At 48.3% G+C, this 136,520-nt stretch overlaps 12 protein-coding genes, 1 non-coding gene and 1 pseudogene across 20 annotated transcripts; 7 read left to right on the top strand and 7 right to left on the bottom strand.

Annotated features, from left to right (window-relative positions):
• Positions 1-3,268: 3,268 nt before the first annotated feature.
• LOC147185867 (intraflagellar transport protein 20 homolog pseudogene) lies at positions 3,269-4,880 on the top strand (annotated as a pseudogene).
• Positions 4,881-5,709: 829 nt separating this feature from the next.
• Positions 5,710-14,339, top strand: LOC147185866 (patched domain-containing protein 1). Its single transcript, XM_086104544.1, has 3 exons — positions 5,710-6,666; positions 9,454-9,949; positions 12,031-14,339. The coding sequence occupies exons 1-3, from the start codon at positions 6,118-6,120 to the stop codon at positions 13,698-13,700; spliced, it is 2,715 nt and encodes a 904-aa protein (XP_085960670.1). The 5' UTR covers positions 5,710-6,117; the 3' UTR covers positions 13,701-14,339.
• A 3,643-nt stretch (positions 14,340-17,982) lies between these two features.
• Positions 17,983-24,419, bottom strand: LOC147185865 (opsin-5-like). The gene is made up of 7 exons (XM_086104197.1): positions 24,401-24,419; positions 21,965-22,111; positions 21,428-21,547; positions 20,372-20,542; positions 19,939-20,273; positions 19,612-19,853; positions 17,983-19,138 (listed from the first exon to the last, which is right to left on the bottom strand). Exons 2-7 carry the CDS (start codon positions 22,095-22,097, stop codon positions 19,069-19,071), a joined length of 1,071 nt encoding a protein of 356 aa, XP_085960323.1. The 5' UTR covers positions 22,098-22,111; positions 24,401-24,419; the 3' UTR covers positions 17,983-19,068.
• Positions 24,420-31,727: 7,308 nt separating this feature from the next.
• Positions 31,728-47,787, bottom strand: LOC147185864 (CD2-associated protein-like). 2 transcript variants are annotated; one of them, XM_086104194.1, is made up of 19 exons: positions 47,405-47,787; positions 43,651-43,808; positions 41,922-42,090; positions 41,143-41,243; positions 40,672-40,798; positions 40,407-40,585; positions 39,696-39,783; positions 39,500-39,594; positions 38,501-38,599; positions 38,287-38,340; positions 37,985-38,021; positions 37,768-37,830; positions 37,281-37,428; positions 37,071-37,180; positions 36,308-36,423; positions 35,761-35,844; positions 34,758-34,948; positions 34,466-34,529; positions 31,728-34,241 (listed from the first exon to the last, which is right to left on the bottom strand). In XM_086104194.1, the coding sequence occupies exons 1-19, from the start codon at positions 47,406-47,408 to the stop codon at positions 34,200-34,202; spliced, it is 1,929 nt and encodes a 642-aa protein (XP_085960320.1). In that variant the 5' UTR covers positions 47,409-47,787; the 3' UTR covers positions 31,728-34,199. The 2 variants fall into 2 exon arrangements, with proteins under 2 accessions (XP_085960320.1, XP_085960321.1); XM_086104195.1 differs by lacking the exon at positions 47,405-47,787 and adding an exon at positions 45,746-45,827.
• LOC147185863 (tumor necrosis factor receptor superfamily member 21-like) lies at positions 42,051-59,259 on the top strand. 2 transcript variants are annotated; one of them, XM_086104192.1, is made up of 9 exons: positions 42,051-42,146; positions 42,247-42,341; positions 44,169-44,291; positions 49,225-49,627; positions 51,646-52,309; positions 52,439-52,999; positions 55,858-56,123; positions 57,015-57,252; positions 57,869-59,259. In XM_086104192.1, the coding sequence occupies exons 4-9, from the start codon at positions 49,601-49,603 to the stop codon at positions 58,096-58,098; spliced, it is 1,986 nt and encodes a 661-aa protein (XP_085960318.1). In that variant the 5' UTR covers positions 42,051-42,146; positions 42,247-42,341; positions 44,169-44,291; positions 49,225-49,600; the 3' UTR covers positions 58,099-59,259. The 2 variants fall into 2 exon arrangements, with proteins under 2 accessions (XP_085960318.1, XP_085960319.1); XM_086104193.1 differs by lacking the exons at positions 42,051-42,146; positions 42,247-42,341; positions 44,169-44,291; positions 49,225-49,627 and adding an exon at positions 51,039-51,446.
• Positions 59,260-60,981: 1,722 nt separating this feature from the next.
• On the top strand, positions 60,982-71,795 carry LOC147185862 (adhesion G protein-coupled receptor F3-like). 3 transcript variants are annotated; one of them, XM_086104191.1, is made up of 26 exons: positions 60,982-61,100; positions 62,727-62,821; positions 63,101-63,143; positions 63,283-63,435; positions 64,249-64,413; positions 64,583-64,645; positions 64,723-64,767; positions 64,845-64,919; positions 65,040-65,108; positions 65,249-65,407; positions 65,498-65,668; positions 65,759-65,803; positions 66,095-66,487; positions 66,760-66,866; positions 66,946-67,004; positions 67,078-67,217; positions 67,281-67,496; positions 67,586-67,789; positions 67,864-68,016; positions 68,109-68,287; positions 68,586-68,750; positions 68,829-70,232; positions 70,472-70,513; positions 71,046-71,111; positions 71,231-71,297; positions 71,384-71,795. In XM_086104191.1, the coding sequence occupies exons 2-26, from the start codon at positions 62,729-62,731 to the stop codon at positions 71,452-71,454; spliced, it is 4,347 nt and encodes a 1,448-aa protein (XP_085960317.1). In that variant the 5' UTR covers positions 60,982-61,100; positions 62,727-62,728; the 3' UTR covers positions 71,455-71,795. The 3 variants fall into 3 exon arrangements, 2 of the variants coding, with proteins under 2 accessions (XP_085960317.1, XP_085960316.1); XM_086104190.1 differs by having other exon boundaries at positions 63,095-63,143; XR_015099446.1 differs by lacking the exons at positions 71,231-71,297; positions 71,384-71,795 and having other exon boundaries at positions 63,095-63,143; positions 68,829-69,983; positions 70,115-70,232.
• Positions 71,796-71,954: 159 nt separating this feature from the next.
• Positions 71,955-93,877, top strand: LOC147185861 (protein dispatched homolog 1-like). 2 transcript variants are annotated; one of them, XM_086104188.1, is made up of 11 exons: positions 71,955-72,720; positions 73,785-73,854; positions 84,000-84,724; positions 87,957-87,986; positions 88,305-88,428; positions 88,634-88,761; positions 88,849-88,943; positions 89,076-89,173; positions 89,331-90,920; positions 90,998-91,261; positions 91,856-93,877. In XM_086104188.1, the coding sequence occupies exons 3-11, from the start codon at positions 84,042-84,044 to the stop codon at positions 93,572-93,574; spliced, it is 4,731 nt and encodes a 1,576-aa protein (XP_085960314.1). In that variant the 5' UTR covers positions 71,955-72,720; positions 73,785-73,854; positions 84,000-84,041; the 3' UTR covers positions 93,575-93,877. The 2 variants fall into 2 exon arrangements, with proteins under 2 accessions (XP_085960314.1, XP_085960315.1); XM_086104189.1 differs by lacking the exons at positions 71,955-72,720; positions 73,785-73,854 and adding an exon at positions 81,790-82,073.
• Positions 93,878-96,664: 2,787 nt separating this feature from the next.
• LOC147185860 (toll-like receptor 5) lies at positions 96,665-100,365 on the bottom strand. Its single transcript, XM_086104383.1, has 4 exons — positions 100,189-100,365; positions 97,714-100,000; positions 97,552-97,640; positions 96,665-97,174 (listed from the first exon to the last, which is right to left on the bottom strand). Exons 1-4 carry the CDS (start codon positions 100,234-100,236, stop codon positions 96,944-96,946), a joined length of 2,655 nt encoding a protein of 884 aa, XP_085960509.1. The 5' UTR covers positions 100,237-100,365; the 3' UTR covers positions 96,665-96,943.
• A 1,604-nt stretch (positions 100,366-101,969) lies between these two features.
• On the bottom strand, positions 101,970-104,136 carry LOC147185859 (thrombomodulin-like). The gene has a single exon (XM_086104566.1). The coding sequence runs from the start codon at positions 103,959-103,961 to the stop codon at positions 102,294-102,296; it is 1,668 nt and encodes a 555-aa protein (XP_085960692.1). The 5' UTR covers positions 103,962-104,136; the 3' UTR covers positions 101,970-102,293.
• Positions 104,137-106,151: 2,015 nt separating this feature from the next.
• Positions 106,152-107,708, bottom strand: LOC147185858 (thrombomodulin-like). Its single transcript, XM_086104042.1, has one exon. The coding sequence runs from the start codon at positions 107,706-107,708 to the stop codon at positions 106,152-106,154; it is 1,557 nt and encodes a 518-aa protein (XP_085960168.1).
• Positions 107,709-107,737: 29 nt separating this feature from the next.
• Positions 107,738-120,699, top strand: LOC147185857 (alpha-1,6-mannosyl-glycoprotein 2-beta-N-acetylglucosaminyltransferase-like). Of its 2 annotated transcripts, XM_086104043.1 has the most exons (8): positions 107,738-107,885; positions 108,592-108,683; positions 111,065-111,232; positions 111,434-111,597; positions 114,547-114,606; positions 116,419-118,002; positions 118,085-118,133; positions 118,330-120,699. In XM_086104043.1, the coding sequence occupies exons 6-8, from the start codon at positions 117,937-117,939 to the stop codon at positions 119,484-119,486; spliced, it is 1,272 nt and encodes a 423-aa protein (XP_085960169.1). In that variant the 5' UTR covers positions 107,738-107,885; positions 108,592-108,683; positions 111,065-111,232; positions 111,434-111,597; positions 114,547-114,606; positions 116,419-117,936; the 3' UTR covers positions 119,487-120,699. The 2 variants fall into 2 exon arrangements, with proteins under 2 accessions (XP_085960169.1, XP_085960170.1); XM_086104044.1 differs by lacking the exons at positions 107,738-107,885; positions 108,592-108,683 and having other exon boundaries at positions 110,794-111,232; positions 118,085-120,699.
• A 130-nt stretch (positions 120,700-120,829) lies between these two features.
• Positions 120,830-126,157, top strand: LOC147185856 (BRO1 domain-containing protein BROX-like). Of its 2 annotated transcripts, XR_015099432.1 has the most exons (14): positions 120,830-121,311; positions 121,736-121,864; positions 122,077-122,183; positions 122,464-122,560; positions 122,668-122,763; positions 122,862-122,934; positions 123,030-123,135; positions 123,288-123,377; positions 123,698-123,783; positions 123,872-123,953; positions 124,306-124,456; positions 124,612-124,771; positions 124,889-125,039; positions 125,903-126,157. XR_015099432.1 is itself a non-coding variant. In XM_086104045.1 (13 exons), the coding sequence occupies exons 2-13, from the start codon at positions 121,764-121,766 to the stop codon at positions 124,970-124,972; spliced, it is 1,233 nt and encodes a 410-aa protein (XP_085960171.1). In that variant the 5' UTR covers positions 120,830-121,311; positions 121,736-121,763; the 3' UTR covers positions 124,973-126,157. The 2 variants fall into 2 exon arrangements, 1 of the variants encoding a protein (XP_085960171.1); XM_086104045.1 differs by having other exon boundaries at positions 124,889-126,157.
• A 427-nt stretch (positions 126,158-126,584) lies between these two features.
• On the bottom strand, positions 126,585-126,666 carry trnas-gcu (transfer RNA serine (anticodon GCU)). The gene has a single exon. It is a non-coding gene; the product is annotated as a tRNA-Ser (tRNA).
• Positions 126,667-129,165: 2,499 nt separating this feature from the next.
• On the bottom strand, positions 129,166-134,246 carry LOC147185854 (adhesion G protein-coupled receptor F3-like). The gene is made up of 9 exons (XM_086104271.1): positions 133,806-134,246; positions 132,900-133,130; positions 132,331-132,471; positions 132,010-132,200; positions 131,327-131,506; positions 129,931-131,241; positions 129,512-129,553; positions 129,394-129,423; positions 129,166-129,301 (listed from the first exon to the last, which is right to left on the bottom strand). The coding sequence occupies exons 1-9, from the start codon at positions 134,089-134,091 to the stop codon at positions 129,239-129,241; spliced, it is 2,475 nt and encodes an 824-aa protein (XP_085960397.1). The 5' UTR covers positions 134,092-134,246; the 3' UTR covers positions 129,166-129,238.
• Between the last annotated feature and the right edge of the window lie 2,274 nt (positions 134,247-136,520).

Below are 136,520 nucleotides of genomic sequence, written 5' to 3'. Positions count from 1 at the left end.
TGATGTAGTTTATTCTCTGACCACTAGATGGCGGCATTTATTGCTTTAATATGTCGCAATCTTCATTCCTCGCTCTGCTCTCGGACCTGAAATAATAATAATAATAATAATAGATTTTATTTATAAGCGCCTTTCAAGACACCCAAGGACACTTAACAATGAATGAGTCTCAACAAATAAACTTGTACTGCACATTGTATGTACACGGTGGACGGGTCGTCGGGATGTGTGCACCACACCTCTGCTGTTCAGGGTTCGAACTTTGGCTCCCGTGTGGTTTTCGCATGCTTTCCTCGCGCTTGCGTGGGTTTTCTCTGGGACTTCCTCTCACGGTCCAAAATCACCCACCTCCGTTTTCTGAAGCGTTCCCTGAACCGCGGACAAATTTTGCCAATCCCTGTGAATTGTGTAAAACTTGCTAATGCAGCCAGTTTATGATAAATTAAGAGGTAATAACGCTGAGTGAGTAATGAATATATACAGTCGCGAACACGCCCTTTTCCGGGCTGAACTACGCATGCGCACGTCCACGACGCGTTCATATGTAAACACGTCGTCACGTGACAGGAGAAACTGACGACAGGACAATATAAAGTACCGGCAGATGTCATTCTCGACACACTCCGACGCATTATGCCTTGAAGCCTTTTGTGTACGGCCTTTTGTCCCCGCCTCAAAAAGTGAAACGATGCTACTTTCCTGTTCATTGTTTGATATCTTACAATCATAACAACACAAAGAAATAATGGATGAAAATAAAGCTACAATATCCCACCCAATTTATGCTGCATTTCGGTACCATTAGAAAAAAAAATGCGTTTGCACCAGTGCATCTTTGTAAACTCCGCCGTTGTACGCAAGGTGACAGACGATAGAGAACTCCATTAGGCTCCTGGGAGAGAGACAACTGTGAGCTGCCTGCTGAGAAATCTTTTTTTTTTTTTGCAAAGTCACAGTATACTTCTCCACCACAGAGACGGAGCACATGGAGGCATTGTTGCTTTATTTTTATTTTTATGTGGCCCGTGAAAGCAAATCAAGGATGTCAAGTTCCATGATGCTTGCTAAATAAAGTCTGAGCCAAAATTTCAAATTGTCATCCATAAGCCACAATAACAGTCATTATTCTTGACTTCTGATTTTAAAACGAGTTATCCATCAATTTGTTGTGCGCTGTATGTAATATGTGGAGGTGATGAAACATTTATATGCTTTCCCAAAAATCATAACGGCCCTCCAAGCGAAACCGTAACTACGACGCTGCCCCCGCGCGCTTGCGTCAAGATTCAGGGTCATTTTACTGTCAAACTATGGTTGCATCCGTTTGCAGACTTGCGCACGGAGAGAGGTCGTAAAAATAGCTGTGGGAAGATGAGAGTTAGAAGGATAAAAATGGATCACGAGAGACGCGCCTCAAACCCCCGAAATAGAAAGCGCCTTGCGCCTCGCGCCGCGCCTCGTCACATCTTTGCCTGCGGTTTCGAGGCGCCTCACAATTCCGTCAACCGGCCCCGCTCGTTTGCTGTACCCTTTTCCTCTGATTTCTCAAACGTTTCTCCAAGCTCTTTTGCCATTCCCATTTATTTCTTTACGCTAATCATATCCTTGCATATTTAAGAAGTCACTTCCTCCGGACATCGTTTTCTTTTTGGAATGACCTCCCGCTGAACGTCGTCCATCTTCAAAAACCGGTCTTGAAACGTATTTTTAGTCTTTGACATTGGATCACTCGAAATGTTGCGCGAGAGCCGCCCGAGCGTGCAGACGCACGGTTGCTACGTGCAGATAGGTTTGTACATCGAAGCCTTTCCTTCCTTCCTTTTGAGCTTATCCACTCGAGAGATTTTGGACAAGAGCAGAATCGAACTGGAGTGCACAGATTCTCTTGCAATGGCCCCCGCGCCTCACCCATATCTGCAGTGAGCACGCACGCGCGCACCCTCCGCAAAGGGGTTTCCCGTTCTCTCTTTTTGCTGCTGATGCAGCGCGACCGGGATTATGCTTTTAACCAAGTCCAAGATGGCTGCCTCCAGCTGTCCCACCCCCTCTTGTTTTATTTCTTTCGGTCTCTCCCTGTGCTTTTTCTGAAGGGGAGGCAGGGGGCGGGGGGGGGGGGGGATGTGGGCGGAGAGTGAAGTGGTGAGGATTTAAAATTAATGACCCCAGAGGAGAACAATGTTCTTTCCAAGCTGCGTCTGTTGTGGAAAGAAATTTCCCTCCAATCTTACCAGGTGAAGCCTGGACGTGCTCGCGAGGACGCGTGTCAATGTGTCACTGTTGTTGCTGAGCGATAAAAAAATGCTTTCCAATTGGTTCCACGTTTGTTTTTTTTTTTGTTTTTTTTTTGTCGTTGTGATCTGGCCTTTTCCTGTGAGAACATAAGATTGAGAACTAACTGATATGTTTTCGCTAAGTGATTACAGAGGTTCGATTTCATTCAAATCTGCATGCAGCCTCGAACTTCCGAGTATTGGCTCAGCAGCAACTCGGAGCGAAATGGAAGCCCAGTTCAAGCCTGGTAAAATATAAATAATTCACCGCAGTCCCAGTACACATAAATGTCTCCATAATTCAGTTGGAACCTGACAGAACTACCCCAGAATCCTGAAATGTAACCCCCCGCGTCATCAAACGTGCATACGGCTTGCGGCCAAGTGGACCTGCGCCGACGACGTACGAAGGCCGTCGCGGAAAGAATGCGACGGATCTTCACCTTTGCGCAGTCGATTTCATGAAATGTTACTCAGCGGATGCCCGAAATTATTTGACAAAGCAAGCGTTCAGGTTACAACGGTTCGACTGGCTCGGCGAGAAACGTTCATCACTTTGAAATATTTCGCATTGCTACGTGTTTGGAAATACAATACGGGAAAGGAACTTGCAAATAAATGCGCAGTCCCTTGGCGTAAAAGCACATTTGAAGCGTGTCACTGGAAGGACGGCGAGCGTGTCAAATGGGCGGCGCTGAGGTGAAGGTGAAAAGGTCATTCTTGCCGCCGCTTTGTAATATGCTCATCATGCCTCCGCATGACCACTCCTCATTACACATATATCGATGAAGCTATTTTGAGGAGGCGGCGGATCCTCTTTTTTTTTTCTTTTTTTTTTTTCTCCCTTGGGTCTGGTCTGTCCTCAGCGCACAGATGAAATACATTAGAGTTGAAGTAGCGGCGATGAGCCTTGCTGTGTCACTTTGAGGCTTTTGTCTGTCTGAAGGAGGGATGGGTGGGAGTGGTGGTGGTGGTGGTGGGGGGGGGGGTGGTGTCATCCTTCATTGTCCCGTTACACAAGACTGACCGTGGCAGGGGGCCCCCCCCCCGACTCGTTCGAGTTACGTTTAAGGCAGCCTTGAGTGTTGGCAATCAGTTCCTGATATCTCAACCGACAGTATGGAAAAGCCTTTTTGAAGTCGTTTTGTCACAGAACGATGTTTGCCGATGAAACTGTCAGTCAGTGAGCCTTCGACATCGACATATGATGCCATGTTGAAGCTTTGATCCTCTGCGTCACAAACACGTCTCCCTCAAGTGTGACAAAAAAGAACCTTTGGAACACCACCCCCACCCCCAAGATAATCCAGAACTCAAACGCTACATGAATGTACGTTTCCAAGATACTGACCGACATCCGCCTCGTACAGCGGGTGAGCTCTTTTGATCACGATGTCGGTGGCGTGCTTTTGTCGACTTCATGATGCATTCTTACATCCGTTACAGTTATGCTAAAATCTACTTGATGTTCCCTGTTTTGGTTTCTATGGTAGCCATCTTGTTTTTTGTTTCCCCATATCATACCATATGCCCTCTTCAAGAAGTAGTTGTCTCAACCGGGAGTTGCGAGGCTTCGCCGCAGCCGCGCGGACTATGGCTAAAGATGCGTTGGCAGAGGCGGGCTGCTATTTCGACGAACTCAACAAGCTCGAGCGCTCGAGCCGGACGTCAGCCAAAAGACGGCGGAGCTGAAAGAAGACTGCAAAGATTTTTTGGACAAAATTGTGCAGTTCCTGAAGATAATCGGAGGTCTGATGGACCTGGTGGATGCGTTGGCGAACGAGACGGAGAGAGAAAAGTTGAAGGCGCTCGGGACGAGAAACCTGCTCAAGTTTGTGGCGAAGCAAAGGGAGGCCCAACGGCAGCAACTTTCCGCCCTGATCGCCGAGAAGATGATGCAACTGAAGCGCTATCGTATCGAATACGAGACCCTGTCGAAAGTTGAAGCGGAACAAAATGAGTTTATTAACCAGTACATTTTGCACAAGTGACCATGAGATCAGATTTAAAAATTGGGACCGTCATTCTGATGGATATTTTTGGTGACGGCTTTTGCCTGTTTAAATTTGGTGTTGTACCGTTGTGCGTTTATAGAGCTTGCAAACTAAAAACGCTGCTGCAAAAGCATGCTTCGGGTGTATTTAAGAAAAAAAAAAAATCACAAAATAAGTGCTACTAAGAATTCAAATGCAACCGTGGCTATCAAAGAATAATTTGATTCCGAACATGCATATCGGGCAATGCTGTCCCACCGGTGAATTATAATTTATATTTAGCTAACTTTTCACCTCGCATTGAACGGGAGCCAAATACAATATATCTCAACTACCGACCTACCTTCTGTGATTTCTCTTTTTTTTTTTTTCCCTTCTCCTTCTTGCGCTTGCATTCTCTCCGAGGAATACGCCATCTTTTCATGTGGGCGAGTGGTGGGGAAAAAAAACAACTCAGAAGGCCAATTGTGCACAACTTCAAATGCAAATCCTTCAGGGGGTTGTTATGGGCTGCATCTGCAGATTCTTCAAGCGTGCTATGCGTAGTGCTGAGGTGTTAGCGGGCTGCTCTTCTTATAGTTCCCATATCAATTATTAAACCACCGCTTGTGCGTGCTTCTGTAGGTACTTTTGAGGAGGGGGGGGGGGGAATCAGCTTGTAAATCTAAATCTACAACAGGACATACGACAGAGTATCCAAACTACGGCCCGGGGGCTGTGAAACAATCAGAAAAAAAAACAAACACTTGATGCGTCCCTTCATAGAGTTCCTGTGCCGAGATGTAAACGATTCATGAATGAGTAATTGATTAACAAAGGTGCTCGTTTGATGCTTGATTACGCGATACATTGAAACGGTTGGGATGGGCCGCCTAGTCTGTTTTTTACGAGTACGCGCGGAGGATTTTAATAAGCATCCCAAAAACATCTGAATCAGGTGAAGCTCGTTTGGATTGCATTGGTTATGACTATTTTTTTCCAGTCAAAAGAATTGATTGTGAAAGCCAATGACGTCACAAGCCTCTAGCCAATCAGTTTGCTCTGTTACGATCTATAAAGGGAGCGTCAATCGGTGGCCTCTGGGGAGAGCAAAAGATAAATGGATGCTGTCTATTTATTTTTTTTGAGGGGGCGGGGGGGTTAATTCCCTGTCAGATTCCTTCAGGGTTCACGCAATTTCTGAAGGGGCTGCGTACATTCTATTTCTCAGGCCACAGAATAGTTAAGTCAATTCATACAAAAAGAAATGCGGGCGTAACGGGTGTAATTTTCCCGCTCACGTCACATGGCCTGTGTTAGCGCAACCCATCCGGCACGAATCTCCACACAATAGGGGCGGGGGGGGGGGGGGGGGGGGGGGGTGTCGCCGCCTTGCCTGTTGCCGCCACCAGCGTCGCCCTTTCGTCACACGCCAACAATTAAGCATCCGCCGCCCCCAGCTGGCGAAACGTGCGCGGAGGCAGACGGGAGCCACGCACGCTCACGCGCGTTGCACGCCGCCGCCACTCGTCAGCGGTGTGCAGCCGCTACCGTACAGAGGCACTCGCGCGGCTGCCCCCACCCCCCTCGCCCCGCCCCCAGCACACGCACGGGCGGAATGGCTTGAAAGCAGACGAGACGGATTCTTTCGGAGGGGCTCGACGAAGGCCGAATGAGCGACCGTCCGACCGTCGCCGCGAGTCTCCGCGCGTCTTTGCGGCGAATTGCTGCAATGCTGTCTTTGCAGGTGCGTGCGTGTGCGCGCGCGGCGTCGTTCGTCTTCCGAATCGGACCGAGCCGGGAAACGAGGGTCTGATGTCACACGTGCTTCATCGGAGGAGACGGGGCATCTGCGAGCTGGATTTTTGTGGAGGATGCTGCGGCAAGTGATACACAGAGGGCTCAAGGCTTCCTTCTACTGGCTCGGCTTGTTCGTGAGCAGACACCCCGTTTTCTTCCTCACCGTGCCCGCCGTTCTCACCATCATTTTCGGCTCGACGGTGCTGAGCCGCTTCAAGCCCGAGACGGACCTCGAGTCGCTGGTGGCCCCGACGCACAGCCTGGCGAAGATCGAGCGAAGTCTGGCCAACAGCTTGTTTCACATCGACCAGTCCAAGCACAAGCTCTACTCGGATTTACACACTCCGGGCAGGTACGGCAGGCTGATCCTGCTGGCCAAGTCCGGGGGCAACATCCTGGAGCTGGCCGACCAGGTGCTGCAAGTTCACAAGCGGGTGCTGGATTTGCGAGTCCATTACAAAGGATTCAACTACACCTTCGCGCACCTCTGCGTGCTCAGCCACCGAGACGAGCGCTGCTTGCTGGATGATATCATCGGCGTCTTCGAAGACATCCGACGGGCGGTGCTTTCCAACAGCACTTTCCACAAGGTGCCCGTCGGCTACCCCAACACCACGTTAAAGGTGAGCGAGCCTTCGATGCAGGCCGCGCCACCCCCCCCCCCCCCCCCCACGAAACGGAAGGCGATGGCGCAGGATGCAAATTGACGTTGCAGCCTTTGCCGCGATTTCTGAATGGATGCTGCATTCGCGGCCGTGTGCGGCACATGACGGAACATGTGACAGCCGACGAGGGCACCCTCCCCGTAAGGCAGACATCCGCAATAGCTTTCCGACGTCTCACCCTCCCGTGTGTTGGTGCAGGTCAATCGATCGGCTCCGTTGCGTGTGCGGCTCTCCGCACACGCGCGGGGATGCCCTCTTTCTTTTTTTTCCTTTTTTTTTTTATGCAGTGGTTCCCTCTTGCCATCTCCCGGCAACACATGCGGCATGACACGATTTGCAATTGCGAATAGACTCCATCGGAATTCATTTTCCACCTTCTGTCGTGACCTCGAACTGCACTCGTGCGGCGCCCCCGGAATACACCATTTGCAACAATTGCTCATGACCGATCAAAAGCCTTTTTTTTTTCCTCTCCTTTGTAATGCAGCAGTGGGACTGGCGTGCTTCTTGCTGCGTGATTGGGGTGCATTTTCTTAAAGGCAACCTCGCTTTGTATCGACTTACGGTGCCCTTCACGGCACTTTCAATGTGGAAAAAATATGAATGAAACGGTGCTACTCTGCAGCGTGCGTTGTCCGAAGTCGACACAGATACATTCAATCTTTCGTCTACGGGCGATTAATGAATCGGCAGTTTGGTTAGATCCATGAAATCAAGACCCGGACTTCTTGAATTTCGATGAAAAGGAATGAGAAGTGATGGCGTTTGATCCCAGTGGCCCTTGCGCGTCCCGTCCTGCGGATTTGCGGTCCGCTGGCTCCTTATCTTAAGTCCCGAACTCGTCTCTGAAACTGCACAATGATTTGAAATTGGATCGGGTGCCGTTGTTAAATTTTCCGTTGCTGGTCTCTCTCCTGCTGGATGCTCGGCACGCCCCCCCCCCCCCCCCCCGCTGCCCATCTTTACAACCCAGTCAAATAAAAGACACTTTAAGCACTCTCTTAACTTGAAATGCCAAACCAGTTCAGGAAGGTCGTGACCCTTTCACTTCCAACGGAATGAAGAAAGCTCTCGAAGTTATTGTACACTGAAAAAAAACAAAGTTTCGATCGATTTTTTTATTTTATCAAGTGGTTGCCTGAAATAGAACCATCTGGATCCAAGTGCGTTGTTTAAGTAGACGATATCTGTATTCCCATGTATGTGGATGCAGATGATTTAATTCGGCGCAGCCGCTTGATGAAATAAAATGAAGGACATTTAACAACCCCCCCCCCCCCCCCATACCTCATAAAATCGACACCACACAAGAATTGTCCACTGCTTTCCACCTCTGCCTGTCAGTGTATCTCACACAGAGTTGAGTGCTTCTTTTGCCCCCCCCCCCCCACCTCCAGCCCGCCCCAATTCCCCCCCCCCCCTCCCGAATGAATTATACAGCAGGAGGCGAGATGCAGCAGCGGCCGCATGCAGCAGGTCCGTCACAGTTGAAATAGTCATGGCGAGGCGATGCCGTCGGAAGACGGCAGAGCGGACGAGGCGGCAAGCCGTGCCGGCTGATGGCCTTCAGTCCACGCGGGCCAATAAATGTCCCCCGGGGGGCCCGCTCTCCCGTATGCGTACGAGGCGATAAAAAAGCAAGTCGAGAGCGTCTTTGAAGATCACTTGAACCTTTTTGGAAAACCAAAACATTTCGTTCAAATGAACGAATAAGCTCTCGGTGGCAGCAACAGCGTGTTGTTTGTGTGTATGATGCCTTTTGAATGAGTGAGAGCAGCTCGCCGCGACGTGGGCGACAAAAAATACCGAGCTCATAATATATGTCGTTGCTTTGTTTTTTGTTTTTTCTGACGAGGATCATCGAGGAGGTCAAAATAGACACGGCGCTCCCGATGCACCGCTTTAACGAATGCCTCTCTAATAGTCCGCCTATCTAAGTTGTGCATTACCGTTGTGAGAGGCGCAATATTGGAGACGCCTCTTGCGTGTGATCTCATTATACGAGGCAAGTGCTCATAATGTTGTGAGTGCTTATTCTTCAAACCCACTTGTGCTCGGTGCTGCTGCGGATATTCCCTGCGTTTATTTCCCCCTCTGTCTTCTCGCCTCGGCGGGGCCGCCGATGATAAAAACGCGCAGTGCAAATCACTCACGTGCAATTTCATAATAGAAAAGAGTTTGTAATATGCCACAGACCTGCAAAAAAAAAAAAAAAAGCGGATTTTCAGCAAACTGGGCCAACAGCAGTTGACTTGAGGGGTCGTTGAAAGGCCCCGTAAAGTGATTTATTTCCACATACAAGGCGTTCGAAGAGAAGGGCGGAATACGCGTGCAATGTCTATTTTCGGGCTCGGTGCAAGTGCGGCATGAGGCGCGGTGTAAATCTGCGCAAGCGAACGCATCACGGCACATGTTCGAAAGGGCGTTTTGCGCCGTTGTGGGCATGAACAAAGATGACTTCCAATCAAAGTGGCCGGTGTCATGCCTTCGAAATGGCAGAAGTCTTGAAATTTTGAGGAGCGCTGCGTTTTTCATGACATCGGGACCCGATGTCATACCCTCGACGATGTTTCTAATCATTCAAATTTTGAAAAAATGTTTTAAAAAGACATGTCGCGGCGGCTCCGATCACAAGCCACCGTCGCGGACCGCTAACAACTTCCGGTGGTGCCGAACATGCGCCGTGCGAAATAGAACGTCGCCGCGGGCGAACGCTAACGGCCACGTCCTTTCAACCCCTTGCAGGATGGTCGGGTGTCCTTCATCGGTCATCAGCTAGGAGGCGTGTCCTTCTCCCCCAACAGCCGCGACCAACAAGTGAAGTTCGCCCGCGCCGTCCAGATCACCTACTACCTCCGCGACAACGGCCCCGTGGTGCAGGACGCCATCTCGGAACGTTGGGAGAATGAATTCTGCGCCCTGGTCAGTCGGCTGTCGACCGCCAAAGCTCCGCGCGGACCCGACCGGCTGCACGTCCACTCCCTCACCTCCTTCAGCTTGTGGCGAGACTTCCATCAGACGGGCGTGCTGGCCAAGGGGGAGGTGTTGGTGAGCCTGGTGCTGGTGCTCCTGGCCGCCACCATCTCCAGTTCCATGCGGGACTGTTTGAGGGGGAAGCCCTTCCTGGGCCTGCTGGGGGTCTTGACCATCTGCATTGCCAACGTGACGGCCGCGGGGATCTTTTTCATATCCGATGGGAAATTCAATTCCACGCTCCTCGGGATTCCCTTCTTCGCCATGGGTGAGTACGAGAGGCCGCGCTTCCTTTGCCGTCGACGTAACGCTTGATCGAGGCGCCGAGACCTTCGGATCGAATCGTCACTCTTTCGATTGCCTTTCGGGTTTTTTTTTTTTTTCTTGACCTACAAATAGAAAACGGTCCCATTAATATTGAATCCACGTTTTGCAGAGGGAATTGCTCGCTGTCACGCTGATTCATTCCCTCGAGAGTTGTTTATTCCTCGAAAAAAAAAAAAATAGTCCTCGCGGGCCGATTGTCATTTCTGAAGTTGGGATCTATTGTAGGAGAGTCGTCGTCGTCGTCGTGAATTTCTTGTGACCGAGAGGGCGGAGGTGCAGTCGGGGTGCCGCTTTGAAAAAGGGACCCGAGGAAAAGATGCGTGACGTGACGGGAGGAGGGATGAAAAGGACGTTGAGCGCCAGAAAAGGAGAGAGGAGGCGTTGCAGCAAGATGGAGAGGACTTGATGAAGTCTATAATTTGATGTGACAGGACCTTAGAGACAGCAGATGTCCACCCCCCCCCCCCAGCCCCCCCGGAGGCCCCGACTGACGCGTACGCCTCCTAGCACTGCATCAACGTCGCATCGGGGTTGCCGTCTGAAATGGATACAGACCCCCCCCCCCCCTCCGATCTCCTCCTGTGGCACCTCACGTTGAGAATTCACGACACGTACATTTCCTTCTTTTCTTGGTTATAAGGGCCCGTCTTGAATCTGGCCCAGTTTCCCGAAAAACCGTTTCTGCTAACGAGTTAGCCCGCAGCCACGGCACGACGTCCACCGCGACGGAAAAGGGCCAATATTGCCGTCTTGTTCTCCTCTTCATCTGACTTCACAAGAAAATCCTGTCAAAAATCATCTCCAAATAGCCCAGCGCGACTGAAGATATCTTTCTACCAAGTTTGATCGGCGACGACCCCTTGAAAAATGCAACACTTTGTCGCTCCGAGCTGCTATATTTAGCCCATCTTCAATTCTTTTGAGACCGCGCTTCCTGCAGCACGTCCCATGAAAAAGAGATGATCCTCCGCCACACCTTTTTTGGTCGACTCCCATGGGTGATCGCGCTGCAGCGTTCATCCCGATATAGAATATTCACACGCAATCAAACGCACGGGGCATGAATAACACTTTTTAGGATGGCTTGCGGCACTCTGGATTTAGAAACGTCCCCAAGATGGGCCCATTTTGAAATGATATCTTGATATTTATCTGAAGATTGATTTTGTTCGCTCTCTCTTTCACCTCCCTCACGTGTTTCTATTGAGTTTCGATCTCGTCCGCAGTCCAACACGCCCCCTTTGCAATCTCGTTTCTTTTCTTTCTCTCACTCCGGCTCTGCTGCTGCAGTGGCTGCCAGACAGAAACCCGCGCGCGGGAAAAGGGCTTTGCAGCCGGTTACGGAGGCCGTTATTCGTCCGTTCATCGCCGCGCCGGGAAGAACAAAGCAAGCGTCGTACCAAATGGCGCGCTCATTTTGAAACCCTTTCAACGCGAGTCGGTCAATAACGCGGCGTTTGAAATGACACGTTAGAGCGAATTCTGGAATCGGTTGAAGAGGCGCGGCCCCTTCGGCATCAAACGTTTGGCCGGCCGGGACGCGCCGCGGCTTGTGAGCGGTTCGCGCGCCCTTTCGTCGCCGAACCTCGGCTAACGGCTTCGCCTTCCTTCTCTCAAAAGCCTTTTTTGGTCATCCTGCCGCCATTGCGGCGGCGCCTCATTCAGCATTCGGACATTCGCAGAATTTCCAGCGAGCTCCAAAGCGGATTAGCATCGAGCGGCCGCTCGCCTCCCAGGCACATATTCCTTCCCTCGTTTTGCTTCGGCTTCTTTGGGGGGAAAAAAAAAAAAAAGTCACTTTTTTTTTTTTTTTTTTTTTAACCGACCGACGACACGTTTGACCGTTTCCCAGCAATCTCATTTGAGGACGCCCGAGGGGAGGGAGGAGGGGGGGGGGGGCGCCGAGCGGCTCCAAAAGAACGCGCATGGCGCTCATCCGGCCGCGCCAGCCGGGAGAGGTTTGAAAAGTGTGTCTCTGGTTCTCCGTGTGCCCCCCCCCCCCCCCACCCCCATCCCTCGTAGGTCACGGGACCAAAGGGGTGTTCGAGCTGCTGGCAGGCTGGAGGAGAACGAGGGAAAACCTGCCCTTTAAGGAGCGCGTGGCCGAGGCTTTTGCCGACGTGATGGTGTGCTACACCATGACCAGCTCGCTCTACATCATCACCTTCGGCATGGGGGCCAGCCCCTTCACCAACATCGAGTCGGTGAAGATCTTCTGCCAGAGCATGTGCGTGGCCATCCTGGTCAACTACTTCTACGTTTTCTCCTTCTACGGCTCCTGCTTGGTGTTTGCGGGGCAACTGGAGCAGAACCGCTACCACAGCGTTTTCTGCTGCAAAATCCCCTCGGCGGAGTACTTGGAGCGCCAGCCCACCTGGTTCAAAACCATGATGAGCGACGGCCACGACCTCTCGACGCACCACGACAGCGTCCCTTACCAGAATCACTTCATCCAGCACTTCCTGCGCGAACACTACACGGAGTGGATCACCAACACCTACGTCAAGCCCTTCGTGGTGATCCTCTATCTCATCTACGCGTCCTTCTCGTTCATGGGATGCCTCCAAATCAGCGACGGTTCCAACATCGTCAACCTTCTGGCCAGCAACTCGCCCAGCGTTTCCTACGCGCTGACTCAGCAGAAATACTTCAGCAACTACAGTCCCGTCATCGGCTTCTACATTTACGAGCCCGTGGAGTATTGGAACGCCACGGTGCAGGAGCACTTGAAGACGCTGGGTCACGGCTTCAACAAGATCTCTTGGATCGACAACTTTTTCGGCTACCTGCGCGCGCTCAACGCGAGCGCCTCGGGCAAGAGCGACTTTGTGCGCCTTCTCAGGGGCTCGTTCCTGCGCAGCCCCGAGTACCGGCATTTCACGGAGGACATCATCTTCTCCCGAAACCGCGACGGCAAGGAGTACGACATCATCGCCTCGCGCTTGTACCTGGTGGCGCGGACCACGGAGAAGAAGCGCGAGGAGGTGGTGGAGCTGCTGGAGAAGCTCCGCCCCCTCATGCTGATCGAGAGCATCAAATTCATCGCCTTCAATCCCACGTTTGTGTTCATGGACCGCTACGGCTCCTCCGTCGTCTCTCCCATCCTGACCTCGGGCTTCAGCGTCCTGGCCGTCCTGATCCTGACCTTCTTCCTCGTCGTCAACCCCTTGGGCAACTTCTGGCTCATCCTCACCGTCACGTCGGTGGAGCTGGGCGTCTTAGGTTTGATGACTCTCTGGAGCGTCGGGATGGACAGCATCTCGATCCTGTGCCTTATTTATACCCTGAACTTCGCCGTGGATCACTGCGCGCCGCACCTCTACACTTTTGTGCTGGCCACCGAGCACACGCGGACGCAGTGCATCAAGTCGGCGCTCGAGGAGCACGGGGCGGCCATCTTGCAGAACGCGTCCTGCTTCGTGATCGGGATCATCCCTTTAGTGTTTGTGCCTTCCAATCTGACCTACACGCTGTTCAAGTGCTCGCTGCTCACCGCCGGCTGCACCGTGCTCCACTGCTTCGTCATCCTGCCCGTCTTCCTCACCTTCTTCCCGCCCTCGAAGAAGAGACACAAGAAAAAGAAGCGGGCCAAGCGGAAAGAACGGGAGCGCGAACGGGAGAGGGAAAGGGAGCGCGAGGAGATCGAGTGCATCGACGTCCGGGAGAATCCCGATCACGTGACCAACGTCTGAGCCGTCGGTCCTCTCGGCCGTGACCGCGAGACGAATTACGCAATTCGACAACGCCGACGGTGCGCGGCGGACGCCGCTCGCGCCGGGGGCCCCGCCGGCCGCTCGAAGCGACCCGTAGTCGAGCGCGGTCCCCTTTGGGCACCCGCTCGGCGGTGTCTTTCATTTTGGTATAGCGACCGCAGCATACTCACCGTTCCATTATTAGGTCCAGTAGATGTGAAAACCAGCTGACCAGAAGTGTACGCAAATTAGGAATATGTAGACGATTGCTCTGTCGAAATATTTGTGGGTCAGACGTGAGCCGCAAGAGCGAGGCGCAAAGCGGTCCGCTCAGCCAAGAAAGAGGCGACAGGCTCGCGCGGCGCCCGGCAACCTTTTAAACTCCACGAGCCATTTCGACCCGGTTTCCGCGGAAACGACGACACCGCCTAGGTGGTTGAATTTGCAGACTTGACCCGCTTCAATTGATTTTTTTTCCCTCCAAAACTGCTTTTTTTTTTTTTTGTCCCTCTGGATATTTTTATTTTGGAAATGTCTTTCTACATTTCACCTTTGGCCAGTTTTTCACCTCAAATTAGGCATCGTGGAAACTCGCCCGCATCCGCATCTGCCCAAGGCATCATTAAATGTTCTATTTTCCTCAGTGTGTGTGTGTGTGTGTGTGTGTGTCTTGGAGAACGATCGCACTCCTCATGAGGGCTCAACGTTGCACGAGACTGTGTGAAATATGTGACGGCACGGAAAGTTGCATCTGAATTTGACAACCGCGGGTTTCTAGTTGCAAGTGACAGCTCGGCGTATGGAAGAGCTTCTTCTGACAAGTCGGTGTCGAACGCTCACTTCGACCTGCCATCGGTCAGACTTTGCCCCGCTTAGGAAAGAGCAGTCGAAACGGTTGAACGGCACGGCGTGTCGTGGATGTATTGCGAGAAGGCATGAAGGCTTTGGGGTGGGGGTGGGGGGGGGGGGGAGAAGTGGGAAGGTGACAAAATGAACTGCGTCTGCATGGCACCGCATTGTGCGTTTGCATGTATGGAACTTGTTTGATATTCTTTGCAAAATCTCTCCGGGCGTACGTTTGCTCTTTCGATGCATTTTTGCGGAACACGGTAAGATGCGGAAAATAAGAAAAGGAGTCTAGTCCGATCCTAAACAAAAGCCAGAGGATATTCCAAATGTAAAATAAATGTATTATACAATTTTGTATGTTTTCTAAGAAAATATATCCTACAGAAAGATTTTTGACATGATTTTCGTAAAAAAAAAAAAAAAAGAAAATGGGGGGGGGGGGAAATGGAACACAGTAGACCAGTAATAAACAGTGGAATGTTACCAGTATACTAGACCTCATTCCTTGCACAGTGCACGCTCAATGTTATGCATTCACGTTGAAGTGGGACATGCTGGCCGACATTTTGTTTTTGTGTCTTGACTCCGTTTGTCTTCTATCTTGCCTCATTTTCACAGCTAAGTGGATTGCAGGACAGTACATGCTTATGAATTGGACGAGAGGAGCGAAGACATGCACGGGACCCCCAGAAATGCCCGAAGGGACACCGTCCAATCGTCTTGCTGCTTTCCCAAATGCAGGGAAGCAGGAAGGCAGGGACGGAGCTACATGGTGGCCGGGGGGGGGGGGGGGCGGGGGGCATACACACTCACAATCACAAGTGCCAAACTCAAGGCCCGGGGGCGACATCCGGCCCGCCGCATCATTATGTGCGACCCGCAAAAGCAAATCATGTGCAGTGGCTTCATATCTCTTTTTAAACAGGAAAAAAAAAGTCCAAATTGTCTTCACGTTTAAAATCATTGAGATATTGCAGACATTGTTTTGTTACCCCCTTTTGATATGAATTGAATCCTATTTCAACAGTTTTCATGGTCCATCGAGTTCAAAAGTGCTTATTCATCAATTTGTTGGACTGCACGGGAAACATGAGGCCCGACAAAAAGAAAACCCTAATTATGATGTGGCCCATGACAAACATGAGTATGACACCCCCCTCATAGAGCGTTCCTACCGTGCATGTTTTTGGAACGTGGGAGGAAACCCGAGTACCCGGAGAAAACCCACTCAAGTGACCCGGGGAGAACATGCAAAGTCTATGCAGGAAGGCCGGAGCCTTCTCCAAACCCTGAACCTCTGCACTGTGAGACGGACCAGCTAGCCAGTCAACCATCATGCCCCGCCTTTCTCTCCCTCTCGAAATACACACACACACACAATTATATATAAAAACATTAGCCTGACATATGACTGTGAAAAATGCACTTCCAATAAAATATTGGCACCGATAGTTGTTGTTTTTCTGAGAAATGTATGTTAAGAGTCGGCGTCAGTCACTAATAAGGAAACCGGTCATCAATTTTGTTTGTTTGTTTGTTTTGTTGTTTTTTAAATCAAGTACTGTGCTGTATCAGTTTTTTTTTTTTTAATCATCTGCCTCCCACATTGCACTTCTTGCGCAGACAAGAGTGACAGCAGGAGTAGCTGCTGTCACGCTGTTATTGAGCCGAGATGCCTCGGCCTGGGATATTTTGGTCTCCTGATGCTAATCATGTCACGTCTCCGCAACGGATTATTCCTGCTTCCTTTTCTCAAACTCTTCTGCCGCCTACTTCCTCTTCCCCTTTCTCACTATTCTTCCTTTTGACCGTGGTTTCCAATTGATGACGACGTGATCCCAGCGTGAGTGTATAGGCCTAATCAGAGCTCCCCTTTTTCTTATTTCAAAATGAGCAGGCTACATCGACGCATCCGAGCAAAACGGCAGTCTCGGCGGACTTCATCACACTCGGATGTGTTTCCTCTCTTCTCGCACTTTTGCTGTGAAGGCTTTTCTTCTCTTCTTGAAATTCATTCAAATGAACTTCACGTCGAAGCAGAGAGTCTTCAAATTCCGTTATCTTCATAGCTGACGTTACAATGTTCCTTTTGTATTCTTTTATTCGCAAATAAAATTGTATTCATCCATACCCCTTTTAATAGTGCAGAAATTTTTTTATTTTACTGACATTTCCATGTCCAAGCAGCATGGGCACACCGTTAGTCGCAAAATGACGGTGAACTAGCCTGCCGTTCACTGCATTTCATGAAGATGAAATGTTCCGGCTCCAATGACCAAGAGAGGTCTATTGATCGGCGATGCCCTGATCGATTATCCAGCCAAGACAGGCATTAGGAAGATTATCATTCGCTGAGAGGCTGTAAATATGGTTTTGTATTTCTGAAACTGAACTGTGAGACGTGTCCCACTTTTACAAAACAGTCGGGCAGATTCATGTCAGAACTGGGTTTCTTGGCACATCTATTCGTTGAATACACGTCTGGTTGAAAATACTCCATTCAATAGTTCAACTGAGAATTCACTTGAACGTGTTGACGCTGAGCCCATACGAGATGTTTAAAAATGTTTTAATTTAAAAATCGTCACATGAGGAGCGGAGGTATGACCCGGAAGCAGACACGACCTGGAAGTTGAAACGTGAAAGCCTTCACGAAAATACAAACTCCAGAGAGCCGGCCTGGGTGCCGAAGACAAGGAAAAGAGCTGACATTTAAACGCCTAATTTATTGAGAGAGAGAACAACAATGGATAACACCGAGGCCATATTTCCCAAAGGTAAGCCTTGCTCATCACCGAAAAACAACACATCAGACACACTTCGACGATGCCGTTCAATTTTACACCACTGCAAACACAATTGTAAAGCCGTTGAATTAGTCCCTGTCTAACAACGCCACTGAAAACCAACTCATATTCGCTCCCTTAGGGCAGAATATTGAATTATGATATACTGAACATGATAACTTTTAGGTATTTTCTATCATTACAATGCAACACGGGCCATCGCGTTGCTGGTGTAGTATATGTTGTTTTATTGTTTGTTGTTGTATATATGATCTTTGCTCCATGTGCAGCATTTTGTACACCGCGGTGGTTGTTTTAAAGTGCTCAAGAAATATAGTTGAGTTGAGTCGAAAGTTACTTGCTGTTGAATCAAAGATAAGCAGCGACATCTACTGGATCAGGTGGGGCACTGCATGCGATGATTTGTTCAGAACAGATTGACTTCCGTCAGATTAATTTGTTATGGGTGGGGGGGGGGGTCTTTACTTTTTTACTGAAAAATGAATAGACTTTCACGTGTGAAATGATGTCATTTATTTATTTTTTAGGAATGTGAGCATTTGTGGGTGATTTCTGTTTTTGCTCGAAGATTTGGATTCTCTTGCGCATGGTTTCCCACCTTTGAGAAATAACGGAGACAACTCAAGTAGTTGGTAAATAATTTCTTTCTTCAGTAGAAACATAGAACATTTGGACAACATATTTTGCAACAGAAACGTTGAAAATTCGAAACAAGTTACAGGACGTTGATGAGCTACAGTGACACCAGATTGTTACAGCGCGATTATAGCGATCAATTCATGCCGGTTTGACGTCACACAAACGAAATTAGAAAAGGAGATTTTGCATACTTGGTGAAAGATTCAGAACGAACGACGAAACGAACCACATTTTGACGGCTAGTAAATACTGTGACTGTTTTGTAATTCATCTTCATCATGACACGATGCCACGTCACGGAAGGGCGCAACGTCACTCTGCCATAGCTACCACAAAAAAAAAAAAAAACATCAGTGATCTATGCTGAAATTGAACATGAATCATGTCGAGTATACTATATGTGAGTATGTACACAACACCTCCCAAAATATGTTGGGTTTACGTTTGGTTTCAATCAAAGCCTAACAGCATGTCAACGAAAGGCGCGGGGTCATGTCAGGTGTTCAGGACAGGGGGTGGGGTTGAGGGTGGGGGGTGTCCAAACACTTCAGTTTGGAGAGCGTGTGCTCAGTGCTGACACGATCAGACGCCGCCGTATATTTGTTGTCCTACTTTACAGTTTTGTTGCAGATCCATCAGTGATTGGTCAATACTTTGCATTTAGCTTCCAGTCACAACTATTCATGCAAAACATCTTCCGTTCGGAGTCAATATTGGTTGAGGGGGACAGTAAATTGGTGTCTCGATAAAATGTTTGCCGACGTTGACAGTATGCCTCCAATACTGCAAAAGTGAGTCAAGACATTTCATGACACGGCAAGACACGACCGCAACCTCTCTGGAAAGTGCTTTTTGGAGGAGGAAGGGGAGGAGGTGGCCAGCTGCCGGAAGGATGCCAAAGTTCAGTGTAGGTGTGAACCAGCCTGGCGTGATCCCGATTTAGGGAGAATGCAAAGAGCTTGGACTTGTCACTGGAGATAATAGGCAGCATTTCAATGGGCAAGGTGAAGGGCGCAGAAGACGGGGGGGGAAGGAGGCAAAGCGTCCCAAGCTGGCCACACGTTCCGTCCGACTCACATTTCAACCTGAGCTTCTTTCGGTGAAGCCGGTGTATCCTTCAGTGAGCCAGAAATTGCGTAGAACCTGCAAGCACAAGAAGCAGGCGTCCATAATCTTTATGGAAAACCCCCCAAAAACATACCATGCTCGAATCACGCCGCTTTGTCTTTCATAAAATAAGAAGAGTGACTGTTATTATTGCTGCAAACCGCTAACCTAGACTGTCTGATATCTGATATTCCCACATCTCCGTTTCATGTGTTTCTATTGAACAGAGACTTTTTTTTTTTTGAAGGTTTCCTGACCCTGTCTTCTGGGTTTTTTTTTTAGGCACGTCACAAGGAAGTAGCGACAGCTCAGACGAAGGCTGAAGTGACCGTCGAAACTGTCAACTCGGTAAGAGTTTTTTTTTTCTTCGCAAAAAAAAAGAAAGAAAAGAAACCGTCAACCCATTTAAACTAATAAGAAGTCAAGGCGAACAGGAGAATGATCCCATTTAAAAACCTCAGCCTGTTGTAGTCTTATCGCTCATCATGACCGAAGATACACTCCCTTACCTGGACTTTGGAAAATGTCGGCGTTTCCCAAGGACCTTGAAACAGGAGGGCAAGCAGGAGTTCTTCAGGCCCACTAACTGGTAGATGATTGGATTGTACATAGCGGAGGACTTGGCGAGGAGAGTGGGAATGACAGACACGGGTATCGGCACCGAGTCCGGCTCCCCAAACGCCGACACCACGGACACAACCGCGTACGGGATCCAAGCGATCAGGAATCCCGCGCAGATCAGCATGGCCACCTCGGGTTTGAAACGCATCCAAGTTATTTTTACCTCTCGTAACTCACCTTTGGGGGGGAAAAAAAATCAGCTTCTTTGGGCATACCTTTGTCAGTTTGATCTCCAGGTTCGGACCGTTATTGATCCGGGCGTCAAAGTGTGAGATTTCCTTTGCGGAAGACTTGACTTTACAGATGATCCTCGCGTAGGAGAAGACCATGATGCCGGTCGGAAGGACGAGACAGAAGAAGAGGATGGACATGACGAAGCTTTGGCCGGACACGGAGGATTGCGCCAGCCACCAGTTCAGCGTGCAGGAGGTCCCGAATGGCTCCGGGGCGTAGCTTCCCCAGCCTATCAGGGGCATGGTGGCCCAAAAGCCGGCATACAGCCACACGAAGGCCAAGCAGAGGAAAGCGTGATGCCGTTTCAACCACGTCCCTGCGCGGCAAAGAAATGGGAGGCCCGACGGCAAGTGAGCGCTTTCCCGCTCGAAGCCGCCGTCGGCGAAAGCAAAAAAACCCTCGGCTTTCACGTACCGTATCGCAGATGGCAGATCTTGAAGTATCGGTCCAAGCTGACCATCGTCATGGTGGTGAGGCTCCCGCATCCAAAGAAAAAGCCCGCCCAGCCGTAGAACTGACAGCCCTCCCAACCGAACAACCAACGGTGGGAGAAACTAGAAACAATAAAAAAGGGCTTTCCTGTCACTAAAGGACAGGGGTAGTGGAATATAAGGGATGTCAAAGGAAAACGAGAGGGCGACACACAAACGATAAGGAGTCATGAGGATCACCAACGGAGAGATGCGTGAGAGCGTGTTGACAAGGATGATGGTGGCAGGATGAAAAAAAGAAGCAGAAGAAGGGTAAAGAGTAAAAGTATGGAAAACAAGATTAGTTTGGAGTCGGATTTACTCCTACATTTGGATTGACATTCACAGCAGAGCTGTGTTCTTAACAAAGGCCGTGATGGTAGCGGAATAAATAGCAATTTCTTGAGCTACCCCGACGGCTGCAAAACAGAAATTCCATTGAACCATACGCGCGATTGGTCAAGATGCCGTCGACGCGACGCCATTTGAATTTCAGAAAAATGCGTTCAAAGACCCAAAAAGACGAGCGCAACCCTCGATTTGCGAATCAAATCTGCCGAATCAATTACTTGCCCGTTGATTTTCCCATGGACCACGTGGCACTCGACTTGAACCGGAACGCAATATTCGATTCGCGGCGCTCATGAGCACTGGGGCGCACCCCTGGTCACACGGCCCACCCAGGACATACCCGGATAACCATCGTTCATCGAGAAAAAGAACGGCAACATTCCGATGATGATCACGGTCCGCATCACGGTCAAATGCCAATCATTTCGCGGAATCGGATGTGCCGTTGTCAGTCACAAGGCACCAAACGGAGAAGGCGCGGATGACATTTTCCCTCGCGGAGTCGGCGCCTCGCAATTAGTGTGCAGTTCTGTGCGTGGGGTTCATCAAATACATCGCCAGGCACCAATAAGCCCCGCCCCAGATTTGTTTGGATGATTCTTAAACGGTGTTGTCGCTTTTCCGACGCTCCGACAAAGATGGAAAATACCTGATATGCCAAAGTCGAAGATGGCTAAATTCAATGTCATCAGTTCCGGTGGCTTCAACTTCGTTTTGCGTTTGATAGTCACGTACAAGACGTATCCGTTCCCCGTTGCGGACATAATACCTGGAAGAGAAAGAAACGTGTTCAGCGGGTGATGAACGGTGACGTTCCGCTCCCCGCGTTGAATTGAACGGATGCTTTCGGGCGCTCTTCATGCAGCCGTTCAAATTTCGTGCCCAATCTGGCCTTGCTGTGTGGTGCTTTCATGGCATTTCGTCTTCCCGCATTCTGAAAAATTCATCTCGGGTCAACTGCAGACTGTGAAATGTCACAATGGCTGTTTGTCAATATGTCACCCGTGATTAAGTCATGCGGGACTGACTCCAGCTCATCCCCCGCACCCCACAAAAAAAAACAATCTGGATCACCGAGAAGGTTAAAAAAAAAGGACTCTATATCAAAATACAATTCAACACGAAATGGCTCTGTCTTTCCTGATTTTCAACATATTGATTCACTATTCCAATTGAAGAAACGGACCTATAATGCAGATATAAAAAGCTGCCACAATGTCTGCCTCTCTCGAGAGTCTTGAGGCAAAAGGATCACCACGCAGGAGATAATGGGGCACGTATGACGAGTGTGTCCACGTCTCATTCGTCATCCCTGCCATCAGTGAGGGAATTTCTGGAAAGAGGAGGAAAAGGATGAAATTCTAAAAAAAAAAAAAAAACCCAACACCGCGTACACAAGGTTGGCATGTCTTGTCCCTCCCCCCCAATGAAGCAACAGTGAGCATTAAGCAAAAAAAAAAAAAAAAAATTGTATGCAACAGTAGTTTTAGTGTTTTGGTGAATATTAACAAGGACGTTTCCATTGACGTAATATTCCAGTAATCCTTCAAATGCAAATGAGGGTTATCCCGTAATGGATTCGATATAATAACATATCAACTGCAATGACATTTAACAAATTATTTATGCATTAACGCTACGTAAAAAGCGGACTTTTCTGCAAACCGTAAATGCAAAAACAGCCTCATTTGAATAAAAATCACCTCCGTGGACACTTATGCCTCGCCTGGAACAAAACGATGGCTTCAAAAGTCACATTATCCAACGGGAAATTAAAATAGGAGGAAAATAAATGAAAAATGCGCGTGGACTGAATGGGGGATGAGTCAGTTCAGTGAAAATATTCTCTCGAACAAAGCAAGTCTAATAAAACCATTTAAAAAAGATGTCAAATGTGGATTTTCATGTCCCGGACAATGTAGCGGTTCACTCGCATGACTTTTTTTTCGGGCGGCAGCGTTCAGTTCACACTTGACGGTACCGGTAAATGGCTCACTGAATTTGTTTGAACGTTTTCTGAATCTCCAAAACGACTAGCCTACGCTAAATGCTAACTTACAGATTAATTGTGAATGATAAGTCGATCACACTCAGTTTTTATCAAAACACAGTGCCGGATTCCCTGAGGTTGCTTAGCAACATTACTGATGGACTCGTGCGACGAGTTGCTTGGAATCAAGAAAATAAAAACGACGATACTTTCACATTTTGGGATAATGCGTGCCGGGCCTCGGCCCGGCTATTCTTGACCTGTGAAAAGTTGCTTGAAATCAAGAAAATAACATTTGCTGAAATCTTTTTTTGTACAGTGCGTGGATTCAAAGAGCAGAACTTTTACTTTGAAACCTGTTTACAGTGTGCGCGCGTCGTTTACGTCCAGGTGGTCCGGCCGAATCCGCGTGATTAGCAGCAAGTGACGGTAATGGCAACCTTCCAAATGGTCGCCCACGCCACCCCCAAAACAAATCTCAAGACGGACGCCGAAGGCCGTGGCTCCGGGAAAATACGGACTGTTCAGTTATTGATTGACTGGAGTCAAACCGGCGCGTTTAGTTTGCGGCGAGCCGGTCGCCGTCTCGAAGGACTATAACGCGAGTCGACGTGACGAGACGCAGCGTGCGGAAAAATCCAGACAATCGACCGAGGCTGGGAGAGCGCAGCTCGAAAAACAACAAGGCTATTTTCACCAAGCAGCAACCAGGACGCTCTGTGTGATATCGCGAAGAACGCCGAGCCATTTTCGGAGGGGGAATTCGTTCAAGGGTGCTCGGTGGACTCAGCAAACCTCAAAACAAGTTCAACAAATCCACGTACAGACCCTCTCTTCTTACTGATGAGCATCTGTCATGTTTGCTTCCCATCTCCACCTCCAACATTCAACCTGCTCTTGTCAAAGCTCAATAGAGGCCAGCTTGAACTCACGGAACAAGAAAAGACAACATTTTTTTTTCTGCATTGTTTGGTAGTTGGGACGGAAATGTTGCAAGTTATGTTACATTATTACTGGCATTACAAAGACATTGTGGAAACTCGGAATGTCATTGACTTATTTCAACATAGAAATAAAATACATAACCGGAGTAGATTTTGACCTTTTGCCCCAGCCCTCCACAATATTTGCTGCTTCTCATTTGGCCCCTGGTGGAAAAAAAAAACAACAACAATTCCCCACCCCTGTCCTAGACGAAGCTCGTTATTTTTGTATACTAAGGTTGCATGTCATTGGCGGATCTAATTAGTGTGCAAAAGTGCTTTGTAGCCTGTGACGGTATGTTGTGTTATTTGTTATTAATTTTGAATTCCAGAAAGGGTGATCAAGAATAAATAGGCATATTTACATGATCATAACCTTTTGCATCTGGGTACAATCGTAATTCTGCCGAGTGGATGATGAGATTTGCGTGAAAATATGTAAATGTATGTATAAGTACACACTTGACGATGAAAGAAAGCAAGGAGGGAATTTTGGAGTTTAAAAATCTGAATTGCACATGTTAACGGACCAAAAAAACAAAAACAAAACAGTACTGTTGGCAACACGTTGTGTAGACCCCAGATAGAATAGATAAATTGAGACGTTGGCAAATGAAGATTCGAGTTTCCCCTGCCATATCCTCCTCACCTTTTGGTGATCGGTCATCAGTCACTCCGGGCGGGAGTTAAATCTCTAAAAAAACAAAACAAAGCTGGATAGCGAAATCAAAGTCTTTCTCACCGGGCAAAATGCTTGGAAAAAAAGCGACAATCGTCTTGAGCAAAAAAAAAAAAAAAAGTTAAATAGTCCTGTGACGCGGCCACTGCTCGTCTCCGAAATGTTCTGTCTTCTCAGACGCGCCCGCAGCATCAACTCTTCGCCGACTCTCGAGGCGCTTTGTCATAACAGCTGCCAAGTTACTGTGTGGAAACTAAGCTACTTCCGGTTAACGCTTCCAATGTAAAAGCGAGGAGAACGTGTGGAGATGCACGCCACTTCCAATTCATCCACCCAAGTCCTGTCGAATGGCACTTCGGGGGGAGGTTTGTGTGTGTGTGTGTGTGGGGGGGGGGGGGGGGGTTAATAGCTCACCCTGGAATTAATAGGCCACCCCCAATGCATGTTGTGGTTTATTAGCAAGTTCAGTATAATGATCTTTTGTATGAGCAATGACATTGTTGAATTGTTTGAAACATATTTTATTTGAATAAGTTCGGTGCGGATTTAATTTCAGTAAACAATAGCTGACGAAGAAGATCTGTACATTTTTTCACATCCATGGTTTAGTTTCTTCTTCATTGACATACAATTCGGCGTGAGCGTAATTGAGGAAAAGGCGTACATAAAATGGATTGTTGGATGATTATTTACACACGTTAGACAGGCTCAGCAGACCGATGATAAGTGTTTAATTAAAAGAACTTGATTTAAAAAAAAAATGGAGTGCTGACTTCACCCACATTTATTAGCAATGCTGACATGTTTCGTTACCCAAAAACAATTTGAGCTCTGCCAATTTAATCTTTATCAGTACTGTGCACACATTGCGAATGCTTTTTTTCCCCCTCCCTTTTTGAATGTGAAATCTGCAATTAGCATTCACATGCTGTGCTTGACCTGCTTGATTTATTCTATTCCATTTTGTAAACGCAGACCGACTCTGATCCCCAGGGATGTTTTTGCAGGCTGAAATGAGGACGGTTTTAGGCAAACCGATGACACAGTTGTTGTTTTTCATCTTTTTCCCGTCAATGAAAAATAATCGGTCCTGTACAATTACTTGAAATACACTCCAGAGTGCACGTTCACACGTTTAACAAGATTTTTTTTTTTTATTATTAATATAAACCAACTCCGAATCAGCATAATTGCCAATTAAGCCAAGCTCAAGTCAGTTTAAAGGTCAACAGGAAATAGTGCCATTTGCAATTAAGGCTGAAGCCACGGCTGAACCTCTCAGCCTGGTAAGTGTTTTTCTCTTCAGCCCCCCCCCCCCCCCAAATATTTTTTAAAATAGACCATTGTCGGCTCCCTGATATTTTTAGACATCGTTTCAGCGAAAGACCAAAAACCTTAAGGAAGCTTGCCCAAATCTAATTGACAGAGAGGCCATTTCAATCGGCGGCGTTTAATCCAACGAAAATGAACATTCTAATTGTAAAGGAAAGAATGAAACGGATTGCGTTTGGAGGTGCTGAGGACTCCAACGAAGTGGCTCGGATGTTCAAGAGCCTTCAGCCGATTGCTCCCGAAGCGCCAAGCGTTGGCGGCCGCTCACGCTGGCGCAAGTCAAGTGTGATGATTCCAAGGTGTTGCATCATTGAACCGCTTCCTGAACACCACGCTTGGCATTTCTTGCCCTCACTTCTCCTCTGACACTTTGTGGATGGAGGCGTCTGACTGTCAAGCTTCCCTTTTTCTGCTCCAACTGCCTTTCGCACCTTAAATGGAAATCTGCAAAGGTTCAGTCAAGGGCCACCCGAGAACCTCTGCGTTCTCCTGAAAGGCTGCGGTCGCAATTTGACGCAAAGGTCAAAAAATCCAGCCGGATGACCCGAGAGCGTGCGCTTTCATTTTATTAATCCGTCCTCGTGATCGAACCAGATGATCAGGCGACGCAATTGCTCCTCTGCAAAGGCGCTGTTAATTTCCAATTTTTCTCTTTGCGTTTGTTCACACGTGAGAGCCAAATTAAAATCCCTCCTCGTCAGTTTACACCGTTCATCGGAATTATCGGCAAAAAACAACAATCCGCGCGTGCAATCGAGCTTTGGCTCGATCAATGTTTGAATGCGGCTCGTCTTTGGCCGTCACCTTGCCCAGGATCAGACAACCCGAATGAGATGAGCTCCGAGGAGGTGCTGCCGCGCCAATAAAATGACAGCGTGTTTTATGCGCGCGAATCACGGCAGAGTGTCTCCGTCGCCCGAGGCCGTGGAAACTGACTGCCAATAAATTGTCAGCCCATTGTCCAAACGCTTTTGAGCCCCCGCGAATAAGCACGATACGAGATGAAACGGCTTGGCTGGAAAATTTAGACGCGAAGGAAACGGATGAATTTGATGCGGTATGATGAAAGTCAAATCCTCACTCAGAAAAAAAACAACAAGATATCGATGCGACGTGTCAACGTTTTCTTTTAGCCGTGAAGTTCAATGAAGAACGACAAATAATTATTGATTGTGATTCATGGTATTGGTTTTCAGGGACCAGTTCTATCTGGTGTAAATGCCAAGCGTGGCTACTCTCACCATGACAACCCATCAGACCCTTTTAGCGACTATTATTAAAAAAATAAATAAAAAAAGCAACCACTACTTTTTTTTTTTTGTGTGTGTGTGATGAATGGAAACTTCTGAAATCTCTTAAGGTCGCCTCAAGAGCAGCAGATGTTTACCCCTCCACATCCGGGACTATAAATGAACAGCGCTTGTTTGAAGCCCCCCCCCCCCCCCGTGGCCAAACGCATTCAATTGCATTTTGACTCATGTAAGCAGCGGAACGTAACCCAGCTGCCCAAATGCCAAAGATATCAAGATGCGCGGGTGACCAGACGTGAAGGTTGTCAACTGGTGTCCAAAAACAAGCTGAAAAACCAGCAAGTGACTGGATGACCTGGTTACCATGTCAGTGTTTCTCCGAGAGGATTGACAGAGAGCAGGCCACTTGCCCAGCCCCACCGCGGCCATGTGGTAATTCGCCCACTCGACGTCCGCCTCACGTGCGCGTGAGAGGATACTTGAGCCCGCTGAGGCTTTTCCACTTCATCAGCGAGGAACCTTTTGATGGAGCGAGCGCCTCATCACGATGAGGGCCCGGTCTCGGGAGGAAGTCAATCCTGTCGGGGCGCTAGGCATTCTGCCCTCATCATCAATCAACACGGCATCAATCAACCAGATGGAGAAAGCGGAGCGAAAATCATGCTTGGAACTGCACACGAGTCTTGATTATTAAAAGAAAGTCAGGCATGTCAATTTTGAAGGACAAAGAAAACCGGTCGTGCTGTTCAGAGCTGCCCTTCATTTCTGGGGAGATGTGATTGTTTTTTTTGTCATTCTCCGTCTTCAGAAACGGAAAATCGGAAGCTAACCGTCGACATCGTCACGTCGGAAGCGCAAGTGGCTCGTTTATGAGCAAAGCCGTTCACGGGACAGGATAACTTGAACTGGCCCGGCCCCGCCGTAACTCTCTGAGCTCCTGCCCGCTGCCTCGGGGGTCCGCAGGCCAGACGCTTTTAGAGGGTGCCGAGAACCAAGCAGGGTGCTTGATGCTGAGGAGCGGCGGCTTCATTCTTACGGTGGCGAGTAACTCCGGGAAACAGTGAAAGAGTTTAGCTTCCGTGACAACATCCATCCATCCATTCTCCCCGCCAGGGAATCCTGTTCAGGATGCGGAAGCCAATTGCAGTTGACTTGGGGCGAAAGGCGGAAGACATTTTGAGCTTTAAAAGCCAAGCCGCCAACCACTTGAAGCTGCGCAGCCGAGACACACACACACCATTAAATGAAGGCAAAACTAGACCATTGGGAATAAACGCAGGCGGTATTTCAAAAATGTATACAAAACATTAATGCGGGTCAGTGCTCGGGCCAGCTTAGAAAGTTTTGAAGGGCCTGAAGGGAGGGATTGGGGGGCCGGGGGGGGTTATTTGATTTTTAGTCCTGATTGGATGCTTTGGCAATTGCACAAAAACTGCAGGGTAAAAAAACAAAAACAAAAAACAAACAAACTATGAATTGTCATTCCCAGCTGCAGTTTGTCCCCAAATATTTGATATTTGACCCGAGATTTTATGATGTTGACCATTGGAAATGGTCAACATCATAGTGGAGCAGATTACTTTCCATTTGCAATTTAAGGGAGCATTCCGGTTGACTTTTCCCCTTGTTGCGTTCAAAGACGAGCAGATTCCACTCGTATTGACCCTTAAGCGCGTTGAGCCGCGCTTGGCAATCGAGATTTGCAGCGCACGGACCCTTTTTTTTTTTTTTCAATCCCGCGGCCTTCATTTCCTTTCTCTCCCAACGTAAGCGTTGACAATTTCAGCCTTCCGGCCGCACGACACCACATAACTTGACGGGAGGAAGGTCATCAAAAATCGAAAGTGAATTTTCTTCTCGCGTCGTACTCGTTGCGCTTCTATTATGTTCACGGAATTCAATTTTCTGGGACTGGGTTGTGCGCTGTTGTTTTGTACCAGTCTAGTTCTTCATCTGGTGGCAAAATACACGTTAAATCAATCAAACCGCCCCCCAAAAAAATGGGAGGAGGAGGAGGAGAGGGCACTAAACACGTTGGTTGCCAGCCTATTTGCATGCGTCTGATATCATCTGTCGTTTATTGTCCATGTTTACAAGGTCTCCATCTATGGAGTAAGATCACGTACAGTATCCGTCATAGTCATTTTGTGCGTTTGAATTATTTCCCTGCGAGTAGCAATTGAAATTGTGCGTATATGTGAAATGGTGTTAATGTTCATTATTTAAAAAAAAAAAAAAAAAAAAGGCGGCTTCCGACACTTCAATGACGGAAGCGAGACCCGCCTATGGTGACGCCTCCACAGTGTTGCTTGCAGCTGACTGACCACAACACCTGTGACTTGAAAACATAAGGGCAGAACTTGAAAAAGTGTGATGCGCTTTTTAAAAATAAATAAACATAACTTCTTAGCGGCCATACGATCAAATCAAACGTTTGCGGCAATTCACCTCCCCGTTCTCGGAAGTTGCACGGCATTGCTTTTTTTTCTGCAGAAGCATTCCATTTGTCGTGAACTCCTAAAAGGAAGTCCCCCCCCCCCCCCCCCCCCGGTCTCAAGTCCATCGGGCCATCCGTTTTGCCTGCCGCAGATATACCTCGTGTGCTCTGCATTTAGCTCATTGAGTTCCTAGAATGCGACAGGCTGTTGTTTATCCGTCCGTCCAGATAAAGAAGCAATATATATGCGCCGTTACCCTCACTTGAGAGGTCAAAAGGTTTTTTTTGGTGGAGACGCTCGATACGGCTCTTGGAGTACTTCGGGTTGCCGACCCCGAATATCGAATATCGAACATGTGTCCGGGGGCACGGCGCTTTCGGCGTCAACAAGTGATGTCACAGAGATGTAGTTGTGAGCATGACGGCCATTTTTTTTTTTTTTGAGGACTGGCCCGATACCTTTTGGTGTTTTTTGGAATGTGTATATCTATACACACGTGTGTGTATTTATGTAATGTGTGTGAGTGTAGCCCGCGGTCTGGTCCTAAGCCGATTGTGAAAGGTGTAGGGGAAAAATTGGGGGGGGGGGGGATTTGTGTCTGTGTGCATGTTATTAATATTTGATAGTTTTGTGTGTTAGTCGGGATAAAAAAAGATGACATCCTTCCTGCTGACTTTTTTACCCAGTTTAACAGAAGTCCTCGCCATCAAAGGATGACTTTGACTGATATCGCGTCAATCAACTAAAAGATTGAAGATCCGAAAAAGCCATTTACACTCCTCCATCCCTTGAGTCTTGGCCCACGGAGGCCAGAAGCAAAAGCGTGACAAAATCTTAGTGGTGTCAAGAAATGTGCCAGACGGTTCTCATCTTTGAAGATAAAGTGAATCTTCTGCTGATGAGACTCTCGAAATTGTCACTTGGGGAAGGAAATGAAGGCGGCGTGGCTCGAATCATTCCCGAGTTCTCGCTAGCGACGGTTGCTCGCATTCGCGTCTGCGAGGTGCGCTGCTCTTTGTTGCCGACACCTGAGGCGTGTTATCGCAGCTTGCTTGTGTTCTGAAAACGAGCGTCAACAAACGTCTCATTTGACCCTTCGGTCAGGAAACGGGCGAAGAAGGCGCGGGTCGGATGAATAGAAAGAGCCATTTCACTCCACAAGGTAACTTGAATGCCGCATTCTTGTGACTCGGTGCTGCTGGAAAGGGCAATTTAGCACTTCCCGTCTTGTGACATGTTGTTGTTCATTATGAGAAGGGATGCGATGATCTCAAGGGCCAGAGGATGGAAAATTAGGTGCCAGGAATGTTCACCGTTAAAGAGGTCGACCTCGACTCTGATAAAGATAACAAACGCTGGTCAATACCGAGATCAAACTCGCACTGATCGGAAAACAAAAGGTGCCAAATATTTTGTCAACAATTGCAATGGATTTCTCCTCGCGTCAAGCATGCGAATCGAGATGCAAATGATTTCTGACTTTAAGAATAGTAGTCGTCATAATAATAAATAAAAGTCCAATTATTTTCAGTTCATTCTGCGGCCCATAATGATGCCCCCCCCCCCCCCCCCCCCCGTAGCAATAACACAAACAAGTCATTTGGCCGAGCTCACATGATTGCGATTTGAGGTTCTCGGTACAAGATGAAGAAAATAGCGATGAGATATCTTCTCTTTTTTTTTTTTCGTCAAGAATCACCACAATGGAAGTCATTCATATCTTGGGGTGGGGCCTGCAATTTTTTTCTTGTTGCTCAGGGGACACTGTCATCATCGTGGGCAATCGGATCACAGGCCACGTGACTTAGGTCTTCCCACCGGATTTTTCTCCCTCACAAAATAGCCAAAATGCCTTCGTCTCAACCAACTTTGAACTTTATTCCAATTCCAATTATTTGAGTTTTGAAAGTGTTATTGACCGCATGTAAAATTAGTCACCCAGAGGACTTTCATGGCGCATCTCTGCAATGTGGGAAGAAGCCGAAAACAAACCAAAAAAAAAAAAAAAAACGGTGCGGAGAATCCGGAAAAAGCCCCAAGCAAGCGCACAACCCGAACTCTGAACTGTGAGACACAAACACGAGGCTAACTTTCAGTCGTAGTCATGTGCATTTCCTCAGGAATGCCCTCCCTTGCTGTGAGAATATCTTTCAGTCAATATTTCCACAAATATGCTTTTTTTTTCTTTTTCTCCTAGCTTGAAACGAGTCTCACGTGGTCCTCCGACTGTGAATGCCAATCAAGTTTCGTGGTGCAGAAATGGAGGCAATATGCATGTCAATTTTGATAGTAAATAGATATTTATTTATATTTTGGGGGTGGGGGTGGGGGGGGGGGGTCAGCTCATGCAAGGATACAATTCATGTAAACAAAATTATTTAGAAATTCAACTCGTAAATGTGCAGATTTCGGCGTTTCTTGGTGTCAATCTCCGGAATGTACAGGATAGAAAAATAAAGCGCAGTACATAGGCGACATCCAACGGCTCTCCCCGATCCCTCTTGCCCACAATGTGATTATCAAATCGAGCAGCCGTGTCGTCAAAAGGCGAAAAGGGAGACGGCATCCGACATGTCAGGCACGGAGGCGACGAGCATTCATATGAAAACACAATTGAAGACCACCGACGCCCTTTTAAAGTGTGCAAGTTGATCCGCAACACAAAAACAAAACGGACGATTTGGAAGTCGCGCCCTTAAGACACTGGTGACGTTTATCATTTTTTAAAAAACTGTTCACGACAACAATGATAATAATTCAAACTCGGTCGTGCGGCACACATGAGCAGGAGGCCCAAAGGGGTGTTTCAAGAGCTTTTTTTTTTTTTTTTTCTCATCTTGGTGCCCGGCATCATTAGCATCTAGCTATGATGATCTTATTGCTTAAAAGGCAGCCTGCTAACGTGTTCGGAAATTGCTTTAGCTTAAGAAAATATTGCGCAGAGCAGTCTGAGACGTCGGTACATTGTGACATCGCCACCAAGTGTTCATAATTCTACTTCTTCCTTTTATAACTTTGCTGCTGTGAATTGGGAATTTCTCCATTGCGAGACTAATAAAGGTTTTCTTATCTTAATTTAAATTTGGGGAACTGTACAAAGCGATTTTGTTAGCTTTTTTTTTGGGGGGGGGGGGGGGGTCAGAACCTGGATATGCCACGTGTATCAACGTAATCATTTTTGACACCCATTTCAACAGCAAACAACCAGCTTATTGCTAATTAAAATTCTAGAGACGGTTTGGGAAGATTGTCTTGAACAAAGTAGTACAGCGGGTATAAGATAACTTTTTTTTTTTTATAACAAAAGTACGATTTTTGTCGGTGTTCTTCCAGTTCTCTTTTCACTATTTGGAATGTGAACCCTGACCCAAAATACCGAGAAATATTCGAGCCATCCTGAAAACAAGAATTTATCAACACTAAAGAAATTGGAGTCTTAAGCGTAAGAAAATAACGATGAAATATAACGTGTCATAATACCTCGTGTGGCTGTCAGGATATTGTCAAGTTCAATTTTAGTTCAAGTTTCCCCAAATACAACGAAATAGTTGATGTTTTGGTACCTCGACGCCACCATGAAAAGCGACAGACCAAAATCATCTCACCGGGAGGGCTTTGAAGCAACATTTTTGGGCGAAAGACAGTGGCCGCTGTTAACATTTTGGCATTTTTGGAAAAAAATCACTCGTTAAAATGTCTTCATTCTCATAAGCTCATGAAAATCATAGCCCCCCCCATGTGGCCCAAATAGCTCGTTTACAAAAACACAACTGATGAGCAATGAACAGGCTTTTGACAAATCACCACAAAAACAGCGAGACAAGTTATTTTGTTCACTTTGAAAAAACAAAAACAAAAATAAAAGGGGGGGGGGGGGATAGACGAGAAGAAGAGGTAGACCGGACCACCTGGGAGTTGATGGACGGTGGCCTGAGTAGAACAAGTAAGCAAGCCGCAGAGATGATGAAAACGAGACTCCGGCTTTTCTGTATAAACATCCTTAGGCACGAGCCAGAAAAACTCCTTTCTTCCGCATGTCGGTCGAGTTTAAAAAAAAATATACATACACAATATCGAGATGGGATATTTTCGGACTCCGTCGGGGTAAATGTTAAGCTCCAGAACGACGCGTACAATTTTTTTTTTTTTTTTTTTTTGACAGGCACAGTAGTGTTTCCCTGGATAGGAATGCTAGAAAATGCATCCAAAAAGAGCGGACAAATATAGAAGAGAGTCAGCGTCCTCTGGGACGCTGCAAAGAACGATTCAATTCCAGCAACAGCAGGCGCCTTGTTAAGAGGAGAGGGGAAATGATCTGTCCTGAGGACCAAATGAAAAAAGAGCGCTTTGCAAAGTTGCGGGAGAAAATTAGGATGCTCCGCTTTGTATGGAGTCAGTAGTACTGAGAGCGACCCTCTGTCGTGAGGCCGTTTGAGAAGCGCGGGAGGGGGATGGAAAAGACACAGTAGTTTAAAGTAAGGCCTCGTTTTTTTTTTTTTTTTTTTTTTTGTTGGCAAAAAAAAAATATACATTTGTAATTTAATTACATCGAGCTTGAAAACAAAATATGTGCAAAAAATTCAATCTCACAAATACGGGGAGGTGAATTTGTAGATGTGAAAATGATTGCACCGTCTCTCTGCCCATTCAACTGTCTGTTGGTCGTCGTCCTCCCCCCAAAACCCGGCTCTCTCGTTGGTCGTCAGGCTAGAAAGCTGGACCTTGAGCTCCCCCGCCCCGAGCTCAGCTTCACGTTGAGTGGACAGCCATCTTTAGCTTATCGAGCTCCATCTGAGACGACACGGAATGCAAAGCGCTCAGAACCGAGGTTTAGACCCACACTCCGAGCCATTGTCTTGCTTCGGGATTTTGGATTTCTTTGGGCGCGAGTGTTTGCAACATGTGCGCGAATGTTGTTTGTGGCTGTCGGCGAGGCCATCAATAATGTGGCTTGATCTCAAGAGCGCGCTCCATGCGGAGAAGGCGGCGTATGTGGTTCGGGGGATCGATAGTACCTGCAGGGCGACGCGCTTTTGCCTTTCCTCATCCAACTCTCCACGAAGCTCTGTTATTTCTTTCCTAGAAATAGGCACAAACATACATTTCAATTGATTGCCCTCGTCGACGCCAAATGTGTCGGCTGTTGTTTCAATCGCTGCTCTTTGCCAGATCAGCTTATTACGTGCGCAGCGACTGAAGTCATAGCAGCGCTTGAGTTTATAAAAGCGACCCTGCATCTTAAGATGCCGCCGAAAGAGAAACTTGGGTCGTGCCTTCATTTCCGCAAGTTTGCTATCAAAGAATTACATTTGCTGGGCCTTGAACAGCTCCACTGACAGCAGAAGATCCTTCATCTGACTTCTGAGCGCTTCCATCTGGGATTTGGGATCCTCCCTTCCCTGGAAACCGCTTTCCGAGCCGGAGGCTGCGGCCGCCGGGCCGGGTTTGGCCTCCACGCTGTGTTTATGCGATGACGGCGACAGGTTGTGTGCGGAAAGCTGCGGAGGGAGGATTGGGGCGAGGGGTGTGGGGGGGGGGGGGGGGGTGCATGATATTTAATTTCAGTACTTTGGAATTGACTATGAGAGAAGTGAAAATAGAGAACTTGAGCCAAAACGGCACGAGAGGGAGAAATGAACTCCAGAAAGAATGGTTCGCATTATAAGGGAAATGAGAGCGTAAATGACAAAAAAAAAAAAAAAAGAGCAGGACCCTTTTGAAGTTTAAAAAAAACAAAAAACAAATCATTCATTCTAAAAATGATATGCGTTCAATGCTCATCCGTCACCGATGCAAAAAGTGAAGTTCATTCTCCGAGAGGCTCTCATGACCCTAAACGGGAGATTTTGGTGTTCAACAGCTTTCAGAAGGAAAGAAAAATAAAAAATAAAAAAAAAAGTTCACCGTTCACATTAGTGTTTGTATTTTGGCGTTTGTTTTTGGAATGTGGACGATTAGATCAAAAAAAAAAAAAAAGATTAGACATCGGAATTAGGGTGAATGAAGTCAAAAACTCCTGAGCAAGTTCCAAATTTCCGAGTTGCTCCTAATACTGTGTCATCAGTGATGTCAGGAAAAATTGCTCCTTTGCAAATCGGAGGGTGAAAAATCAATCCCAAATAATAATTGCAAAGCGATGCGGTGCCCCCGAGCACACAGTGCTCACAATTGATGTCTGTGAAAGCAGCCAATTAAATGAGGTCTCTGATAAGAAAAGTACGGCGTTAGCTAGCGACCTTCTCCACATATGAATGCACATCGGTATGATTAAAAAAAAAAAAAAAGCAGGTAAATAAGAAATCCAAACGACCTTTCTGGGTTCCAGAAGCTTTAGTTTGCCGCCATCCTCCTCGTCGAACTTGAGGGATTTCTCCACGGCGTTCTCCTTGTTGGGCTACAGGGGGGGGTTGTTCTTTTTTTTTTAAACGATTTAGGAAGGACAACAACAATACGACTACTCCTAGTACTGCTAACAAAAAAAAAAACAATGTGAAATGATCCATATTTCAACACGTATGACGTACGGATTTTTGTCGGCTATTTCAAATGTGGCGACGCGAGCCTCGGCTCGGAACAATTACAGGAGGCAAGAAAAGCAGTGGGGCCGCCTCAGCGTGAAAGATGGCCAACCGTTAAATCTGCGTTTCACCGCGTGCGGGCATGATTGAAAATCAATGTGACGATTGGGGACTCGTGTCCTTGAGAAGATGCGCTCATTTGGCAACGGCAGCCGCCGAAACAAACAAAGGCGCAAAAAAGGTTCGGTACGTCCATGCCGTCGGAGCTTTTTTTTTGGAGCGCGTGATTAAAGCAACGCGTAATTGTTGAGCACGACGAGCGTCGAGTGAGGCGCTCACCGAATGCCCTCCGCCGAATTGGGCGGGCAACCTGCGGCCGGTGATCTTTGGTCTGTTCGCGGTGGGATGAGACAGCTTTTCTGAGTTCGGGGAAACCTCATCGAAACTCATCAGAGCTGTTGAGAGAGTAAGAGGTCAGAGATAAATATTGTTCGGGGGGGGTTATTGGAAGCTAACATTTGACGGTTCGAGAAGAAGTCCAGTCAGCGCGAGAATATTTTTCCCGTGCGCGCCCGCTCGTGGGAACGCGGTGTCACACGATTGTCTGGCGGGGGTGTAAAAAGGAGCGCAAAAAAATGCGGATTGTGCGCATCCGATCGACGACGGTCATGGCTCAAAATGACATGACGGTCGATCGGCGAGTTCGATCCGCTTGATGAGAGTGGCGTAGAGTCGAATCGAAACGACACCCGAATAAAATTGAGCCACTTTGTTGAGCCGCAACTGTGGCGTTGAGCAGGTCTTTGCACCTGCGTCACACTAAACTGCTCGCGCAAGAAAACGGGGACGCCGACTATTGCATGTTCTTGTATCATGACAACTTGTCAGACTCGCTGTTGCTGAGCAGAGAAGTGCCCCCCCCCCCCCCCCCCCCCCCCAGCTCCGCTAGACTCTGCAGTGAAGGGCGAACAGCGGATTTCAGATTATTTCCCATCTCCGCTTAAATACTTAAAATAAACCTTTGGAGCTTGTGGGACACGCGTGGCTCAAGTCCAAATTGTGAAAATGGCAATTGGGAAAGAAAAATAAAATCGATACATACGTGATTCCAAGGATTTGTCCCCTGTGTCCATTGAGGGTGTTTTGGGCTTGGGGGGAAGCAATAGGTCCAAGTCTGGCTTTGGACGAGATGTTGGCACTTCCCCATTATGTCTGGGGGGGGGGGGACAAAAAAAAAAAACAAGAAACCAAATCACTCCAGAGATCGTTCGAAATAGCACAATGCTGGGAGAAAAGAAGACATCGGACCCACTTCAAATTTGGTGACGGAGTAAGAGGCTTGTCTGGCCGCTTGGGTGGCAGGTTTGCCGGTTTGCCTTTGCCAGGAGGCGGGACGGGCTTTTTGGGTGGGAGCGGGGCCGCGGGCTTGTGTGGTTTTGGATCTGGCATCGGCTTGTCAACTGAAATGGAGCAAACGCATTCGGAGATGGAGAAAACCACGCAAAGCCACTAAAATGCCCAAATTGTCAGGTGAAGTTTGGGGAAAAAAAAAAAAAAAACCAAACACAGAAAAACGTGTTTTATGTCAACGATAGCAACGAGCTTTTTGCCGGCGTCGGCGTTTCCTCAAAATACTTGACGGTAAAGGAAAACAAAAAGCCAAATGTGTAACATTCGAGACGTATCATTCTGATTGCATGGCAGACATTTTGCGGTGGAGGCGTGAGCCTTAATTGCCCCCCCCCCCCTCAACCCCCCAGGTTACTGCATCCGATAAATGAGAATGAAGGGAGGTGTACCTTTGTCCTCTGGCCTGATGGCGTGAGGCTTCTTGTCAGCGCTGGGAACTTCTGGTTTGAGAGCTGTTGAGGAGCATGGACCCCAAAAAAAAAAAAAAAAAAAAAAAAAAAAATGTCGGAAGGTACCGCAACCAACCAGTTGTGGAGTCCAGGATAATAGTTTGTTCAACTCTTGATCAAGTTCCTTCGGAATGAACGGTGTGTCGCAGGCGCTTACCGATGTGTTTTGACGGCGGAGGGGGCTTCTTTGGTTTCTGAAAGAAGAAATAGAAGCAATGAAAAGTCGGCGGCAGGAAGTCAAGTCTCCGGAGACTCAATCGGGAGTCACCGTGTCAAACTGTAAGAAGATAAGAGCATTTCTTTTTAACCGTAGCATGACGACTATTCAATGAAAAAGAAAGACGTCCCAAACAAAGTGGACGGCCGCTCTTAACGGGCGCCCTCGCTGCCCGACGTCTCCCTGCGCGTTCCTTCAAGAGCACGGTTTTTTTGGGGTGACAGACGTGGCGGACGTCCTACCTCTTCGGGGTCGTGCTTCAGCGAGGACTTGCGCGACCCTCGAGATAAATAAGCCTGAAACAGATTGGGCATTGATCTTTTTATTGGTTTGCAACAAACATACTTTTGGGAGTTGTCGCCAAAAAGGTTCAGCCCTGGTTTCAGGGATTTTTTTTTTTTGTGGAAGGCCCGTCAGAAAGATTTGATCGAACTAACTTGCTGTGTGTGACCTTACCTCTTTTTCGCCCTCTGAAAGCATGACGACAAAGTTGTCCGGAAAGACGCCTTCCTTGCCTCCCACTTCTCCTCGCCACCAGCCGGGCTCTCCTGTGTCCTGTCGCAGAGAAGGGATGGAAATGTCAAAAGGCGCCCATCGATTCCACGACGGACAACTTGTACGGTCCGGTTAAGGAGGTAAACGCACGAACACGGGGGGGAAGACAAGTGGCCGGGAGTGCGCTCACTCACGAAGCCATCTAGGAACTAGACCGCAGCTTTGTAACCGCGCGACTGTCCCTTGAAAAGATTGCGGAAAACGGTTGCTGGAATGAAATCAGGAGCAAAATGGATTCGAATTGAAAAACAATGCTATGGACCACCTTACGCAATTGCGATGCGAGTGACCCATTGATTGACCATTGACAGATTCATCAATAAAACAAGTGGAATTAAAAATGCGGGTTTCAGTAAAGTTATTCTATAGTAATATATATCTTCAAATCATGTGTGTAAATTAAAAGCGGAAAGTAAATATATATGTCTGTCATTTGAAGCCAGAAGACACTTCCCCCATATTAATGATGCAATGATAAAAAATAAAGTAAATGGTCAGAGTGTATGTCCAAATAACTCCACTTGGTGGCAGCAACTTGCCACGCTAATTCTTAGCTTTTGCCTTTAGGCCAAGAACACAACCAAATCTGCGCAGAAGGGGGAAAAAAAAAAAAAAGTCAGAATCGACGGAGGTGATCTAAGCAACTGTAAATTGTAATCGCACCGTTCACCACCAGAGGGCAGAATTCCCTTCTGTCGTATTCTCTTGGCAACTGCAGGTACTGTAGATGTCTATATTGTTGTTTTGTTTTAAATAACTTATCTTTTGAGTTCACCGATGGTGGTCAGACCATTTTGTGGGTTTTGAGGGTCTGAAAACGCGCAGGTGACGCCGGTTGAAATGATAACTTCCCGAAGTCATTCGTATTCTTGTGCATTCGGACACCGAGCAACATCTTACCTTGCTGATGATCGAGATGATGTCATCCTCGCGCAAAGTCAGTTCATCCTGATTTGTGGCTTCCAAAGCGAAGGTGACCCGACAGAAGTCTTTAGCTTTGGATGTCGGGAATGTGAAGATTCAGAAGAGGAAGTATAGGATCGGAAAAAAAAAAAAAAAAACACGACACGCGCAAAAGGCCGGCAGGTATTTTTACCTTTGGGGTTGCTCTCTCCGTCGCCCCTCTGCATTTCTGTCACGTTGGCAAAGGCGGGCTTTGCGGCTGATGGTAATGAAGGCAGTGGCTGAAATGCAGCAAACGTGAAAGATGGAAATGATTGATGGCACGTCAATGGACAAGGGACTTCATATGGAAAAGCTCGTACAGCATTAATTGCAAGAAAGGAGTCAAAGGAAAATGAAAACGTGGTTGCTACAAAAATAGGGGCACCTTTGCAGGGTGCTTAAGTTCTTGAGGATTTGGGCGATATAATCAGCTCAATCATCCAAGAGAGCGTTTGAGAAAATGGATGGGTGGACCGATGCAAAAACACACCCAAGTTGACAACCGATGCAACGTTTCCTTTCGACATCGCCAAAAGGAAACCTCCAATTGCAACTGCCGGTGCGTGTGAAAAGCCAGGTGAGCGCTCATACGTGTGCCATGTTGTCTATTCAATGCCGAATGGAAATAGCAAACTCAGTTTAAAAAAAAAAAAAAAAAAAAAGAGAGCATATGCGCAATGACTGTTGTGAAGAGATAAGAAGAGAGAGAGGAAGGGGGGGGGGTTATTATTTCGAGATGTGGAGAGTTGAGCACCTCCAAAATTAAAGCCATGCAAGTCAACACAGAGCTGCGTGTATTGTGAAAAGCGGACGTCCTATACTTGCCAAATGTAACGTGTGTTGCGACCGTCATCAAACTCACATTTTCCTTTTTGTCTTCTGTATCCAGGTGGGGAATTCGGACCTTTGATTTTACCGAGCCTTCTTTGAAAATGTCTCCAAAACCAATCCCCTGGATTTTTTTGGGCTGGACAATCGCTCCGTTGCCCGAAGCCGGCAGGGGCGATGACGGGGTCACTGCGTTCTCCGCGCCGTGTCCATCTGCGGAGGAGATGCGGTGAGGGCAAACGGGAAAAGTCAGCGACCAGTGGGCGAAAAGGTCTCTCGGCCGGCTCTCGGCCTCATACCGGCCTCTTCTGGGGTTGTGCCGTTGGAGTCTCCGTCTTCTTTCGCCACGTCCAGTTCTTTGACAAAGTTGGAAGGGAAGAGTCCTGACTTGCCGTTGATGACGCCGCTCCACCAACCCTCTTCGACCTGCGCGCAAGGAGAGCCAATTCGGGACGACCGCCGACGACGGCTAACCTGGTATCGAGTCCTCAATATTCGCGGAATTGCAAACTGTGCAAAAAAAAAGCTGTTTTTCGGTAAGTGAAACATGACGCTACTTTTGTGCGCGCTTCTCTCTGACTCGCGCTCTACATTGTTTCGCCAGAACACCGGAAGGTTCGCAATAACCTTTCGGAACCTATTCCGTGACAAACACGCTCATCGGTGCGTCAAACGAAACGTCTTCCAGCATTGTCGGATAAAGCAGACGATAAAGAGTCGATTTGATGCAACCCGCTGGCTTCTTAAAAACAAACGATGGGAGACAATACCTCTTCGGTGATGTCTACGATATCTCCCGCTTTTAATTCCAGTTCATCTTCGTTCTGCGGCTGATACTCAAACAACACTTTGCACTGTCTCTTCTTCAACTCTGTGAAAAGAAGGTAGGCAGGTCGTAAAACAAAAACCGGCTATGTGACTTCAGCTCTGCGCCCTTTTTTTTTTTTAAACATGTTCATACGTGCAGGGCTTCTAGGATTAGAAAAAGGGGGCGGTATGAGCAGTGTCAACATGTAAAATGTCGGAGGAAATGGTGAAAACTATTTGGATCTGCCGTGTTCAAGCACAGCAGCCAAGGAAATGGTTGACAAAAAAAGTGAGTACTTGGTTTAATCACTTTTAATCAATTTTCTTGCAGTGTCATTCTGGAAGCGCATTTTTAGGTCTTGCCAAATAGGCAGCGCGTGATTACAAACGGTACAATCTTTCTTTCTTTTTATCTCAGCCTTGGGCTAAAATGATTTTAAACTTGTGTTTTATCAATTCCATCATTCGACACTGACCTTAAAATGACAGAGAATTGTTGGAAACTTCACATTTATTAAAAAAGAAATAAATATATTAAACAAATTTGATATATATATATATATATATATATATTTTTTTTTTTTGCTCGACCCTTGTAAACCCTCTGGACTTCGTGACTTCTACAACGATGTGTCCGGAGGCGTTTCACCATGTTAGGCAACATAAAAGTAAAAAAAAAAAAAAAACATATGGATTGACCTGTATTTTTTTTTTTTTTTTCATCTGCAAAGGTATTCCTTACTCTTTGTGGCAGCCGTCGGCCGTGGTTGGAAACCACCGGTAGGGATCCCGATGGTGCTCATCCTCTGAACCAAGTTGGCAACGTTGCCGATGGACTTCTCTCTCTTCAGAGGCTGAGCGGATTGCTCTTTGGGTTCATGTTTCATTTCCTTGGCCTCCTGTTTGATTTCCTTGGAGAACACGAACATGATGAACATTTAACGTTTGAGAAATTGGTGTCGTCGAGGTGTCATCCCCGTTTCCCCAAAGTCGAAGCTAAAACCACACCAAAATACACGTCCCACCGCTGACCCCTTTATCCTGTTTTCCCCCCCCCCTCTCTCTAGCTACCCTCTGTCCCGCTAACTGACCTGTTGAGCTCAACCCGACTAGCCGAGGCAGATGGCCGCCCCGCAGTTTTTTTTTTTTTTTTTTACAGTTGGTGAGTTTTTTGTTTTTTTTTTTTCTTGCCTCTGTTACCAACTGTTTGCGCGTGCCGGGTTGTTTTGTTCTCGCAGTCACTCTTTAAAGCATGTCAGTGACATCATTCGACACAGCAGACAATGACAACGGCAATTCATCGATGATGAAAAGCGATGTCAAGGCCTCTCCCGGTTCCTTAAAAGTTCCCTTTCTCCATCCGCGCATTCTCTGAACGGCTTTTCCTTCAAAAGGTCCATTTTGGAATCACGCGTGTCAGGAAAACAAAATGAGCATCGTCAATGGTCATTGATAAAATCAAACATTGAACCGGCCGACATCGTTTGAATTTGAGGCGAGTGACAAACCATCCCAAATTGAAGCCGAGACAACCACAGCGTCGGTGCGGGAACGTTCTATTTCGCTAAACAATGGCTGGGTTTACCGCCCGGCTTCCTGGCTCACGCTGACTTCGCACTTCCATGAAATAGGAAGTTCGCTTCGCTTGCGCCGTGTAAGCGTGCGCGGCTGCAGGTGTGTGTCCCGACGTCGCTCCCGCTATGAAAACATAACCCGACAGATCATTCGGCCACAGCCCTCACGGATTCTACGCGTGCGCGTGAATAATTGGGGTCCCTCGGTCGACCGCCCTTCTCAATGCGATGTCGTGCAACTGTCCAAAGTGACAAAGGAAGACCAAGAATCGCGATCCGGGGCAAAAGAACCGCGCTCACGTGACCCGAGGATACTTTAAGAAGATGCATGGCAACTAATCCCGGTCCTGGCAGAGCGACGTTTAATCTCTTTACCATTTCGTCCCGAGGCAAGTCTCCTGCCCCCGTGCCGTTCGGCAGTCGCAGCAATGAAAAAAACGGAGCCGCGGGTATGACAAACGGCTTCTCGGATAGCGGTAGCCTCAAGAAAAGTTCCAAAACCGCCGGGGTCTCGCTTCTTAGCGGATTATCTATCCAAACCCGGTCTTCGTCGCAGATTAGCGGTTCGACTATCGCGGGTTTAACGACGGGGGGGGAAGCAGCAGAGGTAGACGACGGTCATGGTGCAACTCTGTGAGAGAAAATCTCCAAGTCAGATGGCTCTGGTGGTAAAGTCATAAAATGTCCCCGCCGACAGTAAATCAATTGGACGCGTTAGAAATGTGCAGGGAAGGGATTGGTCGCTACTTGAACCTTGAACTCAAATACACCCCCCGTCAACTAGATGTCAAGGCAAACAACAGGTCGACATCGGACGAAGCAAAGCGGATTTCGCAGATGCCGGCTCATTTAGAAGAAAACAAAGAAATAGGATGGCGTCTTTTCGCCTGCTCTTACCTTCACAAAGTTGTCCGGAAAGAGTCCTCTTTTGCCATTGAGATCTCCTTCCATCCAGCCGTCCTCTTGGATGCAGCGCACGTTCTTGATGAGGTCCCCCTTTCGCAAGGTCAGCTCATCCTCATGGAGCGCTTCGTAGTCAAACTCCACCACCACCTCTGCTCCGGAGACCAACGGGAAGGAGGTCGGAGAGAGGAAAACCAAAAAAAAAAAAAAAAAAAGGGGGAGGCCAAGTGAAAAGGAAGTCGTAACTCATGCGACATGGAGGGTTCACACACACACACTAGAAAGTAAAAAAATAGCAGACGTAACACAATATAAAATAGACATTGGAAATGAATGAAGATTGATGAAGTGCTAATCGAATAACTCGAATAAATGTAATATTTCCAGGAAATACTCAACATGATGAAGGCAGAGATGGAGAATGATGTCTTTTTTTGGAACTGAGGACAATATAGTGACAAGGGTCCAACTAATGAAACCCGTCTGCTTTTTTTTTTTTTTTTTTTTGGCAGCGGTTCGCGTCCGCAAGCCTTGCTGCCTGCTCCCCTCCGGCCTTCTTGACTCCAGCCGAGCTCACATCGAGAGTCTGCGGCGGAGGAGCCGGCGCGTGGTGCGGCAACGGCGGGTCAAGCCAAGTAAGTTAACGGCGTGATCAAGTAGCACCTCGGGTTTAATGTCACGCTTTGATTGGCGCAGGAGTATCATGGCATCCATTTTTTCTACTTGTATATTCACCACACTCTATGTTCCACTTCGTCTCTTATCATAATCATAATAATAATAATAAAAACCAAAAAATGGCGGTGAAAACACAACATTCCCGGTGATGGAAATGTTCTTGCACCTACCTGAAAAACTAGTCGTAGTGCCTGTAGCAATACGCCGTTGTCAAATATCTCAGCTGCTCAGTGTTTGAGCCCAATCGGTGCGCAGTCGTTTCAAACTAGCTGTGGGTTTCACGAACCGCCAGGCAGATAAGATCTCTGCGCGCGTTGGTTTAATTTGCATTTGACAACGAAGGAAAAGCAGACTAGCGATCGCCACGGCAACTATTCAGTCAGATGGCATATGGCTTTCATTCCACGTTCGCTCTCAAGGTGGCTGGCAAAGTGGCGGGATTGTGTTGTTCAGTCATCTCGGCGGATGTCCCAGAAAAGCAGTCCCAATTATTAAGACACTTCTAAGCTGTCAATCAACCAAGAAATCAATACTGCACTGTCGGGCTGCTTTTATGGCACGCGATTGACAGGCATGTCGCCCGATAGTGTGATGGACTGCGTGCATGCAAGGCAGCACTTCCACGTCCGATGTCGCAGTGCGCTGAAACTTCCGGCGCGGGGGAGACTTGAGCGCACCGCAATGTTGGCGTGACGTAACGCTAACCCCGGCTGCGTCCAAATGTGCACGCTCTACCCGATGTAGTGCGCAAGTCGAGGGGTTACGCCATTTTGTCGGGGTGGCCTACGGAGAATTAAGGGAGGGCGTCGATGTTTACTCAGCGATTTGTATGCCAACAATGCAACGCGAGCAGTGAAACGAGATGGCGCAAGTGCGAATATCAAAGCCATACACCACAGAAATTATTCATTTGCGATCTTGTCGAGTCGTCACAATCGTTGCCGCTTTTGAGTCGTCGTCGATGTGCAAGGTGATGCGCGGGGAGATTACAGGCCGCAAGAACACGCGCAGCTGCTTCTCTGCATGAAAGCCGGAAGTCTCCGGCTCACTTTCACGCGTCGCCGTCTGTCAGGATGTGGACGTTTCACAAACCTCATGGCTTCAATTTAGACCGCCTCAAGGTGACTTTTCTGGACTTGAATCCACAATCGTTTTGAGAGCAAATCAAACACGAGCGGCGACAAACAAGCAACAATGTCTGTGATAAGGAAACCAAAAAGAGAATTGAATCACTAACATTGTTTACACCGACATATTGGCTGATTGTATTTTCATCCTCAACCGCAATTTTATAGATTTAGTTTATTAGTCATTAGTGTGTGGCCATCAAAGCTAGAGAGAGAGAGAAGAGTCACACACAAACACGGCCGAAAATCCCCTCAGCCAGTTGCCAACTGAGAAAAAGCAATACCTGAGTGAGAAGTCCAATTTCTCCAATCCAATTGGGAAAAACTAGAGCGCGGGATTTAAATGAACACCAGCGCCGAAACACATTTCAAAAAGGTGTGCTTATTCCAAGGTACGGTGACGTTTTTGAGTGCGTTGTCAAACACGACTGTCAAAACGATCCACGTTCACGCTATAGGTTTAATATCTGTTTGCCTCCGTGTTGTTGTTGAGCCACGTTGTCACTTTTGTTTTGATAGCAGCACGTCGTGGTTTTTTTGCGTGTGGGTTGTTTCAAATGTAAACATGAGCTCAAGTCAGACGGGACATGTCTCCTGAAAAGAAAACAAATGAGCTACTCCAGACTTTTTGTGTGAATTAGAGTTGTGTGAATCCGGCAAAATCTGTCTCCGACAGGTCGAAATGGAAAATCATCGCACTATTCTGCTTACTACACAAGTAACAAACATGCTTCTGTGAAATATCAACATTTTTGTGATTAGTTTAGTAGTTATTGCAAATCATTTTAGAACATTTTGAAAGAAAAGCAAAATGGTCTCCTCAAGAAAGCCAAAGTCAGACATTTTTTAAAAATTCCTTGCACTTTTGAGGAATTTTTAAACCCATTTTCATGTACCGCTTTGTATGATTGTTTTTATACCAGTCGGACAAGAATACACGCGAAGACCAGTAATCTTTCGAAAATACCCTTTGCCAACCATGTCAGGTTTCAAACCTGTTTTGCAACATAGCAAAGCTGAACTGCGCACAACCACCTGCACGTCTTCCAAAACGCACACTTCCCCGCCTCAAGAGATGCGGTAGGAAGGTTGCATAATTCGGCGCAGAAGGGGTCGCGTTAGGTGTGAAGCAGCTCATAAAAGCCAACCTGCCACCAAATCAATTTAACAAACTAAGAAAACGCGTCGCTGACTAAAACATCAGGACAAAATAGCAAGAGTATGAACTAGAAGCTAAATAGTTTCGCGTAGATTTCAATACAATGGTGTGATCGGACATCCATAGATCGATAGATATGATCAGTGCATATTCTGTTGTCCTAACTCTCGAGTGACAATACTGATCGTTTACTCCTACGTTGTAAGACCGTAACCACACAACTACACGCGAAGCCTAATTTCAAGATGAACACTGCCATTCACACAAACGAGCCAAGAAATCAGTTTGAGAAGCGGAGTTGCTTGCCCGCATGTACATGGCCACACTAATATGCCTTGTCTGATCATAAAAGTGGGTGGAAACTCACGTCCACAGCCAACTTCACACAATTTAGTTCAGACATAAAAAAAAAAAATCTGTTTTATTGATCGGTGGCTTAACTGCAGATCGCGATTTAGACACGTTGGCAGCAGCAGTTGTTGTCGTTGTTTTTTTTTAGATTGTTTACGTCCACATAGCGAGTTAATGCAGGCAAGGAGGAGGCGTTTATTCGCTTGAGTTTGCTAGCTCGCTATTCCTCCCAGGCTAAGCTAACCTAAGTGGATTGCTTACTTTATTAACCAGCGTTCTTCAAACGCTCACGGTGTGACTTAAAGGCTTCGACGCGAGGCTGGAATGCTTCGCGGGGCTTGACTTGTGCACGATGAGGCCAAAAGCAACGTTTGGCTTTTTTTTTTTGAAAGCACACGCAAACGACACAAGCGCCACATCATGGAAAACTCACCCATTCCTTTCCTTTTGCGCAGCCTTGGCTACCAAACGTTGCCAATCGATTATTCGGCAGGTTTGCGGCTAACTCGAGAGCTACAAGCCGAGAAGATGGGCGTATAAACGGTTAACAACTACGATGCGGTTGTAATTAGGGGAAAAAACAGAGAGCCGTAGATCCATTCGCCCTTGCCCAAGCAGCAGCCTCCCTTCTTGTCTCCTGGCGGTGCTTCAAGAGTATTGTGCAGGAAGTTGAGCAGGAGTCTCCACCTTCCTTGGACATGCCTCCATCGCAGCGGAGCGACTGCCACCAAAAAACGACCAAACTGCGCGCAACTTCGCGACCTTTCAAAGCCGGGGGAAAAGTTCGGCCAGATGAATGGTGGAATTTTGATCCCTGCTACACAAGTGCTCCACCAGGGGCGTAGCCAGATCATTTACAACTGGGTGGCACAACGCTTCCGCGTATGGGGTGGGGGGTGCGTTCGTCTGTCATTCTTTATTATACCATCTCCACAATCAGGGTTTCATTCAATCCAAGTCCCGCATATCCACAAAATAAAATGGCCATCGCACTCATCATTGAGCGGGGTGGAAGGGGGACGAGTGTATGTGTGCATTTTATTTCATGAAACCATGACTGGATGGTATGAGAAACAATGACTTATGGGCCATGCCTGCTATGGTATGTAAATGATTATTTATTGATTGATCCGATGGTCCTAAGGCAGGCGGACCGAACCAGAAGTGTAGTAACCGTGTCAATAACTGACACGAGAATGGCGGACCATTCAAGAATGATGTTGGCGCGCCACGCTGTGGCGAAAAGGAGAATGGCAGCATCTGCGCCAGAGCCGCCCATGCACTTTGGTTGACGTGTGAACGCATGTCCCTCGAAAGATTGAGACCGAGTGGTCCAACTTGGTCTAACCCCAACACCCCCCCCCCCCCCCCAATCGTGCTCTGCAAAGCCACAACTACATCGACCGGTAACTACAGCTTGAGAAAATGTGGTGCCCCGCGGCCATTCGAGTAGTTTGTCCAGCTTGAATGTCACCGCTCCTCTGCAGGATGAGGAAGCAGAAGTGCCGGTCAGGATGTGACTCGATCCTTATCCCCCCTGTCACGCACTGTCATAACATTCTTGATTTCTCTTGGCGCCGTCGACCTTCCCGATTTCAAGCGGCATTGCTTTTCCATTCCCTACATCTGCTGAATTTGACCTACTTCTCATCCGGATTTTCCGTCTTGTGCAATGGCAAAGTATTACACTTCATCTCCACCATCCTTGTGCTTCATGTCCACTCCTCTTCGTTGCACGTGCGAGGGAGGCAGATGGCGCTGGACTTGCTTATCAGCTGCTGCTATTTGCGGCGATGCCCGAGGCTGTAAGCGTGACAGCTTGTGTGTATGCTGAGCGCCGCTCAATGGGCCAAAACAGTGAACACGTCATGTCTGGGCAGAAGGATGCTAACTGGATGGCAGACTGCACAGAACAGATGACTGAGTGGCTTGCTCAAACAACCATGTTTTGCCCCACTGACACATATCGGACGAGCGGAGAGGTTCGGCACTTTCTGATAATAAGCACCTGCTTGAATGCAAGAATGCCTTTGTTGATTGTTTGAATGTAAAACTGCTCTTTAAAAAAATGAGTAATCCAGAAACGTTGGGTCAAATTAACCCGAGTGGCATTTGGTCCCGAGAGCGTACACTTTTCCGGCTGATGCAATAATGAAACAAACAAAAAAAAAAAAGATGTGTACGTATATCGAAATGCACAGTAAATAGCACGAATGAGAAGCAGTCGTTCTGCTGATCTCTTCTTCCCGACAGGAAACTCAAAGCACGTGCGTCCTTAACCACGCCCCGCCGGCGACGTCACCGCGTCCGAGTCTCCGCGGTGCTCTGCGGCGAGAGGACCGCGCCGCACTGCTCACTCAACGAGCGCGCGACGGGGCGAGGCGGCGATGCACGCGTGGCCCTCATCCGTCACGGCGATGGGACCGAGCACCGCGTTCTTTGTGAGACGAGCCCTCATCCCCGACTCCCTTCAGCCGCTCCATCCGGGGACCCGGACTAGAAAACACTCTACTCCACTTGAGGAGAAGGATGACGAGCGGAGAGACACCCAGAGATGAGAAGTGTTGATCTTGTCAGCTTGGGCAAGGACGTTTGCTTGAGCCTCATCTGAGTCCCGCACATCGACACCATGTCCGCCATGTACATTTCTGCAGTGGTGAGTGCATTCATTTTAATCTTTACCGTCTCGTTGCATATTCTCAGGATTCCTTCAACAGATTCTCATTTTAAAGGGCCAGTGCCTATTTTCTCTTCCCACATCCGTTTCCAGTCTATTCCAGACCGAGCTTCAGGGGCACTGTTCCTACATGTTCACAATTTTCAATCACAATGACCATTTATCCGACGCGCCCCCCCCCCCCCCCCACATTATTAACATCTCATCAGTATCCAGTTATTCCACTGTGGGCGAAGCCATACAAAGGCTGTAACAGTGCTGTGCTTGTTTGCCACATTGCGCTTGTGTTGACCAAATTACTGGAAATATCAGTCAAGTCTTTCTCAACTCATCGCTTGTCACCACAAAGACATGGTCTGAATACTTTTTGTAGAGCCAAAAATCTCTTAAGAACCGCAACTTGTTTTTTTTTTTTTGCACCACTGTTGGTTGAACCCCACTGAAATGAATTGAATTGACTTAAATCGTTCCAGTCTCCCCACAAAAAAAAAACGTGAATGTTGTTGTTTTTTAATAAGTCCAAATAATCTTGTACTTGATCAAAACAGGCAATAGCCATAAAATAGAATGGAAAGCCTGAAACAGGTTGTGCGTCATGAATTAATGCTGTAATTCAATTCGGTGCGTTGATCCTTCTGTTATGCCGGCCTTGGACACTGGGAGGCGATACTGTGTCAGTGAGTGAGTAGGTCGGTCGCTCGGTCAGTAAGTAAAGTAAGTTCGTAAGTATCAAGGTGTTCTATTTTTACTCACTGATACAAAGCGCTTCACAACCACGAGCAAAAATTGGATGAATGCCATTATTGGTAAAGCAAATAACGGCTACATTTATCTTTACGCGCTACTACAAAATAGCAGTTCACAACTAATATTTATCAACATGGAAATTTTAAATAAATCATATCGTACCCACCAGAGATGCTAATGCAGAGGCTAGCACCCGAGATTGTGAAGGTGTTGGGAAATAAATGTATTAGCGTTCCTTGTAAATTGTAAACGTAAGTGGGTTTTCTTTATCCGACTGTGTCCTCCCACAATTTCGAAAGCAGTCAGCCTAGCGATGCACGGCAAAGAGGATGTGTTCAAACCACAAGCTTGTGTCAAGTCATTGGCACGATGGATGAGCACTTAGCAGTGTGACACATCCCCCCCCAAAAAAAGAAAAAATATCAAATAAATCTTCAATTAGCCTTTGTCGGCGATAAATTCACAGTGAGCCAACCCAAACAGTTCCCTTCCTTGTCCGAGCTGAAATGTGCCGCGACCACGGTGCGAGGAAGGCATGCGGCGCCACAAAACAACAGGTGCTTCTTAGGGTGAACATGAGGGGGGGGGGGGGGGGTTAGTCAGCGAGGAGGAAGCGGCGAAGGGGGGGGGGGGGCACGTGCATGCCCCTATCCCGAACATGTGTGCACATTAAGCCCTTCTTTAATTAGATAGCGATTGCCGCCCAATGTTGTTGTGACGCTCGCACGCAAACATGCACGCGCGCGCCTCTTTACGTCCACCGAAAGCGTTTGGATTTGGCCGAGGAGAAGCGTTTTGGATGGGCGGACGGACGGACGGACGGATGGGGTGGACTAATATGTGGCTTTCAGGGTGGGCCGAGCTGGCGCGTGTGCCTTCTGGCCGGCGACCGTGTCGGACGAGCCTGAGAAGGGGAGCGTGCCCTGAGTGGATTAATGCGCTGTGCTCCATTCCTCTAAAACAACCGCTGCGTCCGCAGTGTGGGTGAAAGAGATTTCCTGTTGGATACCCGCACAATCTTCTGTTCGCCGGCCGCATAGGAACATTAAAGGCAAGCTAGGACGTGCTGTTTCGATAATAATCTGGGGGGGGGGGGGGGGGGGGAAACAGTGGGACGATATCTGTTTCCTTTTCTTCATTCGCCCCCCCCCCCTGCCCCTGGTGTTTCTGGTGTAGGTTTCTTGAGAGGACAATGTCTTCCAATTTAAAACAAACAAATGTCTTTTTGAATCTTGCCGTGTCTTCCTCAGGTCCTGTGGACATTGGCGATGGAAATCTCAGCGCGGGTTTTGAACACGACTCACCCGGCTGAGCTGCCCTTCCTCTCCCCCCGCCATTATCAATACAAAGACCCCGATTCCGGCTCCCGGTTGGTCTGCGACAAGTGCCCGGCCGGCACCTACGTGTCCGCCCACTGTTCCTTAACCGCCGTTAGGGAGTGCAGCCCCTGCCCCGAAGGTACTTTCACGCGAGGCGAAAACGGCGTTGCGCAATGCCATCGCTGTCGGGCGCCGTGTCCCGCGGGCCTGCTGGAGAAAGTCCCCTGCGCCAGCTCCCGGGACCGCGTGTGCGCCTGCCCTCCGAACAGCTTCCTGTCGGCGGAAGGTCGCGCCGAGTGTCGGCCCCATTCTCTGTGCCCCCCCGGGACCAGGGTGAAAAAACGGGGTGGCGAAACGGAAGATGTTATTTGCAAGCCGTGCGCCAAAGGAACTTTCTCCGACGCCGAGTCGAATGCGCTCAAGTGCCGAGCCCACGCGGACTGCCGAGCTCGGGGGTTGACGCTGCTCGCGGCGGGGACGAGAGAGACGGATAATCTGTGTGGAGCGCCGCCGACGGCCCCCTCGCCCGCGGCCGCCGCGCAAAGACGCGACTCGGCGACATCGGAATCTTCCTCGTCGCCGTTAGATCGTCAAGGTGAGAGCTCGTCGAGCGTCGACGGCGTTTACGAAGCCCCGTTCAACCGAAGACCCTTTCTTGACTTGTGCCATTTGTTCTCACTCATCCCCCCCCCCCTTCGACTTTCATCCCCGCGTCTCCGCCCAGGCGTCAACGGACGTTCGGCTGCGATTCAACTGAGGGAAACTCAAGACGGGAAACTCGGGGCTGAAATTCGCAGCGGTGCGCCGAGCGCCGATGCGGCCGCCGGCGACCGCGCTCGGGCCTCGCCGCCCGCGCTCACCCGACAGCTGCCGCGCCGCGAGCAATCGTGGGATGAACCCAATTCTTACCCTCCGCGTGTCCCTAATAAGCGGACAATAGAGGGACTCGGGGGGTCGGAGGTCGGGACTGGAATCGGGAAGATTCCCGCGCAGCCGAACCGAGACCGAGTTTCCAATCCTAACCGACCCACCCGAAGAGGATCCCCGCGGCCCAGCGCCCCCGATCACTTCGATATCAACGAGCACCTCCCCTGGATGATCGTCCTGCTGCTCCTGCTTGCGCTGGTGGTGATCGTGATGTGCAGTGTGAAACGCAGTTCCCGCGTACTGAAGAAAGGCCCCGCGCGGGACCCGAGCAGTATCGTGGAAAGGGCAATTCAGAGGAAACCGCCGCTGCCCCCCGCCCACGTCAAAGAGAAGTGGATCTATTACTCCAACGGACAAGGTGAGGCCGCCGCTACGATGACTCGTTACGCAATCGTCTTTCATGACCCCCCCCCCCCCCCCCCCCCCGAAGGATTAATACCATTATTGGAGTTTCACGTCAGGCCCCCCCCCCCCCCCCCCCGTTAACGTTCTGTAAAACAATTTTGGGTTGTCGTTTCGGAAGTAGTTCCAGTCGTTTTACGACAAGATGAGCCTCCCTTTCGGTGTTGGAGACTCGCCGGCGCGAACCGAGCTTGTTTTTTTTCCCACACCGAACACCCGATAGTCTGGAAGCGAACAATATTGCCGTTGTACTGTCGAGAGGTCTCGCCAGCGCTTGGAGTTACATCCAAGCACTCAGTCGAACCCGCTTTCTGTATTTATCTTCCCCGCTTTCTTCTCAGCGTGACGTCCATATCGCGCTTTGCATTTGCCGCCGCGCCCGATGACTCTCTTTTTCTCCGTCTCCATGGCGCATTATCTGTTGACACGACGGCAAGCACGCAACAGGTGGAGAGCGCCGTTTCGCACGCAGGGAAGGAAAGAGACACCCGACTTTGAAAAACGGATTGAGGAGGAAAGAGCCACCCCTTCCCCTGGCTGTGCTCGGCGACTGACTGGAAAAATCTGGTTTCAGCCGCATTGAGTTTGGCTGTTTTTTTTTTTTTTTTTGTACGCGCGCAGGTCAGAGCGTTCCCTCGACGGGGAGACAAAGCGATGCGCAGCCTTGATAGGAGGAAGATAAAAAGACAAACGTTAAGACTCAGGAAGCGAGCATACGCGTCGTGGTCCATCCTCACCGGTCAACCCGGTCTGTCTGCGGACGCGCCCGTGGGGGGGGGGGGGGGGTGAGGGGGGGGTCACCGGCTCCTCCTCCTCCTCCTCATTTGGTGTTTGCTTGATTCGAAAGAGTTGAGGGGAAAATCAACCGTTTGACACTTTGCAGTCCTCCCCCAGGAGTCGAAAGCACTCTGCCAACATTCTCGGCCCTCCCGTCATGCCTTCCTGGAAAGATTCTTCCAGGAAGGCAAAAGGCGCTCCTGGAACTCTTCTGCCACACCTCGTACGTGAAGTCAAAGCGATTCCTCTTCGGCGGTAAACTCACCGAGAACTGTTGAAGCATTGTTCAACGCGCCTCCCAATTAAGAGCCAAATGCTTTCGGGGGTGATTTTCCCCTCGGTGGTCCGTTGCGCCGCCACGGCTGTTGTTTTCTGATGCCGTGACTCATCTGCCGCCCATGTGTATGTGTTTAACGTATGCGCTTGAAGAACAACGCCGCGCTGCCGCGTAGCTTGTGGAGCAATCGCGAGAAGAGCGTCGTAATCCTTTCAAGGTGCACGCTTGGCTCCCCTTGAAGGTTGCAAGGGCCCGTTTTACTGGCGTCGTTAAAACGGTGAGACAATAAACTTGAGAATGAAAAGGAAAGCTGCGAGATCTCCCATGAACTCGGTTTGCCGTTTTGTTGAGAGGCGACCGGAAACGTGAGTCATACCGGGTCGAGTATTCTCAGAATCTGCTCTCGTACGTTGTCCCCGTTTCAAGTTCAAGTAAACGTGTCGCATAGCCGACGATGCGAGGACGGCGGAACCGAGTGCAAAACGCTTTGCCCGCTGCGCATTAGCGCCGCGTCCGTCTTGCATCAAGGCTGTTCAATAATTCATGCCCGTGATGTCATCGATGCGCGTTGGGAAAAAAACGAGGGCCGTTAAAAAAAACAAAAAAATTGCGATGCTAGGAAAGAACCTCGCAAGTCGCGCTCCGTTGGAAGTCATTTAATTTGCAATATATATTTCCCAAGCAAGTTGGGAGAATGTTGTGGAAAAAACAAGATGAGACCCGCCCAGCGTCCTCCCTCGTTAAATATCCCCTCCGTTAATCATGTCGAGTTGCACATTCTGGCCCGGTGGGGGGGGCCGCCCGTTCGAATGGACCGTGTGCCGCGATACCGCGGTGGGCTTAGGGAGAAATAATTGCTGAAAGCGGGAACGCGTTTTCATCCTTCCACTATTTTCTGTCAGCGGCCCTGAACCGAAAAAGTCTGGACGCCCTTCGCGCTCAAAGATTTCAAAAGTCAGGCGCGGCGCGGTTTTAACCGGCTTCCCCTAGGAGAGCGAATCACGTCACGAGCGTTTTGCGACACAAAGGAGCTGACTCACGATGAGTTTGTCGGCTCTCCCGTTGGACTCCGGCGTCGCTCGTCATGGCGGCGAATGCTAAGAAAATGGCCGCCTCGATATGTGCCCTTCGCCATCTGCAAATTGATGGAGGGCGTGCTCCCTCGTGAGCACGTCTGCCGGCCGGCGCGCCGAATCATCGCGAGACTTTTCTAGGCCATCCGGCGAACAGGGACAGCGCGGCATTCGGAGCCGGGGGATTTCTCTGCTGTCACTGTCGCTTATCGCCAACCGGGCGGCGGGCGTTTGACCCGTGAGGCCGCCGCACGCGAGGTCCCGCGGCTCCGCGTGCCGCTCCAGTTTATTCATCTTCGCCCCCCGCCCCCCGTTTTTTGTGAGCGTTTGTGTCCGCGTGTGCGTGCGACATATATCCCCCACCGCCGACGGTTTAGCCATTTAATCTCTCGCAGTCATCCCGGATTTGCGCATTTTGCGTGTTTGCCCACTGCGGACATCAATTAGGGATCAACCCGAAGCTCATCAAAGTGGATGAACAATTTCACGTGTGTGCGCGCGCACTTTGAAGTCAAACGCATCGGACGACTCATTGGGCTCAGTAGAACAAAGGAGTTTGTTTTTCCGAACTATGAGTCGCGCTTCATTTCATCGATTCATGGGAAAACGATCTTGAAATGGATCTACGTCAACGTCTTTGCGCGTGTCCGGCCAGACGGCAAATCAACGCGTTTCCCTTTGTCTTAGGAGTGGACATTCTCAGAGCGGTTGCGGCTCAGTTGGGCCCCCAGTGGGTTGAGCTTTATCAGTCGCTGGCCAACGCCACCGAGCGGGAAGTGGCGGCCTTCTGCAGCGGCTACTCGTCGGATCGCGAGCGGGCGTACGCCGCGCTGCAGCACTGGACCATTCGGGACCGCGACGCCAATCTGGCCAAGCTGATCAACGCCTTGCACCGTCGGCGCCGCATCGACGTGGTGGAGAAGATCAGACTGGTCATGGAGGACGACCCGCAGGTAGGAGAAAAAGGCCGCAACACCCCCCCCCCCGCCGGAGCTTTTATAAACGTGCCGCTCTCTCTGTTGTGTTTGCTGCACCTGCTTCCCCGAAATGCTCTACTTTGCTCTGCTTCCGTGTTGACCGCTAATTGCGTCGTGCGGGTTTATGCAGTTAGAAACACAGCAGGCGCTCTCTGGTGTGACGGAGATTGCTTATTCTGTCAAAGCTGCGCCGCGCCACTGGGACGCAGTCATCACTGAATGGAAGAGAACCGAAGGAAATTCGAGCAGTGCTTACAATTTCAGTCTGGGGAGGGGGGGGGGGGTGGGGACAAGAGCTTCTCTCATGAGCTCATCTCCAAACCAGTCCTTACTGGTTGGAACAGATTGTTCATTACGGCTCCAGAGAGACGGAGGGGAGAGGGCGGGGGGCGGAGGGGCTTTGCACAGATACGAGCACCAGAGGACAATAAGAAGGTGCAGTGCATGGAGATAATGAAGGAAACATGGCGGTCACAACTTGACTCAAAAGATGTGCTTTCAAAATGAAAAAGACAAATTCATCTTCTCCACTGTATCTAGCTTTTAACGAATATTCTTACTCGACAACTGCTTTCCTCTTCGGCAGCTCGCTAAAGTCAAGCCTCTCCTTCCTCGAGAGCACTTTGAATCATGCCTTTGTCACATCCTGGCTGGATGACCGTCATGCACTTGATTTTGGAGTCGGACAATCCTCCATTCAGCGTCTCCAGTTGGTCCAAAATGCTGCTATCCGTTTCTCGTAAGACGGAGAGGATGGAGGCTTTCCCGAAGGCCGCTCCCTCTCTTTGCAAAGAACGTTGGGCAAGCCCCCTTCAAACTCCTTTTGATTCTTTGGCTTTTGACTCCAAACGATGTGCCTTCCCCCAGTTTGACATCAACCAGCTGATGACGTCGGTGAATGTAAGCCAAAGCCTCAGTCCCATTCACAAGCCTCCGGAGTCTCCCAGCAACAGCAGCGGCGGCGGCGGCGCCGCGGGTGCCGAGCAGTCGCCGGTGGACCGGACCAAGAGCTTCTTCCACGATGAGTCGGAACCGCTGCTCCGTTGCGACTCCACCTCCAGCAAAGACTCGGCCCTGAGTAGGAACGGCTCGTTCATCACGAAAGGTGAGTGGGCAGCGGCTCTCGTCTTCAACCTCACCCGCCGAGCGGGGGATAGTTCTTCAATTTTTACAGTTCTTCCATCCAACGTTGTTCATTTGTTCTGCATTTCACTTTCTAAATAGTCGGTGGATTCATTTATTGTCAATTATAAATGAAAAAAAAATCTGTAATGTAAAATATTGCATCCATACGTAAAGCGGTTTTACGACATATCTGGTTATTTAGAAATGAGAGCTTGAAATGGCTCCTGTTTCCTGGCCGTGACCCTCAACGAGGACAAGCCTGATAGAAAATAAATGGATGATGATCGCCCTCTTGTGGTCGCCATTAGTTTTGTACTTTGCCAACTGCTCGCTGGTAAACACTCCGGCGTTGCTCGCCCCCGCGTTTTCTCAGTGTTGTGATTAAGAACTGGGGAAAAAAAAATAAGAAACGAGGGAATAGAACCCGACTCACTTATTTTACTGAGATTATTTAACTTGTGAATTCACGTTCAAACTCCAAATTGTCTGTGAGCGTGTATTCATGGCTTCTCGGTTTATTCGCGGTTGCAAGGAGCATCCGGTGAGAAGTCAACCGTTTCCATTTTGTTCCCCCTTCGCCGTCATCCCCCCCGCAGAGAAGAAAGACACGGTGCTGCGGCAAGTCCGCCTCGACCCGTGCGACCTGCAGCCCATCTTTGACGACATGCTGCACATCCTGAACCCCGAGGAGCTGCGCGTCATCGAGGAGATCCCCGCCGCCGAGGACAAGTTGGACCGTCTTTTTGAGATCGCCGGAGTCAAAAGTCAGGAGGCCAGCCAGACGCTGTTGGACTCGGTCTACGGCCACCTCCCCGACCTTTTGTAGGAAAAGAAGACGCCCGGGAGGAGACCAGAAGGTCTTCTTCACATGTCGCCCCGAGAAAATCTGGTACCGTTCAAATTGAGCACAACCGTGACCCGTCGTTAACTTTATGCGCGAGGTTGTGAATGATTCCTTTATCTCGGCTCGGTCGTTTTCACCTTTCCTCTTCCTCCTATTCTCTATTGCGTCTTCTCTGTCATTCCTTCATTCACCCCGACACGGGAGGGGGGGGGGGGCGCAAAGTCCCTCCTTGGTGTCTCCCAAGCAAATGCATTCGATAAGGCCTTGAGTTTTATCACGAAACGAAACTTGAAAAGCATCCATCTCCAAGTTTTGTTTCAAATTTATGCTTCGGTGATTGATTCCATATTGGTTTGTCATTCGGAGGTCCATGTTTTTCATTGTAAGGGGGCAATATAAAATGTGCACACTTCGTGGATCAGACCGGATTCCCTGGCTGCTGGTCTGACGACAAAATCCCATAAACTGGAAAAAAACAACAACATTTGCTTGAACTTTAAACAAGTCAGTACATCGATATTGTTCTTGTTCTTTTTTTTTTTAAGAGACTTTTCAATCATGAAACAAATAGTACACCCATTTATCGACATATTATCCAAGATGTGGCTTTAGGCCTCAGCATATGTGCCTGAACTTGCGCCGATCTCCATCTTCATTGTTGTTGTTTTTTCCAGCCATTCTGCGTCGTCCCCCCCCCCCCCATTGCTCGGCATGACACAATTACGTGCTGCAATACAAGATATGCATACGCCACAGTCTACTTGAAATATGTCTACGTATGACTTTTGATTCCAAAGAAAGACGGAACGGACTCTGGTTTTCTTTCCATGTACTCTAAAATGAACTGAAAAGTAAACGGAAAAAAGAAAAACGCGACAGCAGCGGCAACGTTGGTCCTCGGCGTGACCCCCCCCCCCCCCCCCCCCCCCGGTAGCAAAGATTTCAAGATCTGTTGCTGTGAACTTGACCGAGGGACAAAGAGGAGAGTGAGGATGCCTTGACTCAGACTTCGTGCTGCGTGCCCCCCCCCCACGCTGACGTGTCAAAGATGAAGGTGACGGGGGCGGTGAGTGGATGATTTCACTATTCCCAAGCGGAGCCACTGCTTAAAATCCAACAATAAAAGCTCAATATTTGTCACAACGTCGGGAGTGGTGGTTACTCATGTGGCGGTCCTGAAGGAAATGCAGATTTTTCTTCACTTTGCGCGTGGTGTAACAAAGCCAGAAGAGTTTGAAGACCCGAATTCATCTGTAACGAGGGTGCCCAACCGAAGATCGACTTTTTCAAGCCACCACGGTGGTGAATTGCAGATGAAACAAACCTTGAATGAGAAGAACCGCATCTGAAAGGTGACCTGCTTTTTTTTTTTTTTTTTTTTTTAACACGGACACAAATCTTTTTTTTCCCCAATTTCCGTCTCGCCGTCGACGTTTGACGCACAATCTTCAAGCTTGTTCTGTCCTTGTCTCGCATGATGCCAACTTCTTTTTGTTCTCGTCTCAAAAGGCCCCCCCCCCGGTGAACAGAAAAGCTCCGGTTACACTCGTCAACAACCCAACAATAAGGACACGCACACCATCGCCGGTGTGCCGCCACAAAGGTATCTGTGATCCCAACCTCCAGACAAAAGACGTTTGCAAATCCGCGGAACAGAAAAGTATTGAGAGAGAAGAGTGAAGGGAGCGGCCTTTCGTAACCCCGTGACGTGGCGGCCATGTTGGAAAAATAAAATGCGCTGCACTTCAGTCGTCTGCCGTCTGCGTTAAGCTTGCATAAAGGGGGGGGGGGGGGGTAGTGGCGCAGACCCGGCCGAGATGTATTTTTTTTTTTTGTCCTTGAATTTATTCTCTTTATTTCAACAATTGGGATTTCCGGTGCTTGCAAGCTCACTCGTGCCGGAAGATAAACACTTTCGTCATCCCGATGGGGATATTAAGTCTTATTACCGGTAGTCTAATTTCATCCATCCGTGATTTCGAATGCGCGTATTCGCACGGGCGTGCCGCAACCTATGAAAGTGGTTAACGAGAAGCAAAAAATCGATGTTTTCATGTCTGCTCGTCGTCATTCGGGTCATTGTTGAGCTGAGGCCCCCTCCCGGTTGGCTTTGGACCGACATTTTTCTGGACTTTGTATTGACCCAAAATAGGGAATTGATTTTGGTATTCAGAGTCGTCTGTGCTCCTCCCAGTCGCATCGACATTTTTCTCGCCGCATCAAATGGCAACAGACATACTGTATCTCCATCGCAAATTCCAATCCAGACCCGCCAAGCCTGTCTGGGCAGTCTCGGAATCATCAAATCAAACAAATGAAATCGGCCTATCCATAAAAGGGCTTTTCTGATAAGTCGCACCGTAAAGAAGCAAAGATGTGACATTCTTCATTGTTCAACAGTCATCCCGTTGTGCAAGAAGAGCCGTATTGCCGCGATACTCATTATAATACCACTATTATATGTTTACACATCAAATATTTGCCCTCAGGGAATTTTAGCGTGAAATCAGCACAGCAGACTATGACGTTTAGTCTCGCAATGTTCAGGAACGTCGATGCAAGTAAACCTTCCTGAGGCCTCGCTTGCTCGGCATCACTATTTTGCCGCAGGTTATTCATTCCCGAGAGGTCATTTAGAACCGTTGTTTGGGTGTCATCGTTTGGATTTCATTTCATCTTTTCCCTGTCGCGATTATCAGTGCAGAATTACGCAAACGTCTCTGTCAGCAGAAAATACGCACAAGGAAACAAAAGAGTGAAAAATACTGTGTTGTGTTTTTGTGTGTGTGTTTTTGTGTGTGTGTGTGCGCGCGCGTGTGTGTGTCTTACCAAATTTCAGGAAGTATTTGAAGCGGCGTGTTTCCCATAGTTCAGTATACGGGTTGGGCAGGCTTTGACGAGGTGGAAGCTTGTGTCATGAACTGAGCTCTCCGCGCACACACAAGCGCCAATCTCAGCAGGAGACGGAAGAAATGTGAACCGAGGTAAGAAACCGCATTACCGCTACCTCTTATGTCTATGTGGGTTCTTTTGTTTTTTTGTTTGTTTCATCTTTTTTTTTTTTTCCCCCAGTAATTTGTTGAATGGATAAAACGAATGACCGATTTTCTCACGCAACCTGGGATATTATTGATATCTCGCTTGGCTTAGTTAAAAGAAAGAAAAACCCTAAAAATATACTATATATACTATAAAAATATACTATAAAAATATGATATATATAAAATAAATATGAAATAAATATAAAAATATACTATAGATTGGCGCTCTTCACGTCATCGCCTACGCACCCATTTTATTTCGAGGAGCCGGTGATAGCTTGGTGACCTTGCCGGGGGTCACCGGTTGGCCTGCAGGGTCAGCGGCAGCATGTTGACGTCGCGAGCTGGTCCCCCGACTCGGACGCCAGAAGCGCTTTGCCCAGTGACGAACGTTTCTGCTGTTCCGATCTTGGCCGTCGCCCGTGTTTTGATCTTGCTGGCAAACACCCATAAGACTGGCATGGAAACACAAAAGCATAGCCGTCCGTCTTTATTGTATTTTTTTTGGCAGCGTGGGGAAATTGTCCACGCGGTGTGTCAAGCTAAATACTTGGCACGCACATTTTATTGTTTTTGTTTTTACTGTGTATTTGAACAAGCGTTTGTGTGAAAACCTGCTTCTCAGCATTGCCACCAGGAATTTTCCTTGCTGGACTGATATGGCCGAGTTGTATAAGTGAGCCCGATTCGACGTACCGTTCTTTGTTCACTTGGAAAACCTGACCATTGCGTTGCCCTAACGACAAGTTAGCGCGCCACACTAATCCCTCCGACGTGTTGTATTCCAAAGTCTCGGAAGAAGGAAAAAAAAGGGAGCCAAAGTGTACTCTGCTTTCTAATCCGATGCTGAATCACGACATGCCGCCTACGTGAGGTCGGCTCCGGTCTGGCGGGCGCACGCCATGAGAGGTTGTTGATCGTGATGGCACCGCACTCGATTTCAAATTTGAGGGGAATCGCGGCAGGCGTTTGGGCCGCCGTCAAATTTTGGGCGTTCTCCTCCGAGAAGGGGCACGGCCGCCTTCCTTTGAGCACTTCTTTTTTTTTTAGCAGCTATAAGAAGTCAAAGTATCCAAAGTATTCCACTTCGATGGGTATTCAACAAGTACTCAACTTTCACTTGTTTTGTTTACGCTTTGTTAGCGCTCATTAGTGCGGATTGAACATTAATTCCAGGAGATAATTCATATCATGTTCCTCGAAAGTACTAAAAGTCTGAACAATGAATCACGATAATTAGTAGTTTTACAAAGTGCTCATATGCCTTGCCAGGTGTTTTTTTTTTTTTTTTTTTTACAATCCAGAGACTAATTTTCAGATTTCAAACACTTGTACCGGTTAATTGCACTGCTCAAGCGGTATTTTGTTTCACTTTTCTCTTCAGCCGTGTTGTTTAATTGGATGATTGCCGTCGGCATGCCAAATTTCACACCATGAGCTCAGATAACACCGATTGCGTTGGTGACAACAAAAAAAAAAGCGAACAAAGCTGGCTGAAGGATGAAAAGAAAAAAAAACGGAATTAATTGAATTCTTGTTTGTTTTGGTTTTTTTTTCTTCTCTTTTTAGGAATGGCAATAAGTAAGAATGGCTTGATCGTTGTTCTCCTCATCGTCACACTCTGCATTTTGGAAACCGGAAACATCTTCAAGTTGTCAAACCCGGTAGGCTCTCCGCGTCAAAGCCTTTTCGCATGTCCTACCACGCTATTGTATTTAATGTCGCACGACCGACATTATGCTGGCACATGAAGAGCCAAAAATGTATTTTAGGTGATACTTGGTGTTAAAGGTTTGTCCACTGACATGGACAATCCAATTAACTCATTTAGTACCAGCCAATTCTAGACCAAGTCTAAAAAGACGTTTAAAAACGTCTTTGGGAGTGAATGAGTTAAAATGTCTTGTTTTTTTTTTTTTTCTCCCCACTTTTTTAAGGAACAGGTCCGCTTCGGAGAACAACACATCATTAGGGAGAAAAGGCAAGGTGAGTGAGAGTAATTCGACTGAATATTTATGGGAAATACTCGACAGCGGTTCAACCTATCCATACCCGGACAGAACTTCCCTGACTGCGTGCGATTTGTGGAAAGCGCTAGTTGAGATGGTGCGTGTTCCCCCCACAGAGCCGCTCGGCCGGTACCAATACGAAGTGTCCGTTGAGCTAAATGTGACAAGTGTTGAGACAGTGGATTACCTCCGTGGCCTGCTGCACAATCGCAGCTCTTCCCTGCCTCTGGGTCCCAGTGCCAATTTGACACACATTAACATCACCCAAGGTAGGCTCTTCGATGGCAGCGCGTCATGTTTATCAATGTTTTTGTATCTTGGAAACAAAAAAGCAGGGTCACGCCGTTTGTCTGCTGGCCGTGTCTACCAGACCAAAAAAAAAACTTTCTTTACAAACAGGCTCATGCAATCTGCTATGGGGGAAAATAAGGGCAGGTTCTGGAGGCGGTAAGGTGCCGTGCGGCCATTTCAAGATTTGAAACCAAACCATAGGAAAGAACTCTAAAATGAGCCAGTTGCTCTTACGAGTACCAGCCAAGAGGCGAGCAGCAGCATTTTAAAATCGCTGTTCAGTTGGAGACCCAAGTTCAAGCCAGAATGGGACGAACGAGGGGCCACCGGGACCAAACGCCTCACTCTAGTCTTCTTTTCATTGGAATTCAAGAAATCCGATGCCACACTTGGCACGAACAATGAATCTGCGGCCCTCCTTGAAATCTGTTCACTTTGTTCTTAGGAATGCCCGAGACAACGGTGTCAGATAAACAGATTAATGCTGTTCTTTTGTTGTCTGAATTCAAGTTTTTCTGGTCATTTCTATTGTACAAGGCGGCTGTTATGGCGGCTTGGGGAGTGGGGGGGGGGGGGGGGGTTTCACTTCAACAAGGAAGTGTGGACATTTGATATTCTTTCCACTTTGACACGGCAGGGTTGTCAATGATTGAGCTGTATTAGAGGAAGGGCCGAGTTCCCAAGCGCTTCCGAAGATCCACATATCAAATAAAGTCCAGTATCTGGCATGTGCAAATAACCCTTTGTCGTCAATCATTTCATCATCATCATCTCATCCTTTTTATTTTTAGTTTGCTATCTCAATGGGAGCCACTTCCAGTGCCGATGCCAGGAAGACTTTTTCTGGCCAAGTGACACCTGCGTGACATACCAAGCCTGCGATGAGATTGTTAATGATGCCTGCACATGTATCCACGGTATCCCCCCCGAAGGGCACTACTGCCAACCGAAAACGGGTGAAACCTCACTCTATATGGCTCGTTTGACAGAAATTCTGTTTTTCGAGGAATGTCGGCTTCATGTTGACTTATTTCGTGAGAGACAAGTTGTTGAATATATGAACGCCGGACATTCAGAGACGCATCTCACATCACTTTTTCTCTCAATTCTGGATTTCTTTTGCAGGCCCGCGGTTTGCCACAACAGTCGGCAACACGGCGGCGACTCTTGAACCAACGACACCAACGAGTAAGAGCTCATCTCAATTTTTTTCCCATTGTGACATTGGACATTGTAGAGTTGTTTTTATTTTTTTTTTCCTACAGACACATTATTGGACACGACGACTGGAGTGCCAACGACACCAATAGGTAAGACTTTCTGAATTCTGTGACCAGAAGAGACTATTTGTTCAAATGCGTCGCTGCATGATGGATCCGTTTTGCAGACCCACCGTTCCCAACACCAAGTTCCACAAGCACCTTCAAAACCACAACAAGTGGAGTATCCGCAACAGTGACGAGTAAGCGCACGACCTCCCACGTACGACGCATTGCAGCGTCTTCAGAAGGAGTCTCAAAAGAGAATTTGATCTGTCGTCCAATTGGAATTCACACGCTTATTATCCCGACATCTCCTACAGGCGCAACGCCGCTTTCGACAACGACGGTTTCAAGCACTCCCACTGCGGTCTCGACGACGTCAGCAGCAAGTGTGTCAAAAATCTCTTTGTTTAAAACCGGATCATGTTTGTTTCCGTCATTTGACAGACGAGATTGATTGACACCACATATGAGGATGAATCGGTCTTGTATTGTGCCGTGTTCCCATCGGATCTATCCCCCCGGGCAGCACCTCCATTTGTTTTTGAATACGTCTTCTCCATCGAGCTGAGCACCACGAACGAAAGCGCGATAAATCGACTGAGGAGCATTCTGAGAAACGTGACTTATCCCATCGCCGTAGACGTCGGCGCCTACCCCGCAATCTCTGAAATCAACATGACGACAGGTAAATTAATAAAAAAAAGTCATTTGCATCATTTGAAAAGAAATGATTGGGACAGAGGACATGAAGGCTTTTCGGTGTTCTTATTTCTAGTTTGCAGTCCAAGCAGTAACGGTGTTCAGTGCAGATGCGAGGATCGGTATCGTTGGTCATGTGACCAGTGTTTCCTGCATGGATCATGTGACAACATCACAGACGACACGTGCGGATGCATCGAGGGGATTCCTCTGGGTGGACTCTATTGCCAATCTATCGATCAAAACAGTAAGCAAGAAAGAATTGTTTCATAAGTGCCAAAATGTATTTTGATGATGAGGACGTATCGACGACGCTTCTCTTTTTGTTTCTTTGAAGTCGCTTCTGTCTGTCCCACCACAAGCGTCTTTCCGACAACATCATGTAAGTGAGATTTGTTTTTTTTCAAACCAGATCAACGTTCACCAAATCTTTCTGTACACACACACAAAATCCTGCAGCATGAGACAGGGCTATGTTTTGGGGGTTTTGATTTAGATTTGATTGACTTATTGCTTATACATAACCCACCTAACTTCAAAGTTCCATCAGGTTTCTTCGCTCAAATTATGATTAACTCATTCACTCCCAAAGACGTTTTTAAACGTCTTTTCAGACTCGGTTCAGAATTGGCTGGTATTGAATGAGTTAAAAAATGTTTCATCTTTTTTGCAGATACAACATTGGAGTCGACAACTGCAACACCAACAACTCCTGGAACGGATGCTACGACGTTTCAAGCACCCACAACTGTCGCAAATACGACAACTCGAGCGCCGGCAACTGTCACAAATACGACAATAAGAAACACGACAACGCAAGCGCCGACAACTGTCGCAAATACGACAATAACAAATACGACAACTCGAGCGCCGACAACTGTCGCAAATACCACAATAACAAACACGACAACTGTCGTAAACACGACAACGCAAGCGCCGACAACTGTCGCAAATACGACAATAACAAACACGACAACGCAAGCGCCGACAACTTCTGCAACAAAGTCCACGACTACTCAAGCGCCAACCGCCGTCACAAATACGACATCAACTCAAGCACCAACAAGTAAGAATCCATTTTTCATGATGTTGTGAAGCGGCGTTCATCACAGACAAAGGAATGTTACGAAAAGAAGTACAGTCAAACGTCATCGTGGTCGCTACACTTCGGGCAAACGGTGCTGCCGTGGTTGCCGGAAAGATCGTGTGAATACGTCATGACCACAGAGCTTGCTTTCTCTTTTTATATCGACTTGTTTTTGCGACAGATGAAGCTGTGCTCATCTTGATTTCCACTCAGCTACTTTTTTTTATGCTTTCCGTTTTCTCTCTCAAAAGTATTCCAATTGGAGATGTCCATCCGATTCGACAAAGAGTACACTCCGGAACTAAGCGATAAAACCAGCTCCGTTTACAAGGACTTTGAGTCTCAGATCAGGCCTGTGGTAGGTGCCGGGAGAATCCCTTTTTTTTTTAAACATATATTTCGACTTGTTCAACCCTAATGGTGACTTTGACTTCCAGTTATTCGACCAATACGGAAGGCTAACAGGATTCGTCAGCGCTTCTGTGACGGCTTTCAGGTAAACGTGGCGCAAACGGTCGGAACTTGGTTGAAAGTCCCCGTTGGTTTGCTTCCGTTTCTTCTTCTTCCAGGCCGGGAAGCGTGATTACAGACTTTACCGTTGAAACATCGCGAGTGGACGCTCGGGAACTTGCCGCGGCGAATCAGGGATTCTCCGTCGCCGTGCAGCCGATCGCTAGCGTCATCGGTTCTGTTACTGCGCTTTACAATAGTAAGTTTCACCATCCCCGTGGGCAACTTTACCCTGACCGCTAACCTTTGACCTTTTCCTCAGGTCCGACTGAAATCGCATTTCCGCCTGTGACTTATACCGGAAGGTCAATGACCTTGACGTGTGGCCCCGCTCCCGAGAGCATTCAGTTAGGACCCGTCCCTCAAGCTCGATGGAAATTAAATGGAAAGGAAATCAAAGCGGGCGGACGCATCCGAGTCACTTCGTCCGCTCGCGCGTCCGAGCTTACGGTCACGAACGTGATTCTGGCAGATGCCGGTAAGTCGACACTCGCGCCGTTAATGCAAAGACCGAATTACGATCATGCCCGAATTCTTCTGCAACTTGTTTTGTCTTTTTTGGCCCAGGGCTTTATGAATGTCATCTAATAGACGACGCCGTGACTTTTGTGCAAGTGGGACACGCGACGAAAATCAGACAAGCGCCGAACGTGCGAGTGCCGAGCAAAGTCAATGTGAAGTGTTCAGACGGGGGGACGCAGCCGCTTCGATGTTGCGTGCAGTCCAACTATGTTGTCAGGTGGTTTCTGGACGCCGGCGTTTTAAACTCCGGTAAGCCAGCCATGAAAAGTTCACCGCCCTGCCCCTGCCGTTTTTTCCCAGCAACGTTTTTAACATTTTCGCAGAGGAAAAGACCGACGAGGAAAGCTACTGCATTTTGCACCGATATCGTCTGAGTGGCTGCAGAGATTCGCCAACCCGAGAATTACGTTTTACATGCAGAGTAGACGATCCGCAAGGCTTTGAAGAGACAGCAACAATGATCCTTTTTAATGAGAGTAAGAGCACCCTTTTAAACGTGCCTTTTACTTTTTTTGATTGATTAGTCTCACGATGACGTCGGCATTTTTTTTTTTTTCCCTCGCAAAAGACGTCGCATGTAATGATCCGCTGTACGGGAGCGGACGACCAAATGACGTGTCGACCGTAGCGTGTGATCCGGGTCAAGAGGGGAGCAGGACTGCCATATGCAGGGAGACGGGAGAATGGATCCTTCTGGAAGACACTTGCATCGTGACCGCAATCAAGGACTTGCTCGTCGTTTCTGAGGTAAGTGATCACATTTCGCATATTTCCCTTTTCGGATAGGTGAAAATGATCGATCGGCGATGCCCGTTTAGGATACTCACAGTTAGGAAAAGCCTTCCCGAGGCGCAAGCTTTTCACGCGCGGTAACGGGTCGATCGCGGGAGGCCCGTCGCTTGAAAAGTCCATCTTGGGTCCAAAAAAATCTCGGGCACCCTCGTGAGGGTTTCGTTTTTCAGCACTCCAGCGAATGACTTGTTGAGTGATCAATGCAGAAATGTACTTCATTCCAAAAATGTTTCTGACCTTGCATTCCATGCAGGATTTGGTCGAAGAGGAAGCTCCGCAATTAGCCGCAAATCTTAGCGAAGTGGTCCAGGAGCAAAAACAAGAAATTGCAAATTCATCCGCGACCATCTCGGCGATCGTCGGCATCCTGAGCGTCATCGCCAACGTTTCGACCCAAGTGAACGAAACCGTCATGGAGGTACGATTGGCCGTTCGCTAGCGGCGCCGATGCGGCGCGGCCGACGAGTCCCATCGGGAAAGACGTCTTTCTTTGCAGAACGTGCTGGCGACGGTCGACGTCCTCGTCGGCGACGACGCCAGACAATCCTGGCGAGTCCTGAGAGAAAACGTCACTCGCAACGACAGCTCCAGATTGCTCAGCTCGATGGAGACTCTGGCCGATGAGCTCGTCGGGGAGTTCACCATCAGAACCGGGTTCATTCAGCTCAACAGGACCAGGTTCAACGACTCCTTTGCGGCGGATTTCAACTCAAGCGTCGGCATCGATATTCCAAACGCCGACGGTAACGATGTCGATATCACCGTCATCGTTTTCTCCACCCTGGACAACGTCCTGCCGCCTCGCAACGCCAGCTATGACGGCACGTCCGCAAACAACACCGACGGCACGTCCGCTTCCTTTAATGACAGCCTGAACGCGGCGGTGGCGCTTGTCAAAGTCAAAACGGACATCCGGAATGTTACTCTGAGTTTCAAGAAGCGGAACGACTCGCTGACTCAGAATCCGCAGTGCGTCTTTTGGAACTTCAGCCTTTTTGACGGCTCGGGCGCTTGGGACGACCGGGGTTGCGCGTTCGTTTCCGACACCGACGACGTCGTGACCTGCAGCTGCGACCACCTCACCTCCTTCTCCATTCTGATGGCAACGGGTATCCCCGAGTCGATACGAGCGGCTTTAGATCTCATCACGTACATCGGAGTCGGCATATCGATGGCGAGCCTGGTCATTTGTCTCCTCGTCGAAGCGTACGTGTGGAAAGCCTTGACGAGGAACAGCACGGCGTTCATGCGCCACGTGTGCATCGTCAACACCGCCCTGTCTCTGCTGATCGCCGACATCTGTTTCATCGTCGCAGCCTCTTACGCCAAGAACCCCCTCGAGAACCCGGGAGAGGACCGTCGGGTTCCTCTGGCGCCGTGTACCACCGCGACATTTTTCATGCACTTGTTCTACCTGGCCCTCTTCTTCTGGATGCTGGCGTCGGGTCTTCTTCTGTTCTACCGAACCGTCATGGTTTTCTCGCAGATGTCCAAGGCGGCCATGATGGCCATTGGCTTTCTTTTCGGCTACGTTTGCCCCCTCATCATCGCCGTCGTCACCGTCGCTGCCACAGCCCCGGGCAAAGGATACATCAGGGAAAACGACGCATGCTGGCTGAACTGGAGCAAGACCAAAGCCCTGCTGGCCTTGGTAATACCGGCCTTGGTTGTCGTTTTTATCAACATTTTGATCGTCATCGTGGTCATGTTCAAAATGCTAAGAAGAGGCGTCGGGGAGGCGGCTCCTCCTGACGAAAAGCACACGCTGGTTGTCATTGCCAGATGCGTGATCATTTTGACTCCTTTGTTTGGACTGACGTGGGCTTTGGGAGTGGGGACCATGGTTTCGTCCACCAATGAGGGGATCCACATTGCGTTTGCCTTCTTCAATTCGCTGCAGGTAAATTTGCTTCGCGCCATCACCAAATGGCAGGGGTGTCAAACTCACACATGACATGACAAATGGACATTTTCGCACGGATCGTGCAAGTTGACGCTCATTGATTTTCTTTCGGAGGCCCACAAAAAGGCCACGGGCCTGGAGTTTGACACCAATGCCATATGGTTTTTCAACCATCAGTATGGTGTAACTTTGGTCTTGTTTTTAATTTCTCTCTCTTTTTCTTTTTTTTTTTTTAGGGTTTCTTTATTTTAGTGTTTGGGACACTGCTGGATTCAAAGGTAATTTCTTGTGAAAAAAAGTTGATAGGAATTGAACGTGGGCGGCACAGCGGGGGACTGGGTAGCACATCGGCCTCACAGCGCAGAGTGGCGGGGTTCGATTCCGGCTCGGGCCTTCCTGTCTGGCGTTTGTATATTCTCCGCGTGCCTGCGTGGGTTTTCTCCGGGTACTTGGTTTCCTCCCACATTCCCAAACCATGCATGCCAGGCTAATGGAAGGCTCTAAATTGTCCCTCGTGTGAATGGTTGTTTTTCGATGTGTGCCCTGCAATCGGCTGGCGAGCAGTCCGGTGTGTACCCGGGTGCCCAAAGCCAGCCAGGATGGGCTACGGCACACCCGCGGCCCTCCTGAGAATAAACCGATGGATGGACTAATTTCATTCAGCACACTCATCTGTTGCTGCAAAGCCACTCTGCTTCCTCTTTTGGCCAAAACGCGCGATTAGTGTCTAGTCAACATTATTACTACATTGTTTCCAAAAGCACAGCCATCAAGTGAAATGATTGATTTTCAATTTGATTCAAATGATAGATCCGAGCCGTTCTCTCCAAAAAACTACCTGTATCAAGCTCAGGCTCCGGCTCCAATCAAACTGCAGTAAGTGATTTGCCGATCATTTATGCATGACATAAAATGTATCCTTACAAACTTGTCATGTTGTCTCTTTTGGCTAGTTTGATGTGTAATCGTGTTCTTGACTTTGTTATCTCTATCAGAGTACAAGTGCTGGTGTTTCTTCTTCAAGTGGTCTCAAATGGTTGCGAAAACTACGTGGGAAAAAATGTGAGTTATTGACCCCCTCACCCCCCATCCCGCCAGACCCGCATATTCAAATTGATTTTCTAATCAAGACTTTGTCTGTCCTCCAGATGTCTACCATGTGTGGGAGGCTACAAATTCCAGCGGCGCCAGTGGCTCTGAGCCATTCTCCAATATCTGAATCAGATGAATAATCACTCATAAAATGGGCTTTACTTCAGATTTAAGAAATCTGTCGCTCTGTACGATTTAGTACAATGTGATATTTCAACTGCACCGAGTCATCAACAATCGTCGTTTCAAAACACTGCAGTGGCATAAATACCCGGCATGCGTTCTTGGACTGGTTTGTGCCAGCACTGTGTGGAATGCACGATTTTGAAGTTACGCGGAGTTACGGGTCTGTTAAATCACCTTAAGTTTGACCACTAGTGACAATGCATTTGGTGATGCTGATGCTCACCTGCACACTCTAAACATCCTTCTTTGTTGTAAAAAAAATAAAAAAAATGGAAAAACGAATTAATTTTCTTATTTCCTAAAATGTAGCCGAAAAAAGTACTTAATTCATGCACAATTAGGCACGCTGACCTCAGCAAAGATTAGTCATTCTGAGGTTTTGTGGTTATAATGGGTGTCAACACAAAAAATGCCTGCCTTTTGTAATCCACTTTAACCTTGGGCTACCGTCATGATATCTTGCATTGCATTCCACAAACATGATACTGATGCATCTTGAGTGACAGTTTTGGAATGTTTCATACTTGACCAAGCATCACCTTGCTGCATGACTGAAAAGTGAGAACATCTTGATCGCATTACATTCATTTAATTCATAACCTCATGCCGGGGAAATAATGGCATATCTTCACGTTTTCAGTACAAATCACGTAGGGTTATGTGGCGTTACTTTGAAGAACAAAATGTATGTAAAAATAAATAACGCTTACTAAACAGTAATACAGTACTCCATATGTCAGCGAATCGGTGGTTGCCGAACCGCGTGTATGCAGCAGTACACGCTGTATACAGGGGAAAAATAGTTAATTCTCCCAATCTGAACCTTCACCAGGGGAAATGTACACAAAGGTATTGTGAAGACTTTTGTTTGGAAGAAAAGGATGTTATAATGACCAAAGGTCATGTGAAAGAGAATGCCAGGAAATCAGGCTTTGCTGCGAAACTGCATCTGAATGAGGCATTTTGCCTCATCCAATATGGCAGCGCCGATGACGTACGTTAGGACACTCAACGTGTTTTCTATTGTAAAATAACATCTATGGTGCAATCAAGGAGTCCGCAGCTGCCAGCCCACCCCAGCGTGGTGTGATGCCTGGAGACTGGAACGCTGTACCTCAGTGGTTCCATCCGGCAACAACTTTCCTGGAGGACGGGGTCCTGTTTGCCCATCACTCTCAGGAGCCCGGCGTGATTTGCCTTCATGAATGTGAGTACACCCCTTGGCTGTTAAAACACACATGACCGACCGTTCAGCCAGCTGTTTGGTCAACGCTGTCCGCTTCACTAAGCTAATGCTGCTCAAAAGCTAGCATAATGAGCGAAAGCTTTCATGACTGCTTCGGACCATTTAATGACGAATGAAGTGGATCGCACGGTGGTCCAGATTAGCCCGAAGAACCAGCGTTTTAAACGCAGCATCAGAACCAGCTGTGATTTAAGAATCAAGCCCTTAACGTGAAATCGAGACATCATCCGTGGCCACCGCCATGCAACAGTCGCTAAATGTGTATATTAGCCTTTATATGTACATAACAGTGTCCTAAAAATGTGACATGAGTAGAAGTTCTTTTTTGGCACACGTTTGTTTTTACAAACTTGTGTGAGTGATGCATTGTTTAATAAGTTGCTCGAGCATTAGGTAACCCAACAAACGATAACAAACGCGATATTCGAACGTTTATCCATAATCGAATTCGGACATGAGAACTATGTTTTAATCGACCCTGTCCCAGAGTGTTGTTTACAGCGGTGCCGAATGACACCGATTCATACTGACTGTTTTAAATAACTTCTTACCACTCATATGAGAGAGGGAAGATATCAAAACTGGGAGGCAAATGTTGTTCATTTTGAACAGATAAAATTAATAGAGTTCAATATTAAAATCATCGCCAATCGCCCGATAATTCGATTGACGACTGAAATCCGTGACGTGTTATGTTGTTCGATTGTTTTCTCACAAGCATTAGCGTGCTAATCCTCTTCTTCGAGGTTCTCAACATCATATGAACGTGACCAGCGCCATCTGAACCTCTGATAATCTTTTAAGAAACACAATTGCAAAATGCAAAGCTCAGTGTGAACGGGTCGCAGTTGGCTTGGGAATCATGTCCAGCTTTGAAAACACCGCATTAACGCTCGCTTGTCAGTTTTCATTCGATTTTCTTCCGAATTAAATATGACAGACCCCGGTAACGACCGGAGGAAGTGTACCCCCTGTCAACCTGCATGTAACGATCTGATTTTTCTTTTCGCTCCATCTTTTGAAAGCGACCAGTGTCCATGAGCTTGCGGTCAAGAAGAAAAGACTGGGACGGAAAGTTCATCCAGTGTGCCCGCTGTAAGTATTTCCAAAATAATTGTTCTCCCTTCTACGGTGTCACACATGTACAACTCGTCTAGCCACAGCCGGCATCGCACTATGTTCGTATTTTTGATGTGAACGCATTTAACCAGATGCTGACAATATTTGACAAGATAGCCACTTGGGGGCGGTGTTGTGCCACAATAGCGGTACTGTTTATTTATACCGTATTCAAACCAGTTTGAAAACTTGGATGAGTAATACTTGCTGATCATTTCATGCTACTGCAATGGTCAAGTAATATTGTGAGTACCTCCAGTTCAGTGACGCTACAAACTTTTTTTTTTTTTGTCCACCACAATTATCGTGCCCTGTCTGGTAATCAACATTGAGCAAAAAGTGGTTGTATTTGTTTTCTTTGTGAATCTCGCACTACTTTGGCCTTGTCCTGCTCATTTTGGCGCGACGGCGAAACTGATCCTCCCAGCTGCTGTCTAGAATTCAAACTGTATTGTGCTTTGATGTTGACCTAAAAAAAAAAAAAATGAGGCGAGGGGCCGCGTGGCACCAGCGTGCCTAATTTCCATTGAGACTTGAAACTTGGACGCCGTATGACTGTTTCGATGCGGGCAGGTTGTCGGGGGTGTTGTTTTAGATGTGTCTGAGATAAACATTTTACTTTCGGCAGTGATGAAACTTTATCCAGAACTCAGATTTCAACATTTAAGCGTTGCGTAATCGCCTTGGCGATCCTCTCAGGCAGGGGATGCCCAACCTTTTTTGACCGAAGATCAACTTTTCAAGAAGCCAACATGACTTGAAAACAATTCAAAGTTTAGTCAAACATGCCGCAGACAGGTTACATTCGGTTTGATTCCGGAGTGCAGAACGATCGAGTGTGGTGGCAAATGAGCCAAATGCAATTTGACAAGGTACAGAACGTCAGGGTCAGTCCGCAGCCAGAAAACATGTGTCCCTGGGAGGAAAGGCCCTTATTGCACCCTCAGCCAGTCAACATTCCTGTGTTTGTACAACACGTCCTAATGAGGCTGCTCTCTGTGGGGGGGCGTAGGTGGGTGGGGGGGCGGGGGGGGGGGTTTAACGGGCCATGTCTTTGGGGATTTATCTGAAGAGCTAAACAAGCAAAGAAAGATCTAGTGAATCAACCTGCTCACTTCCACTCTCCTTCGCTCTCACAAACGGAAATCACAACTGATGAGGCGAGGTGAGGCAAGTCAAGCCGCCGCAAGGGCTCACGTGCACCCGAACAAAGGTGAGAACACACTGCGTTGTTCTAAAAGTAGACTTTGGTAGAGGAGTAGAAGGACTGATCTGAATGTTCATATTAAATTCATGACAAATACTAATCATGAGTTGATCTGCCGCTGTAAGGGCTAACAATTGTCCCAAATTGTTCATGTTTTTACATTGACAAATGTTCATATCGTATTCCACATCGGCCATTTTAATTGGAAATGGTTACGACGAACTGCCGTAATAGCGTCCAGATTCCTTATGCCCCTCGAGGTACGTTGTAACGAGTTTCGACTGTATTGGGTTCAAAGGCAAGCACGTAGTTTGGAATGATATCCATCCCCGACCAAAAAAAAAAAAAACACCAATAAAACCTAAATGTCAAAGCCAACTATGCGAGAACAAACTCAACGCAAAGCAATCGCCAGAAGAGGCAGCAAGGATGTGAAAGGTCAGCTTTCAAAGACATTCCGATGATTCTGCTCTGTCTTGGGAGTCGGTCCGCCCGACGCGCGTTCGTTTGTTTTCGTCCGCTGCGCCTCTTCCATTTTGTCAGGAAAAGCTCCCTCCTCCTTTGGGAAATTCAAAAGTCCGATTGCCTTATTTTATAACTCGACACTCCGACAAGTCTTTTGGGCGGCGGCACCCGTGTTCCTTTGTGCTCCCCGCCGGTCTATCAAATCATCAAACGCCGCCGGCTGCGGCGCCCGCGATGACGCAGAAAGGCGCCATCCGAACGTGTCGAGCGTTGCGTTGATCCATGCGCCACTCAGAAGTCGACTTTGTTGCCATCTCGTCCGCCTGAAGGAAATGAGTGCGCTATCCGCGGACATTTCTCAAATTCCTCTCCTTGTGTCATTAGTGCTCAAGCAAATAACGGGCTTAAGGGACAGAATTCCACCACTGAATCAACAGATTGTTTGTGTCTCCAGAAGCTCAATGCGAATTGTGGAAAGCGAGGAATTTGGCAAGTATCGTTAAACGACCGACTGACGTTTGGGAGGAGAGCCAAAGAATTGTATCCTGGCTCTCCGCAATGGCTTTGAAGGTTAAAAGCGTTTGCACCTGATTTTACGATGAAGAGCAAACTATGGCAGAATTTAAAAAAAAAAAAAAATCGGATACATTTAGGACATCGATTTATCGAAAGTTGTATTGCTAAATCCTTTTTTTTAGTCTGTTGTCTAGACCTCTGGTAGCTCCATAATTGCACTTTACACTGCATTTTTTTTTTTTTTTGCACTTTTAGCAGATCTAGTCCTGGTTAATACATCAACTTCTACATCTGCCTGAGCATTTATTTTGTGCCCGTTTTGCACTCGCTGACGTCAGGAAATCAGGATATCATGTGGGGATGCCACAGAGGAAACCATTGCTTTCAAAAAAAAACAAAAAAAAAAAAAAACGCCACATTGATGCATGTTGGAACTCGGCAAAACGGCACCTGCGTGTTCCACAGCACGACGGAGCAAAAGAATATAGTTTAAAAATAAAGCGGTGGATGAAAACACACCTACGATTTGAAAGAAAAGCGCTTTTCCGTGTCCCGTTCAGACAAGCCCCGAGGAAAAGTTGAGGATGTTTGCTTTTCCCCTCGTTACGGAGCAAGTATCGGATGGAAATTTGGCATCAGCCGATCTCTTTCACCAAAGATTGGTCGTCTGTTTTCTCCCGTCCGGGTTTGCTGTCACTCTGCTCATCTGGTGTCCCGCTTAATAGAAGTGAGGCACCGCTTCACGTCTTGATTTCTCGTTATTAAGAAGGTCCCAGACGAATGTTTGCCATCGATAGATCTTCGTCGCGAGGCTTTGCAGGCCTCGAGGGTCTCCACCGGGCTTTATTCGCCTAATGAACGGCTCGAGGGATGTTTATGCAACTCTTTCTCTGTGCGGAATTGCCGCCGGCAATGTTGACAATCTCTCCCGTGTTTGCTTCATGAAACATTTCGGCCGCCGCGGCTCGACGACGACGTCGTCGGCTCTTAAGTTGATCTGCTGTTGACGTTCTGTTTCTCGCGGTGACGCTTTGGGAGCAGGAAGCATTTTCTTCTTCAATGCACTGCTTGATGTTATCTCTCTTGTGTCCCGAAGCTCAGGACACACCGAAAGGCCGCACTGTGCTCTACCCCCCCCCCCCCAAAACACTCTTCTTCACTTGTTCAGCTTCAGTCATAATCAGAAGACTCGCCCTTTTTCTTTTTTCATTTTAGTCTGCATTGTCTAATTTGGGGGAGTCCTTTTCAGCTATTGTCTTCTGATTTCCGCTGGTGGTCTGTCGAGCAAACAACTCTCAAAAGGGAACAGTCTGTTTTCTCCTTTTGCAAGGCTTGCCCCCCCCCCCCCTATTTTCCCCCTCTTTCTGATGTTTTCTGTTCTGTCTGCTCGTTCCTCTCTCATAGCGCAAAGTGTCGCGGGAGGACGGTGTGTGTATGTTCTTGTATTGGACCAGGAGCGTATTGGACTTTTAAATGCCAGTGGGGAAGGAAAGACCCCGCTGGCTCGTCAGCGTCTCTGACCCCCTTTTTGGCACAATAGCTGCCTTTCCCCCTCCCACTCATTTCCCTGCCAAGCTGGGAAGAGTAAATATTTATCGGTCCCCACAACAATGACCATCTCGGAGGGTTCGAAAGAGACTTTGACCACTTGCAAAGCCGCTGTCGGGTCGGGGCCGAAAGACGGGCTCTTCTCACTTCGAAACGAAGCATCTCCATCGTGTCCCCCTAAAACTTTGCATTTTTTTTGCATCCACGACGAGGAGTTGGCGACGTCGAGAAACATTTGCACCAGGAATCCATCAAGGCGAAACTTTCTTGGCGCTGACTTAATACGGCGGCCATCCGCCCACTGCGGAAATGACGCGGCACAGGTGCCCTTGAAATGTCCAACAAATCTTTGATTTAAAAGCCACAAAGTCACGTGATTAAAAAAACAACAAAAAAAACAAAATTGAAAGCAGCCGCACACAATGCCGCGTTGTGTAGCAGCTCTCCTTGCGCCTCAGCTGCGCTCGACTGCCAGCTTTTCAATTCCAAATTGGAACAGCACCGACCTCAAAACTGCGGATCTTGCTGTGCAGCGCCGCTCCTTCCCGTTATTATTCCTTTCAGGGGAGGTTCAAAAACCCAAATCATGATGTCATTCCGTAAGGCTGTCACGATTAATTTCCCTCTTATTTGTACGGACTCCTACGATTAATGCCGGACCATAACTGAGCCCCCCCCACACAACCTCATCGTCTTCTTTTACGATCCACATTGAAATGACGTCACCAATTTTACTCGGGCAAAAATGTCAGCGGGAGCTAAGGTGGGCCCAGGACAATTCAGGATTTGAAACAAATAATAACATCTGAAAAAGAAGTCCAGGACCTACTTGATGACTTTCCCCTGCTTCGTTATTGTCGTTCCTCATTTCTTTACACGACCTCCTCAAATGTTGGTCTTCTATCTCCCCCCCCCCCCCCCCCCCCCCCCCACACACACACACAAACGGTAAATCAAACGTTGAGCGTGCATTTACATTCCGAGGAGCAGCAGGCCCGTCGGACTCTTTTTTTTTTTTTTTTTTTTCCACAATCCGTGACTGCGTATCGTCAAGCCTTTTCTGTTGACCTCTTTTCTTGGCCGCTTTCAAATTCATTCGGTGTCACGTTTCCAATCTCGTCTCCTTTGGCTAATTTAACCTGCCGCCGTTTTGCATCCGTCCGGGGCAGCGCTTGGTCACTCTTGTGTTTTGAACAAGTGCGACAGAAAGAAAAGTCTTAACTTTCTTACTTTGCGTTGCTCTCTCGTCCACTTTGCTTTTGCACATTCTGATTTTAAAGATATATAATAAATGAGCACGATGTGAGTATGAAGGATGCTCATTTCTTTCCTTCCCCGCTCCCTTTTCCTCCGTATTTCCACTTATGTTGGTATGTGTCAGACATCCGAAAGTTTTATGTCGGCAGGATGTGATCTCATACCTCCCCAAGATTTTCAACCACCCAAAAACTGTCCCATCCCAGTCACCCGCCCTCAGAGGCCTTCGGAGAAATTTGACACGCGGATGTGATCTTTCAGGTTTTCGCACCGTTTTGCCTGCAGAGGAAAGTGAGTCAAAATCGACTTTGAAATTGTTTTTTTTTTTTTTTTTTTTTTTTGGACATCATGCGTTTTGGAAATGAAACACTTGACTGTTGTTGTAAGCCTTATTTACTCTCAAACGGATGTTTGTGTTTTTTTTTTTTTTGGGCTTGATTTGATCCTGCTCATGAAGTTGTATGTACGATAAAACATTTCCCTTATCGGTATGAGTAGAAGTGGAACCAAAATATGATGGAAAATGAAAATGGATCTCCGGCCGGAATGCCGAGTCGCCGGTCAGCCGTTGTGTGGCGATGCACCGTTCAGGCAAACGGTCGTCTGAGTGGCCCGAAGAAAAGACTCTCCAATCCCCCCCCCGTCACCCTCTTTGTCTGCGTTTGTAGTTTGATCAAGCAAATAAAGATCTCTTCTTTCCGTGCTTTGCTCTTTGATTTGCGTGGACCCCCCCCCCCCCCCCCCCCCTCATTTGCAATGCCGCTTCCTTTCTTCCACTTGATAAGGACCGTCTGTTTGCATACCGCCTCTCTTTCGCCGTCTGCTTTTGGGTCAGTCCCTCCCACAGTCGTCTCCCTCTCGAAGACAACAGAGGATTTCTGATTGAAGCGTGTCCTTTCCCAGACAAGCGAGTGCTTCAGGCCTCCGGGGAGGGAAGCGAAAGACGCAAGTATTGATTTTTGAGAAATGACAATGACATAGAATGGCCACTCTGTACTATTGTAAGTAGAATTTTATAGAATAAGAAATCCATGGATTTTTGAACAGGGGGGGGGTGTAGACTTTTTATACCCACTGTACAAGTCGCTTAACCTTTCATGTCGGTATTAAGTTAGGGTCGCTTTGATTTGCAATGCCGTTGCTCTTGAAATCATAGCAAGGGGGGGGGGGGGGGGGGGGGGTCATCTCGCCCGCGATGAGCGAACGCGCGCGTGTGACGTCATCCTCACCTTTGAGGTTGCCAGTCAACACGTCGGAGAAGAACGTTGACTCGAAGTGCCGCTCCACTTTTCTGCCAGTCTCTTCAAGTCTGGCCAGCGGCTTTTATTGTGGTCTGTCGCGTGCTTTTCTCGGTATGTTGCATAATGATAAGAACCAGACGGATCGGCCATCTGCATCACGTCTGACTCTTTCCGGCGCGCCAAACGAAATGTAACTTTAAAAAGTTGCTTTCGGTATGTTCAAAGGTCCGAGGTTATTTCCACATTTGGCGCAGCAGCAGCAAACGTTGCCCTGCGAGCCACTCGGAAAGAGACAGAAAAGATCAGTTCTTTTGGTAGCGTTTTGCGTATGACAAGAAGGCCGGTTGGAAGCCAGCCGTGGAGTCGATCTTGCCAAAGACCCGGTGCCCATTTTTGCAGTAGTGATTTATCCACAGGCAGAACCACTCGAGTGGTGGAATCTGCATGAAATAGCATCTCTCCCCATAAATACAAGCGCCGTCCATCAGAACGACTTTATTTCCAGCGTATCGGGAGGCGGCTTGAAGTCGACCGATTTATCTTCCATGCTGAAAAATGCATATTAAAAGGAGGCACTCATCTTGCACGCTACAGCGCGTAACGCTGGAAGCAGGCAAAGGCCGGGACGATAACATTTCGACTTGGGCCTGTGCTCGATATCGTCAAGTTGCGTTTCTACTTTGCCCCTAATAATCGGAACGCTCTCATCGTCATGCATGACACCAACCGTCGCTTTGACGAGTTGTGCGCAGTTGTTGTCGTCTCAAGGGCTTGTGGGGCCTCTGTCCTTTCCCAGCACATTGTGGCCTTTGATGTGGTTTGCAGATTTTGGCTCCATGCAGGCCACCCCCCCCCCCCCCCGCCCCCCAGCCACATGCGACACTCAAGGCAAGAGGAAAAGGTAAAGGCGTCGGCATGCATCAGTGCATTTGGTATCAGTGTGATTATTAGAGATGATCACAAAGCACGAAATGACTTGTTGGGCTTTGACTGGCCTGCAGGCCAGATGCGTAAGCGTGCCGCAAGACTGCAGATGATTACGGTTTGCTCTCTGAACAGTGTGTTAATCCTGGCGGACGGCTGCGATCCAAGCCAGGTACGGCCCTCTGCCTTCCGAGCATACTCGGCGATAAAACTCGTCCCCTTGCCGAGGAGATATTTTTGCCAACAAAATTTCTTGACATGGTCCATGAGGTTTCTTTTAGCAAAGTGCATGACTGGTGGAGGTGAAATATAAGGATTCTGTTTTATTTGATGTCTGAAGTTATGCATGCCCCCCCGCCCCCCCTCCCAGACAACTCGTTGATGTAATTTTCTTTTTTTTTTTTTTTTACAGATGAAATTTTAATGGCCCCTTTTGAATTACATTTAAAAATTTGTATTGTAACACTCCATGCCCTGTCTACACGCGCAGCGATTTATTGAAACAAGACGACGTGTTTGTTTCGAGTACGTGATAAATAATATTGAGCAAAGTTGAAGATGGCATGTTAGCTTGGCTCTCGGCAAGCGTCCCGGTTTCTCATGTGGCCCCTTTGCAAAATGAATCGCCCACCCCTTGATCTAAGAAGATGATGTATTTTTCTTTTTCTGGCTGTCGGTGTGCAAAAGATGAGCACCCCCGACTATTCGGGAATGACTTGCGTGGCAGTGAGCGGGTTAAAGACGAGACGGCGGTGGTCCTATCAGTGAGTTGCGCTCCAGGCAGTCCCAGCCCACCGCCTCCTGCCAGCCTGCCTCACTCTTCTCCCGAGGAAAAGGAAAAGGTGCTGTGCGGACACGCCGCCCTTCGCTGGTCTGACATGCTTCTGTCTTCCCAGGCCTTCGTTGTTTCTTCGGTCCGCGGATATTTGCGCTTGCACGGGAAGACTTTTTGTTGTTTTTGTGGGGTGAGGGGGCGTCTCCAATTAGGCGCCGCGTGTTGCAAGGACGAGGCGTTTGGGACAAACCCACCGCACACGGTAGGTTGTGAAGCTTCAGTGGCTTGCGTTTCATTTTCGCGTCTTGCGCCGGTGCGATTTCCCAAAAGGAACCGCGAACGTGCGCCGAAGCTGCGCAGGCATGATGACGTCGATGATGCCCTTCGCTGTTGCGGTCTCGTGTGTGTGTGTGTGTGTGTGTGTGTGAGTGACACTTTGCGGATTGCAGCGTTGCTTCATCGCGAGGTTGCTCAAGTGTTGTCTCTTTTCCTCAATAAAAAAGAAGCGCGTACAACGTGTGGCTTTCCAGTGAATTATCTGGCATTGTGGAAACAGGAAGTAAGCATGAGCCAGGCCGACCGCTCCAAGTGTTTTAGAAAGTCGCTTGGAAGCTTTCATTTGATTCATTTGTAGCGATTAAGTCGTCAGAAAGCCAACCTCACGAAACTTTCTTTTCTGGAGACATTCAAAATAATTGTCACCCGGACGTCACAAATCCAGAAGTGCGCACTCGCCTTTTTGTGCAAGTACTAGTTTTGGGAGCAACCTAGTGATTTTGCCTTGTTAATTACAAAAAAAAAAAAAGTTGATACGTGGTGTTTGTGTGTCCGTCCTAGTGACAGGGCAGCAATTTGAGTTTTTTTTTTTTTTTTTTTTTTGCCAGTAGCCTACTTGTGTTGGAAAATCAAGAGTATTTTGCCAGGGTGTGTTTGCCTCTTTTTCCTCTGATGGGACAAGCCAAAACTGTCAGTGCTGTTGCCCAGATTTTAAACGGCCCAGCTTGTAAAAAAAAAAAAAAAAAAAACGACCATTGCGGGGTCAAATATACACAGAGTCTGTCCTGACAACTAGAAACATGTCAAGGAATAGTAAGTCAAGCTGTAGGTAACTGGGCGGGGGGGGGGGGGGGGGTGCTGCTGCTGCTGCATGTTGACGTGAACCGAGTGGATTAACCGTCTCCTAACTGAGGCCTCGTAATTACGGCTCATTAGGCTAAATGAAAGGGATGCCAGGTGCCTCAACTGCAGCTCGCTGTCGCCCGAGGTGTCTCAATCACACCCCCCCCCCCACTCGTCAGAACCCCTCTCATGAGACCTTGTCCAAAAGATTCTTCGTCATCTGCTGCGTCATTCCTAACCGCTTACTTATGGGAATCGGGCCAAATGTCTTGGCCTGTCTTCCTGTTGCGTCGGGGGGGAAAAGAAATAACACATCTTTGCCTCATCCCCATCGCTGTAGGTGATACTGAAGGCATTACAAATATCTCAAATGACGTCCGAGAATTTGGTCACGTCTCTTCCGAACGTCCTTGAGCAAAATTCATTTTCAACCTCAGACGTCAATAATTGTCCGTACTCATAGTTTAAACCATAACCGGCGAAAAGATTAGCTAAGAGAAAAAAAAAGATTGGTTATTTATGACAGAAATTGTGCCTGTCTACAAAGCGAAGGGTTATTTGGCCCTCGCGTGAAAAGGTTTGTGGAGCTCTGGTCAAAGGCAAGTCACGTGACGGCGTCACGTTGCACTCGTAGTTTTAGTGTTCCATGTTTGTATGTTGTGCTTAGTTCCGCTAGCCTCGGCCACTTTTTTTAAATGCAACCCTGTTTGAACTGTATCGGGCATACCGCCCAAAACCACAGGCATGCCCCCCCCCCGCACCCCCCCAGGCACCGGCTCGCCCACATGCTAAAATTGCCGCCAAGATTCTAATTTCTTTTCTTCCGGCCCGCGAAATTGTACAGTCCTGAAAATGAGCTAATTTGTTGGCCCCTGTTGTCATTCCAAAGGAAGACTCGGTGAACGCGCGCCTTGTGTCCTGGAAAATGACTCACCGTTAAAAACCAGTGGAGAGTTTACACATTGCCATTCTTCATTATTTTATGGATTAGAGAAGGTTAAAACATGTTCATACTTGGCAACCCAATCTATGATGTCTTCTGTTTTTTTTTTTTTTTAATTCACCCCAGAGGGAGTGACAGGATACCGGCCAGGCCGCTCCGCAGAGGACGATGGCCCTAAGCGACGCGGTCGATAACCATCCGGCGCCCGGCGGTGAAGGGCATCCTCTTGGCACCGGCGGGAACGCGCCTTCGAACAGCGACACGCAGGACGGCAGTTTCCCGGAGCCTCGCGCGGCCGCCTCGAACGGCGATGACCTTTCAGCAGAGGCACGCGAAGAAACCTCACTTAGGAATGCGGCACGTAGACAGCCGCAAAAGAAGCCAAGATCACACGTCCAGAGAACAAACAGACCCAGCCAAAACGGCGGAGTTGTCAAACAGAACGGAAGCCTTCGGACGCTCCCCCGCCCGACCGCCGCCGCACCTTCCCCCGCCGTCACGGACTCGCAAACGCTAGCCAAACGCCAGCTTTCATCCGCTCCATCGCCGCCCTCGCCTTGTCTGCAGCCCGCAGCGCCCTGCTGCCAGCAGTGTCACTTCCACTCCTTTTGCTGCCCGTGCGGTCAGCAGGAGCGCCCTCCCCTCCAGATTGCAGGCACGGGCCACGGGCCCGGCTCGGCTCCTCATTCCAGGAGCCCTCTGACCTGCTCTTGTTGTCCACCTGCCTGCACTTACTCCCACCCACGGCCCCATCTTACACACCCGACCACCCCGCGTCGTCTACACCGTCACAGTCACCACCAGCCCTGGCAGGAGCACCTCCAGAGTTCAACACGTCCGACTGAGCTTAGGTATGTGTCGTGCTGTGTGTGTGTGTGTGTGTTTGTTTTTTAATGTAGCAGTTTTTTAACTGGACATGACAGGAAACGCCGTCGCTTGGAACAATTCTATCACGTCCGTGCAAAAGTGATGCAGCCACGTGTGGTCATTGTGACTAAAGCGAAAGGATGCTGAGGAATGCCTCCCCCTTCTTTTCCCTAACCTCATCCTGAGAATTTTGGCAACACAGAACCCGACACCCAAACATAATGTCAAGAAAATAGTATCCAGCTCTTTGTGGCAAAAGTGCAAAGACGTTTTTGGAAAGATAGCATTTCGCATTGTTTTTTTTTTTTTTTTAAGTTGACAGAATAGATTTTTCCATCATGTTTCATATCTATTTTCAACAAGGTTTCGTTTTAGTCTGTTCAATCAAAGTTGATCGCGTTGCACCCGTGACCGAAGGTAGCCCCCTGCGCAGCCGAGTCTGACACCCAACAACTTTTAACTCGGAACCATTCGAACGCTCTTGAGGTCCCTCGCATTTGCCTGTCAAGGCGGCCTGCTAGCATGAAAGCCGTTTGTTGGCAAAGCGTTCTGCTTTTTCCGAGTGATCCATATTTAGTGAGAAGGGAGTTGACTTTTCCTCTAAAACCGCAGCCCATCACCGCATCTGGAACTGGGACCATTTAATGGCGTGCATAATTATTTGCATCATCCTACAGTATATTTACCAATGCTGCAAACATGGGGAGGGAGTTGGAGCAAATTTTGTACAAGTAATTATTGACATGTGTGCTTGTTTTTATCGTAGCTTTATTTATTTATCATGACCCCCCCCCCCCCCCTAACCCCCTCCCACTTCTCAACATGGAATTTTCTTCACTCGAGTTTAATAGGATGTCCTCCGGTACCTCCACCTACGTACAACTCTGGAAAACAACAACTTTTTTCGGTACTGTCGAAAGATGGGATGCGCGTCGTCGCTAGCGCACGCATTCAATTTGAAGGCATCCGTGGCTCCTTACATTTAGTCCATGTTTTCCTCTTTTTTTTTTTTTCTCCCCTTTCATATACTCCTTTGACCTCCTTAAACGCACCGCTACCCCCCCAGCCCCATTTCTCATTCCTCTTGTAAATGGGGAGCAGATGTGGTCTTTGGACTCTTTCATGTCGAACGGATTGCTTGCTTACCTAAACAGGTGTCTTTCTTTTCCTTCAGTCTCTCGCATTTTTTTTTTTTTTGTTCAGGTACAAGTTAAAAAAAAAAGCGTATCTAAAAAAAATGTCTCATAGTAAACGTTGAAATATTTTATCTTTAAATCTAATCAAAGTATTGTCATTTCTCGAGAATAACACTTTTTGGAGTGTCACTGTACGGATTACCGAGAAAATGCAGTCATCTTAAGCAGCCAGAAGCAGCAAGCCTTTAAAAAAAAAAAAAATTAATCGTGCTGAGACCTGGCACGCTGCTGAGAAATCAGAATGTTGACAGTACGTCCCTCTTTGATCCTGCCTTCATGGACAGGTGTTTACTCAGAGATGACTATCTTGACGGGTTTTGTCCCATCTGCTGTCTGTCAGGGGGGGCTTACAGAGAGAGCGTGTGTGCGATTGAAGGAAAAGGTGGAGCAACGTAAGTGATAGGGGTGAGCACGATAACGCTGAACATGACAGAGCCGCAAATTGTAAACAATATTTTCACGGGGCCCCTCTAGCAGCCACGGGCTCGTGCAATTATGTCACTCTGCTAGTTTAAACTGCCTCCGAAACCCATAAAAGTGGTCTCAAAAACATTTTGCTGCAAAAACACATATGAAATTGTCGCCGTTGAGTCATGAAATAATTTCTCGACTGGCTTTCAAACCGTTGGCACGGTCGTATTACTTGCCCGGCAGTGGGCCATGTTTTTTCCGCCTGCTCTTGTAATGACATTTTGAAATGGCCGCACGTCCACCTGTCTGACAGCGGACGCTCCGCAGCGTCTCGACCTTTAACTTCAGCCCCGAGACACACAGACTTGCGTCCACGCACGCGTTATATAAGATCAGAAAAGAACGCTTTCTAAATTGTCGAAGAAAATGATTGATGAACTACTGAATTGGTTTTCACCTGCTCAGTTTTTTTTTGTTTTTTTTTGCCTTTCACGGCCGCTCGTGATTAGTCACCATTGTCAACTCGGCCATATTGAGAAAGGAAAGCTGTGATGACGGGGGTGCTTTCTTTCCCCCTCCACGATTTGGAGCGTCTTTGGCACAACCCAAACAAGGAACATCCGATTCCATCTTCAACAAACACTCTTTTTATATCTGCAATCATTGTTTGTTTTAGCGGGTCTAGAATATGTTTTGAATCTATATCAAAGGGTTTAAGCACACAATTGTCATGATCATTGCGATTGGGTAAACCCACATGTGATGCAGGAAGGCGAACACGCATCGCCATCCTCTCACACATGCTTGACAACCCCCGGCATTTTTTTCTTTTTTTCCTTTGCTCTGTCAGCACAGCGTTGAGTGAGTGGCCAGTGGCCTGTGTTTACCTTATTAATTAGCCCAGTGATCCAGAAAGACTCCCACAGGTAAATAGAAAAACAGTGAATGTTGCACAGACAAAAGAGAAAAAAAAAGACAGACGCAAGAATAAGTCCCCCCCCCCCCCCCTTTCAAAAAAGGAATGTATCTGCGGTGAATGGCCTCGAAATGCCAGTTTTTGGCCACTGGCCCACCTGACATTTGCACAAAGCTTAAAATCGAAGCCCTTCAGGCATGGCGTTATCATCTTAACATAGCCAGTAATGCATTTGACATTTAAAATGTGGATCGTGTGTGTGTGTGTGTGTTTTTTTCCCAAACATTGACGCAAATGAGTTCCTTTTTTGCTTTGTGAAGCTCCCGACAAGTAGCCACGGGAACATTCCAAAAGTGAAGCAACATTATGGCTCCTGAAAATAAATGCAAACGGTGTTTCTATAGAGCTCCATGTGTTCAATTACACGTTTTTTTTGTTGTTGTTTTTTTTTTAACATTTCAAAGGGATTTTGAAACTCTGCTGTCAGAACCAATCGTTTTTTTTATGGTTTTGCACCGCACACTGCGTACCGCGCCGTATGTGCTGTTGCTCACACTGGGAGCCAAAGGTCTCGTGGCGTCGTAAATTAATCGTTCTCGCCTCCTCCAAAGCCTTGCAAAATGTCTTTGGGATTGGCCGCCGCTTTGACATCAAAATGTAAACGTTATTTATCTGTCTCATTTTCTTTTTCAGCCCCGCGTGGCCCTTTCGATTCCCCAAAAGGTAAGGACTGCCATAACCAAGCCTTACCCCCCCCCCCCCCTGCCCTCCCCTCCCATTATTCCCATCCTCCATCCATCACTGCTGTCATACCTCAGCAGTGAGTCATGAGTGATCTTGCGGGAGTTGCAAACGCCTGTCTGTACCTGGCCTGAGTAAACCAGCAGACTGCATCTCATCATTTCTCACTTGCATGCGGGCACTAATTCAATACAGTATGCGTCCATGTTTATCATCGATTCGATTTTTGTCGGAGGGGGTTGGACGGCGACGAACCTTGTCGTCTCGCAGCCATTTCGAGTCTCCTTCTTGCGTTTTCAGCTATTCCGAGCTGATAGCGGATTGGCCGGTGGTGGTGCTCGGGGTGTGCACGGTGCTCATTGTCGTGTGCGCCCTGGTGGGCGTTCTGGTTCCTGACCTCCCCGATTTCTCCGACCCTCTTTTGGTGAGTAATTCATTTTTAACATGTTTAGGTAAATACAAGTCTCGATGACGGACGAAGAAGGGTGAAGAATGAACGGTGGAAACGTCGACGTGGACGGTATCCGCCGGCAAATAATACGGCGACCGTTTATCCAAAGTTGTCATTTTGTGCAAAAGGAGGTTAGCAGTTGCCGCCCAAAAATCGGTTGTTTTGCATGTCGTCAAAGGGTTTCGAGCCTCGAGGAACTGCCATTGGTCAACGCCTGGTCACCTGGAACAACATGGTGAAGAACACGGGCTACAAAGCAACACTGGCCAACTATCCCTTCAAATACGCCGACGAGCAGGCTAAAAAGTAAAGCGTGAACTTTCCGTCAAGGTCATGATCCGATCTATTCATGATGTAATGATCTCATCATCTTGATTTTCTGTTGCTCTCAAGTCACCAGGAACCCAAGCGGGCCGAAGACCACTTTGATCGAGAAAAACGGCACGCAGAGTGGGACTTCAGGAAGGAGTTCTTCTGCGATGTGCCTGGTAAACGGGCCATTTTCTGGAACTATTCTCACCCGAAGATGCATTTCATTTTGGACAACAAAAAAAAAAAAAAGGTTCTGTTATGCCTCACTTTGATGAATGTGATGTCGTTCTCCTTGATACGTCGTGCAGGCTCCAGCTATTCCAGGCTGGTTTTCTCATCTGCCGAGGGGAAGAATTTGTGGAGTATTCAGGCCATCAAATCCATGTGCAATCTGGACAACACTCGGGTACGAACGAGGAGCGGCGCCACGCGGTTTCGTGGTCACGTTGTCATTTAGGGGCCTTGCCAGTGCCGAATCACCCTTGCATTTAGATGCTCACTGAACTGAGCTTCAAATGTAAAAAAAAAATAAAATAAAAAATTTTGAATTGGTCTGTCCGCAGGTGCGCTCTCACCGCGACTACTGGAGCCTCTGCCAGCGCACCAACGATGCCTCGTGCTGCCCCAGCTGGACGCTCGGGAACTACATCGCGGCGCTCACCAACAGGTCGTCCTGCCAGACGATTACCGAGCGCGACGTGGCGCACACGCTGAAGATTTTGCGCTCGTGCGCCAAGTATTACCACAACGGCACGCTGGGACCCGATTGCTGGGACGTGGCCCTCAAGCGTAAGGATCAGCTCAAGTGCGGCAACGTGCCCCGCAAGTGCACCAAGTACAACGCCGTCTACCAGATGATGCACTTCCTGGTTGATAAGGACTTCCTCAGCCCCAAGAGCCTGGAGTTTCCGCCGCCCGTGCTCACGTACAGCATGCTCTTCTCGCCCACAGAAAAGGGAGAGTCCATGATGAACATTTACTTGGATAATTTTGAGAACTGGAACTCCTCGGACGGCGTGACCACAGTCACCGGGATCGAGTTTGGCATTAAGCACGACCTCTTCCAGGACTACCTCCTGACGGACACGGTGTACCCGGCCATCGCCATCGTGATCGTCCTGCTGGTCATGTGCGTGTACACGCGCTCCGTTTTCATCACCCTCATGACCATCATCGCCATCATCAGCTCCCTCATCGTGTCTTATTTTCTCTACCGCCTGGTCTTCAACTTTGAGTTTTTCCCTTTCATGAACCTGACGGCCCTCATCATCCTGGTGGGAATCGGCGCGGACGACGCCTTCGTGCTTTGCGACGTCTGGAATTACACCAAATTTGACAAGCCCCGCGCCGAGCTGGCGGAAGCGGTCGGCGTGACGCTGCAGCACGCCGCCTTGTCCATGTTCGTCACCAGCTTCACCACCGCCGCCGCTTTCTACGCCAACTACGTCAGCAACATCACGGCCATACGCTGCTTCGGCATCTACGCCGGGACGGCCATCTTGGTCAACTACGTCCTCATGGTGACGTGGCTGCCGGCGGTGGTGGTGTTGCACGAGCGCTACCTCCCGAGCGCGTTGCCCTGTTCCAAGCCCCAGCGCCAACAAAGCGGCCACGGCGTCCGGGCGACGGCGGCGGGTCTCTGCCGGAAGGCTCACAAATGCTTGTTTAGCGTCTCCGAAGCCTCCAGGATCTTCTTTGAGAAGGTTCTGCCCTGCGTGGTCATCAAGCTGCGCTACCTCTGGCTCTTCTGGTTCCTCGCGCTGACGGTGGGCGGGGCGTACGTCGTTTGCGTCAACCCGAAGATGAAGCTTCCCTCGCTGGAGCTGGCCGAGTTTCAGGTCTTCCGTTCCTCTCACCCTTTCGAGCGCTACGATGCCGAGTACAAGAAGCTCTTCATGTTTGAGAGAGCGCATCACGGAGAGGACCTCCACATGCCCATCACCATCATCTGGGGTGTCACGCCCGTGGATAACGGTGACCCCCTGAACCCCAAGAACAAGGGAAAGTTGATGCTGGACAGCAGCTTCAACATCGCCAGTCCGGCCTCTCAGCTGTGGATCCTCAATTTCTGCCAGAAGCTTCGAAACCAGAGTTTTGTCTTTCAGTCAGACGAGCAGGACTTCACCAGCTGCTTCATCGAGACATTCAAGCAGGTCAGTAAATGACAATGTCTATATCCATTTTTTTTTTTTTTTAAACGCGTACGTTAGTCCTACCTTATTTTTAACAGTGGATGGAGAACCAAGACTGCGAGGAGGCATCCGTCTACCCCTGCTGCAGTCAATCCACCTTCCCTTACAAGCAGGAAGTCTTTGAGCTGTGCATCAAGAGGGCCATCATGGAGCTCGACCGCAGTACCAACTACCACCTGGACAGCAAGACCCCCGGACCTCGATTCGACATCAACGACACCATCAAGGCCATCGTTTTGGAGTTTAAGAGCACCTTCCTTTTCACGCTGGCCTATGAGAAGATGCACCAGTTCTATCGTGAGGTCAGAGCATGTGAACGCGGCGTTCATTTTATGATCTTTTCCTCTTCGACGCTGCACCCGCAGGGGTGTCCAAACTTTTTTTGTTTGAGGGCCGCCTCAGTCAAAATTGAAGGATGATAGAGCCACTTTAAAATTCTTCACATTTTTGAAGCCTTCTTTAGTTGTCTAGTTGATTTCATCAGCCTTCTATTGAAGGTGTTGAGGCAAAGAGTTGTGGATTTTTTTTGGGGGGGGGGGGGTGGCCAACAGCCCTCTATCGCACAGAATAGGTCCAGCTCTGCACTTCACAGCAGCCGAATCCCAACTCCACATTCAGAACCCCAAAAAAGGGTGACCGTTTTTCAGTACTTGAGGATCGTTAATGCGAGGTCCTCATCACTCAGCCATAGAGCACAAAGTGGAAGAACCGATTTTTGCCTCGAAAATTGAATCGTATCGTATCATTTTTCCATGTCATGATATATATATTTTTGGAAATGGATGGCGAGCCGCAATTCGTTTCGACACCACCGCTATATCCCATTTACAGTCATTGTCGGAGGCACCGTCCACTTGAAAAACGCTGAATGTCGCGGTTATCTGTCGGTCATCCAGGTGGACGCCTGGATAACGGAGGAGCTGCGCCACGCCCCGCTGGGCCTCAGCCACGGCTGGCTGGTCAGCAACCTGGAATTCTTCGATCTTCAGGACAGTCTGTCTGACGGCACTCTGGTTGCCATGGCGCTGTCGGTGGCCGTGGCCTTCAGCGTCATGCTCCTCACCACGTGGAACATCATCATCAGCCTGTACGCCATCCTGTCCATCGCCGGGACCATTTTCGTCACCGTGGGCTCCCTGGTGCTTCTCGGTTGGGAGCTGAACGTCTTGGAGTCGGTCACCATTTCCGTGGCGGTCGGGCTGTCCGTGGACTTTGCCGTTCACTACGGCGTGGCGTACAGGCTGGCGCCGGAGCCGGACCGCGAGGGAAAAGTGATTTTCTCCCTCGGCCGCATGGGGTCCGCCATCGCTATGGCTGCCTTGACCACCTTTGTCGCGGGGGCCATGATGATGCCCTCGACGGTGTTAGCCTACACCCAGCTGGGCACCTTCATGATGCTGATCATGTGCATCAGCTGGGCCTTCGCCACCTTCTTTTTTCAGTGCATGTGTCGCTGCCTGGGCCCTCAGGGCACCTGCGGCCAGATCCCGCTGCCTAAAAATCCGCCGTGTCAGGCTTTGTCTCGGGACCCGTCCGGAGGCGCTCCATCCAAAGGGCAGAGCTCCGGTTTGGGCAAATACCAGCTGGACGGCGGGGACGGAGAGGCGGAACATTACGAATTGGAGCCGCTGGCTTCAGGTCAGAAAGCTGAAGACAAACCTCAAGAGGATCAAGAGCTTTGTCCGCAGCGTCCCAACGGCGTACGCGCGCACCACCGCGCTTCCCAGTATTCGCACACTCGGTACGACAGTCGCACGGAGGCCGGCAAATGCAGTCCTAAAAACGGCCTCGTCGATGCGCTCAACACGGCCGCTCGCTGCCAGTACGCGCAGAACACGGACTGCTCGTGTGGGGAACCACCTCCGCTGTGGACATCCCGTTCCTGTCCTCACCCTCCCCAGGACTCTCATCCCCTCCCCCATCTTGTCCCTCCTGCGGGAAACCGTCGGAGCGAACCGGACCCGGCGTGCGCACGCGGGAATCGCCGCGAGCACTGCGTCCCCTGTCCGCCTCCTCCCCACTTGCACCGCTGCAGCCCGGGAAGGGTCGTGTACCCCCGGCAAGCACCCGCGCCCTGCTGCCATCTTCACAAGTATTGCATCCACGCCGCCAGCCCGGAGGCCATTTCGGACCAGAGAGCCTCCAGCCAGCGCGCGGCCCAAAAAGACGGCTCTTTTCAAGGCTCCGAGCCCGATCGTGGGCCGGAAGTGCCAAGCCTAATTCTCGGCACGCCGGCCGTGACACAAACTCCGCGGTCCCCCGCCACGCAGGACTCGGGCCAAACGGACAGACATCAAGGGCCGAATGCGCGAGACGGGAGGCCTCGCCCTCCTCCGTGCGGCGTGACCGCAGAAACCGCAACGCGGGAGGATGTTTGGCGTAAGATCCCCGGCCAGCAGGAGAGCGCCGCCCTCCCCCAGAAGCCACGTGTCAAAAAGTGCGAGCAGAACTCGAAACGGGAGCGGACTTCTGCCTCGCCAAAGAAACGCTATTGTTTTAACAGGGCCTTGAAGGTGAAGTGCAACTCGGCCTCCGAGTTCGACGTTGCAAAAAGTGAAACGAGCGTGCCGCCCATCATCAACAACAGCGGCCGCTCCTCTGAAAGCTTATGTTAGGACAAAAATCCACAGCGTCAACTGAATACTAGTCATCGTGTGATGCGAAGTGCCTCAGTGTGATTCTGTACAGTAGCGCTGACCCACTAGATTGTTTCTATTTCTGCCTCTGGCTAAACGTTGTTCTTTTTAAAACGGTCTTATCACTTCTTTTATTTTATTTTTTTTAACAATGTGCCAATATACCGCAGGCATTTGCACAGGCAGATTAAAACGCACATATTTGCTACTGAATGTGATCACATGACCCGTGACATACGTGTCATGTCACATTTAAAAAAAAAAAAAAAAAAAAAGGAAAAACAGACACACACACACACATTGCTTTTCAACTTTTTTTTGGTGTGCAATGAACGTCTCCAGTGAATTATGGTCTGTCCAATTAAAATGTCTCCCTTAATCGCTGTTGTCCTGTTTATCAAACGGACCACAAAATGTGTCACGGTTCCATTGTGTGATTGTACATACAAGGATCTACTCATCATTGGCTGCTAAATAGCGGCGCCTTCGCTGCTGTGTGTCTGGCCTCAAATAATTGGCAGGTTTGAAGTCACGCCGCGGTTGACTTTCATTTTGATTTACGCAAGATCGGATTTTTATCGCAGCCACTCGCAAGATTATCCCAACATTATTACGGGTCATAAAGTCAATCCGGTCGAGCAAAATAGGTTCCGTTGACTGAAAGCCATTTCACTTTACAGGCCCCACTTTTTCATTTATCTAATAAATGCCCCGGCGGCTACAGCCCCCGCCAAAAGCACGTGGAGGGAATTGTATATTTGTCGGCACGTTTATACAGTGGATCCACTCGGCGAGTCTTGAGAGCTGACTGGGTTGCCTGTGCTGGCTTTCGCGCTTGCTTTCGTGTACCTTTAATATTCAAGCGCCGTCACGACATCAGAGCTCCCTGTGTTTACGTTCTTTCCTGTGATGTGGTACATCAAGCGGCGGTGCATTTTCAAAGCCCGCTTTGACGTGGCAAATGTAGCGTTTGATTTCAACGTCTTCAGGCTTAGGGTGACGGTTTCTTTCTAACGGGCAATGGTCTTTTATTTATTGATTTATCGTGAAGGGAAGAACTCTTGCCTGGGTGACGGTTTCGGCGACGCGTCTTAAAAACATCCGACCGGGTCGGGAAACTTGCAAAATAAGGCTCCCTGACCCTGTCAACCACCCCCCCCCCCCCTCCCCCATGTAAGCCCCCTCCTCCCCGTGCCATCTCCACCCCTCCTCATTTTGCTGGCCTCTTTTGTCCGTCTTTTGAATTTCATGCTTTCCGATGTTATGACTTTGCCGCTTTCCCGGTCCATGATGCGATTGTTTCTTCGTCGGTGGTCCGTTCATGGCTGATTTGTTGTTTTCTTGTTCTGCTTTTTGTGTTCGATGTTGTTTGTTCTTTGCATTCTGTTCCATGTTCTTTCTCTCAGCTTTGACCAAGTTAGGGGGAGCCCGATTTGGAAGGCTTCTCAACCCGCTCAGCTGTTTCCAAGACCTCAGTCACCAGGAAGTATTGACGGCGCTGATGAAGGTTGAAGCAACAGCCGAAACCCTCAGCCAGGTAAGAGTTTTCCTCTTCACCAAAAAGACCATTGTCTGGACAAAACAAATGAAAGCTTGCACCTTATTTAACTCCCAAGTAGACGATGATGAACGTTCTAGTGCATCTTAACACTTTGTGCTAGACGGGGGCAGCTTCCGTGTAAAATGCACGAGTGAACCCGAGACGAGTCGCCTAGTCACCCCTTGCTATGGAAATGCGTTTCTTTTCCTCGCGTCGCCGCCCCCTCCGCCATATGTACACAGACTGCAGCAAACGGGCTGAATTCGACCCGGTCTCGGCTTGAACCTCCCACGTTGGAGGATCACGTGTTGACTTATTTTGAGCGTTTCGTTGACCTCCATCTCAGCCATGACTGCATTTCTCCTCCTTTGCGAGACTGCAGATGAGCCGGCTTTCCTCAAAGCATCTCTGTAGTGATATTGATTTAAACAGAGGTCAAATATTAGCTGTGGAGAAGGGGAGGGGCGCGGTTTATTACATTTTCCCTGTGATATGCGGGATTTGGGGCGAGGGGGTTATTCAAGCGTGTTGTATACTCCAGCGAGCTTGAAATAATTACGAAGAGGTCTCGGCGATTGCGGGTTTGTTGACACGGCAAACATTTGCTTCACCTTTTCAAATTAGATCTCGGTGGGGACGGCCGTCGGGACGGAGATGAAACGGGATGCTTGTTCAGTCGAGGGCAGATGTCCTTTTTCAACATCAGCTTTTGGCCTTTGATTACCCCGCGGTGGTTATTAGATAGGCAACAACAACACAATCTCAAAGAAAACGGAACCTCTCGCAGTTTCCAATAACTTGAGAATTTACCTTTCAGCGTGCAGTTTTTTTTTGTCACTTTGAGATGCCAACGTGGGCCAAAAATAGTTTGTTTGGACTTGGAAAAAGGTTTTCTTGCTTGGTTTGCACAATTGTTTTAGTTTCAAAAACCATTCTCCTCGATTCTTTTTGTGCACAAATCCGATTCCATATGTTTTCAGATGAAGGCCCTTTTTGAAATGGCGCGCCGGGCAAATTTGCCGTGTCATGTTTTCGAAAGCCGGGTGATAAAGGGCCCACAGGGTGCAGGCAGCGGTGGAAACGGGACGGAAGCGTTTCCCCTTTCCAGTAGCTTCCTGTTTTCACTAACTCGGCCATTCAAAGAAGCCCAAATGACCCCGGCAGTACCGCTCTTCAAACAACCTGCGCGCTCGGCGAAACGCCATCATTTTCAGCCCCAATCTGCATTCAAAAGGAATGTAGTTGGAGTGCAAATCAGACAAGTACGGGGATGGTCCAAATCACTCGTGAGTAGTCAAGATATTAAGAGTGCTCAAATAAAGTAAAAACAAGTTTGCTGCCCCCATCTAGTGGAGAAATTTCAAAACTATTCACCTCCCTTTCAGCCCAGATGACCTAATCTGAAACATCCGGAAGTACTACGCTAAAGTAAAAATAATTCATACAACAACAAAACATTAAATATCGGCAACAGTCGAAAGCACAAAAACGGTCAAACTAAATATCGAGTCTCATGCCGAGTCAAAAGCCAAAGAATAAAAACATGTTTGAAGACCAATTTTAAAGATGGGCCTCTTACGAGTGAGTACCAGTCAAGAAGCGAGCGGCAGTGTTCAGGACCAACTGGAGACGCTTAATGGAGGATTGGCTGGCTCCAAAAATGGTTTCGGAATTTTACAAAATGATCACCAAACTCAATAACGGCACCTTTGATTCATCTGGAGAAAAAAAAACAAAAAACATTGTTGCCCCTTTAAGATCAGTATTGTTTAGTCGCGCTTTTCCATTCGGGTGCTCTTGTTAACGGGTCACTGCTGCGCTTCAATGTTCTCAAGCCGAATGTCGTTTCCAGGCGGAATGTTGTCCGGCTTTGGCTCGCCCTTGTCCAACGTCTTCACCTCGGCGTCTTTGAGTATCTTCGAGACCAGACGCTCATAAAACCACTCCAGGTCCTGAGGATCCTCTGGCCAGCTAAGGTACTCTCTCCTCTGCACGAACGCTCGCACCGCGTCGTACTTCATCAGCTGGTAGTGAGCCACCTTTTAGTTGGGTTACATCAGGATATCGAATCACGTTTTTCGGATGACACCGGCAAAGTTTTGTATAGACGGCAATAAATGGCGAGATAGATGAGGTGAAGCGCAGTCAATTCCGGGTGGCTGTTGGCCCTTCAGTTTGATGAAATAATCAAACATCCATCAGCTTGCTGTAACCCGGACAGCATTTAGTTGAAAAATAGGCCTCTCAAGCCGCACAAAACTTTACAACGTGAACCGCAGTACTCGTGCAAATACCAAAAGTATTTCACCGAGCGTAGCGCTTTGACGCCCTCGAAATGGCCCGATTCGAACAGGAGGTGGCAGCGGGCGCGCGGAACAAAAACGGCACCGGAGAATGTCGGCGGAGAAGCACTGACCTTGCCGACCACCAACACGATCAGAACATTTCGGAGCTCGTTCAGCATGCGGCCCTGAGCCAAGGCGAACGCCTCTAAGCACCAACCATCTGAAGAAAAGGGGGGGACAAGGCGCTTAGATGCGGAAAGCGTGGCATTTCAACCCCAGACGTGGAATTGTACCTCGAAGAAACTCCTTGGAGACGACGCACACCGTCTTCCTGCTGCTCCAGATGGCGTCTCGAATGTTGGAGAGGTGGTCCTGACCGGGCAGGAAGTCTCTGGCTTCGAAACAACAGCGCAGGACGTTCTCATCCGAGAACTCGTTGTCCAGCTTTTTCAGTAAAGCCGCTTCCACCCACACGTAGTCCGTGTCGCTGAAGCACAGGTAGACGTCATATTGCGCCTCCCGCAAAGGAGGCGCCGCTTCGGGACCCTCCAGAACTCGACCGACAACTTTTTTGTAAAGAATATAAATGCGTCCGCGGAGACGAGCGTAAGCGATCCCGCAAAGCGTGACGGTGACGATGAGGAGGGCGGAGGAGACGAACAGCGCAAATTGAAGCTCTCGGACCGCCGGCTCATCGTCCACCTCGCACGGTTCGACGATCCGGGAGTAGTCGAGTAGAGGAAGGTCGTATCGAACGACCGGAAGCTCGCATCGGTAATCCTCTGGGCCGATTAAGGTCACGTTGGTCGCGTTCATCCAGTTCAGGAAGCTCTCCAGATGACAGTCGCAGTAAAAGCGATTTCCCCAAAGGTTGAGGAGGAGGAGGGAATCGAAGGCGCTCGGATCCGGGTGGGCCAAGAAGTTGTTGGACAGGCGCAGGTTCCGAAGACCGTCTGGAAAAACGTTTGGCGGCAGATGGGTCAGGGCGTTGGATGACAGGTCAATCTCCACGACGGACCTGAGCCCGCCAAAAATGCCCCGCGGCAGACTCTTGAGGGAGTTGAAGCTCAAATTGAGACCCAGCAGATTTTCCAGACGATCAAACACATCCAGGCACGTCCCCTCGGCCCAAATCAACTGCAGAGAGCTATCGTGGAGATCGAGCACTTGTACGCCGTGGTTGAGAGGAATCGAGACGTTCTGGCCGAGCGTGCACCACTTGATGGAATTACCGCCGAAGAAGAAATTCTGCAGCCGCTCGAACCGCGCTAAAATCAGGTAAACGTCCTCCAGGTTGGTTAATCGGTTATTGGACACGTCCACGTGAAGCGGGTTGACGCCCAGCTCGCCGATGTCGTAAAGGTCCGTCAGGCGATTGTCACCCAGGAGGAGAAATTGCAGGTTCGGCAGCGGCGCGGGAGAGCCCAGCGTCCGCAGGGAGTTGCCCGTCATGTATAACGCTCGCAATTTGGGAAGACCTTGGAAAGCTCGATACCCAAGCGCGCCGATGTTATTGAAAGACAAATCCAAAACCCGAAGCTCGGTCAGATTGCTAAACGTCTGCGAATAGACTTGGCCGAGAATATTGAATGACAAGTTGAGCAATCTTAGATTGCCCCGCACGCCGCCGAAGGCCTGCTCGTTGATTTGATTGATTTTGTTTCGCGAGACGTCGATTACGATCGCGCTGGTCAGGGGGCTGAAGACGGCTCTCCGCAAGGCGAATATTCGGTTTCTCGACGCGTCGAAAATTCTTATCGCGCTGTCCGCGAGGCCTTCGAACGTGTGCCCGTCGGGATCCGGGAGGTTGTCGTGTGAGAAACCTTTGCCCAAGTGCCCGGAGTAGATGAGATGAGCGATGGGAGTCCCCCGCATCGCTTTGAGAAATCGCCGCGTCGCGCTCGCGTTGAAGCCGTTGCTCGCCAAGTCGAGGGTCTCGAAGGCCAGTCCTCGGAACGGGTTTCCGCATCTTTCCCAGTCGAAATCGGCGGCGGCCATTTTGTACAGGTGATTGGAGTCCAAATCGAAGTACGTGAAGTACTTGCCTCGGAAAGCCACGAGATCTTCCTCGCATAGTCGTTCGATGCGATTCAACTTGAGGTTGATCTCCGTCAACCTGGAGAGGTTTTGAAAGAAAAGGCCCGGTTTGAGTTTTCGTAGTCTGTTCCCAAAGAGATTAAGGCCTTCCAAGGAGAGGAGCGGCTCGAGGTAGTCGCGCGCCAGTACGGCCTCCGTCAAATCGCAGTGGTCCATGAAGAGGTACTTCAAAGCGACCATGCCCGTAAAGGCTCGCGGCTCCAGTCGAAGGCCGGCGTTGTCGCCCAGGACCAAGCGAAGCAACCGCCTCTGCCCGAGGAAGGCGTCGTTCCGAATCACCAGCGTCACGTACTGCTTCCCCAGATCCAACTCCAGCAGCCGCTCCAGATTTCGGAGCGACGTGCCGTTGATCTCGGGGATTCTGTTCATCTCCAAGTAGAGGCTGGTGATGTTTGGCGGCAGAGCGGGCACCCATCGGTGATTCTGTCCGTGGCAAGCGGCTCGGAGGCCGTATATTTTACAAGCCGGGTGACACGTTGCAACCTGTCGGAGGAAAACAAACCGCGCAAGGAATCGGAACTCGGAATGTCTAATCATCACCAACCTCGTCGTAAAGTCTTAACAAGAGCAAATATCTTGTATGAAAAACACTTCTAGGCCATCAATATTTTTTTTAAAAATCAAATCCGTTTTTCTAATCCGCTTCACCGAGCGAAGGGGGCGACACGTACCCGCGCGGTCACGCCAATGATGACCAGCTGAAGGGCCAGCGTCCACATGTCGCGCTTTCCGCTCTTCAATCTCCCGGTGGCGCACGGGTTGCAAGCCAGCTTTTCAAGATGATGTGGCCACGGGGGCGGCCTCTGCGCTTGAAGTGCCTCCCGTCGAGCGCAGCGCCCGAGCCGGCCCCGCGTAAGACGGGAGGAAATTGTGTAAGACTGTTTGCTTTACTTTGATTGGTTCATAGCTCACTGGTGCAGGTTGCCACACTCTCATAAAGCTTTGTAGAAACAGTTCCCGTATTTGTCTGATAAGAAACAAAAGGCCTCATCGTAATTAATCCTGTTCCCCAAAAAGGTCACGGCGATCATGTTTGTATTTTCTCCTAAAACGGTGAATTTAACAAAATTAAACGAGCTCATTCAATAGGACCTGTGAATGGATTTCTGTCGTGTGTGTGTGTGTGTGTGTGTGTGTGTGTGTGTGTGTGTGTGTGTGAGAGCGTTTCACTCGAGGGTGTGAATGAAAAAAAATGTTTCGTTGTGTGCGTGTGTGTGTGTGTGTGTGTGTGTGTGTGTGTGTGTGTGTGTCGCAGCGTCACTCGTGTCAGTAAAAGTGTTGAACTTGCACTTTAGTTTGAAAAACTGGAAGGAGCTTCTGTTCATTGTGTCACTCTGTCAAAACACGCATTTTGCAATTTTCCAACTGTCCACATTGTTAAAAGCAACAAGAACAACAACAAAAAAAAGAGAGAGGACACTCGCGGTTCCGTTGCACGCTATCCATTTGCCAACCACTCGATTGAATCCCAAGCAAAGTTTTATCGTCAGCATCTTGAGTGGATTGGATGAAACATTCCATTTTCTTCACTCCATCTTGAGTTCATAAAATGTGGTCAATTTCCTGGCTACTGTCGTGGGAACACTACAGAGATCCAAAAAACGGTCGCATCCCAATACGGGGGGTGCCTACCATGCTATAGATCAGCAGCCCCCAAACCTTTTAATCATGATGTACAACCTCAGCGCTTGTGCCATTATGACAACTGCAAATGTTTGAATGATGAGATCCCTGCGCTTGTTTCTCGACAACATGCCCCCCCCCCACCCCCCCATCTAGACACTCCAGCTGCCTCGCGCCACAATGCTGCTGAACATGCACCGACAAGATCCCGGAGAAGAGGTTTTTCTTCTTGAGTCTTTTCATTTTGGGCTAAGTTCCTGCATACAGTTTGTTTGTTTAAGGCTTTTCATTTTAGGCTTAAAAAAAAAAAGCAACATTATTCCACTGGATCGTGTGGGTATCATAAGTATTTTAATGTGAGGTCATCATTGTTTCAGACGTTGTCATATTTTTGTTTGAAGGCGTTCCGTGCGTTTTTTTCTTTCTTTTCAGTATGTATGTGCGGTTTGGAAACACCTCACACGCCGTTTGCGTTTCAGTTGCAGTACACTCTTTTCACCAGTTGGCGGCACAATCGGCCCGAGAATGTTTTTGGCGGGACGGCAAACGTAATTGAGGATAAGATAAGATAAGAAAACCTTTATTAGTCTCGCAATGGAGAAATTCCCGATTCACAGCAGCAAAGTTATGAAAGGAAGAAGTAGAACAAAATATAGGAGCTGCTGGGAAGGCAGCCACTCACGCGGCGCCATTTTGAAGTCAAAATAACAACACAACACATAGGACACAGACAGTCGTGCAATCTTCACCACTTTTCTGCAAACACTTTGTTGTCTGAAGCAGTTATAGATGAAAGAGGAGAGGATCAAAGTGTCCTTTCACCAGTGGATCAGAGACGTCATGTGTATTTTATTAGCGTTTCAGCACGAAAACAGTTCAAGTGTATATTTTTTTCCGTCGCATTGCTTCAGCTGCGGATGAAGCCAAACTTCATGTTAAAAAAAATGCGTCTCTGTGCACGTCTTGTGGGTAAATACTGTTCCTCTTTGTTTTCTTGGCCGTGGCATTTTAGTCCCATCAGTGCTTGCGGCCGTTGTCAAAATTAAGAGTCCTAAAGTGGGTTTTCTTGAAGGGTTGGGCGAGGGGGGGGGGGGGGGGACCCGGCTCTACATTCACATGTCATGCTTTCTTCAATGTCCTCCTTCTTTTTTAATTAAGCTTCGCTCCCCATCCCGTGTAAACTGTGCGTCTCCCCTCCGTCCGCGGCTTTCGACGCGGCCCCTCGCTCCACTTTGCCCTTTTTGTTCAGGATGTGCTGAGACAAAAAGACCACCACCACCACCACGAGGACGCAGCACACGATGATGGCCACCAGCCCGCCGACCGTCACCGCCGACGGCTGCCGAGTTGGAGCGACCTCGTGCGGCGTCACCGCGGGAGCGTTCGGAGTGGTAGCAGCCTCCCCGGAACCCTCCGCCTCTTCATCCTCGTCCTCGTTTCTGACGCAAAACACCTCATCGACCAAGGTGAATCCTTTCCGACAAGAGCAAACGTAGCCGCCGTAAGTGTTCCGACAGCCGTGTTCGCAGTACGAGTCTCCGCACTCGTCCATGTCGATGCACACGGTGTGGTCCCCTCTCTCCTCCGCGATGTAGCCGTCGGGACAGTAGCACTGGTACTTGTCGTTGGGGTCGCATTCCGCGACGCACTCCTTCTTGCCACAGTGCAGCTCGCACTTGTTGGCGTCCAACGGGTCCACTCGATATCCGCCGTAGCAGGAGCATTTGTAACTGCCGGGCGTGTTGTCGCACATGTGCTCGCACGGGGCGGACGCGCACTCGTCGCGATCCACGCACGATCCGTCCGTCATTTTGAACCCGCCCTCGCATTCGCATTCGAAGCCGCCCGCGGTGTTGACGCAGCGGCTGTTGTCCCCGGGACACTGTCGCTCGTCCGAGCAGTCGTTGAAGTCCACGCAAGACCGACCGTCGGGTGCCAGAGTGAAGCCGTGGTCGCACGCGCAGGCGTGCGCGCCGTCGTCCCCTTCCAAGCAGGCGAACTCGCACAGTAAACGCGCGCACGGGTCCAGCGCGTCCACCTCGCATGTGATTTCGTTCGCGGGGTTGACGGAGAGGCCGGGCGGGCACGAGCACGACGGCTCGTGATCGTCATTCATGGCGCATTTGTGCTCGCAGCCCCCCTCGAGGATCTCGCAGCTCCACGGCGCCTCCACCCACGAATCGGAGCACACGAACTTGCGCTTGCTCGGCGTCAGCGCGGCGATGCTCCCGGGCGGCAGCGAGTGCAGATCCCCTCCCCCGAAACCTAAGGGGGTGTCGTACGCCGGGGCTTCCCCGTCGATCGCGATGCTCTCGCACGAGTACGCGAAGTGGTACTCGCACAGGAAGCCGGTGACCGGCGCGTCGCACGGCTCCTGAACCCACCGGAGCCGGTCCACTTCGGAAACGGCGACGCAGCGCGGAGATGAGCAGCTGCCGTCGAACGAGGGAGCCCAGTCGGCCAAATCGCCTTGTGCGTCTTTGGCCGTCCACTCGTAGCCCTTAAGGGGAGACGTCGCGTTCGGGCAGCCGGTCGAACGATGCAAACCGATCCAGAATCGACCCGTAGAGTTCCTCAAAAGTTGCGCGAGTACATCACGTGATCCGGACGAACCCGCGGCCATTAAGTGCCCGTTTCGTTCTTCGCAATCACTCTGCGCGCTTGTAAAGTCGCCCGAGTGGCGGAAGACGGCGAAACAGCTTCCGTCGACGCAGAGCCCCCCGTCCGGCCTCGTCCCGCCGAGTCTCCCCACCAGGACGGCCAGCGCGGCAACGAACAATCCCGCGGCATCCTTCATATTCGAACACGACCTCGCGTTCATTGGGCCGCGCGTCCCTGCAGCCACGACGCGCGTTTGTTGGAAAAAGCGCTCGGCTCGCCTTTATAATCTCCCCGTTCCATGTTGGCGACCGAGCAGAGGAAGGAAGTGGCTCTCAAGCAGCTTTCGAGCGCGCTCTCTGGTCTTCCCAAGAAACTTTCTCCTCTCAAACGCCCTCGAAGACCACGGCCGTAAATTACGCACCCCCCCCCCCCCCTTTGTCGCAGTTGCCCCTCCCAGTGAGCGGAGTCTGCATCGTTATATGGAAAGCCGTAATATGAGGAGCAGTCATGTGAGCTATTTCTTCGAGAGCCTTCATTTTCAGACTGAGGCATATCGTGGCTTTCTTTCTCCTCACTACTAAAAAGTGACAAAAAAGTATCGTAAAAGTTCTGCGTTTCATGTTACTAGTGATGCAAACCGGGTCCTGCTATTACGTCGTGTTGGCTGCAACAGAATAATCATAGTGGACGTTTTGGGGATGCGAATCACATATGTAATAGTAATAGCAGGGATTTTCATATGAGCACTTAACACCTATTTTCAAACAAAGTCACATCTACAATGCATTCAAAACGATCCGCCTGAAAAGACTGAACATCCATGTGACCCCCCCCCCCCCCCAGCCCCCTGTTCTTTTTCAGGAAAATTGCCTTCCTTGTAATGACTCCGGGCAAATAACGACGAGGTGCCGTTGTTGTTTTACATCAGCCTTTATGTAGCTCATAGCAGCACAGTTTCTACATTCAAAGTCTTTTGGACAGCGATGTGTCTGAATAAAATGCAGAGTTCCACCGAGAATACAAAAGTGGAATGTCTATCAAATTGCAACGCAATTTGACACTCATCAGCTGCTCCGTCGGGTTACACTTTCAGAATCAAAATGACATTTTCAAAGAGGTAATCATTCTTTTCACACTTTGTTTGTTATTACAAGTGTCGGTTTCAGTGTTGTTAAGTAGCCGGTAAGTAGTAGTTTACACAGAGAACGGCATGAAAAAATAAAATCCTGTCAATACTGCGAGTATCAAATACTGACCACAGATGTACTTCCAGTAAATGTCCTATGTTAGCTTAGTGTTTTTAAAGACGGTGCTATTGTATTGTTGTTCATACTCGAGTTCCTGCTTTGAAACCATTAAAAAAAAAAAAAAAAAAAACTACCAGAAAACAACCTTTGCCGGATCACCAACTAGTGGGATGCGGCGAGCTTTTCAAGACACTCAATCATACAAGGGCACACCTCCAAAAATAGCTTCTTCAAAATCTGTGCCTTAGCCGACGACAAAGATCTCGACTTGGGTTGCATGAGATGATTTTTTTTTTTTTTTTTTAAAGAGGAAGTTGTTTCATTTCTATGACCTTTATATTGTGCTGCGGATTGAACGTAAGATTTCTTGACAAGTTCCTGAATTTCTCAATGCAGCCCAAACGTTGTCTAATGAAAAGCTCACATTGGATCTCCAAATTTCGAGTTGGACAGGCGACGGCAAATTCTTTACCGGTTCGGATGCCTTGGCGGAGAACTTGACTGACTGCCGTTGTGCCGAGTGTAGATCGATTTTAGTACCTTTTAATATTTGATCGATTTGAACTATTCGTGGTTTAAAAGATACAATCGAGAGACTTTCTCACTCCGAGACGTGACCATTTAAAGGAAACTCCGCCAACCGCACGGCAAACAAATTCCTGGACATGAACTCCCGTTTTCCATTTAAAAGAACAACAAAATAGTGTTTTAGTTTCGTGAGCGCCAATGGCCGTTTACATCCGTTGCGTCATCTGTTGCTATGGTAGCATGTTCCCGTTGTCGCAGGCGTGTGCGTATCGGGGAAAGGTGCTCAAGCAAAAAAAAAAAAGAAAATAATTAAAAACCCACCCGCTGCTAAAATTGGTCACACAATTAAAAAAATAAAAGTGAGGGATTAGCAGAAGTATTCAACTGAGTAGTAATTCCGTTAAAACGATCAACATAGAGCGATTTCATCATATCGTCGTCGTCGTCACATCAAAACACTCTTGTGGTTGATCGATGACGGAGAATGACGAATACAGCGTTTGGTTTTGAAATGTCGATGACTGAAGCTGGTGTCGGCGTACGAGTGGATTCGCCCAGTGGGATCCCACCAAGCAAGGTGCGAGCGCCGCCGTTATCCGTCTATCCGCGCACGCGCCCGGTCTTCGGTGTTGCGGTTAAAGTCTCTGCGAGTCCCATTTGTCAAAAGATAACCGCTTGTATGTCTCCGTGGTGACTTGCTGCAGGTAGAAGATATCCACGTCGGGCCCTTTGAGAGAGGAGAGCTCGAGACTGCCGCAACGTTTGGCCAAGTTCCTGACCAGCAAGTAGAGCAGCAGCAGGCAAAGCAAGAGGAACACGGCGATGCCCAGCACGCTGCCCGCTTTCACGTAAGTCGGCATCGAGGCCGGACGCGGCGGGGCCGGCGTGGCGTCCGCCGGGCGCCGTCCCTCCTCGTCCGGGTGCACGCACATGTACTCGTCGATCAAGTCGTAGCCCTCGTCGCAAGAACACTCAAAACTCCCGAAGAGGTTTTCACACGTGTGATCGCACTGCATCCGATTCTCGCACTCGTCGATGTCGGTGCAGTAGGCGGTGTTGTTCCGGATGTCTTGGACGTAACCGTCGGGGCAGAAGCACTGATGCATGTCTTTCTTCTCCAGATCGGGATTCGGGATGCAGTTGGCCAGACAGTCCTGCTGATCGCAGGACATCTCGCACTTGGTGGGGTCGAATGGGGACACCCTGAACCCCTCGCGACACGCGCATGCGTACGCGCCGTCGGACTTGTCGCATTTCATGTGCTCACATTTGTCACAGATGCTCACGTCCACGCACGCGCCCTCGGCCCCCTCCCCCTCCTCCTCCTCGAAACCGTCTTTGCACCTGCACTCGTAGCCCCCGCGCGCGTTCACGCATTCCTTTCCCTCCGATGTGCAAACGTCCGCCTGCTCGCACTCGTCCACGTCCGCGCAGTTTTTCCCGTCCGGGCCCAGCGCGTAGCCGGCGCGGCACGCGCACTTCTGGGTGGCGGCGTCGCACAGGTGCGCGCAACGGTCACACGGGTTCTCGCTGCAGGTGATGAGGTTGGAGCGGAGGGAGGTTCTCTCCGAACACTCGCAGGAGCCGGTGGTGGAGTTGCAGCGCTCCTCGCAGCCGCCTTCCATCACCTCGCAGTTCCACGGAGCTTTCAGCCATCTCGACTCGAAGCACAAATACTTGGCGAGCGGGTGGAAGGCGCCCGTCTCGGCCTCCTCCGCGACCGTTCCGCGAGGGAAGTGAAGGGAAGTGGCGTTCACCTCGAAGCTCATCGGCGCCGCGTACGTCACCTCGGCGTCTCCCGCGACGGGAAGGACGGCGCCGCAGGGCTCCGCGTTGGGGTACTGGCAGATGTAGCCGGCGAGTTCGTCGCCGCACGGCCTCGTCTCGATCGTCAGGTCGCCTCCCATCCACACCGTGCACGAAGTGCAGTTCGGGGCGCCTCCGACCGTCCGAGAAGTCCCGAACCAAAAACTCCCGCTGAGGCCGGCGAGCAAGTGTCCCTGCGCTTCCGCGTCGAGGAATAACAACAAATCTCCATCGGAATCTCGGCAGCTTTTCTGCGCTCCCCGAAAGTCTGTTTGCCCCACAAAAAGCGCGAAACACCGCGTGTCTGTGCAATGTCCGCGCAGAGACACAACCGTTCCCTGGAGCCCGCAGAGGAGAAGAAGCGCGCGCGCCAGGAAAGCCATCATGCTGTGCCCCGACGCTGTGAAGGAGATTACGGAGACGACGCTGTGAAGGACGACGGCCGGCCGCGTCGGACCATGCGAAGTTCCCCCCGAGACTGGAAGCCCCTCATTGTGCAGCGTCCATTTATAAAAGCACGTCGCTCTCCGGTTCCAGCAGCACAGGAAGGAAGTTCAGTTCTGGTGGGTCCGCTTGCTCAACCCTTCCCCCCGCAGCTCCAAAGCCTTATCACGAACATACTGGCTCATTAACACACACACACACACCCGCACGCATACTTTCACCATGAGTGATGATCGTTTCATGAGAGGACAGTGACTTGTCTGGTCGCATCTCCTATTTACCCAGAGGTGGCAAAACACACTGTACACGCGCGCGCGCACACACACACACACACACACACTGTACACGTGCTCACACGCTAAAAAAAAAACGGAAACGAAGTAGTCTGATTCAAGTCCCGTACTTAAGTAAAAGCAAAATACCCCCAAAGCCTCCAAGCAGCAATTCTCAAAGTGTCGTCGCACTAGTTTTTACATCACCTTTTGAAAGATGGAATTCCGTCAATCAATATTCAAATTTGATCTGCCATACATTTGAATGGAATCATTATTTTGGTGAAGAAAAATGAATCGGTCTGGATTTTGAGGAGCACTCGGGCCTGGTATGCGACTTTATTTGACGTGATGGTACTTGGACGGCAAAAGTATTTCTCTAGGTGGGACTCGGGATCCAAACTTTGGTATCCTGCAGGATAGACGGCTTCAGGAATATGATGGAAAATTGTACACTCATATCCCTTTCGGTAACAGTAATAGCCAGGGAAGTGGGCGCTCATTTTTTTTGCATTGTCGGTCTAAATTTGTCAACATTGTTTTCACCTCCTAGGTGTCTCCCGACATCTCTCATCTTTCTCACGTGAGTGGACCCAGAAGGGGAAGTGCCGCACGCCGAATAGACTCACTTCCTCCACTTAAAAGGTTAGAGAGAGACAATCCGATGAGAACCGAATTATGTCAACCGCTTTTGCATTTGTTCCTTCTTCATTGATGTGACGTGCGGTCAGTTGAGAGGCTTGGAATGTCACTGAATAATGACTCTCATATGGAAATTATTTTCTCGATGAAGTCGAACACCCAAGCTTGGAACGTGAGCGCGATTCCGCCCGAGTATGACACACGGACGTATTCGCCGAGTGGCCTCCGATTCTAATTCAAGTGGGTGTGGTGGGATGCAATAGGGTGGAGGGGATGTGAGCCAGCCATGCGAGGGAAGAGATTTCTTTGTTCAATGGGCGCGAGCAAAATAACCACTTGAATGTTTTCATTTGAACTGGGAGCGCGAGATAGAGCGTTGCTAGGTGACCCGACGGCTCTGGGTAATCTCTGTCGGAACCCAGCCTGGCGACACAGAGCCAGGTTGCTCGGTCTTTGTAAATATTTTGACTGATGTCGATGGGTGATGCCCGCGCTGAGTTAAGCCAGTTCCAGGCGTGTCTGTAGATTGTTTCGCCCACACCAAAAACGGTCACTTTAACTTTCTTTTGCAGTGATTCATGTGCCCTTTCGGTTAAGTTTGGTGTGAGCTGTTTCCGTGGCAACGATGTGAACGGACCGTTGGCTCGTCTGAGCTCTGTGCAGGTTCAAAAAAGCAAAAAGGAAAGATGGTTCCAATAAGGTATTAAGTTACACGTTAAAAGAGAACGAAACACTGTTCTGAGGAATGACCACTATCATGGCAACTCGTTATGTCAGGCGAGCACTGATTACGCGCTTAGCTAATGCTAATCTGAATTTACATTGCTATCAAAATCGGTAGAACTTGCTCCACGTTGCGGAAACGGAAATGGACTCATTTGGGTCCATGCATGAGATTGGCAGGTAAACTGCAAGATCTCCCCTTGCGGATGATGTCATCGGTCGTGCATGTGACATGGCCAATTGGAGACCGCCTTGCACCTCTGATCGTGTGTTTCAAAAAAAAAAAAATGCGAATCATGTTCATCAGACATAGAATATCTTCAAATTGAACACTTTCAGTCATGTCCTTATTATTTGAAAATTCTGAGGTTGCAGGGTTCGGGTTACTTCTACCAGACGCGATCCAACAAAAACAAAAGTGGGCCTATCTGACGCACGTGGCATGAACGCAATGTTGCCTTAACCTTCAACCGCCGTCATCGACTCTGTGGTCACTCCCAAAGCGTGGAGGCGCAGTCATGGATTGCAACGTGCGTTTGACATGTTACAAGAGAGGAAACGGAAGGCGTTGTCCCTGTTCTGACTGAGGATCAAAGGGTGCACGTAACCCCCCCCCCCCCCTCCCACCCCCCACACACATATACAGAGACCTCGAGAAACATGTACAAATAGGCATGACACGCAGTTTGTATGCACCTTACATGTGACGGACTACCCGGTCACACCGTAACTGGTCCGGCCACCACAACCGAGTGCGCCAATCGAAATGTCCAAATAGATTGACGACAAAGACGTCCGACGACCTTTAATTTGGCCCGGCGGTAAGGAAAATCGTTATTTTGTCCCAAAATGAGAGGATTGGGATGTTGTGCTTGTTTAACCTGACGCCTCGTGATACCACTCGGCAGTCGTAAAGGGCCACTTCCTGCCATTGAGCGCCGCATACTGTTACCCGTAGCTACCTTTCTCGCCCCTGCGCCTCAAAACAAAACAGAACAGGACATGATTTACACTGTGAATATTTATCTGAGAGTCCCAGACGGTGAAAGCAAATATCCTCCTGCCAAGTATGCCGGGGCTCAGCACAGATTGAGGAGAAAACGGATCAAACCTGTCCAGAGTTGCAAAGCCGTAACACCTCGTGGACGAATCCCAGAATTTTGGCGGTCCCGGTTAACGTTTAGCTGCCGTGGGATTTTCGAAACCGCCGAAGCCAACCCTGAATATCCTCTGCTGGAATTTTACAGATGCTCTCTTCATGCCTCGACTAATTGCAGGAATCTGCCGGATTGAAGCGTGCATGTCTCCCATAAAAGCAGCTTATTCAGACTGTGTGTTTTGGCTCTGCGAGTCAAGGGGGGGGGGGGGGTGATGTTTTCCTCCAACTCGTCTCTCTTCAAGCCCCTTAGGATAGGAAACAAGAGCGGGACCGGACCGTTTATGCTGCGTTCCTATTCACCGTTGGTAAAGGGTGAAGCGGCGCGCAGACAAAAAGAATACAATCTCCATTCCTTGGCACATGCCAACATTCGCTCCGTTTCCTGCAATTGTGTTTTGTGTCAGAAAGCGGCAAAGTAAGCAGGTAATGAACACCGTCTGTGTGGCGTTCAAAAAAAAACAAAAAAAACCAATAATAATGAACTTTTGAGACACTGTTTTAGGAAACATCACAAAGGTGACTGAGGCCCGGAATCGGCGATTGTAACGCGGAGCAAGGCGGCCCATTAGGAAGCAGCTCTGAGGATCGGTCATACGACAAGAGGAGCGACCGCTTGTGCCAGCGTGCGACGCTGAAGATGGAAACGCTGCAGTGAGACGCCTTCGGAGAGGTGGGTCGCCCCCCCCCCCCCCGCCCCCCCTTGCCCCAGTTGGTCAATGAAGCGGCTCAGAGTGGTCTTGTCCAGCTCGGTCGGTGCAAATCCACCCGTTTCATTGTGTCAGCCGGACCACAAAAGCAGCTTCCTTTGCGCGCCTCGCAAATCCCAGGAACGGGAATATTTTCCTTTTTGACTTTCCCGTCCCGCGCACAGGTCCGCGGCTGACTGACAGATGGAGCCGTGGACGGGAACTACCCCTTTCTGTCCTTCCTGCTTCTGCGGTAAACAAAGTTCATCCCTGGAGGAGAATGTCTTGGCATGCTGACAGGAATATTACAACTTCCAGTGACCCCACAAATAAACCCCTCGGACCTTTGGTAAGATGCTTGTAAATAGCCGCCTCAAATCCATCGTCTTGATTGTTTCAGGTTTCCGGGTTTTGCTTTTTCCATAAACTGCAGCCATGGAAACCTGCCTTGATTCTCATGCGCGCACACACACACACACACACACACACACACACACACACACACACACACACACACACACACACACACTCGCTGGCTCTTTACGCAACTTTTGTTCCGCGCACTTGAACACCGGGGTCAGCAAGGACCTGTACGATCGCACGACTGTTTTCTACAAAGCGAAACACTGGAAATAAATCCCTCACGTTACTCCGTAAGGCCATCGGGCAGACAAATAACGCGCTCATGATGACTGCAAGTCCATTACGTCAACATTCGCGTTCCTTTTACGTTTTTTTTGTTTATTTCTTCCATTATGCCTGCGCTGTTTTTAATTATTCATTGCGTGCGCAATATTTGCGTGGCAATACATTCGCACCGGGGTGTCCAAACTACGGCCCGGGGGCCCTTTCATCCTTCCGTTTTTATGCATGTGGCTTTCAAAAAAAAAAAAAAAAAAAAAGTTTGGACACCGCTAGTTCACGCCAACAGCTGCAGAGCATGAGAATGCAAAAATATTGAACTCAGTCAGCGAGTCGAAGGAAAAAAAAAAATAAATAAAAAGGATTTTACTATTGGCTGGGAAGACAAATGGATTCCCCATCCAATCCTCCCCTCCTCGCTAAAAATACAAATTGAAGTTGAGCTATGTAAGTCGGGATTTGGAGCCCTGTGGAAATAAAATCAATTTGGGGCCCAAAGGGTCTCTCAAAACCAACAGTACGCTTCCTGCCACTCGGTTGTGTGGAAAGCGATCAAGGATTGGCTCACCGCTGTGTCACTCGTTACCCCCTCCAAGAAGCCTTGACCTTTTATCAGTTTTCTCGTGCCAACTTTGAAACAAAAAGCGGCGCTCCTTTTTTTTTTGTTTTTTACCGCCTGTCGTCAACAAATGGGCCGTCTTGGGAAAACTGCCATTTCCTCGCTGCGCCGCATTAAATAGCGCCAGACTCGATTGAGGTATTTATTTGTCTTTATTAGCTGATGATTTGAAAGGGATATGCACCTTTGTCCGCAAATCCCAACTGCACGGGCAATGAGGTCATACGAAGAAAGGCGGGCACTGCTATTCAAAAGAACACCGCGCTGACAAATACACGTTGCCCCGAAGCGCCGATTTTTAATTTCCTTCCGTCTGCTGACCACCAGGTGCAATTGAAACCCACGTAAGATGTCAAGATGCCTTCTGCAGCGTTCATTAATTGAATACACGAACGTCAAGTTTGTCTTCAACCGATCTCATTTCTGGTGGAGGTCCTGGTTATTATTATTTTGAAGTTTCTTATTAGGTTCTATTCTAACCCGTTGTTCAACCGGTCTCAACAAATTTAGCTTGGCAGCATCGTACCCTGAAAATATGATAGCGTATTGTCTAAAATAGGACATTGTAAAATCCCATCCGATAATGCGGCCTTGTGAAATAACAAAGCACACACGGTTGACATTTCTGGCCGTGACTGCGCGGCATCGTTCGCGGCGGCGGCATAATTGGAGCCGAGAGGGAGGCCGCATAACTTGAGATCCTGCCCGAGTTGAGTTCACTCTGACGTGCGTTTTTAAAAGGTTGCATTAAAGCAAAACGCGGTTCGACGCGCGCGCAAATACGCGCATCTCGAGCTTGTTACCAACGACGGAAGCCACAATTCATTCCGTCGTTAGATTCGATACGGCCACGGAGGTCCTGAATTCAAACATTTTTATTCAACGGGTAAACGACTGTAGAGCAAGAGAAAATAACTACGCCGTTAGCATCATTGCCACGTGCAAATTTCCCGCGCAGCCGACATGAGCATTCAGCAGTTCACCCTCACGTTTGAGCCAAAAATGAGGCGCACGTTTGAGGTTCCGCTCCAAAGCATGATTATCTTCTGACTGTTCGATGTTTTCATGCTGCCATGTTCCAATTATGGAATGGCAGTCGGAGCTTAAAAACCAGAACTCAAATGAAGACCAGTTTTTCCTCAAGACGGCGTGCGTCATGTGTTCTTCAACACCATGGTAACGGTGACTACAAACAAAACAACAACAACTCTTTTTGGCGCACATATTTCCGCAAGTGTTGGTCCTCACTGTTTCTGCTACAAATTCCCCCCCCCCCCCCCCCCCCCGCCCCCCTACCGTTCTCCCTGGACTATCCTCCACCGCCGTCATCAATCATTTGTTTCAAACATTCCTTTCCTCTGCGGCTGAAGAGAACCCGAACACAGTTCAACGACTCCTGCCTGCCGGCTGTCGGTCCATTAATGGCGGCGTGAGTGTCCCGGTGGTGAGAAACCAGAGGCCAGCTTCTGTTACAAAATCTTGGGATCAGACAAACGCCACAAACCCGGAAGTTTGATTTGATTTCGCCGGGAAGTCCTTCTCTCATGTTTGCGCGCACCCGGTTCGCAGTGACTCCCTAACACTTTGTTTATCGCAAGCTTCCTCTGCTCAGCTGAATTTGAAAGTGTCTCCTGCACACGAATGCCTCTCTGGCAGTGAATAAAATGAGGCCACGTGATCTGAAGTTAAGCAAATCCACCTTCAAAAATTAAGGGATCCTTGAAGACAATTTCCACTGCAAGCTCGGCATGGTGATTTTGTTACGTCATAGAGATGCGTGATAAGTGGCTCGCAATCAACGGGCCACATCTTTTATCAAAGGACATGGGGATTTGTAAGAGGGGGAAATATTTCACCTCCTGCGCAGATTTGCCCTTTGGAAATTCTGCAAAGACCTGCACAAAACATTTTTTGGCTATGTCTAAAAATGATTTAAACCGCGCAGTCTTTTCAACACAGACAAGCATGGGTAAAAGGAAAAAAAAAAGGGTGCAAAACAATTGTCTTATTTAAGAAAATGTTGTTTGTGATCTCCAGGAGAGCCAGCGAGTCCGTCCGAGTTGCACATCGGCCTCGTACCTCATTTTCCGCTCACAGGTATGTTTTTTTTAAAAAATTGTATATTTTGCTGATGTTTGTTTTCTGCCACTCTCGCTCTTGACGTGGCCGAGGAGAGCCAGCGAGACCGTCCGAGTTGCCCAGCGGTCTCTGCACGGGGGTCGGAAAATAAAAGCACCCAAACGGACTCCAGTTGAGCAATACCAGAATACAATTTTTAATGTATAATTCCTTAATTTTGAAGGCCACATGTTTATTTGTATGTTAAATGTGAGTTCAAAAGAAGATCTCAGAATCACGTGTTCAAATTGAGGAAACGAAATTAAATGAACTTCATTTAACTCATTCACTCCCAATGACGTTTTTAAACGTCTTTTCAGACTTGGTCTAGAATTGGCCGGTACTGAATGAGTTAATAATCAGTTGTGTTGCTTTCTACTTTTGCATACTCGTCAGTGCACACCAGTGAGGGGTTACTAACGTTACGACCAAAAGACACAAACAGTTATCATATCATAGCGCAAACTCTTCAGCACAAGTTTACAGGCCCTCGTTTCCCCAACGGGAATTGACAACGTGAGGTGTCATATTTGCGCATGGCCGGCGTCCACTCATCTGTTCTTACTTAGTTCTCACCACGTGAATGTCAACACCCTGACAAAAGTCCGCAAGTGGCTGTGCAAGTTTGAGCTGCGCATCAAATCTGGATCCCTTTTGCTTCTTCACACTAAGATCACGTATTCACTTCACAGGCGCGATGCGCCGTCAACAGCTTGCAACTCTCTCCGGGGGGTTTAGATGAGAAAAAATAAGCACCTTGTTTTTGGAAAATGTTATCTCTAGATTTCAGCGTTGTCATAACGGTCCACATTCTCACGGGGGACACAGCCAAAAAGACTTGGAAGACCCGACAGGAAAGAGCCTCTTTAACAAATGCACCTAACTACAGAAAGAGCAAGAAGAACAGAGATGAAAGTTGGATGTTTACACAGAGGAACAGAGAAAGGAATGCACAAAGTACGCTGACGCGGTAACCGCCATCTCTGGGAAGTATTAGGAATTTCCCAAGAAAATGAAGGCATTGAGAAATGTTGATGGCAACGCAGCAGCACACGATGATGTTAACTTTGCTCACGGGTGCCCGAACTGTTTATTTATTTATTTATTTTTTTGAGAGCCACATGCATAAAAATGGAAGGATAAAAGGGCCACTTTAAATTTCTAAAACGTTTTGAAGCATGCTAAAATCATCCAAGAAAGCAATTCTGTATTGTTTATATTGTCTGATTCGTCAGCTTTCTGTTAAAGGTGAAGTTTTTTTGGGGCGGCCAACGGCCCCCCTATCTCACGGAATAGATCCAGCTCTGCACTTAACAGCAGCCAAAGCCCACCTCCACATTCGGAACCAAAAAAGAACAACCATGCGGCACATGTCAAATATCATTTTTTGTGTATATGGGGGGGGGGGGAGGGAGGGGGGGGGGAGGGAGGGAGGGAGGGAGGGAGGGAGGGAGGGAGGGAGGGAGGGAGGGAGGGAGGGAGAGAGAGAGAGAGAGAGAGAGAGAGAGAGAGAGAGAGAGAGAGAGAGAGAGAGAGAGAGAGAGAGAGAGAGATTTTCTTTTTTTTTTTTTTTTGCTCATGTCCTGGGCAGGCCGCAAATGGCCCCCGGGGCTTAGCTCATAGTTGAATGACACCCAGCTGTTGTTGATCAGAGGACATCAACAACAGGATCAGAAGACATCGATTTTCGAGATTAGGCAAACATTTTGACATGGATGTTTGGGATGACGACCAGTTCCTTCGGCTTAAGACTTTTTCCCCCGAAAAATATAACATCGCTTTCCGCGACAGAAACTGGAGCTCCGAGTCAAGGTAGTAACCGTTCCAGGAAGGCCAGTCACGATGCTGAAATCTTCCGGGACAATGACACACACCGTTGGCTTACTTCAACGAGTTTCCGATGACTCCGTGTTCATGTGGGTGATGATTGACGGCAGTGCGGGTGCACCACACAGGAAGAAAACTGAGCTTGAGTCCTTCGCGTCATGTTTTTACCGGCAGCACGATGACCACCTTATGCGCCTCAGCAATGTTAATTTGTTTACTTATCTCATGTCACGTGTTTGAGGTCCACGCGGGGTTCATTTGGGAAGAGCCTTTGCATACAATTCTGCTTTTGAGAGCCTTAGTTGCCCTTTTAAACAACTTGAAAACGACGAGTAAAATTGTCCGCAAATCGAACCACCGCCTTGTTTTGACTAGTTGGAATCCAGTGCAAGATTTTTCACAATTATAGTGTCATCTGCCAATGACGTGAAAAACAACTTTCTGAGAGCAAAGGAGATCCCTTTCACCGAAATGTATTGAATGTGGTCCGCAAGTAGCTGAGTCACGATCCGGAAGAGGTACGGAGAGGCGGCGCAACCCGGCCATAACCCTCTGGACAACCCAAATCTAGAGGAAGTCGTGTTCCATTAACTTGCCATGCATGTTTCTGAAATGTGGAAGGAAACCGGAGTACCTGGAAAAAACCCACCACGGTGAGAAAACCCAACGGAAGGCCCCAGCTGGAATCGAACCCTGCACCCTTGCACTGTGAGGCGGATGTCGCCCACTGTACCACCCTATTACCAATGCGTTTCTTTGTCAAGAATTTCTACTTTTGGGGTCTTGCTGGCTGGGGGAAAAAAAATTGCGAAAAATTTCAAAGGTGACATTTTTTTTCAATTCGGCATGCTTTGAAACAGAGCAATCGCAACAATTTTTGCTTGTGTCGAGTCCAATGTTTTTAGATAAATATATTATGAACTTATATGTAGCCCCCCCCCCGCCCCCCGCGTAATATTGTACAAAAAAATAGCCTTCCCGCATGAATTGCCCGAAGATTTCTCAGTGGTACAGTGAAAAATGAAGGGAAATATTTCAAGACATTAACTGAACGATGGTGGTGGCTTTGCACAATTGCGCACTGCTACCACCAAGCGGCAGGTAACATTATTTTTTAGGCTCATGTGACGCCATGTTGTTTCAAAGCGTGTTTTTTTTTTCTTTCCTTACACGAACACAACAGTCAACGCTCAAGTAACCCTTGGGTGATTTTCCCAATCCTCCTCATGGATGTTTAAAGTATTTATTGTCAGACACAATCACATTTTTTCGGCAGATGAATGCCGCAGATGCTTTAAAAAAAGGTAACCAGCACCAAAATGACTCATTTTGGAGCTCGGAGAGAGGTCCTCCCCTTCCTGTGGCCTGCAAGGCAGGGGCGGAGCTTGTCTTAGGGGCGGAGCTTGTCTTAGGGGCGTCAACTCCCGTACGCCTTGTCACTTTGTACACGTCAGCATTCAATGAGGTGTGGAGTTAGAGAAGATGCAACACATCCGTCAGACTTCCCGTTCCGAGCAGTGCTCGCTGTCAAGCTACATTGCAGCCGGGGTAAGTCTGGGACAAGCTAACTTTTCACACGACGACATTTGTACTCGTGTGAAGCCTTAATTCGGCTCCTTTCTTCTCACAGGCGTTCAAAGAAAGCAGCAACGCGTGTGGCCGCTGGCACGGTGTGAAAAGTTAGTTGAATGTTCAACACACGTGACGCCAAATTGCAACTTTCTAGATAATGTGTGCCGCCGGTGATCAAACCTTGTTTTACTGAGCTTTCCAAAATGAGGTTGCGACTGGCTAAAAAGAATGTGCTGGTGCTTTTGGTCGTTTCCTTTTTCGTTGGGACCCTTTTGGTTTCCACGCGTGTGCTGTCAATTTCAGAGAACGACGCCAGTGGCTCGAATAATCCAGCTCGTCGAGGCACACGCTCAAGTAACACCATTAAGTTCGACTTTTCCGGGTCACTGTCAGACCTGACGCAATCCGTCTACAGCGCAAATCACAAACAACATATTTTAAACGCCGAGCGGTTTCCAGGGGAGCCCCAACTGGTGCTGGTCGTCCAGGTCCACAACCGACCGGAATACCTGCAGCTTCTCATCAACTCCCTGGAGAAAGCCGCAGAGGTCCGCCGCTTCCTCCTCATCTTCAGCCATGACTATTTTTCAGCGGAAATCAACGCCATTGTGAAAGGGATCGCATTCTGCAAGGTCCTGCAAATTTATTTCCCGTTCAGCGCTCAGCTGTATCCCGCTGAATTTCCTGGGCAGGATCCACGGGACTGCCCATGGAACTTATCCAAAGACGATGCCATCAAAACGGGATGCCTCAATGCGGAGCACCCAGACTCTTACGGCCACTACAGACAAGCCTCCGTCACTCAAACCAAACATCACTGGTGGTGGAAGTTGCATTTTGTGTGGGAGCGAGTGCGAGCGATGCAGGGCTACAGCGGACCGGTCATATTTCTGGAAGAGGACAACTACATTTTACCAGACTTTTTCCACTTCTATAAGTTAATGCTTGAGTTCGGGAAGAGTAGTTGCCGGGATTGTGATTTGCTGGCTTTGGGAAACCATAATGACTTCACCGGCTTCCCCACGCTGTCGAACAAGGTATTGACCACAGGGTGGTTGTCCACGAAACACAACATCGGCATGGCCGTCTCCAGAGAGATGTACTACAAGCTGATGGGCTGTAGCGACCAATTCTGCACCTACGACGATTACAACTGGGACTGGACGCTGCAGCACCTTTCGGCTACCTGCATCGCAAAGCCTATCAAAGTGCTGGTGGCGCAGGGCTCTCGGGTTCTTCACACCGGAGATTGTGGGCTGCACCAGAAGCAGAACTGCAAGCCAGAATGGGCCTCGCAAAAGGTTGAGGAGACGCTGAAGATGGCTCAAGGTGCCCTTTTCCCTCCTTCTCTTGTCCTTACGTCTTCCGAAGCAGCTCAGCACAAGGACCACATGAAGAATGGAGGATGGGGAGATGTCCGAGACCATATTCTATGCAATAACTATGCCAAACGACTTTAAAGTCTGCCCTTACTGTGACATGTATTTAAAAAAAAAAAAAAAAAAAAAAAGGTCCATTCTGCACATTTTTCCAACTTACACATTTGCTAGTGAGGGTTCAAGAGTCGTTACTGTGTGTTTTTAACGCTTGACGGGTCTTGACAAGCAAATCAAGTCCAAGCGTGTTGGGCATACTTTTGCAAAGATGTGTCATTGCCAAAGACTGTTCATAATGTGAATATTCTTTGTTAATAATGTTAGTCTATCGTGCTATTGGTCTGTGAAAGGCGAGCATCTAGACCAGGGTGAAACCCGCCTTTTGTCCAAAGTTAGCTCTACCACTTACCCCGGTAATCCTTATTAGGATAAGCGGTATAAAATGGAGGGATGCTTTACCTATTCCAAACCTTTTGAGCATTTTTTTTCCATGATTGACAGCATGTTTGACACAAGTGTGTCATGTCTCGCACTGCATCTGTGAAATTCACTCGCTTTGTTTATAGTTGTGCTTTCATCGGTACAATTTCAAGTGCAGTTAAAACATGGAAGGGATGAAAATGTTAAACTGACGCACATAATGCAAGTTACTGAATACTGCAAAGTCAACAGTGACGGCTTGATTTATTGACCCCCCCCCCCCCCCCCCCCCCGTGTTTGCTCTTGAAGCGGCAGAAAAGTGTCCTTTTGGAACTTTGTCCCAACGGATCCCAAACTGCATTTGCGATACAAACAAAAGTGAAAAATGCCTTAATGTGAATTGTTTTGGCAGTGTAAAGCTGAAGTTTAACACTGTCCTTATTCATGATGGTAATTTTTGGTTCATCTGACCAGTAGTGCCTTTTGATTGTTCCTTCATACCTCAGCCGAGTGTCAAGAAAGCATTTAGGATTTGTCTGAAATGTTATAAAAGGAGTCGGGGATTAATGTAATTATTTTGCAGATGTGTATTATTTGAAATGAACAGTGACATCTTGTTTGTTGGACAACGAGCTACGCTAGATGGTGCACTGATTAGATTCTCAACTCTATTTCGTCATTCTCGGTGCAGAATATACTGAACATGCTGTATCCTACAAATAACAGCCTCTGATATTAATGTGTTGATTCTCAAGTCGGTGGCGTGGCGCAGATATACATTTTTGTCTTGACTAATTTTGGAAAATTGTAATACCTCTTTATTGATGATCAATATTTTTTTTCACAGTGGAAAAAAAATATATATATATTTTCCCTATTCATTTGTGGTAAAAGTACTTCCTGCTTCCGGGGGTTTAACAAGTACAGTACTGATTGGAGTGTTAGTTGAGTGTTTATTAGATTTTTAAAAAGTGTGAAAAGGGGACAATTCACAGGGAATTGGCTTTCTGTTGCTTGTTCCTCTTCACAAAGAGATGGTTCTCCTCAAAGCCTGCCCACAGACCAACTGTCAAACACCAAGTCAAGCTCGCTATTCTGAGTTTTGCCACGCTGCGGACAGTGCGGCACACCGAATTTCTCCGGCCAAAACTTTGTAGCCATGCTGGGCAAAGATCCAGACCCACAAGCCATGGCCCCTGTGACATTGTAACACTCCTCAATGCCCAAAATGACTAATTGAGTTGCATTCAGATTAGCATTGACACATTTAGCTTCTGATAAGAAGTATACAGTTGATTGCTCAGTGAAGTAGGAAGTGGTTGCAACGTCATTTGTGACGTCACCGAAGCAAGGTCCGGCCCACTGCTTCGCTATTGGTCGGCTATCGAGTCGCAAGCGGAGGTACCATGACTACTTCAGTCCCAGTTTATTTCCGGAAGTAACTTGTCACTTTCCGCCACTTTACCAAAAACAAACGTCACGAAGATTGGTAAGTATTTAACCCAATATTTTACACGTTGTATTACATGTTGGTGATGTGAAGAATAGGTCGATGTATTATTATCGTTTTGGATAAAACCAGCGTTAATGTTAGCCGATAGCTGTTCTCCAATCTCTGTAATTTGTGTAATCCTAACGTAATCGTTTCTTTTTGAGACAACGATACAATGTGCAAATAATTAATTGAGGCCCAGTGAAAATTTTGTAGTAGAAAAGGGATTCGTGTGTGTGTGTGTGTTGTGTTGTTTTTGTGTCGTTTTAGTAGAGGAACGGCGAGTTAACTGTTAGCTATTAGCTAGCGCAAGCTATCTTCCCTGGAATTAAGTCGTCGAAACTTATCCACGTCAAACATTTCTCAATCGAATGTCAATGCATGACTCAAGTATTAACATTTTTCATGTTTACTGTTGCAGCCATTATTGGCGTGCCCTCACCCAGGAGATGGCACACTGGTTTCACCGAAACCCTCTGAAGGCGACAGCGCCCGTCTCCTTTAATTTTTATGGTGTAGCAGGGAGCCCCGCTGCCAATAAAATCTGCAAGTATGTCTGATGTGTTGATATAATAATGATAGTGTCATCAAATCTGGACGTGGGTATTTCTAATGGTGATAAAACATTGGTTGCTATGTTGATCTTAAACTGTGCGGTCTCCCGATTAAGATCTTTCAGCCAGCCCAATGCTCTGCATGACATGGTTTCCTGTTTGATCAAGAAACGCCATCTAACGATTGACGTGTTGTTCACAAATGCAGTGACCTAAGGACAACCAGAGCAAGGCTGCTGGAAATGTTCACGGATGTCACCTGCAACGCGGAGATGATGAAAAGTGCCACAGATGCATACTTCTCCCTCCTGCAATGTTAGTTGTCACAGTCACACAAAATCCCCCAAAAGAATTTGTCAAATATAGTGTGTGCCACTGTTAATCAGATCATCTGAACTACAATGCATTTTTGTTCCTAAAATTGCGACATTCGCTGCGACAGATAATGTGGCCCGATTAGTCGCCGGACGAATAGACCACTTTGTTCACTTGACAATTTGTAGTATCGTCAAGCACACAGAAGTCGGGCGTCTTGCTAAATGAATCATTTGGGGACAAACCAAACCTTGTTGAAGTGCGCTTCCTGATCCGACAGGCTTCATTGTCTCCTTGGATGGAACTACACAGGACAACAAGATGAGATACATTCAGAACTTCAAATGGACTGATACTTTACAAGGGAACACACCGAGGTACGCGTCAATTGTCGGAAGCCTTTCCACTCCCACTCTAGCAACATGCCGTACCTCAGTTGATGACTTTGTTTTAACGTTGCCCTTGTTCCGCGCTGCGGTCCAAGTGCCCAACAGGATGCGGTTTTCGAGCTGGTCTCCATGGCCTTCAACGTCGCGCTCTGGTACACCAAGTTCGCCTCCAGACTTGCCGGAAAAGAAAAGTACGTGTTTGTGTCATTGTCTTGAAACATTACTAAAGGTGACCTGCTTTAAACTGTTTTTTTAAAAATTTTTTTTAAACATTTTTCATTTTTGACAGCGTGTCAGAGGACGAAGCAAAAGTTGTTCACCGCAGCCTGAAAGTGGCTGCCGGAATCTTCAAAAATCTTCGGGTAACGGAGACGTCGTCACAAAATGTCTTTCGCGTGCTGCCATGATGACTTAATATGAAAACAAAATGGAGGAAATGGTTGTGATTTTCTGATAGGAGGCCCACATCCCTCGTCTCATTACCCCTGCAGAAAAAGGGAGGGACCTGGATCCCAGAGTGATTGACGCCTACATGATCCAGTCTCAGGCAGAAGCTCAAGAAGGTTTGTTCTGCCGTTACTGGAAAACAGGCGCTTGCCTCAAATTGGATTGTTATCTTCTCCTCAGAAGCTCCTGAGGCAACAAACTCAAAGAGAATTTGCTCGCAGTCTAGACGAGCATATTTGATTATGCAAACATTGTTGTTCCTCCGCAGTGACCATCGCCAGAGCCATTGAACTGAAGCACAACGCCTCAATTGTCGCCGCGTTGGCATCGGAGACGGCAAACTTTTATCAGAAAGCCGGTGAGCGTTTCGGGACCGGATTCGTTTCGTTATCGTCATTTGTCAAGTTGTTTTAAGTCCGCCGTGTCCATTCCGATGTGACTCGCGGCCGTCGTCGCGGCAGTGCAGTCGAACCTCGTGACGACGTACTTTCGGGGACGTAACGAATCTTGTCGCGGGGCAGTTAGCTTCCTGCGGTCCGTCCTAACGAAGGCCTTTTCAAAATGAACAACGTGAAATCGGGAGAAATGTGAACGTCGCAAACGGGTACGTCGCAAAGAGGTTCGACCGCACCGAAGCGACGGTTCGTTATGATGAAAACCTGCCGATTTTGTCTCCAGACCACACTCTGAACACTTTGGAGCCCGAGTACAGCGGCAAGTGGAGGAAGTATCTCCAGCTGAAGTTCTTCTTCTACATGGCTTATGTAAGTTTGTTTGCTCGCCTGAGGGTTCGATGTACTATGCGATGTCATATTCTCAGCAGTGTGGTGGGCAACACTTTTGCGTTTGCAGGCGTATTGCTATCACGGACAGACACTGCTGGCGAATGATAAGTGTGGCGAGGCGATCCGATCTCTCCAAGAAGCAGAAAAGGGTATTTGCCTCGCTTTGAATTACTGTACGTCTCGGCAAAAATAAGTTTGGAATTTTTGGAACGGTAGCTCGCTCTTTGACGTCAAGTCAAGCAGGTTGTGCAACTCGCGCAGTCTCAAGTCACCCCCGTTGAGCCTCAAAAAAATGAAAAAGCCAAGTAATGACGCACCGTACAAGTTGAAAATGGAAACGTGGCTGCAAAACGATATTTGCTGTTGAACCTTGAGTACAGTGCATCACCACACAGGCCTGGTTGTTCTCAGATTGGTCTGTACAGGCCCAAATTCTCACTTTTGCTCACTTGACTGGCTGCCTTCCTCATTGAAATAAAGGACTTTTCTTTTTTTTGGTAGCGTATTCCCGGGCTGAAGAACTGTGTAAAGACTATCGTCACACCAAAGGTCCGGGCACCACGGCCAAACCATCTGAGCAGCTTTTCTTCCTCAAACTGGGTGGCTTCATTAAGAACACACTGGAAAAGTGCCAGAGAGAGAATGGCTTCATGTGAGTAACGCACACATACACACCACGCGCACATAAGCTGTGACGTGCGACGTAGCAACTGCCAAAAAAAAAAAAGGTTTGGTTCTTGTGAAATCATATCACCATTGACACAATTCACCGTAAGCATTTATTTGGTGCGCATTATTTTCTCCCAGATACTTCCACAAGGTCCCGGCTGAACCTCCCCAGCTAGAGTTGAAGGCAAACTATGGCCTGGTCGAGCCAGTCCCCTTTGAACTGCCGCCCCCCAGTGAGCAGTGTACTCCCGAAGTTTATGCCACCTTTGACCTGACCAAGGGAGCCAAAAATGACAAGGTCATAAAACTCGCCTTCAATGATTTTTTTTTGTTTGTTTGTTTTCCCCCGGGTTTGGTGCCGCAATTCAAATTATTCCTAGTAATCATGTTTATTGTGCCTTTTTTCCCCCTCCAGGCAAAGCTTAAAGAGGAAGATGTGAAACCAATGAAGGAACCTGATTTAAAGCCCCAGAAGGACACGGGCTGCGCCATTTCCTAAATTCATTTGAGTCATTCCTCTCATGATGCAGTAGCATCCAGTATCCACACAAGTTATCCTCTTACATGTATGCTGGAATGTTTTGTGTATTCCGATGTAACCGCCATCGTTATTGCCATTGCCAGTTATGGTTCTTTTTAGAGCTCATAGTAAAGACCGAGTATTTGTGGCATTTGATTGAAACTGTGCCCCGTTATGTAAACCTTTAAGTGTACTCGGCTCAGACTTTGTCATTCAGCCTGAGGTAGCTGGGTTTATTCTTCTTCAAATTCACTCCAAGAAATTTATGACTAAAAGTCATATCATTTTACATGAATGTAAATCCATAATGGATAAACAAAATAAATCAGACTGATGACCTAATTTAGTGTATTGTAGGTGAAGCGGTTTCCAATAATGTTAGTTCACAAGCGTAGGCGTTTTTTTTTTTTTTTTTGGACCTACCATGGATCTGTCGGTTTACTAATCAAGAATAAAAACCAAAAAACAAGATGGCTTATTCTTGGGATTTTGCCCCTCATAATCATAGTTCCTTATTTCTTCATTTTCTGGATATTTTAGGGTACAACTTAAAACCAACGGTATCAAATTCAGTGTGACTCCAAAAATATTGTCCACCTTATTTTTTTTGTAATATTCTTCATACGTAACAATTGCCTTGCATAAACTGCTGACTTATGTTTTTACTCTTTTCTTGCTGAGGAAGCAGCGTTAATAGTTAACACTACGTGCACTGTATGCTATTTGGTGGCGTTCCCCTGAGACTTGAGTGCAAATGCAAGTAGACAATTTGACCGACAATTATCATATCCTCACAGACTCCCCAGTTGGATTTCAATCGAAGTGAGCTGAAGCACAGCCAGTCAAATTGTGTACATTGTTGTATGCTATAATTGTGTTGTATGCTACTCACAACATTTTTGTCTCCAGGCTCGATGGCGACGGTCACAGTGAAAAAATGGGAATGCTGGCAAAATTCTACAAAACATGAATGCAATGCGAGAAACAATTTTCTTCGCTTTGGAACCGATCGATGGTTGTTTTTGTATTTTCATCAAGACACTTGTTCATCAGTAAAGGTAGACATCACGTGGTTCGTGCTCACAAATGAAAATCATTGCAAACTACCTGTTGTAATTTATGTAAACTGTATCACAATCAATATTAAATCACAATTATAACTAATTCCTTGTATGTGTTTTGGGATTTATGTCATTGTATTAGAGCATCCTGTACACACATTTTTTATTTTTTTTTTGCAAGATGTAAAAGCTAATTAATTAATTTAATTTATGTAACAGAAGTGCCCCAGAGGAATTACTGTTTCTTGCTAGTTTGCTAGTTACTTAGCAAACATTTTGTACCATCTCAATATTTATTGTTTTGTGTTTTTTGTTATTGTAAAGTGTCCTTGGGTGTCTTGAAAGGCGCTTATAAATAAAATCTATTATTATTATTATTATCACAGTAGCAGTGTTAAATATATTAGCTGTCAGTGGCTGTATACAGAACACGAGTGTTTCCTAAACATTTATAATCCATGCAAAATGGATTATAAATGGTGATAAAAATTACAAGAGGACAAGCGTTTCTGACTCTTAAAAAAATTATCCGACGAGGATGGGATTCGAACCCACGCGTGCAGAGCACAATGGATTAGCAGTCCATCGCCTTAACCACTCGGCCACCTCGTCTTGTGACTCATCCCTTAACATGTATTTCTAAGTATAGATAGCCTCATATAAAGCTTCGATATCTAACCAACTTTGCTGCCATTTTTTTTACGAAAAAACACTTCCAACACGTCAATGCTAACATATTTCCCAGAGCATTTACTGTGACGTTCACATTGAACGCATTTAAGTTCAGTTCAACAAAAAAAAAAAAACGAAGATGCATAAGCAATCGATTACATTTGCGTCTTATCACCAATTATTGTTAAACTACACAGAGACAAATCGACAATAACATCATCATAGCCCGATATTATAACATCTTCCAGTTTTGCAAACGTTAAGACTCTCGCGCGTCCTCTAGTGGTATCACAAGAACACTACAACTCTTAAGTGTCAAAGCACAATACGGGCCCATCAGATGAGAACTGAATTTGACATTCATTTGGCTTCATTTGCAGGCCTGTGTTCAATAATCTTGCCTGGCGAATCCGTCAACCGGTTGGTAGACATCAAGCCCTTCGTTGATCGAGGGCGGCTTTCATCGGACTATAACTGAAGTTTGAAAGTTAGCTTCATATGTCTGAACTAAATGAATAAAAAGTCGGTTCTTTCCAAAGAACTTTGTGAGTGCAGGGCTTTTGGTTTTGATGCTCTCCCCTCTTGAAATAAAGACATGTTATTGATCTGTGAGGGAAACATGTGGACAGGATCATAAAAATAATTTCGTTCAGCACCATTATCTCTACACCTCGGACTTCAGACACGCCACTCCAAACTGCCACCTTCAGAAGTTCCCCGATGACTCTGCGATTGTTGGCCTCATTACAGAAGGGGACGATCGGGAGTACAGGGGACTGACGAAGGACTTTGTGGACTGGTGCCAGCAGAATCTCCTCCAGATCAACCCTAGGAAAACTAAGGAGTTGGTTGTGGATTTCTGCAGGAAACAGTCCTCACCAGCACCGATGAACATCCAGGGTATGGACATAGAGAGGGTGACCTCCTACAAGTACCTAGGTGTTCTTCTGAACAACAAACTGGACTGGTCTACAAACACGGACACCCTGATTAGGAAAGGACAGAGGAAACTGAGGTCTTTTGGGGTTCAGGGGTCGCTCCTTAAGACTTTCTATAACTCGGTGGTGGCCTCGGCCATCCATTATGGCGTTGTCTGCTGGTCAGGCAGCATCTCAGGCCGGGACAGAAAGAGACTGGAGCGACTGGTCAGGAAGGCCAGTTCTGTCCTGGGCTGCTCCCTTGACACTCTGGAGGAGGTGGGCAACAGAAGGATGCTAACTAAGCTAAAAGCTATGATGGACAGTCCCTTCCACCCTCTCCAGCCCGCCCTGACAGCACTTGGTAGCTCAGAGACTGTTACACCCGCGCTGCAAGAAGGAGAGATACAGACGCTCGTTCCTACCGACTGCTGAATAAAAATAACAACAATAATAATAATAATTAAATGATGTGAAAAACAATTGTAAATAGCACTGCGATTGATCCATTTTGTATTTATATTGCACTTAATTGAACGGTGTTTGTTTGTTTTTTCTTCTTTCTTCTTTCTACCCACATTCTTGCTGCTGGAGGCTGTAAATTTCCCCAGTGCGGGACAAATAAAGGATATCTTATCTTATGGAGAGTGGTCCCAAGTCGATCGCGAGGGATTTGGAGGGTCATGGGAAAAAAAAAAAAGATTTTTGTATCAGTGTGCGTGTTATTAATATTCTACATTTTTGTGCTAGTGCACACTGCACCCTGAGCATCCTATCAGTCCCACTTTTACAAAAAAAAAAAGTTTCTAAAAATAAAATTAAAATGAAAAAAAGCAGGTGACCCGCATCACCGGAAGTTGTAATCAATCGGCAGTCTGCACATGCATCAAGCGTCGACGTCTCACTTTTGCTTGTTTATTTGTTTTGTTTGTTTGTCCTCATGCAAAGTTGGTTTAACCTGCAATCGACCGATGGCACTGGCAATGGGAATCTGAAGTGCCAGAAGAAAAATGTTCAAACGATACGCGTGAGCGACGTTAGTGACGTTGTTGCACCGAAGACGCCGCAGGAGGGCGTCCCATGCCGCCGGGTCAGGACTCCAACTCAGGTAGGCAGTGATTTTACTTTTCGCAAACTCACAAACCATTGTCTCTACTTTTCAGTCTTGTTCATTTTAGAATCTGTTATGGCTGTTGCTCATCGTGGCATGCGTGAGTGCGTGCGTATGCGCGCACTTGCAGTAACGTGTTGATCGCGGGAGGTTGTTTGCTTGAAAAGCAGATCTTCGGTTAAGAAAGGTTGGGCAGCCTTGGTGTGATGCAGAGATAATGAAGGAAAACGACACTATACTCGCACCAGGATACATGACGTTCCATTTCTGTACGTCGGAGCGACATACAGAAATTATTATTAGTTTATCAGAAACCTGTGGCACATTCAGCACGTAGCCTGAAATCGCAGTGCCCCCGTTTGCCAATGAAAGGAATGAGAGTCAGAGTCAGTTAAAGAAAATCACAGCGCCTTCCCTGAGACATGCATTTTTTTTAAAATTCACGACATGTTGAAGAATAAGGAGCAGAAAGTGGTGTCAACATTCATTTGCCTTTCGTGCATGTGGTTGATGTTTTCTGTTTCTCATTTTGTTTTGTCGAATCCCCCTGAGAAAGTAAACAGAAAAGATCAATCGTTTACATTCGATCCCATTGCATCATTTGGCACAGTTGTGAATAAATCCGATTTGCAAGTGTACCTTTATGAGCCTCAGTAGTTCATCTCGAACCTGCGATTAGTAACACACATAAACACATAACTCGACTCGCTGTACACATTCTACAGTTTGACTTGCCGTTTTAATGAAAGACACCAACCTTCTGCTCTGCCAAACAGCCCGACAGCAAAATCGAAAGTCCCTGCAAGACGAGCGCAAAATAAACGTGAAATCACTGGAATGGCACAGAGATGATTAGCGTTTCTTTTCATGTTGCTTTGAGTTCCGTCGAAGCGGTTTCTTGGGGTTTTTGGAAAATATGGAGAACGGCTTATGAGATGTCGATGTCGCGCTTCCCCTTTGAGGCTAATCTAATAGAAAGTGATCCCAGAGAGAGCAATTTGGGCCCATTTGAGATCCCAAGTACCGTTACTCCTCTTTTGTCACCCATAGGGAGACAATTTAGTCTTTATGAAATCGAAAATGAGAACAGCCAGCGGTTGGCCTATCTTCACATTTTGTGTCCACCTGAGGATTGGACATCGTGTGTGTGTGTGTGTGTGTGTGTGTTGAAAGTACCTGAAACGAATTGAGGATGCAAAAACTGTAGTTCACGACAGTATAAAAGGGATCTTTGCGGTCCGTGATGTACAAAAAGTATCCGACAATCCACGTTAGTCCCAAGACTGGCGTCAAAAAGACCACGGCTTTGACGATGCGTTTGGCCGTTTCCCGGCGGTCCGTCTCCACGCCATCGAGGACCGGCGCCTTCATCAGCGTGGCGATAACCACCGCCACGCAACAAAGATTTGTCACGATAACGGTTCCCACCGGGAGGAGAAAAGAGGACAAGGAGCTCTGGAAGGCTTTCCCGGGAACGAGCCAACAACTGTCGTCGTGGTAAGGCGTGTCGCTGTTTTGACAGTATATGTAAGTGGAGCCCACGATGAGCATCGGGCAGACGTAGCCCACCATGCTGGAGAGAAACATGAAAACCCGTTTGCTCAGCGGCTTGAACACAAAGACCAAATGGTGGACCAGCGTCACGCTCATGCACAGCATCCAGCAGAATGCCGCCAAGAAAAAGAGATGCTTGCAGACGGCCACGACTTCGCACCAGGCGGGACGCTCGGAAAGATCCGCGAAGGAGGAAACCAAGAAGGCGCAGTGGGCCAGCAAGAGAAAAAGGGCCATATTCACCATGACGGTGTGATAGAAATGCGAAAGGTCCGTTTTGACCACCGCTGACCACACCAGAAACTGACTGAGAAGAAAGAGAGCCAAGGAGAAAATGGACACGATCAGACCGACTGCGGTGAGGACAACGAGGCTTCGCGGAGCGTCGTCGCCAAAGCCCCACAGGGCGGAGAACGCGGACAAGTGGTTGCACACGCAGAGGGTGCGATTTCCGGCGCCGGTCACCACCGTGCAGCCTTCTTCCGACCATCTCCCCGTGGCCTTCCAGTACACGCAGAAAGTGTTTCTGGGCTCGGCTCGCTCCCCGAAGAAGTCCAAACTGATCGTTGGCGACGGCTCATCCTCGTCTTCCAGCGTCGCGGCTACTATGAGCGGCGCCGGCTCTGTGTGGCGGAAGTCGTTTTGTAATTTATCCGTCAGATTCCTCACACCGAGTAGTTTCACGAATCCCGAGGAGCCGTTTCTTGTCACGACGACCACGCTGCCCAACAAAGTCACGTTGCAGTTACGGGCCGGGCAGAAGTTGAGGGCGAAATTGCGAGTGGTCAAATTGGTTTGATCTCTGTCGATTTGGATGTTCCTCACTAAACGTTCCACGGCCCCGAGGTAACTTGAGGACAGGTTGTGAATGACGGAGTCGTTGACTCCCTCCCAGGTTGGGGCCAACAGATTACTTGCTGCCTGTGTAAAGTCCTGAAATGCAAAACAAAACGTGGTTGGCTTTGAAACCGTTTCGAGACGTCGGCTTTTGTCTGTCGGTGAGGGAACAAAAACGAACATGCAAGACACCGTTCTTCAGGGGAATGCGCTCTGATGCGTCGGCCATCAACTCAAGAATGCGGACGGACGCCGTCAGGTCAGCGATGTTGCCATTTGAATTTGACACGGAACTGTTCCGAAGTCCGGCAAAAATAGCAATCGACACCTCCGCAGTTGCCCCCTGTCCTTCCACGAACCTCTAGAAACGTGCAAAAAAAAAAAAGAAAAATGTCATTCAGCTATCGGAGATGTTTGTCATGTTCCTGTGAACTTGTGTGTAAATCGATTGTCTTATTCTGCTTCGTCGCCTGATCGTTGAATTCTGGATACCCGATGATGCGCTTGGCTCGCGTGTCTAGAACAGTTGTTCAGCTGCGCAATTTTTCCGAAATAGACTCCGAGAGCGGTCCGTGCTACGCTAACCATTTGGAAACTCGGGAGTGTCGCTGGAATGTACTGTTCCGGTTATTCAGAGCGCCACAAAATAGGAGTGCCAGAGCACGCTCTCGAACTGAGCAGCCGCAGCGTCGGGGAGGAAAAATGAGGGGATTTTAAAAACCTCAGTCATCATTTGTGGACTGTGACTACAGCTCCAGCTCACTAGAAATGGAATTGACTGAATTTTATTGGCTCAAGTGGTTGCACGGTGTATTGGGCATCTGGATGCGAGTACTTCCTGTGAAAGTGCGACACGTGCGTTACCTCGGCCGCTTTCGTAAGGTTGAACAAATGGTGGCTGACACATTTGGAGAACACTGGCTGCCAATCTTTTCCTTGACACGTGCGTGACTCGTAGCCAACTCTGCCTTCCGGACATGTGCGCTTAATCACCGTTTCTCCATCTGGGGTCTTTGGCCACAAATCACCCTCTTCTTCGCAAAATGTGTGACCGGCTGCGGGGAAAGATAAGAATCATTATTGATGGCGAAGTAATGTTCGGATATTGTGACAATTCGGAAAAAGAAAAAAAAAAAAAAGATCTGTCCTGCGGAAAGAAACACTGTAAAGCTAAATGTTGTGTACCGTAAATGACTGGAATGTCCAGTCTTGCGCTTTTGCGTTGATCCTTGACGTTTTTAAATGTGACAGTCACGTAATGGGCGTCCCTCTCTTCCTGGCAGCTGATTGCAACTTTGAAACGGTAGCCCAAAGAATCTGCAGTGGCTGTAAACAAACACACGTCAGTTTCAGGACCATGGAAAAGGTGTGCGGTTCAGAGCCTGAAATTTGCAACGACAAGACAGTCTGTCTTGAGTCCAGAAGTCATAGATATTGTGATCATTTGTGATATTTTTGGGTTACAGCTAAAATCTGCTCAGTTTGTGACCAGCAGTTGGCATTGGAGGGCTCCTCCTCGAGCCTCGCACCTGTTGGTCATGGCGTCATTCGCTTTTCTGTGAGAAGGACCGTCATGGCTTTTAGTTTCTTGTTGCTTTGGTTTATTGCGGTTTTCAGGACTTTTTTTCGATGTACTTTTTCCAGTTTCCTGTAAGTGTTTTTGTTCATGGATTCGGTTCAGTACAGCCTGCTTCTCATGACCCCCAAAAGGACTGAAATAAATAAGCTGTCCAGATGTTTGATGTCGATCTTACATTGCATTTCATTTCCACCTCTGTAGCTCCAGCAGACTTGATAGGCCTCATTGTCCTTGCGGACGGTGGCCGTTAGATCCACCGTCACATTTTCAGTGCTTGGTCTTTTCGAGCAGTCCACAGTCACGGGTTTGGCTGTCATGTAGATCTCTTCAGGCAGAGGTGCCACTCTTAGTACTGTGGTTGCCGTATGACTGAATGTCCCGCTGGTGAATTCACATTCATACACGCCTGCGGTGATGAGCAGACACAAATGCTCACTTGTCATACTGGAGACTATTTGATCAACAAAAAAAGTTTTCCTTCAACAGTGTATGATGTACGTAGCAGAACATGATGAGGTGGAATGATGTTCACGAGCCAATAAATGTAAATGATGACAGGGGATGACTTTAAGACAGGGGTGGGCAAACTTTTTGGCTCGGGGGCCGCTTTGACTTTTAAAATTTGACAGAAGGGCCAGGTCAGCACGAGCTATGGTACATTAAAAAAAAAAACTGCATTTGTTGACAGTCCATATCAAACGCAAATTCAAAAGCATGAAAGTACGATATTAATATACTTTTTTTAAATGACAAAAGTGTTGTTGATGACCTATTTTAGCCTGTGCATCGCTGCAGATGTGTTGTGATCAGACCAGTAGAAGTAGAGCGATACAGAGGTACTAGGTGGTCGAAAAGATTGCCCCGCCCCCCCCCCCCCCGTGTTCTGCAACTTCAAGTCAATGCGCCACCTGGCGGTGAAATGCCTGTCATTACAAGTCCAATTGAAATGAATGCAATCATTCACATCGAACCTTAATTGTGGACCAACCTTCGGTGGGCCGGATTAAAAAGACCAACGGGCCGGATTCGGCCCGCCGGCCGTAGTTTGCCCACCACCGCTTTAAGAAATCTCCGTACTCACCTGCCCAGAGACTTGTTACGTTTTGAAGTGTGACGGCAGTGCAAGACTTCTGTTCTTCTGTGGCGCAGTTTGAATGCAGTTTGACCACGCTGCCGTTGTGAAGCTCAAAGGGCTCATTCCGCTTGATTTTCCAGCCCGAGCTGTTCGACGCCTCCTCAAAAGTGCATTTCAGTGTCGACTCGGACAGGTTGGGTAGGAAAGGTTCTGTCGGCTCGATGGTCACCATCCCTACGAGAGAACGAAAGTCCCGAAAATCTCGGCTCAACCCGACTGGAGTGACGGGCATCTCCTCAAAGCAAAGCCTTCCGGCGCACTTCAAACCTCGGTGACACGATTAAGACCAAGAAAGGCCGCTGCGCCCCCAAAGAGCGGATACCCCGCACCCAGAAGGCACAGTCTGCTTGACTTTGACTTGCCTACAGATTTGATCCTGAAAACGGCCCCAAGGTTGCCTTCCAAAGTCGACACGACGCCTTGGAGTTTCGCCATGTCACATTTGACGCTGAGATCCACCTCAAAGTCCACGGAACAGTTGGACAGCCTTGAAGATGGAGAAATGCTCAAAAACCCCAACGTCACTTCCATTGTTTTCAGACTACGGCTTCTTTTTCACTCGGCAAAAATTAATACAAAAGACTTGATACTAGTCCACCGATACTGTGTTGCGTTTCAATGTGTCACACCAGTGATATTTCAATGTCATGAAATACGATCGATGTTGCTCAGTACCGTACCTCAGGCCGATAATGTTCAGGCGTTGAAAACCGTGAAGTTCTTGAAAGGCCGTATGAAGCTTTCAAAAGAAAATCGGGAAGAATTGCGTTTTAAGTTTCCTATATATACAGTATATATATTTAATATTGTGTACCTGTTGAGTTTTGTTTGAATCCCACGTGGTTCCTGTCAGTGTTGCTGTTCCAGTGAGTTGGACTGTCAAGATGACAAAGGGAGATTTTGCTCAGTTCAGACCTCACCGTCCTCATCATCCGAGAGGATTCCTGTAAAGTCCGTCTGGAGATCGGCTCAGCAGTCCTCCGTTACCTCGGACCTTGGCAATGCAAACTGATGCGATTGCCAAGACGTTGCGTTTGCACGGAGTGTCACTGCAGCAGTTGAGCTTGTCGCACACCTCGTTGCTCCAAATGTAGCCATCGGAACAGTTACAAGTGTGCTCATCTTCCAGAGCTACGCACTCTGGAATGGCAACACGGGCTGTTTTTTGACATGCATACAAAAACATTTTCCATCCCAGTGGCGGTAGATTTCGACTCTATTGCTCCGGATGACCTTGCTTTCTCATTCCAATATTCTTTAGCGTGTGGGACTGGATTGCAATCTTCTCCGTTGTCCCTTGGCGTCGGACAAAACAAGTTCATCTGTAATTTGGAGGATGTACCTGCAACCATTTCACCGACAAGCGTCACCGCGTAGAATGTTCCAGTGTCATCGGTCAGCCGGAGGTTGCTTCTCGCCTTCAAAACTGACAGGATGCTCTGTGCTTGTACTGTGACGTTACTTTCCACCAACACATCAGCGTTGTAGGACGTCCCTAGAGAAATATAAGTCACGTCTTTGGAAGTTAACGTGTGGTATCTTCATAAATAGAGAATACCGTACAGCCATCAGATTTCGTCGATACTATCGGCCAATTTTATTCAATAACACCCAAGCCTACGAAGTTGAGATTCGAATCCATGTGAGGCAGACAGATGTTGGTGGGCGGGGGGGGGGGGGGATCGGAATTTTTTTTGAAGTTTAAACTTGGCCGTTGGACCGGAAATGTTCTAAAAATATTGGTGGAACATATGAGCAGTTCATAAGAAGGACAGGAAAACTGAAGTGTTTGTAATACATACCATCGGCAGAAGCCTGCAAATCAAACAAACGATATATTTAGAAATGACTTACTACATATCCACTATTCCACTATTTGTTTAAAACAAGAAAAAAAAAAAAATTGGGACTTTTTGAAAGGTGACTCTGTTGTTGGCCCTTTTCCACTGCACTTGTACTCGTGCGAGTCCCTGACTGCTATGCTAAGTTGCCTCGCAGTTGCTTCCAGTGCATTATTATCATTCTTATTATTCATAGTGCAGGCACCGGTGACGTTTTGACGCTCGACGATGACGTCATGACGTCGCTCCTACTTGGCTCTCTGCCGGTGGAAAAGCACTTTTTTGGGGCATTGTTAGCAGCACTCTTTTCTGTGGTACGTCCAATTCACGAGACCCATCGATTTCCACTTCACAGGGGCTTTTGAATTCCCACTCGTCTAAATTGATACAAAAAAATCAAATCAATCCCAGAAACAATCAATGTGAAGAAGCATCATTACCTGATAGTACGTGGCTAAAGATCCCAGCAGATACACTAACACGGTTGAAGACATTGTGTTCCTAATGGAGAAATATCACAATTCAATCAGCAATGCATTACAATTAGAGGAGGAGGGTGCAGACTGAGGCTTGTTGTCACGGTGCAATCATCTTCACCGCCAGAGGGCGCAGTTGTCCATTGTTGAACCGACACCGAGCGCAGCCGACAACAATTTAATTTCTGGTCCATTTATTGTACCCCATCATGCTTTAGGAACCTTTTGTACCCTAAGACGAATCACTTTACCGACTTAAAACGAAGACAATCCTACTTTACCCCAAAAGTGCACTCCAAGTATAATGCCGATCTGGTCTAATCATTAAACAGAAGAGTGACGCT

Source organism: Hippocampus guttulatus, chromosome 23, assembly GCF_054856545.1.
Source record: "Hippocampus guttulatus isolate MCC_2025c chromosome 23, RoL_Hgut_1.0, whole genome shotgun sequence".
Lineage (NCBI taxonomy): Eukaryota > Metazoa > Chordata > Actinopteri > Syngnathiformes > Syngnathidae > Hippocampus > Hippocampus guttulatus.
This window is presented reverse-complemented; position numbering and strand designations above follow the sequence as displayed.

What these genes read in the sequence shown, in the direction of transcription:
- LOC147185866 (XM_086104544.1), top strand. Translation starts at nt 6,118, where the DNA reads ATGCTGCGGCAAGTGATACACAGAGGGCTCAAGGCTTCCTTCTACTGG. An exon ending in ACCCCAACACCACGTTAAAG is followed by an intron (nt 6,667 to 9,453) that starts GTGAGCGAGCCT and finishes AACCCCTTGCAG; the next exon opens with GATGGTCGGGTGTCCTTCAT. An exon ending in GATTCCCTTCTTCGCCATGG is followed by an intron (nt 9,950 to 12,030) that starts GTGAGTACGAGA and finishes CATCCCTCGTAG; the next exon opens with GTCACGGGACCAAAGGGGTG.
- LOC147185865 (XM_086104197.1), bottom strand. Translation starts at nt 22,097, where the DNA reads ATGGCAGGGATGACGAATGAGACGTGGACACACTCGTCATACGTGCCC. An exon ending in GATCTGCCATCTGCGATACG is followed by an intron (nt 20,274 to 20,371) that starts GTACGTGAAAGC and finishes TTTGCCGCGCAG; the next exon opens with GGACGTGGTTGAAACGGCAT. An exon ending in TGGAGATCAAACTGACAAAG is followed by an intron (nt 19,854 to 19,938) that starts GTATGCCCAAAG and finishes TTCAAACCCGAG; the next exon opens with GTGGCCATGCTGATCTGCGC.
- LOC147185864 (XM_086104194.1), bottom strand. An exon ending in GCCGACGGCTGCCACAAAGA is followed by an intron (nt 41,244 to 41,921) that starts GTAAGGAATACC and finishes TTCTTTTCACAG; the next exon opens with AGTTGAAGAAGAGACAGTGC. An exon ending in TGAAGCACGACCCCGAAGAG is followed by an intron (nt 38,022 to 38,286) that starts GTAGGACGTCCG and finishes TTCTTCTTTCAG; the next exon opens with AAACCAAAGAAGCCCCCTCC.
- LOC147185863 (XM_086104192.1), top strand. Translation starts at nt 49,601, where the DNA reads ATGTCCGCCATGTACATTTCTGCAGTG. An exon ending in GTCGCCGTTAGATCGTCAAG is followed by an intron (nt 52,310 to 52,438) that starts GTGAGAGCTCGT and finishes GTCTCCGCCCAG; the next exon opens with GCGTCAACGGACGTTCGGCT. An exon ending in CTATTACTCCAACGGACAAG is followed by an intron (nt 53,000 to 55,857) that starts GTGAGGCCGCCG and finishes CCTTTGTCTTAG; the next exon opens with GAGTGGACATTCTCAGAGCG.
- LOC147185862 (XM_086104190.1), top strand. Translation starts at nt 62,729, where the DNA reads ATGGCAATAAGTAAGAATGGCTTGATCGTTGTTCTCCTCATCGTCACA. An exon ending in CATTAGGGAGAAAAGGCAAG is followed by an intron (nt 63,144 to 63,282) that starts GTGAGTGAGAGT and finishes TTCCCCCCACAG; the next exon opens with AGCCGCTCGGCCGGTACCAA. An exon ending in CGCCGGCGTTTTAAACTCCG is followed by an intron (nt 67,790 to 67,863) that starts GTAAGCCAGCCA and finishes ACATTTTCGCAG; the next exon opens with AGGAAAAGACCGACGAGGAA.
- LOC147185861 (XM_086104188.1), top strand. Translation starts at nt 84,042, where the DNA reads ATGGCCCTAAGCGACGCGGTCGATAACCATCCGGCGCCCGGCGGTGAA. An exon ending in ACACGTCCGACTGAGCTTAG is followed by an intron (nt 84,725 to 87,956) that starts GTATGTGTCGTG and finishes TTTCTTTTTCAG; the next exon opens with CCCCGCGTGGCCCTTTCGAT. An exon ending in ATTTCTCCGACCCTCTTTTG is followed by an intron (nt 88,429 to 88,633) that starts GTGAGTAATTCA and finishes ATGTCGTCAAAG; the next exon opens with GGTTTCGAGCCTCGAGGAAC.
- LOC147185860 (XM_086104383.1), bottom strand. Translation starts at nt 100,236, where the DNA reads ATGTGGACGCTGGCCCTTCAGCTGGTCATCATTGGCGTGACCGCGCGG. An exon ending in TCATTGGCGTGACCGCGCGG is followed by an intron (nt 100,001 to 100,188) that starts GTACGTGTCGCC and finishes TTCCTCCGACAG; the next exon opens with GTTGCAACGTGTCACCCGGC. An exon ending in CTCCAAGGAGTTTCTTCGAG is followed by an intron (nt 97,641 to 97,713) that starts GTACAATTCCAC and finishes CCTTTTCTTCAG; the next exon opens with ATGGTTGGTGCTTAGAGGCG.
- LOC147185859 (XM_086104566.1), bottom strand. Translation starts at nt 103,961, where the DNA reads ATGAACGCGAGGTCGTGTTCGAATATGAAGGATGCCGCGGGATTGTTC.
- LOC147185858 (XM_086104042.1), bottom strand. Translation starts at nt 107,708, where the DNA reads ATGATGGCTTTCCTGGCGCGCGCGCTTCTTCTCCTCTGCGGGCTCCAG.
- LOC147185857 (XM_086104043.1), top strand. Translation starts at nt 117,937, where the DNA reads ATGCAACACATCCGTCAGACTTCCCGTTCCGAGCAGTGCTCGCTGTCA. An exon ending in CAAGCTACATTGCAGCCGGG is followed by an intron (nt 118,003 to 118,084) that starts GTAAGTCTGGGA and finishes TTCTTCTCACAG; the next exon opens with GCGTTCAAAGAAAGCAGCAA. An exon ending in CCGCTGGCACGGTGTGAAAA is followed by an intron (nt 118,134 to 118,329) that starts GTTAGTTGAATG and finishes TGTCAATTTCAG; the next exon opens with AGAACGACGCCAGTGGCTCG.
- LOC147185856 (XM_086104045.1), top strand. Translation starts at nt 121,764, where the DNA reads ATGGCACACTGGTTTCACCGAAACCCTCTGAAGGCGACAGCGCCCGTC. An exon ending in ATACTTCTCCCTCCTGCAAT is followed by an intron (nt 122,184 to 122,463) that starts GTTAGTTGTCAC and finishes CTGATCCGACAG; the next exon opens with GCTTCATTGTCTCCTTGGAT. An exon ending in AAACTTTTATCAGAAAGCCG is followed by an intron (nt 123,378 to 123,697) that starts GTGAGCGTTTCG and finishes TTTTGTCTCCAG; the next exon opens with ACCACACTCTGAACACTTTG.
- LOC147185854 (XM_086104271.1), bottom strand. Translation starts at nt 134,091, where the DNA reads ATGCCCGTCACTCCAGTCGGGTTGAGCCGAGATTTTCGGGACTTTCGT. An exon ending in CGTAACAAGTCTCTGGGCAG is followed by an intron (nt 133,131 to 133,805) that starts GTGAGTACGGAG and finishes TCATCACCGCAG; the next exon opens with GCGTGTATGAATGTGAATTC. An exon ending in ACCTTACGAAAGCGGCCGAG is followed by an intron (nt 131,507 to 132,009) that starts GTAACGCACGTG and finishes GCACGTTTCTAG; the next exon opens with AGGTTCGTGGAAGGACAGGG.